This window comes from Gadus morhua, chromosome 21 (assembly GCF_902167405.1).
Source record: "Gadus morhua chromosome 21, gadMor3.0, whole genome shotgun sequence".
Lineage (NCBI taxonomy): Eukaryota > Metazoa > Chordata > Actinopteri > Gadiformes > Gadidae > Gadus > Gadus morhua.
The window spans coordinates 3,431,541-3,573,889 of NC_044068.1; the positions used below are offsets into that span (position 1 = coordinate 3,431,541).

At 43.5% G+C, this 142,349-nt stretch overlaps 12 protein-coding genes, 3 long non-coding RNA genes, 3 other non-coding genes and 2 pseudogenes across 22 annotated transcripts in view; 19 read left to right on the forward strand and 1 right to left on the reverse strand.

Moving 5' to 3' along the window:
- LOC115534411 (E3 ubiquitin-protein ligase TRIM39-like) overlaps positions 1–1,238 on the forward strand; it is a 1,835-nt gene extending 597 nt beyond the window's left edge. Inside the window, exon 2 of the mRNA XM_030345393.1 lies at positions 1–1,238. This exon is cut by the window's left edge and continues 398 nt beyond it. Within this exon, the coding sequence (XP_030201253.1) occupies positions 1–1,233 (1,233 nt within the window). The 3' untranslated portion in view covers positions 1,234–1,238.
- A 2,850-nt stretch (positions 1,239–4,088) lies between these two features.
- LOC115534409 (E3 ubiquitin-protein ligase TRIM39) lies at positions 4,089–7,236 on the forward strand. Its single transcript, XM_030345391.1, has 2 exons — positions 4,089–4,222; positions 4,308–7,236. Exon 2 carries the CDS (start codon positions 4,310–4,312, stop codon positions 5,936–5,938), a length of 1,629 nt encoding a protein of 542 aa, XP_030201251.1. The 5' UTR covers positions 4,089–4,222; positions 4,308–4,309; the 3' UTR covers positions 5,939–7,236.
- A 1,344-nt stretch (positions 7,237–8,580) lies between these two features.
- LOC115534930 (uncharacterized) lies at positions 8,581–8,757 on the forward strand (annotated as a pseudogene).
- A 6,647-nt stretch (positions 8,758–15,404) lies between these two features.
- LOC115534413 (uncharacterized) lies at positions 15,405–16,308 on the forward strand. 2 transcript variants are annotated; one of them, XR_003974317.1, is made up of 3 exons: positions 15,405–15,455; positions 15,586–15,673; positions 15,885–15,918. It is a non-coding gene; the product is annotated as an uncharacterized LOC115534413 (long non-coding RNA). The 2 variants fall into 2 exon arrangements; XR_003974318.1 differs by lacking the exon at positions 15,885–15,918 and adding an exon at positions 15,977–16,308 and having other exon boundaries at positions 15,424–15,455.
- Positions 16,309–19,094: 2,786 nt separating this feature from the next.
- On the forward strand, positions 19,095–27,678 carry LOC115534849 (uncharacterized). The gene is made up of 4 exons (XM_030346129.1): positions 19,095–19,253; positions 19,329–20,956; positions 22,062–22,211; positions 24,752–27,678. The coding sequence occupies exons 2-4, from the start codon at positions 19,331–19,333 to the stop codon at positions 26,378–26,380; spliced, it is 3,405 nt and encodes a 1,134-aa protein (XP_030201989.1). The 5' UTR covers positions 19,095–19,253; positions 19,329–19,330; the 3' UTR covers positions 26,381–27,678.
- A 1,344-nt stretch (positions 27,679–29,022) lies between these two features.
- LOC115534959 (U2 spliceosomal RNA) lies at positions 29,023–29,213 on the forward strand. The gene has a single exon (XR_003974415.1). It is a non-coding gene; the product is annotated as a U2 spliceosomal RNA (small nuclear RNA).
- Positions 29,214–39,495: 10,282 nt separating this feature from the next.
- On the forward strand, positions 39,496–40,898 carry LOC115534850 (E3 ubiquitin-protein ligase TRIM39 pseudogene; annotated as a pseudogene).
- A 4,952-nt stretch (positions 40,899–45,850) lies between these two features.
- On the forward strand, positions 45,851–49,058 carry LOC115534410 (E3 ubiquitin-protein ligase TRIM39-like). Its single transcript, XM_030345392.1, has 2 exons — positions 45,851–45,940; positions 46,026–49,058. Exon 2 carries the CDS (start codon positions 46,028–46,030, stop codon positions 47,654–47,656), a length of 1,629 nt encoding a protein of 542 aa, XP_030201252.1. The 5' UTR covers positions 45,851–45,940; positions 46,026–46,027; the 3' UTR covers positions 47,657–49,058.
- Positions 49,059–55,239: 6,181 nt separating this feature from the next.
- Positions 55,240–55,430, forward strand: LOC115534919 (U2 spliceosomal RNA). Its single transcript, XR_003974384.1, has one exon. It is a non-coding gene; the product is annotated as a U2 spliceosomal RNA (small nuclear RNA).
- Positions 55,431–64,899: 9,469 nt separating this feature from the next.
- Positions 64,900–67,112, forward strand: LOC115534476 (E3 ubiquitin-protein ligase TRIM39-like). The gene is made up of 2 exons (XM_030345478.1): positions 64,900–65,010; positions 65,096–67,112. Exon 2 carries the CDS (start codon positions 65,098–65,100, stop codon positions 66,724–66,726), a length of 1,629 nt encoding a protein of 542 aa, XP_030201338.1. The 5' UTR covers positions 64,900–65,010; positions 65,096–65,097; the 3' UTR covers positions 66,727–67,112.
- A 4,169-nt stretch (positions 67,113–71,281) lies between these two features.
- Positions 71,282–74,310, forward strand: LOC115534877 (E3 ubiquitin-protein ligase TRIM39-like). The gene has a single exon (XM_030346158.1). It carries the CDS (start codon positions 71,318–71,320, stop codon positions 72,998–73,000), a length of 1,683 nt encoding a protein of 560 aa, XP_030202018.1. The 5' UTR covers positions 71,282–71,317; the 3' UTR covers positions 73,001–74,310.
- A 2,705-nt stretch (positions 74,311–77,015) lies between these two features.
- On the forward strand, positions 77,016–79,834 carry LOC115534851 (E3 ubiquitin-protein ligase TRIM39-like). The gene is made up of 2 exons (XM_030346130.1): positions 77,016–77,020; positions 77,400–79,834. Exons 1-2 carry the CDS (start codon positions 77,016–77,018, stop codon positions 78,985–78,987), a joined length of 1,593 nt encoding a protein of 530 aa, XP_030201990.1. The 3' UTR covers positions 78,988–79,834.
- Positions 79,835–88,644: 8,810 nt separating this feature from the next.
- LOC115534852 (uncharacterized) lies at positions 88,645–97,732 on the forward strand. Its single transcript, XM_030346132.1, has 5 exons — positions 88,645–88,750; positions 88,836–90,460; positions 91,684–91,751; positions 94,775–94,920; positions 95,006–97,732. Exons 2-5 carry the CDS (start codon positions 88,838–88,840, stop codon positions 96,634–96,636), a joined length of 3,468 nt encoding a protein of 1,155 aa, XP_030201992.1. The 5' UTR covers positions 88,645–88,750; positions 88,836–88,837; the 3' UTR covers positions 96,637–97,732.
- An 8,630-nt stretch (positions 97,733–106,362) lies between these two features.
- On the reverse strand, positions 106,363–111,738 carry LOC115534907 (uncharacterized). 2 transcript variants are annotated; one of them, XR_003974381.1, is made up of 4 exons: positions 111,649–111,738; positions 109,901–109,968; positions 109,220–109,273; positions 106,363–106,426 (listed from the first exon to the last, which is right to left on the reverse strand). It is a non-coding gene; the product is annotated as an uncharacterized LOC115534907 (long non-coding RNA). The 2 variants fall into 2 exon arrangements; XR_003974380.1 differs by lacking the exon at positions 111,649–111,738 and having other exon boundaries at positions 109,901–110,003.
- Positions 111,739–112,590: 852 nt separating this feature from the next.
- Positions 112,591–114,761, forward strand: LOC115534906 (zinc finger protein RFP-like; the record flags this gene model as incomplete). The annotated part of the gene is made up of 1 exon (XM_030346194.1): positions 112,591–114,761. A coding segment is annotated over one exon (1,350 nt), but the record flags the coding sequence as incomplete, so codon positions are not given.
- A 1,745-nt stretch (positions 114,762–116,506) lies between these two features.
- Positions 116,507–119,761, forward strand: LOC115534718 (E3 ubiquitin-protein ligase TRIM39-like). The gene is made up of 2 exons (XM_030345894.1): positions 116,507–116,633; positions 116,719–119,761. Exon 2 carries the CDS (start codon positions 116,721–116,723, stop codon positions 118,344–118,346), a length of 1,626 nt encoding a protein of 541 aa, XP_030201754.1. The 5' UTR covers positions 116,507–116,633; positions 116,719–116,720; the 3' UTR covers positions 118,347–119,761.
- Positions 119,762–121,078: 1,317 nt separating this feature from the next.
- LOC115534920 (U2 spliceosomal RNA) lies at positions 121,079–121,269 on the forward strand. Its single transcript, XR_003974385.1, has one exon. It is a non-coding gene; the product is annotated as a U2 spliceosomal RNA (small nuclear RNA).
- A 5,632-nt stretch (positions 121,270–126,901) lies between these two features.
- On the forward strand, positions 126,902–127,672 carry LOC115534733 (uncharacterized). 3 transcript variants are annotated; one of them, XR_003974369.1, is made up of 3 exons: positions 126,902–127,083; positions 127,233–127,486; positions 127,561–127,672. It is a non-coding gene; the product is annotated as an uncharacterized LOC115534733 (long non-coding RNA). The 3 variants fall into 3 exon arrangements; XR_003974368.1 differs by having other exon boundaries at positions 126,924–127,083; positions 127,209–127,486; XR_003974370.1 differs by having other exon boundaries at positions 126,924–127,083; positions 127,212–127,486.
- Positions 127,673–132,665: 4,993 nt separating this feature from the next.
- On the forward strand, positions 132,666–135,560 carry LOC115534623 (E3 ubiquitin-protein ligase TRIM39-like). Its single transcript, XM_030345730.1, has 2 exons — positions 132,666–132,824; positions 132,900–135,560. Exon 2 carries the CDS (start codon positions 132,902–132,904, stop codon positions 134,525–134,527), a length of 1,626 nt encoding a protein of 541 aa, XP_030201590.1. The 5' UTR covers positions 132,666–132,824; positions 132,900–132,901; the 3' UTR covers positions 134,528–135,560.
- A 1,472-nt stretch (positions 135,561–137,032) lies between these two features.
- Positions 137,033–139,053, forward strand: LOC115534622 (E3 ubiquitin-protein ligase TRIM39-like). Its single transcript, XM_030345728.1, has 2 exons — positions 137,033–137,143; positions 137,229–139,053. Exon 2 carries the CDS (start codon positions 137,231–137,233, stop codon positions 138,857–138,859), a length of 1,629 nt encoding a protein of 542 aa, XP_030201588.1. The 5' UTR covers positions 137,033–137,143; positions 137,229–137,230; the 3' UTR covers positions 138,860–139,053.
- The last annotated feature ends 3,296 nt before the right edge of the window (positions 139,054–142,349 follow it).

The following is a 142,349-nucleotide window of genomic DNA, read 5'->3' on the forward strand; positions in this document are numbered from 1 at the left end:
AAACATCGGCTGGTCGAGCCTATGGACCGTCTGGAAGACAGGATGTGTAAGAAACACGACCGACTTCTGGAGCTCTTCTGCCAGACTGAAGAGGTGTGTGTGTGTCTGTTGTGCACAGAGACAGACCACAAGTCCCATCCTGTTGTACCTCTGAAGGAGGAATATGAAGTGAAGACGGCCCAACTGGGGAAGATAGAGGCTGACGTTCCACAGATGATCCAGGAGAGGAAACAAAAGATTAAGGAGATCAAAGACAGAGTAGAACTGAGTAACAAAGTTGCAGACAGAGAGATAGCCATTGGTAGGCAGGTCTTCACTGCTCTGATAGGCTGTGTTGAAAAGTGCCGGGATGAATTCAACCAAACGGTTCAAGAGGAACTGAAATCCACAGAGAAACAAGCTGAAGACCTCATCAAAGAGCTGGAGCAGGAAATAGAAGATCTGACCAATAGATGCTTGGAGGTGAAGCAGCTCTCACACACTAAAGACCACCTCCACTTCCTCCAGACCTTCAGATCCCTGAAGGATCCTCCACCCACCAGGGACTGGACCACGGTGGAGGTCCGTCCTCCGTCATACGTAGGGACCTTGAGGAGATCCCTGGATCAGCTGGAGGAGACACTGAACATGGATATGAAGAAGCTGAGTGATGATGCTGTACTGAAGAGGGTCCAGCAGTATGAAGTAGATGTGACTCTGGATCCTGATACAGCTCATCCCAAGCTCATCCTGTCTGAGGAAGGGAAACAAGTACATTGTGGAGGCGTAGCGAAGGTACTCCCAGACAACCCTAAGAGATTTACAAAGTCTACATTGGTTCTCACAAGGCAGAGCTTCTCCTCAGGGAGATTTTACTTTGAGGTACAGGTTAAAGACAAGACTGCATGGTGGTTAGGAGTGGTCAGAGAGTCCATCGACAGAAAAGGTGAGACCACATGGACCCCTGAGACGGGTTACTGGACTCTTTTCTACTACAAGGATAGCTTTGTATTTATAGATAACCCTCCTCTCTGTCTCCCTCTGAGAGCTGGGCTCCAGAAGGTGGGGGTGTTTGTTGATTATGATGAGGGTGTGGTCTCCTTCTTTGATGTGGAAGCCAGGGTTCATATCTACTCTGCTACTGGCTGCACCTTCAGTGAGCCTCTCTATCCATTCCTCTACCCAGGTCCCCGTTGTTATGAAGGTAACAACTCTGCCCCCCTGATCATCTCACCTGTCAATCAAACAGACTAGGACCTTTGTTTGATAATAAAACAAAGAAACAACCAAAACAACTAATGTTGTTTGCTGAATTAGAATCTCTACTATGTGAGATCTGAGAGAACTGCTTTAATGTCGTACTGCTGACATTTCCTTCTACATTATCTTTTTAAGTGATCTTTTCACTGGAATAGGTATATCCAGTCCAACAGTGTTTTGTAGAAATACTTTCTCTCAGTGGGAGACAAAAAATAAATTAGTTTGTTGACAAAATCCATATTTTGATCATTTTGAGATTGCTAAGATGTTTAAAATCACTGCAAATTTGTAAACTTCTTTCATTTTTTAACCAGTAATTGACTTAATCTCCACCATACAACAACCCCTCATACATTACACACTTAAACAAAGCTCACGGTGGCTACATGTAAAGATTCTCCCAATGTGTGTGAGTACCGTGACTTTGTCTTGTCAGCTCTCCTCTCCTCTCCATCCTCTTCTCTCTCCTCTCTCTCCTCTTTCTTCTCCTCCTCTCTCTTCTCTCTCTTCTCTCTTCTCCTCCTCCTCTCTCTTACCTCTGCTCTAGTCTGTAACTCAGATTGTGTTCATTATTGTCGTACATTACATTACTTATGGTCTAAATAAGTCTCCAAGTGTGTCGTTAGTCGCCTTTCAGAAATAAAGGCACTCATAGGATCAAAGATACGTGCACAACTGTTAACGATCTGTAATGTTTGGTACTATTCTTTAGTCATTCTGTTCATGATGTACTTGTAAGTGACTGTTTTTCAGTTATATTTGTTGTTAAAGCATAATGGTAATAAACAACTCAGTCCAACCCACTGAATGTTGTGGTGTGTTCAGCCGGTGATTCATTCTGTTCCTTCAGTCTCAATCCTCCAAGCTGAGCAGATGTTCCTCCAGAGCTCTCTGTTGGTTCTCCTAGCAGCACACCTGGAAGGTCCTTCAGCCCCCTGGGTCCCAGCAGGTCTCTATGGGGTCCTGCCCCCTGACGTGGGCCCAGTCTTCAGTCCCTCCCTCCGCCTCTTCCTCACCTCACTGGTGGCGTGGTGGACCAGCTCAGACCTCTGGAGACATTGCCTCCCCACACGTCAACAAAAACTGAATATTTAGAATTATGATTAATAAAGTACGTATATGATCGAATGGTTACGCTGATGACAGCTCATGGAACATATATATAGTTTGAAGTGTGTGTGTGTGTGTGTGTGTGTGTGTGTGTGTGTGTGTGTGTGTGTGTGTGTGTGTGTGTGTGTGTGTGTGTGTGTGTGTGTGGCTGTGTGTGTAGTGGTGAGGGTGTTCAACTCCAGGCTGAAAGGTACTGTGTTTGATCCCCAATGTCTACAGCCTATCCTCTATTATCCGATAGAGCAAGATGCCCCCTGACCCTTCCTGATCCATTACCACATATCCTTAAACACTGTCTAACCCCTCCCTGATCCATTACCACATATATATCCTTAAACATTGTCTAACCCCTCCCTGATCCATTACCATATATATCCTTAAACATTGTCTAACCCCTCCCTGATCCATTACCACATATATCCTTAAACACTGTCTAACCCCTCCCTGATCCATTACCACATATATCCTTAAACACTGTCTAACCCCTCCCTGATCCATTACCACATATATCCTTAAACACTGTCTAACCCCTCCCTGCTCCTTGTAATTTGGATACAAATGTCCAACACAGGGAGGGTGTTTACTCATGAGGGCGGGCAGTCGGTCTACAGCCGCAACAAATCATAAAAAAAAGCCACATTTAAAACTCTTGAAAATCCTCAGAGGGACAACAGGGACATGTGGAAGCAGAATAAGGCGGAATTTGAATTTGTGATTATTTGTCTCTTCATATTATGACTTCATTGTCATTAATATCATGCATTTTGATTTACTCAGGACTTCAATATAATTAATGAAGAGGTACTGTCGTGTTTCAAACACTATAGAGTTCTTAACTGTTTAAGAAGATAACTGGAAGCGCACACGGCAGACTTATGACACAATGTCGTATACTTTATTATAATCGAGGTAACAACGAGCCATGCAACGAGCGCGCTGCGATCCAGGCCGAGCACCAAGGGCTCCCCCTGGTGGCCATTCTGCCTAATATACTTCTACAAACAACCAATAGAAGCCGCAAACTGGTAAAAACTACTGGTTAACATTCTGTGTTGGGAACAGCACAGGAATATTTGTATCAGAGGGGGAGGGGGGTTATTTCATCAATGAATTTGTGAATAAAGTTCTCCACTTGCAGAGCGCGAAAGAACTTGTCCCCACGTGTCGCTGCTCCTCGCAATCCCCACAATACTGTTATAAACAATGCAGTATATCAACATATGAATTGTGAATTTTCTAGGTAAACCTCTTTTTAATTCAGCCGAATTAACTTTCGCATGGAGGCAACAAAACAAGTGCTTGTTGTCTCTGACTAAAGGTGAACTCGTCGGTCTGGTTCGTCTGCCCTACCCCGGGTCACATGACTCGGCGGTTAATAGCGCAACCATAATAGCACATGTTATCTGAGCGGGCACACATTGAGAGGGTTGTTTTACAAAGACTGGTGAAAATATCAGCCACAGTTTAATTCAAGTCGAATATAATTGTATAGCCTAGTTCTTAATCACAGTTAGGCACAAATCACAAAGAAATAATCAACATTTCTTGTTTTCCCGGGCTCTCTGTTTCGGTTGAACATATTTTAATGCTGCAAAGAAGAGAACACACAGCGAATACGAGGTAGCCTAGACAGTTCATGAATGTGCCCACGTTCAGGTTGAGACGTAAGGGAACTGTGTCGGTGGGGGCGGGGCCAGGGGTTAGGGGAGGAGCCAGGGGGTAGGGGCGGAGAGGAGAGGATGTCTTGTTCACGAAACGAAACTAAACATTCATAGAAACCAAAGCAAACCGACGTGGAAGCAGCACCCTCTTTCAGGAGAAAAATAAAACGCATTTTGGAACAAATTGTCTGACAGACAGAAAACACAACAAGGTGAGTAAAGCAGCACAAGATATGGAATTGATGGAATTAGAAATATAAAACTGCTCAATACATAAACCTTATCGTCTGTGTCTAGGAATGGCCTCTGCTAACACTTCCTGGTCTGAGGAGGACTTTTCATGTTCCATCTGTCTGGACGTGTTCAGCAGCCCGGTTACCACACCATGTGGACATAACTTCTGCAGAACCTGTGTTACAAAGTTCTGGGATGAACAAGTCAAGTACAAATGTCCTGTTTGCAACAAGATTTTCGACACAAAACCTGATCCACAGGTCAATACCCTCTTATCAGAGCTGGCTGCTCAGTTTAGAACAACCGTACGAGTTAAAGAGCAGCCTTGTGTTGAACCAGCAGAAGTTCCCTGTGACTTCTGTACTGGGACCCAGCAGAAGGCTGTGAAGTCCTGCCTAGAGTGTCTTATCTCTTACTGCCAAACCCACCTGGAGCCTCATCAGAGAGTAGCAGTCCTGAAGAAACATCGGCTGGTCGAGCCTATGGACCGTCTGGAAGACAGGATGTGTAAGAAACACAACCGACTTCTGGAGCTCTTCTGCCAGACTGAAGAGGTGTGTGTGTGTCAGTTCTGCACAGAGACAGACCACAAATTCCATCCTGTTGTACCTCTGAAGGAGGAATATGAAGTGAAGACGGCCCAGCTGGGGAAGATAGAGGCTGAAGTTCCAAAGATGATCCAGGAGAAAAAACAAAAGATTAAGGAGATCAAAGACACAGTAGATCTGAGCAACAAAGATGCAGACAGAGAGATAGCCGATGGTGGGCAGGTCTTCACTGCTCTGATTGGCTGTGTTGAAAAGTGCCGGGATGAATTCAACCAAAAGGTTCAAGAGAAACTGAAATCCACAGTGAAACAAGCTGAAGACCTCATCAAAGAGCTCGAACAGGAAATAGAAGATCTGACCAATAGATGCTCAGAGGTGAAGCAGCTCTCACACACTGAAGACCACCTCCACTTCCTCCAGACCTTCAGATCCCTGAAGGATCCTCCACCCACCAGGGACTGGACCACGGTGGAGGTCCGTCCTCCGTCACACGTAGGGACCTTGAGGAGATCCCTGGATCAGCTGGAGGAGACACTGAACATGGAGATGAAGAAGCTGTGTGATGATGCTGAACTGAAGAGGGTCCAGCAGTATGAAGTAGATGTGACTCTGGATCCTGATACAGCTGCTCCCTGGCTCATCCTGTCTGCGGATGGGAAACAAGTACATGATGGAGGTGTGGGGAAGGTACTCCCAGACAACCCTAAGAGATTTACACAGTCTATAATTGTTCTCACGATGCAGAGCTTCTCCTCAGGGAGATTTTACTTTGAGGTCCAGGTTAAAGACAAGACTTATTGGTTGTTAGGAGTGGTCAGAGAGTCCATCGACAGAAAAAGAGGGACCACGTGTACCCCTGAGACGGGTTACTGGACTCTTCTCTACTACAAGGATGGGTTGGTATTTAATGATAACCCTTCTGTCTTTCTCCCTCTGAGAGCTGGGCTCCAGAAGGTGGGGGTGTTTGTTGATTATGATGAGGGTGTGGTCTCCTTCTATGATGTGGAAGCCAGGGTTCATATCTACTCTGCTACTGGCTGCACCTTCAGTGAGCCTCTCTATCCAATCCTCAACCCAGGTCCCCGTGATTATAAAGGTAACAACTCTGCCCCCCTGATCATCTCACCTGTCAATCAAACAGACTAGGACCTTTGTTTAATAATAAAACAAAGAAACAACCAAAACAACTAATGTTGTTTACTGAATTAGAATCTCTACTATGGGAGGTCTGAGAGAACTGCTTTAATGTCGTACTGCTGACATTTAACGAGGAGATGTTCTTTAAGAACATGATCACAGTTGTTGAATTCAACCCATTATGAATGGTTAAATTACACATTATATTTTGTCTGTTTTGTTTCCAGATCTTTTTACACATTTAATGCTATAAAGTTGTTAAAAGTTGCAGTTATATAGAACATAAGAGGACTAACATGTTAAGAGGACTAATTTGTACAAAATAATAGTTAATCGTTTTTTAACATTGCCATCCGTTTTAATTTCTGAATAGTGAATGACAAAAAAACACAATGTCCTTACACGTGTATTGAATTTTTTTTAAATCTGTAGGCCTACCTGCGTTATCTAAAATCGATATATTCCAGTCTAATAGTGTCCAGTAGAATCACTGTCTCAGGGTAATACAAAAAATAAATGTGTTTGTTGCCTCAAACCTTTATTTTGATCATTTCGAGATTGATGGAACGTTTTATTTCAGTAAAGAATTTTAAAAGTTGGTAGTTGATGAACCAGTAAAACTGAAATCTCCACCATACAACCCATCATGTATTAAACACTTAAAGAAGGTCACAGTGACTACATGTAAAGATTCTCCCCATGTGTGTGAGTACCGTGACTTTGTCTTGTCACCTCTCCTCTCCTTTCTTCTCGTCTCCATCCTCTCCTCTCTTCTTCCTCTCTCTTCTTTATTCATCTTCATTAAGTGTGTTCACATGTCAAAAGTCACCCCATTTAGATGAATCTAGAATAGATGTTGGACAACTGAACTCCCACTGGGTGAGTTCGGCTGTAGTGAATCACTATGGTGACGGTGACGCTCCCGCTCGTGCGGAGTCCTCCTCCCATAACCACGCCCACTGACTGCCTGGACGACGCGATGAGAGGGAGAACCCCGACGCTGTTGGCACGAGAGCCGTGGACCTCGATACCTATGAGCAGCTAGCAGCGTGGGAATGAACAATCCCAGCCATCACACGTTTGATTATGTGTGTCAACTTCTCCCTGATGGTCTGAATAAGTCGCAAAGTGTGTCGTTAGTCGCCTTTTAAATAAAGTCGCAAAGAGAGTCAATGATACGTGAACAACTGTTAATGATCTGTAATGTTTGATAGGCCTACTATTATTTTAGTCATTCTGTTTATTGTGCACTTGTACTTTTATTCGTTGTTAAAGCATAATACTAATAAACAACTCAGTCGAACCAACTGAATGTTCTCGTGTATCCTTTAGTACTTGCTGTCTTCAGAGCTTGGTCAAAATAGTGTTGCTGTGAATATGTGAATGGCATCTTCACTATGTTAAACCATATTTTAAAAGATGCACATGTTCCTGTCTGCCTGTTAGCCCTGTAATAGTCTACAGCTGTGGCTCGTAGGTTAATTGAGCCACACCCATTCTGGTGCTCCTTAAGAGGGCCAGAGTTCTACACGGGAGGGACGCTTGAGTTGTGCAAGTGACTCGACTGTTGTGGTATTGTTTGTTTTAAGTAAGAATATGTTTTTCACCAACAACATTGTGCATGAAGTTGATTGAAATTGATACCGGTGAGACACGTTATCGAAAGAAGATGTGAGTAAATTAATTTCTATGCTTTATTTAGACAATATCATATTGAAGCTCATGTAAATACCTTATTGGACTACATATTTGTAGTGCTAACACCAGTCCTCAATAGCTTCTTCTCCACGGAGTGGTGAACAGGTTTATCTGGGTTAATCTGTCGTCGTGGTTTTACCACTCCGCCCGCCATTAACAATGTAATCTGAACTTTTATCTGTATGGAGATTCTTTCATGAACCACATCCAGAGTGCAACCCGGTTTACCTTGTCTCTGAATAAACCACGTTTTGATCCGTTAACACTCCGATTCATGACCTACCCCGAAACAACGATACCATCAAAATTATGTTTCAACAGTGTAGAACCTTATTGATTTCAGATGTTTGTGTTCAGTTCATGCATTTTATTTGCTATTGGTTGATTGTTTCCATGGTTGAGGAAATCTGGAATTGAAACATGGCACACGGCATGCTCTGAATTTAGCCTTGGTTCTTTGATGCGCTAATAGTAAATAAACTGCTTAGTGAAGTTCTGCCGACCTATTAGTGACCACTAGAGAGCGATAGAGTGGCGGTTTCCTCACATTTTTAGTGATCTAGCAATGATGCAAAGAAAGAGTTAATTTCTCATGTATCTAACTTTTACCAAACTAACACCATGTATGATGGCATCAAATCATGGTGATCGTGTTCATTGGGGATTCACTGTATTATACATAATAGTTCACAATAAACGCGTTTGGCTTCCTCACAGACTGATTGGCTTAGAGCTGCTGACGTCATCAGTGCCGTTCATGCATTGCCTTGAATCACGGACCCTTATACTCGTTAATTTTTGCGTTGAACGTAGTTTGATAACACGCTATATGTTGTTGACATATAGTGGTACTTCTGTAGGCTTCTTATATTTAAAGGAAGTTTTCCCCGTAAAACCGCTGATGAGAGAGATATTTCTGGGAATCGCTACTGTAGGTCGAACGTATTGTAGGTATCGCTTCTCGGCCTTTTGGCTAAGATCAAGTGTAGTATCTGTTCTTATCAGTTTAATATCTGATACGTCCCCTACCCGGGGACCATATATTAAATTGATTTTTGGAACTGGGAGATGGAAAAGGGGTCCACGCATCGACCTGGTATTGCAGTACCTCCAGGAACGGTGCACCCCCTCTCACTGTTACTATGAATGAGTGCATTTCAGAGCTCACACCAAGCCGGCAACACGACTGTAGTGCTCGTTTAAATATTTCAGTTTCTTAGCAAGTTTTTGTTTTGGTTTAGACTTTGATGTCGTCTTTTTAATTGAAACTGCTTAAACGTTGTCGAAAAAGGTTACGAGGGGATATTGGTGACCTTGGGTGTCTTGAAAGGCACCTCTAAATTAAATGTATTATTTAATTTATTTGATTTTATGCCGTATTTAGACCATATGATGTTCAAGCTAACATAACATCAGTGCGTCATTCGACCACAGATTTGTTGCGCTAATACCAGTCCGGAACCACTTCTATATGAATCAATTCCACAATGTAACACACACACACACACACACACACACACACACACACACACACACACACACACACACACACACACACACACACACACACACACACACACACACACACACACACGTACGTTAATTTGAATGAAGACTTTCTTCATTCTGAAGTATGAATCTAAATCAGTCAAATCAGACTCCTCCCTTTAAAAGGAGGGATGTCATTAAAGATCAAACACGGAGCTGAAATAGACTCTTAATGTTACCAAGGCGACCAGAGGGCGCCGAACCTGTGTTGAGTTTAACTTATTAGCTCACCTGCTGCATCTCGCGCGCCGAGTGGTTCTTTAATTGGTAAATTGGTTGCATCTGGTGCGTTTCACTTAAGAGAGAACCGGGCAGTACGTTGGAGTCCTCCACTGTTTGGCCGTGTAGCGTCTCCCAAACGCGGTATGTTGTTGTGTTCCCAGAAACCAGAACGTGTGTGTAGTGTTCTGTTGAGCTCTGTTGTGACGTATTTGTCATTTCTTCCTGTTTCACAGGTTAAAGACTTTTTGAAGTAAAGAGGAGCATCTCATCTGGACCTGATGTGAGTAGAAATGTGAAGCAAAGCACAGCTGCGTTGACTTGTATGTTGAATATAAACACTGACAATGAGTGAAGGAAATCTGGGATTCTGGTGGTTAAACTCATTTGAAATTTATATAATGATTCTACCTGAAACTAACATTTTAGAGACTATACATTCAAACTTGTCAAAGTAAAAAGTAAATCACTCTTGACTAAGTCAAATAATTAGCTATTTATATTAAAAAGCTGGATTAGTTAATTATCTTAAACATTATTTAAAAGTTGGATGATTCCAAAAGCCCTGAATTTGTATTGTCATTCATTTATCTGATTTAATGGAGATGGTAGATGTTGAACTGTGAGACAGTTCCAAATTTGGGGACAATAATGAGTAAACTGTTCATTCCTTGAAAGGTCTATCATGGATATTTTACTGCAGTTCTGTGAGTATCCCAACTTCACCATGAAGATGAACTGCGAACTGTAAGTCAATAGTTTCTCGTTACTCTTGGGCACATTGCTGTATTTTGGCTTCCTGGTGAGTTAACCCGTTAGCTGAAGGTTGATCTGAGTAGTAAGGATGTTTTATTGGTTCATGGGTTACTTAGGTGTTTGGTTTAGGTTGGTTTTAATGATTTGTTAAAATGGTTACAGGCTGCAAGTTATTGTTGTAAGCTGGAGTAATGGGTTGGCTTCTGATGTCTTCAGTCTTCTTTCCAGCTACTCTCCTGAGCTCTGCATCTTCTGCACATGAGTGTTTCTTTACTGATGAGGGTGTGGTCTGAGTGAGCAGAGGTACATACTGGGATACTGAGCTGTCTGAAGTCTTCAGGTCTGTAGATACGCCCCCTCAGGGGAAACTGAGTGTTTGAGAAACCGTCACAACGTCGGTTACATGGACTAGAATGTTCTTTAAGATGGAGACGGGGATTCAGAAGGAGAAACACCAGGGGGAGATGAGGGGGCTCCTCATCTCAACGATTATAACACAACTTCAGTCTGACACAGAGAACCATGGAACACATTCAACAGTCCCCTCCAGGCATCGTGTCTCCTCAGGAACAGTTTCACTTCCAAGAAGATCTTATTTGGGGCCATTCCAAAGATGGATCCTGCTCCTCAAGAGCCACCCCCCTCCACTGGGTGGTCTTCTGAACAGATGACCTCCTGCCTGTCCTCAGGCTGACTAAAGCTGCACCGTTCTGCATCTGTGAAGGCCCCTCATTCAGGAAACCACTGGACTACAAACACATGACTTCAGAGACGTTGAATCAACCTTGGACACATTTTGGAGACGCCAAGCATGATCCATCACCAATGTGGGACGCCACTGAAGAATTGGTTGTACATAATTTATGTCTCTGGAGACAATGATTGTTCTGTTCTGGGTGTCCTGGCAGGAGTGCCGGGGTTGGATGATGGAATGTTATTTGGCAGGAGGTTTTTACCCTGCATGAGTGTTGGGCCTTTAATGGCTCAGTGGTGTGTGGGTTTGACATGAGATGGATGACTTTTTAGCATCGCTAGGGTTCTATGTGTGTCCCCCCCCCCCCCTAACTCACACCTTGCAGGGGGTTCTACGTGTGTTTGGTTCCATCTGGCAGGGGGTTCTACATGTGTTTGGTTCTATCTGGCAGGGGGTTCTACTTGTGTTTGGTTCCATCTGTGAGGGGGTTGTATATCTCTTGTATTTCCACAACGAGACGGTGGGTGTTATCTGAGCCATGGTTGAGAAGGAATTGGGGGAAAGGAAATTTGGCTTTGACTCGCTGAAGTACACGAACTGCGACATGCCGCCGGTTGCCGCGAGGCACCATCGCCCGGCAGCGGGCAGCCGGCAGCAGGCAGCGAGCGGTTCTACGTGCGTGTCCTGGGTTCTACATGCGTGTGTCCTGCTTGCTTTGACAGTGATAATGTTCATACGGGTTTCTGTGTGGTTGGCTTGGGGTATTGGAAAGGTCAACTAAATCATACCTGATGGACGGACACATGTTTACCTGAGGCCTCCAGTAGACATGAAGAGCCCTGAGCGACGCTCCGGAGCGAGATCCAACACACTGGGAAGGAAGGAGAGTATCCAACTCAAGTGTAAAAGGATGCAAGCGGCGTGTTCAGATCATGTACTTCAAACTAGGACTACACCAATCAGGATCAATGGAGGATGGACACCTAAAGGCATTCCAAAAGGAGAGTCTGAAGTTGGAAAGGGACGTCAATGGATATTCAAGATGACCTTCAGACCTGTAGTGAGGCGGGTCTTCCTACCTGGCTGGATTGATGGAGAGCCCTGTGGATCTTGTCTTGCGCTCGGTTGCATGTCTTCTCGGGCTGAACTGTATTTGTTTCGTACAGGACTAGCTGAACGATTGGTTCCCTTAAATCAGAACGAATCTGGGAACTCCAACTAGTGCGCTCTTCAAGCTGCTCTTCAGCTGAGGAGGTAAGGGAACCTTCACTGGGGCTTGAAGGTATATAGAGAACGTTTTCAAAGTGTTACATGGTACTCTGATGAAGACTGTTGTTGTGTTCCACTGGCTGAGGGGAAGAACCCTCACATCTTCCTCTTGGCCTTTCTCCTCTGAGAATCCTGGCGCCATCTTGAAGGATATTCCAGCTCATGTAACTGATGTCACGACAGATTCTCAAACACTTGGTTTCTCCTGAGGGGGCGCGTCTATAGAACTGAAGACTTCAGACGGCACTGTATCCCAGCATGCATCTCTGCTCACTCAGACCACACCCTCATAAGTAGGATGCAACACTCTTTCGATTGAGATGTAGAGTTTTATAAGTAATGAGGGAGTAGACAAAGGTGATTAGAACACCATGTCAAGTCTAACTCTTTAAACCATGAAGATGGTTGGATAGTTCAGGAATTGGGCTTCAATTTATTATGGGCAGTCCTTTCACTCAGATGCCCACTTCTCACTGGAGCTGTACATGTGTTGGCTGGCTGGCATGATTTGCTGTTGGTGATGAGGCAGTCAGGGTGAAGTTGCAGGGTTATGGTCAGCTCTCTGTGAGCTCAACGTTTAGATTTGCTCTGTATGGCTTGTACCATGAATAATCTAGATAATTGTTCTGTTTATTGTAAAATGTAGACACGTTTTGTCGAAAACGTAGACAGTTTTGTATTGGATAATTCCATTGTTTTTAGGCAAGGATTTGAGGTTTAAATTCGTAGACGTGCATGGTAGTTCGGTTCTTCGTACGGTTTCGAGTGGCATAACTTGTACACACTGGGTGCATAATAATGTAAAGGTACACTGAATAGTAGTTATGACCAACAGCATCAAACGGATCGCATCAAGGTAAGTCTGTTGGCTGTGTTTTAATGAAGACCATCGCTGGACTTCAGGATCTTCCTCCGTTCAGCTCAAGGTGAGGCGCTGGTTCTGTTTTTTTCTTTGGTCGGTTCCGGCTGGAATGTTCGGATTCCAGTCGGACGGTTTGTGCTTCCCACCGTGGAAGGTTCTGAGTGCGGTCACTTGATTTAGTCTCAATGGTTAGCATAGAACGTTGTAGTCTGGACAACCATAAGAACCCTACGGGCAGTTAGTTGGATGCGAGTCCCCTGAGGGAATCTGGCGGAACGTTCTGGTTTGTGTTTGCGTAACGTGGAGCCGTTGCCAACGGAAACTATTTTCATTGGGAATTGTTGCCCCTTATCTTCAACATCTTAAGTTTGTTATTAAATAAATACTGACACGTACATCTTACAATATGTTGATAATTTCCGATGGTTGCGCCGTACTTTTAACCGCCTTGACGGGACTCTCGCTGCGTACAAAAGAGCGTTCTACTTGCGGGCCCATTTCTGACCATCAGTGAAGGTTGAAGATCATTTCAAGGAAGACAATTTGGCATTTCTTCAAGGGAACCCAGCACCTGAATATGGCTGAGTATATTTGATTTCATATCGATATTGCTTAGTGTTCTTTGGTACTTCAGCTTATGTACGTTCTAAATATCGGGTGGCATTAATTGCCACAGAAGTTAAACCCTACCAAATGGAATGACGTTAAACAACGACTTTGGTGCTGAGTTACCAACTGGATAATATCAAAGCTAAAATAATGGCCGTCTTTCCCACATGTTACAGCAGAAGAAACTCTAGAACTGTACAAGGTTAAAAAGGTAACATGTAGTTTGTCCCAAGGTGTCTGCCTCCTCACCCAGAGCAAGACCTCCACCTCCTGACCCAGAGCCAGACCTCCACCTCCTCACCCAGAGCCAGACCTCCTCACCCAGAGCCAGACCTCCACCTCCTCACCCAGAGCCAGACCTCCACCTCCTCACCCAGAGCCAGACCTCCACCTCCTCAACCAGAGCCAGACCTCCACCTCCTGTCAGAAGTCCTCCAGAACAGGTCAGTGCTCCGGTGTGCGAGTAGTCTTCTCAGCTCAGTTTCAATGCATGGGCTGAACCACTTCTTTAAACTTGTGGACTGCTCTGTCTTCATTCTCAATACGGGATGCTCATGTCTGGTCTCCAGTCTTTTCTAGCCATGTTATACAATAATAGTTAAATAATTGTGTAATTCAGTTTCTGATGAGTCAAATTAAGTTTATTGTTGGTTAAATGCTAATATAAACCTGCTGCTGTAGCTGAAAGGCGAGGCTGAGGGGCTGGGGACCGGATGCTTGTGGTGCTAGGATGGACCGGAGACTGAGGCTGGTTACAAACTGTGTTTGTAACCAGACCAGGAATCCATGGCTGAAGGAGCTGATGGAGGAGCCGTGCTGAAGGCCCTGCCTGGTGGAGGAGCTGATGGAGGCCCTGCCTGGTGGAGGAGCTGATGGAGGCCCTGCCTGGGGAGGAGCTGATGGAGGCCCTGCCTGGGGGAGGAGCTGATGGAGGCCCTGCCTGGGGGAGGAGCTGATGGAGGCCCTGCCTGGGGGAGGAGCTGATGGAGGCCCTGCCTGGGGGAGGAGCTGGTGGAGGCCCTGCCTGGGGGAGGAGCTGGTGGAAGCCCTGCTGGGGGAGGAGCTGATGGAGGCCCTGCCTGGGGGAGGAGCTGATGGAGGCCCTGCCTGGGGGAGGAGCTGATGGAGGCCCTGCCTGGGGGAGGAGCTGATGGAGGCCCTGCCTGGGGGAGGAGCTGATGGAGGCCCTGCCTGGTGGAGGAGCTGATGGAGGCCCTGCCTGGTGGAGGAGCTGGTGGAGGCCCTGCCTGGTGGAGGATGTCTGTCGTGGGGTAGATGGAGCCTGACTCGGAAGTGATCATCACACTCACTGCCACTTCTCGTAGAATACTGCTACCACAAACTACCGGCGTTTGGTGTATTAACAGACTACTACATCTGTTTTACCACATGTTGAAGCAAGACTTCCACTGTTTGTTCCAGACCAGGACTCTGTCTGAGCAGAGCTGATGGTGGAGCTGAGACGCTGGAGGACGACTAGGAATCAACCAACAAGGATTCCTCGTAAGTTTATATTTACTTAACATGGTTGACTCGAAGGACAAAATACGGTTGTCAAAATGCGGTTACTTTGACATGCGTTAACAAACAACCGCTGTGTTTTCTTACTAGAACGTGGTTCTGGAGCGGAGGCGAGCTGGCAGGGGAGCCGTGAATCTGGAGGATGACCATCACTCTACCAACAAGGATTGTAAGTTTGCATTAACCTAACAAAGTGGAAATAAAGGGCTTGAAAATAAGACAAACTACATGTTTGGTACCAGGCGTTGGGGCCAGACTTGCGCTGTTTGTTCCAGACCAGGCCTCTGAGGAGAGCTGATGGAGGAGCCAAGACTCTGGAGGACGACATCACTCTACCAACTAGGATCCTCGTAAGTTTGCATAAAGTAAACGGAGTGGACTTGTTGTAACGAGGATTAGTTTGTCCAGTACAAGTTAAGGCAAACTACTGTGGTTGGTTACCAGACATACTACAGCTGCTACTTTGTTACTTGTATCCAGACCAGGAATCTGGAGGACTGACTGAGAAGCTGTACATCTGCAAGGCAAATCCTGAGGACAACCAGGACTCTACCATCAAGGATTCCTCGTAAGTTTGCATTATCTGGACATAGTGGACTGGGTTGGGGGTTCAACTCTCAGACCAATGGTGCTGGGTTCAAGTCCTCAGAATACAGTTATGCGTCCTTGAGCAAGGCGCCCTAAAGACTGCCTGCTCCTTAATGACGTCTCTTTGGTTCAGATAATGTTGCATCTTTTGAATATTGAACCTAATCCATTTCCTTGTTCTGTCCGGGCAGACACACCTAAGCTGAACCTCACCTGATCCTGTTTGGTCGGGGGCAGACACACCTGAGCTGAACCCCACCTGATCCTGTTTGGTCGGGGGCAGACACACCTGAGCTGAACCCCACCTGATCCTGTTTGGTCGGGGGCAGACACACCTGAGCTGAACCCCACCTGATCCTGACACCCTGCTGTTCCAGTCTCCTCAGTTCATCTGAGCCTCGTCCTCCAGAAGACCTGCTGAGCTCAGCGGTCTGAGGCTGATGGATCAATGACCTCCAGTGGGAGTGATCTTCTTGACCCCACATGTACCCGTGTGCTTCCACACGCCTTTCCCTCACGTCTGTCATTAACCTCCCTACTTTCCTACTCACTACTCCTTCCCCTTCTTCTTCCTTCTCCGTGGTTCAAACCTTTACTCTGAAGGAGTGTCTTCTTGAACCTTTACACTGAAGGAGCGTCTTCCTGCCCTCGGAGGGTACAGCGTTAGGGTTGAGAGTCAGGGTTTAGAGTCAGGGACAGAGCTGGTCAGGGAGGACTCGTTTTAAACAAACCTCTTCACTTGTTTTCTGAATAGCGACTTTTTGTAATGTTTCATTTGGGAAAATGTTTTCTTATGATTTCCTTTAGAAAAACATGTATAAAACTTCTGTGAAGTGTCTATGTTTATATATTAAAATCCTACATTGATTTCTGCATGTTTGGTGCGGTTCATTTAATTGTCATTTAACTTGGTTGATGTCAAGCTAAACTCCTGCAATACATTGAATTTACATGATGAATGTTATTCAGCATTGTTCACATAATCCATTTTGTAAAAATATAAAACATCGAATGTACATACTGCCATAGGCGTCGATTACGGGGGGGGGACGTGTCCCCCCCACTATTTGTAATACGAATTTTGTCCCCACCACTTTTAAAAATGTGCAAACCAATTGCGACTGAAAAAATCCCCACATACTCAACCGAAATCGTCAAGTCTAAAATCATGCAATAGGCGCGCATGAAGACATAATTTATTAGATAGGCCTACCTAATAAACCGTTGGAACACACAAGACCGGAACCCATAGCAACGCCGGTAAACAAACCCCGACTCCCGAGAAGCCCAATCCCTATAGGCCGATCCATACCTCCGGATACGGACAGTTTCGTCCGGTCCCGGAGGTATGGATTGGCCTTAATAAGGCCAATCCATACCTCCGGGACCGGACGAAACTGTCCGTATCCGGAGGTATGGATCGGCCTAAAGAGCTCCCCGCGGTACGGCCATCCGGAGGCGCACAGAGCTTTTGGCCCTGATATTATGTATACAATTATAATATATATATACGTATATAAAGCTCAGAGTCGCAAACGGCAACAATCACTTTCTCCTCCGTGCTGCAGTTCACCCCGGACTGCACTGCACTGAGTTTGACGGTTGAACGCTGATTGGCTGTTACGTTACACATGTCACTCAGTGGCCACGCTGTTGAACGCTGATTGCCTGTCATCACGCGTAATTCGTGTCAAAGTTGAAATATTTCAACTCGAGCGAATTTGTCGCGCCACAAATCCTCGTGAACGCACTCGCCTGTGCACGGCGAAAGTGTGGCGCGACAAGTCAAAAAAAATTGCCCGATACGCGTCTGTGTTCACTTTGTATGGGATCTTGTCGCCCCGTTGCGTTTGGTGTGAACGCACTAGAGAAGTTTCAAGACAGACAGCCAAAATTGACATTTTTATTCAGAAAATAGCCGGTCCTTTTGCTTCCTATAAAAAGCATGTTTGTGACACTGGATAACGATATGGATACATCATCTAGCCTGCCTGTGGAGGGCCACATAAGGTATGAAATTGGTTTACGTAAACTTTGCTGCTGGTTCTGTTTGCTCGTGATGACCTGGCCAAAGGTTACCCACGGTCCTAAGCGATTGTGATCTGATTCTGGTTGGTGCTCCAGTTAGTATGCATTGTATATATAGATTGCAGCTAGTACCAGCTACACACGGTGCGATTGCTAGGCCAATGTGGTTATAGTTGTTTTGTCTTGTCTGATTGAGATATGTGACGACTTGGAGCCTGGTAGGCCTATCCTGACATAAATATGTTCTCGCATGACCTGTGTGATTATCCTAAACTGTAGGGGATTTTATTTGCGGGCAATTTGCTTATGATGTAACAATTGGTCCTTCGCAAGTGTTTACTGGTGGTCAGGATTGGGCAGGTTGCAATTCTCCTCTGGGCGCTTGTTTTTTTCTTATTTTTTTAAAGCAGCATAACATATGCTACCAGCAGCCCTTGCTCGTCTTCAAAAGGCTGATGCTCAGTACCTCGTTTCATTTCGTACCCCCTTTACAGTCTGGCATTGTTTGTCTGGTAAACTTTGTTGATGTCAAGATAAGTGTTAAATTGTCAACACTGTTCGTTGTCCTGTGTGTATTAGTATAACACATCCCGAGCCAATACCCTGGTGTTTCCAACGCCGTTTTGCAAAACAAGCCAAAACACAAACTGTGGTTTTCAACTTTTATTGTTCGAATAGGATTTTTAACACCTGACAATACACTGTAGAGCATAATGTAATGCAGCGTTGAATGGATGAAAAGCTTACATAAGGGTACCCAGCACTTTTCAAACCACACTCAAGCTTATGGTTATTGTCCCCACCACTTCTAAAAACAAACTGACGCCCTTGCCCGCAATACCGTTATAAACAATGCAGTCTATCAAAATATAAATTGTGAATTTTCTAGGTAAACCTATTTTTAATTCAGCCGAATTAACTTTCGCATGGAGGCAACAAAACAAGCGCTTGTTGTCTCAGACTGAAGGTGAACTCGTCGGTTCGTCTGCCCTACCCCGAGTCACATGACTCGGCGGTTTTATGAGGTTAAAGTCTGTGAGACAAGCCTTTTTTAACTGCTAGTGTTAACTCAAAGTTAAATATCAACCATAATAGCACATGTTATCTGGGCACACATTGCTCTTAATCACAGAATGCACAAATCACCACGAAATAATGAACATTTCTTGCTTTCCCGCGGGGCTCACTGTTTCCTGTCTCTTAAAGGTTGAACATATTTTAATGCTGCAAGGAAGAGAACACACAGCGAATATGAGGCAGCCTAGACAGTTCATGAATGTGCCCATTTCAGGTTGAAACGTCAGGGAACTGCGTGTCTGTGGGGGCGGAGCCAGGTGTTAGGGGAGGAGCCAGGTGTTAACGGCGGTGCCAAATGTAAGGGGAGGAGAGGAGAGAATGTCTTGCTCACGAAACAAAACTTAACATTCATAGAAACCAAAACCAACCGACGTGGAAGCAGTATTTGACTCTTTCAGGAGTCAAATAAAACGCAGTTTGGAACAAATTGTCTGACAGACAGAAAACATAACAAGGTGAGTAAAGCAGCACAAGATATGGAATTAGCAATATAAATTTCTCAACACATAAACCTTATCGTCTGTGTCTAGGAATGGCCTCTGCTAACACTTCCTGGTCTGAGGAGGACTTTTCATGTTCCATCTGTCTGGATGTGTTCAGCAGCCCGGTTACCACACCATGTGGACACAACTTCTGCAGAACCTGTATTACAAAGTTCTGGGATGAACAAGTCAAGTACAAATGTCCTGTTTGCAACCAGATTTTCGACACAAAACCTGATCCACGGGTCAATACCCTCTTATCAGAGCTGGCTGCTCAGTTTAGAACAACCGTACGAGTTAAAGAGCAGCCTTGTGTTGAACCAGCAGAAGTTCCCTGTGACTTCTGTACTGGGACCCAGCAGAAGGCTGTGAAGTCCTGCCTAGTGTGTTTCACCTCTTACTGCCAAACCCACCTGGAGCCACATCAGAGAGTCGCAGTCCTGAAGAAACATCGGCTGGTCGAGCCTATGGACCGTCTGGAAGACAGGATGTGTAAGAAACACGACCGACTTCTGGAGCTCTTCTGCCCGACTGAAGAGGTGTGTGTGTGTCTGTTGTGCACAGTGACGGACCACAAGTCCCATCCTGTTGTACCTCTGAAGGAGGAATATGAAGTGAAGACGGCCCAGCTGGGGAAGATAGAGGCTGTTGTTCCGCAGATGATCCAGGAGAGGAAACAAAAGATTAAGGAGATCAAAGGCAAAGTAGAACTGAGCAACAAAGTTGCAGACAGAGAGATAGCCATTGGTGGGCAGGTCTTCACTGCTCTGATAGGCTGTGTTGAAAAGTTCCGCGATGAATTCAACCAAACGGTTCAAGAGGAACTGAAATCCACAGTGAAACAAGCTGAAGACCTCATCAAAGAGCTGGAGCAGGAAATAGAAGATCTGACCAATAGATGCTCAGAGGTGAAGCAGCTCTCACACACTAAAGACCACCTCCACTTCCTCCTGGCCTTCAGATCCCTGAAGAATCCTCCACCCACCAGGGCCTGGACCACGTTGGAGGTCCGTCCTCCGTCATACGTAGGGACCTTGAGGAGATCCCTGGATCAGCTGGAGGAGACACTGAACATGGAGATGAAGAAGCTGCGTGATGATGCTGTACTGAAGAGGGTCCAGCAGTATGAAGTAGATGTGACTCTGGATCCTGATACAGCTGCTTCCAGTCTCATCCTGTCTGAGGATGGGAAACAAGTACATTGTGGTGGTGTAGCGAAGAGACTCCCAGACAACCCTAAGAGATTTACAAAATTTTTGTTTGTTCTCACGAGGCAGAGCTTCTCCTCAGGGAGATTTTACTTTGAGGTCCAGGTTAAAGACAAGACTGAATGGTTGTTAGGAGTAGTCAGAGAGTCCATCGACAGAAAAGGTGGGAGCATGTGGACCCCTGAGGTGGGTTACTGGACTCTGCTCTACTACAAGGATGGGTTGGTATTTAGTGATAACCCTCCTCTCCGTCTCCCTCTGAGAGCTGAGCTCCAGAAGGTGGGGGTGTTTGTTGATTATGATGAGGGTGTGGTCTCCTTCTATGATGTGGAAGTCAGGGTTCATATCTACTCTGCTACTGGCTGCACCTTCAGTGAGCCTCTCTATCCACTCCTCTGCCCAGGTCCCCGTGATTATGGAGGTAACAACTCTGCCCCCCTGATCATCTCACCTGTCAATCAAACAGACTAGGACAGACTAGACCTTTGTTTGATAATAAAACAAAGAAACAACCAAAACAACTAATGTTGTTTACTGAATTAGAATCTCTACTATGTGAGATCTGAGAGAACTGCTTTAATGTCGTACTGCTGATATTTAACGAGGAGATGTTCTTTACGAATATAAACTCAATTGTTTAAGCAACTCATTATAAATGCTTCGATTACCATATATCTTATTCATGTTTCCTCCTGATTTTTTATACGTTTAATGCAATTAGATAGTTACAGTCGCAGTCATGTAGAATATTTTGACATGACTCATTTGTATCATAATGATCCTATAACCCCTTACTTAAAATGTCTATTTGTTTAACTTCAGAACACTTTTCTGATTTATTTTATTAAAAAGAAAAGGGAAAAAATTGTAATGTGTAGGTCTACATTATCTTTTTAATTGATCATTTCACTGGAATAGGTACCATCCAGTCCAACAGTGTTTTGTAGAAATACTTTCTCAGTGGGAGACAAAAAATAAATTAGTTTGTTGACAACATTTATATTTTAATAATTTTGAGGTTGCTGGAATGTTTAAAATCACTGCAAATTTGTAAACTTCTTTAATTTTTTAACCAGTAATTGACTTAATCTCCACCATACAACAACCCTTCATACATTACACACTTAAACAAAGCTCACAATGGCTACATGTAAAGATTCTCACAATGTGTGCGAGTACTGTGACTTGGTCTTGTCAGCTCTCCTCTCCTCTCCATCCTCTCCTCTCTCTTCTCTCTCCTCTCTCTTCTCCTCCTCTCTCTCTTCTCCTCATCCTCTCTCTTATCTCTGCTCTAGTCTGTAGCTCAGATTGTGTTCATTATTGTCGTACATTACATTACTTATGGTCTAAATAAGTCTTCAAGTGTGTCGTTAGTCGCCTTTCAGAAATAAAGGCACTCATAGGATCAAAGATACGTGCACAACTGTTAACGATCTGTAATATTTGGTACTATTCTTTAGTCATTCTGTTTATGATGTACTTGTAAGTGACTGTTTTTCAGTTATATTTGTTGTTAAAGCATAATGGTAATAAACAACTCAGTCCAACCCACTGAATGTTGTGGTGTGTTCAGCCGGTGATTCATTCTGTTCCTTCAGTCTCAATCCTCCAAGCTGAGCAGATGTTCCTCCAGAGCTCTCTGTTGGTTCTCCTAGCAGCACACCTGGAAGGTCCTCCAGCCCCCTGGGTCCCAGCAGGTCTCTATGGGGTCCTGCCCCCTGACGTGGGCCCAGTCTTCAGTCCCTCCCTCCGCCTCTTCCTCACCTCACTGGTGGCGTGGTGGACCAGCTCAGACCTCTGGAGATATTGCCTCCCCACACGTCAACAAAAACTGAATATTTAGAATTATGATTAATAAACGACATATATGATCGAATGGTTACGCTGATGACAGCTCATGGACAAAATATATAGTTTGAAGTGAGGTGTGTGTGTGTGTGTGTGTGTGTGTGTGTGTGTGTGTGTGTGTGTGTGTGTGTGTGTGTGTGTGTGTGTGTGTGTGTGGTGAGAGAGTTCAACTCCCAGATGAAAGGTACTGTGTTTGATCCCCAATGTCTGCAGCCTACCCTGTATTATCCGATAGAGCAAGATGCCCCCTAACCCCTCCCTGATCCATTAACACATATATCCTTAAACACTGTCTAACCCCTCCCTGATCCATTACCACATACATCCTTAAACACTGTCTAACCCCTCCCTGATCCATTAACACATATATCCTTAAACACTGTCTAACCCCTCCCTGATCCATTACCACATATATCCTTAAACACTGTCTAACCCCTCCCTGATCCATTACCACATATATCCTTAAACACTGTCTAACCCCTCCCTGATCCACTACCACATATATCCTTAAACACTGTCTAACCCCTCCCTGATCCATTACCACATATATCCTTAAACACTGTCCAACCCCTCCCTGATCCATTACCACATATATCCTTAAACACTGTCTAACCCCTCCCTGATCCATTACCACATATATCCTTAAACACTGTCTAACCCCTCCCTGATTCATTACCACATATATCCTTAAACACTGTCCAACCCCTCCCTGATCCATTACCACATATATCCTTAAACACTGTCTAACCCCTTCCTGATCCATTACCACATATATCCTTAAACACTGTCTAACCCCTCCCTGATCCATTACCACATATATCCTTAAACACTGTCTAACCCCTCCCTGATCCATTACCACTACCACATATATCCTTAAACACTGTCTAACCCCTCCCTGATCCATTACCACATATATCCTTAAACACTGTCTAACCCCTCCCTGCTCCTTGTAACTTGGATACAAATGTCCAACACAGGGAGGGTGTTTACTCATGAGGGCGGGCGGTCGGTCTACAGACCCAACAAATCCTAAAAAAAATGCCACATTTAAAACTCTTGAAAATCATCAGAGGGACACCTGGGACATGTGGAAGCAGAATAAGACGGAATTTGAATTTGTATTTATTTGTCTCTTCATATTATGACTTCATTATCATTAATAACATGCATTTCGATTCCTCAATACAGTAACTCAGGACTTCAATATAACTAATGAAGAGGTACTGTCGTGTTTCAAACACTATTTAGTTCTAAACTGTTTAAGCAGATAACCGGAAGCGCACACGGCAGATTTATGACTCAGTGTCGTATACTTTATTATAATCCAGATAACAACCAGCGCGTAGCGATCCAGGCCGAGCACCAACAATGGGTCCCCCTGGTGGCCATTCTGCCTAATATAGCCTACTTCTACAAACCACCGATAGAAGCCCTCCGCCTAATAGGCCTACACCAATCACATTGTGAACCTGCTAACTGGTAAAAACTACTGGTTAACATTCTGTATTGGGAACAGCACAAGAATATTTGTATCAGAAGGGGCGGGGGGTTATTTCATCAATGAATTTGTGAATAAAGTTCTCCACTTGCAGAGCGCGATAGAACCCGTCCCCGCGTGTCGCTGCTCCTTGCGATCCCCACCATACAGTTATAAACAATACAGTCTATCAACTTATGAATTGTGAATTTTCAAGGTTAACCTCTTTTTAATTCAGCCGAATTTACATTCGCATGGAGGCACCAAAACAAGTGTTTGTTGTCTCTGACTGAAGGTGAACTCGTCGGTCTGGTTCGTCTGCCCTACCCCAGGTCACATTAGGCTACTCGGCGGTTAATAGCACAACCAAAATAGCCCATGTTATCTGGGCACACATTGAGAGGGTTGTTTTACAAAGACTGGTGAAAATATCAGCCACAGTCTAATTCAAGTCGAATATAATTGTATAGCCTAGTTCTTAATCACAGTTAGGCACAAATCACAAAGAAATAATCAAAATTTCTTGTTTTCCCGGGCTCTCTGTTTCGGTTGAACATATTTTAATGCTGCAAAGAAGAGAACACACAGCGAATACGAGGTAGCCTAGACAGTTCATGAATGTGCCCACGTTCAGGTTGAGACGTCAGGGAACTGTGTCGGTGGGGGCGGGGCCAGGGGTTAGGGGAGGATCCAGGGGGTAGGGGCGGAGACGAGAGGATGTCTTGTTCACGAAACGAAACTAAACATTCATAGAAACCAAAGCAAACCGACGTGGAAGCAGCACCCTCTTTCAGGAGAAAAATAAAACGCATTTTGGAACAAATTGTCTGACAGACAGAAAACACAACAAGGTGAGTAAAGCAGCACAAGATAAGGAATTGATGGAATTAGAAATATCAAATTGCTCAATACATAAACCTTATCGTCTGTGTCTAGGTATGGCCTCTGCTAACACTTCCTGGTCTGAGGAGGACTTTTCATGTTCCATCTGTCTGGATGTGTTCAGCAGCCCGGTTACCACACCATGTGGACACAACTTCTGCAGAACTTGTATTACAAAGTTCTGGGATGAACAAGTCAAGTACAAATGCCCTGTTTGCAACAAGATTTTCGACACAAAACCTGATCCACAGGTCAACACCCTCTTATCAGAGCTGGCTGCTCAGTTTAGAACAACCGTACGAGTTAAAGAGCAGCCTTGTGTTGAACCAGCAGAAGTTCCCTGTGACGTCTGTACTGGGACCCAGCAAAAGGCTGTGAAGTCCTGCCTAGAGTGTTTTATGTCTTTCTGCCAAACCCACCTGGAGCCACATCAGAGAGTCGCAGTCCTGAAGGGACATCGGCTGGTCGAGCCTATGGACCGTCTGGAAGACAGGATGTGTAAGAAACACAACCGACTTCTGGAGCTCTTCTGCCAGACTGAAGAGGTGTGTGTGTGTCAGTTTTGCACAGAGTCAGACCACAAGTCCCATCCTGTTGTACCTCTAAAGGAGGAATATGAAGTGAAGACGGCCCAGCTGGGGAAGATAGAGGCTGAAGTTCCGCAGATGATCCAGGAGAGGAAACAAAAGATTAATGAGATCAAAGACAGAGTAGAACTGAGCAACAAAGTTGCAGACAGAGAGATAGCCATTGGTGGGCAGGTCTTCACTGCTCTGATAGGCTGTGTTGAAAAGTGCCGGGATGAATTTAACCAAACGGTTCAAGAGAAACTGAAATCCACAGAGAAACAAGCTGAAGACCTCATCAAAGAGCTGGAGCAGGAAATAGAAGATCTGACCAATAGATGCTCAGAGGTGAAGCAGCTCTCACACACTAAAGACCACCTCCACTTCCTCCAGACCTTCAGATCCCTGAAGGATCCTCCACCCACCAGGGACTGGACCACGGTGGAGGTCCGTCCTCCGTCATACGTAGGGACCTTGAGGAGATCCCTGGATCAGCTGGAGGAGACACTGAACATGGAGATGAAGAAGCTGTTTGATGATGCTGAACTGAAGAGGGTCCAGAAGTATGAAGTAGATGTGACTCTGGATCCTGATACAGCTCATCCCCATCTCATCCTGTCTGAGGATGGGAAACAAGTACATGATGGAGTTGTGGAGAAGGTACTCCCAGACAACCCTAAGAGATTTACACAGTATATGTTTGTTCTCACGAGGCAGAGCTTCTCCTCAGGGAGATTTTACTTTGAGGTACAGGTTAAAGACAAGACTTGTTGGTGGTTAGGAGTGGTCAGAGAGTCCATCAACAGAAAAAGAGGGACCACGTGGACCCCTGAGACGGGTTACTGGACTCTTCACTACAACAAGGATGGGTTTGTATTTATAGGTAGCCCTCCTCTCCGTCTCCCTCTGAGAGCTGAGCTCCAGAAGGTGGGGGTGTTTGTTGATTATGATGAGGGTGTGGTCTCCTTCTATGATGTGGAAGCCAGGGTTCATATCTACTCTGTTACTGGCTGCACCTTCAGTGAGCCTCTCTATCCACTCCTCTGCCCATATAACCGTGGTTATGAAGGTAGCAACTCTGCCCCCCTGATCATCTCACCTGTCAATCAAACAGACTAGGACCTTTGTTTGATAATAAAACAAAGAAACAACCAAAACAACTAATGTTGATTACTGAATTAGAATCTCTACTATGGGAGGTCTGAGAGAACTGCTTTAATGTCGTACTGCTGACATTTAACGAGGAGATGTTCTTTAAGAACATGATCACAGTTGTTGAATTCAACCCATTATGAATGGTTGAATTACACATTATATTTTGTCTGTTTTGTTTCCAGATCTTTTTACACATTTAATGCTATAAAGTTGTTAAAAGTTGCAGTTATATAGAACATAAGAGGACTAACATGTTAAGAGGACTAATTTGTACAAAATAATAGTTAATCGTTTTTTAACATTGCCATCCGTTTTAATTTCTGAATAGTGAATGACAAAAGAACACAATGTCCTTACACGTGTATTGAATTTTTTTTAAATCTGTAGGCCTACCTGCGTTATCTAAAATCGATATATTCCAGTCTAATAGTGTCCAGTAGAATCACTGTCTCAGGGTAATACAAAAAATAAATGTGTTTGTTGCCTCAAACCTTTATTTTGATCATTTCGAGATTGATGGAACGTTTTATTTCAGTAAAGAATTTTAAAAGTTGGTAGTTGATGAACCAGTAAAACTGAAATCTCCACCATACAACCCTTCATGTATTAAACACTTAAAGAAGGTCACAGTGACTACATGTAAAGATTCTCCCCATGTGTGTGAGTACCGTGACTTTGTCTTGTCACCTCTCCTCTCCTTTCTTCTCGTCTCCATCCTCTCCTCTCTTCTTCCTCTCTCTTCTTTATTCATCTTCATTAAGTGTGTTCACATGTCAAAAGTCACCCCATTTAGATGAATCTAGAATAGATGTTGGACAACTGAACTCCCACTGGGTGAGTTCGGCTGTAGTGAATCACTATGGTGACGGTGACGCTCCCGCTCGTGCGGAGTCCTCCTCCCATAACCACGCCCACTGACTGCCTGGACGACGCGATGAGAGGGAGAACCCCGACGCTGTTGGCACGAGAGCCGTGGACCTCGATACCTATGAGCAGCCAGCAGCGTGGGAATGAACAATCCCAGCCATCACACGTTTGATTATGTGTGTCAACTTCTCCCTGATGGTCTGAATAAGTCGCAAAGTGTGTCGTTAGTCGCCTTTTAAATAAAGTCGCAAAGAGAGTCAATGATACGTGAACAACTGTTAATGATCTGTAATGTTTGATAGGCCTACTATTATTTTAGTCATTCTGTTTATTGTGCACTTGTACTTTTATTCGTTGTTAAAGCATAATACTAATAAACAACTCAGTCGAACCAACTGAATGTTCTCGTGTATCCTTTAGTACTTGCTGTCTTCAGAGCTTGGTCAAAATAGTGTTGCTGTGAATATGTGAATGGCATCTTCACTATGTTAAACCATATTTTAAAAGATGCACATGTTCCTGTCTGCCTGTTAGCCCTGTAATAGTCTACAGCTGTGGCTCGTAGGTTAATTGAGCCACACCCATTCTGGTGCTCCTTAAGAGGGCCAGAGTTCTACACGGGAGGGACGCTTGAGTTGTGCAAGTGACTCGACTGTTGTGGTATTGTTTGTTTTAAGTAAGAATATGTTTTTCACCAACAACATTGTGCATGAAGTTGATTGAAATTGATACCGGTGAGACACGTTATCGAAAGAAGATGTGAGTAAATTAATTTCTATGCTTTATTTAGACAATATCATATTGAAGCTCATGTAAATACCTTATTGGACTACATATTTGTAGTGCTAACACCAGTCCTCAATAGCTTCTTCTCCACGGAGTGGTGAACAGGTTTATCTGGGTTAATCTGTCGTCGTGGTTTTACCACTCCGCCCGCCATTACCAATGTAATCTGAACTTTTATCTGTATGGAGATTCTTTCATGAACCACATCCAGAGTGCAACCCGGTTTACCTTGTCTCTGAATAAACCACGTTTTGATCCGTTAACACTCCGATTCATGACCTACCCCGAAACAACGATACCATCAAAATTATGTTTCAACAGTGTAGAACCTTATTGATTTCAGATGTTTGTGTTCAGTTCATGCATTTTATTTGCTATTGGTTGATTGTTTCCATGGTTGAGGAAATCTGGAATTGAAACATGGCACACGGCATGCTCTGAATTTAGCCTTGGTTCTTTGATGCGCTAATAGTAAATAAACTGCTTAGTGAAGTTCTGCCGACCTATTAGTGACCACTAGAGAGCGATAGAGTGGCGGTTTCCTCACATTTTTAGTGATCTAGCAATGATGCAAAGAAAGAGTTAATTTCTCATGTATCTAACTTTTACCAAACTAACACCATGTATGATGGCATCAAATCATGGTGATCGTGTTCATTGGGGATTCACTGTATTATACATAATAGTTCACAATAAACGCGTTTGGCTTCCTCACAGACTGATTGGCTTAGAGCTGCTGACGTCATCAGTGCCGTTCATGCATTGCCTTGAATCACGGACCCTTATACTCGTTAATTATTGCGTTGAACGTAGTTTGATAACACGCTATATGTTGTTGACATATAGTGGTACTTCTGTAGGCTTCTTATATTTAAAGGAAGTTTTCCCCGTAAAACCGCTGATGAGAGAGATATTTCTGGGAATCGGTACTGTAGGTCGAACTTATTGTAGGTATCGCTTCTCGGCCTTTTGGCTAAGATCAAGTGTAGTATCTGTTCTTATCAGTTTAATATCTGATACGTCCCCTACCCGGGGACCATATATTAAATTGATTTTTGGAACTGGGAGATGGAAAAGGGGCTTGCTCCGTCCACTCCACGCATCGACCTGGTATTGCAGTACCTCCAGGAACGGTGCACCCCCTCTCACTGTTACTATGAATGAGTGCATTTCAGAGCTCACACCAAGCCGTCAACACGACTGTAGTGCTCGTTTAAATATTTCAGTTTCTTAGCAAATTTTTGTTTTGGTTTAGACTTTGATGTCGTCTTTTTAATTGAAACTGCTTAAACGTTGTCGAAAAAGGTTACGAGGGGATATTGGTGACCTTGGGTGTCTTGAAAGGCACCTCTAAATTAAATGTATTATTATTTAATTTATTTGATTTTATGCCGTATTTAGACCATATGATGTTCAAGCTAACATAACATCAGTGCGTCATTCGACCACAGATTTGTTGCGCTAATACCAGTCCGGAACCAGTTCTAGATGAATCAATTCCACAATGTAACACACACACACACACACACACACACACACACACACACACACACACACACACACACACACACACACACACACACACACACACACAGGTTAATTTGAATGACTTTCTTCATTCTGAAGTATGAATCTAAATCAGTCAAATCAGACTCCTCCCTTTAAAAGGAGGGATGTCATTAAAGATCAAACACGGAGCTGAAATAGACCCTTAATGTTACCAAGGCGACCAGAGGGCGCCGAACCTGTGTTGAGTTTAATTTATTAGCTCACCTGCTGCATCTCGCGCGCCGAGTGGTTCTTTAATTGGTAAATTGGTTGCATCTGGTGCGTTTCACTTAAGAGAGAACCGGGCAGTACGTTGGAGTCCTCCACTGTTTGGCCGTGTAGCGTCTCCCAAACGCGGTACGTTGTTGTGTTCCCAGAAACCAGAACGTGTGTGTAGTGTTCTGTTGAGCTCTGTTGTGACGTATTTGTCATTTCTTCCTGTTTCACAGGTTAAAGACTTTTTGAAGTAAAGAGGAGCATCTCATCTGGACCTGATGTGAGTAGAAATGTGAAGCAAAGCACAGCTGCGTTGACTTGTATGTTGAATATAAACACTGACAATGAGTGAAGGAAATCTGGGATTCTGGTGGTTAAACTCATTTGAAATTTATATAATGATTCTACCTGAAACTAACATTTTAGAGACTATACATTCAAACTTGTCAAAGGAAAAAGTAAATCACTCTTGACTAAGTCAAATAATTAGCTATTTATATTAAAAAGCTGGATTAGTTAAAGGTTGTATAGGTGATTTGCTTTTTTGGCCATTTTTGCAAAATTACTTGAAATCCTTATCATAACCCGCTTACAGCCACTGAGTTAGAAGTACTGACATGAAAATTAAACAAGTCAATCATCTGTGGAACGGGCAGGGCTCGAAAAACTCCAGCCAATCATTTCCATTGCCACCGAGTTGCATTGGACAGTAAGTACGTCAATCAAACGGTCGTACTGCACTCCCCCTCCCCCGCGCCCCGCGCGCGACCCCTTCGTGCAGTACTCGTGACCCAGAGCTCGTGACCCAGAGCAAGCTCCTGTTTGTTGTTATCCTGCGGTAGCTACTGGAACTAGTTAATCCACATTTGGACCTAGCAGTAGAAGACAATTTCCATGGCAGACAAGACGCCACCATCCCCACCACCACCACCACCACCAGCAAAGAGAAGGAAAACTCTTTTTCAGAGAGTAATTGATAATAAAAACGCTGAAAGAGAAAAACTGAAATCAAGAATAATCCTAGGCGCTGCTTTCGAACGTTGGCGGCAACTGAAGGACGAGAAGGGTCTAAAAACCGATGCTTGTGTGGCGGTTGACCTAGTTTCAAAGTTTATACCGTTTATACTCGGTAATACCGGTGTGGAGACGAGTGTATTACTCGGTGTGAAAATGTCCACACCGCGGCAACCCTAGTGAAAACCAGGACTTCCAATACAATTATATGAAACAAACATACATTTTCTAAAAATAGTAATGATTTATGTGACCGTTTAATGTTTATAACATCTGGTCCAACCATTGCAGCGAGAACGTATTCTCAGCAGGGGGTGCTGGGAAAAAAAACAACTCTGCACTAGACTCGCAACTCGTTACATTGATAAAAAAAGATGTATAGCAGCGCAGCTCAATTACACCAGTGCATGCGCGGACAGTTGAAAATCGATCGTTCACATCCAGCTGCTCACAGAACAAGTTTAGCGCACCACCGCTACCCTCACACTTTTTCATATAACCTTTTTTCAGCACTAGGTCATATGAGCATTAAATAAATGCTGCGTCTCAAAATGCCTTGGACAGCAGCGAGGATGACTCGCTTTGCCACGGGCCGAAACAGTTCGGAGCGACCACAGCCAGAGCGAACACAGCGGGGCAGAGGAGTGTCAGGAATAGTCTTTGGTGTACACATCAGTACGGCCTATTTGCACTACTGTTTAGTGGCAATGCAGTGTTTTATTCGATGCCTTTTTATTTTCGTATATTATTTCAATGAATACAATTTATTTATTCATAAAAAACGGATCTGGTCTTCAAATCTTTTTTCCAAATATAGGTCGTCTTACAATGGGGTTTGTGTTTATATTCGGACCAATACGGTACAGCGGGCGCTCACATGACGTTAAGCATTTCCTGGTGCATAATGTGACGCTTCAGAACCTAAAATCCCGTTTCTCCCCGTTGACACGACAACACATAACCGGCGTTTTCAGAAATCTCCACTTTGGCCGGAGTGTTTAGAAATGATAGTTTTCTGTGATAAGACAGGGCCTCGGACAGGGGGTGTTGCAGCACCCCCAGCACTCCTACTTCCCGCGGTACTGGGTGCAACTTACAGCTGAATGTAGTGCCATGTTGTTAAACGAAAACCTACGCTAGCCTGGCTCGCTCTCGCGCATCTCTGTTCGCGCTCGTGCATGATTGCGCGTCCAGGTACTTGGAATGGGTGGAGTCAGAGTCAGCGTTGAAGGAGAGGGGGTAGGACCATTTGAGTTGTGTATTTTCAAAATCTGCTGGCGTTTCCCAAATCACCTACCCAACCTTTAATTATCTTAAACATTATTTAAAAGTTGGATGATTCCAAAAGCCCTGAATTTGTATTGTCATTCATTTATCTGATTTAATGGAGATGGTAGATGTTGAACTGTGAGACAGTTCCAAATTTGGGGACAATAATGAGTAAACTGTTCATTCCTTGAAAGGTCTATCATGGATATTTTACTGCAGTTCTGTGAGTATCCCAACTTCACCATGAAGATGAACTGCGAACTGTAAGTCAATAGTTTCTCATTACTCTTGGGCACATTGCTGTATTTTGGCTTCCTGGTGAGTTAACCCGTTAGCTGAAGGTTGATCTGAGTAGTAAGGATGTTTTATTGGTTCATGGGTTACTTAGGTGTTTGGTTTATGTTGGTTTTAATGGTTTTTTAAAACGTTTACAGGTTCTAAGTTATTGTTGTAAGCTGGAGTAATGGGTTGGGTTCTGATGTCTTCAGTCTTCTTTCCAGCTACTCTCCTGAGCTCTGCATCATCTTCACATGAGTGTTTCTTTACTGATGAGGGTGTGGTCTGAGTGAGCAGAGGTACATACTGGGATACAGAGCTGTCTGAAGTCTACAGGTCTGTAGACACGCCCCCTCTGGGGAAACTGAGTGTTTGAGAAACCGCCATGACGTCGGTTACATGGACTAGAATGTTCTTCAAGATGGAGACAGGGATTCAGAAGGAGAAACACCAGGGGGAGATGAGGGGGCTCCTCATCTCAACGACTAAAACACAACTTCAGTCTGACACCGAGAACCATGGAACACATTCAACAGTCCCCTCCAGGCATCTTGACTCCTCAGGAACAGATTGATTTCCAAGAAGGTCTTATTTGGGGGCCATTCCAAGATGGATCCTGCTCCTCAAGAGCCCCCCCCCTCCACTGGGTGGTCTTCTGAACAGATGACCTCCTTCCTATCCTCAGGCTGACTAAAGCTGCACCGTTTGCATCTGTGAAGGCCCCTCATTCAGGAAACCACTGGACTACAAACACATGACTTCAGAGATGTTGAATCAACCTGGAACACAATTTGGAGACGCCAAGCATGATCCATCACCAATGTGGGACGCCACTGAAGAATGTTTTACATAATTTATGTCTCTGGAGACAATGATGGTTCTGTTCTGTGTGTCCTGGCAGGAGTGCCGGGGTTGGATGATGGAATGTTATTTGGCAGGAGGTTTTTACCCTCCATGAGTGTTGGGCCTTTTATGGCTCAGTGGTGTGTGGGTTTGACATGAGATGGATGACTTTTTAGCATCGCTAGGGTTCTATGTGTGTGTCCCCCCCCCTAACTCACACCTTGCAGGGGGTTCTACGTGTGTTTGGTTCTTTCTGGCATGGGGTTCTACTTGTGTTTGATTCTATCTGGCATGGGGTTCTACTTGTGTTTGGTTCTATCTGGCATGGGGTTCTACTTGTGTTTGGTTCTATCTGGCAGGGGGTTCTACTTGTGTTTGGTTCCATCTGTGAGGGGGTTGTATATCTCTTGTATTACCACAACGAGACGGTGGGGGTTATCTGAGCCATGGTTGAGAAGGAATTGGGGGATAGGAAATTTGGCTTTGACTCGCTGAAGTACATGAACTGCGACATGCCGCCGGTTGCCGCGAGGCACCATCGCCCTGCAGCGGTCAGCCGGCAGCGAGCGGTTTTACGTGCGTGTCCTGGGTGCTACGTGTGTGTGTGTCCTGCTTGCTTTGACAGTGATAATGTTCATACGGGGGTCTGTGTGGTTGGCTTGGGGTATTGGAAAGGTCAACTAAATCATACCTGATGGACGGCCATATGTTTACCTGAGGCCTCCAGTAGCCATGAGGAGCCCGGAGCGACACTCCGAGCGATATCCAACGCACTGGGCAGGAAGGAGAGTGTCCAAATCAAGTGTCAAAGGATGCAAGCGGCGTGTTCAGATCAGCGACTTCAAACTAGGAATACACCAATCAGGATCAATGGAGGATGGACACCAAAAGGAGAGTCTGACGTTGGAAAGGGACCTCAATGGATTTTCAAGATGACCTTCAGACCTGTAGTGAGGCGGTTCTTCCTACCTGGCTGGTTTGATGGAGTGCCCTGTGGATCTTGTCTTGCTCTCAGTTGCACGTCTTCTCAGGCTGAACCGTATTTGTTTCGTACAGGACTAGCTGAACGATTGGTTCCCTTAAATCAGAACCAATCTGGGAACCCCAACTAGTGCGCTCTCAAGCTGCTCTTCAGCTGAGGAGGTAAGGGAACCTTCACTGGGGCTTGAAGGTATATAGAGAACGTTTTCAAAGTGTTACATGGTACTCTGATGAAGACTGTTGTGTTCCACTGGCTGAGGGGAAGAACCCTCACATCTTCCTCTTGGCCTTTCTCCTCTGAGAATCCTGGCGCCATCTTGAAGGATATTCCAGCTCATGTAACTGATGTCACGACAGATTCTCAAACACTTGGTTTCTCCTGAGGGGGCGTGTCTATAGAACTGAAGACTTCAGACGGCACTGTATCCCAGCATGAATCTCTGCTCACTCAGCCCACACCCTCATAAGTAGGATGCAACACTCTTTCGATTGAGATGTAGAGTTGTATAAGTAATGAGGGAGTAGACAAAGGTGATTAGAACACCATGTCAAGTCTAACTCTTTAAACCATGAAGATGGTTGGATAGTTCAGGAATTGGGCTTCATTTTATTATGGGCAGTCCTTTCACTCAGATGCCCACTTCTCACTGGAGCTGTACATGTGAGGCAGTCAGGGTGAAGTTGCAGGGTTATGGTCAGCTCTCTGTGAGCTCAACGTTTAGATTTGCTCTGTATGGCTTGTACCATGAATAATCTAGATAATTGTTCTGTTTATTGTAAAATGTAGACACGTTTTGTAGAAAAATGTAGAAAACGTAGACAGTTTTGTATTGGATAATTCCATTGTTTTTAGGCAAGGATTTGAGGTTTAAATTCGTAGACGTGCATGGTAGTTTGGTTCTTCGTACGGTTTTGAGTGGCATAACTTGTACACACTGGGGGCATAATAATGTATAGGTACACTGAATAGTAGTTATGACCAAAAGCATCAAACGGATGGCATCAAGGTAAGTCTGTTGGCTGTGTTTTAGTGAAGACCATCGCTGGACTTCAGGATCTTCCTCCGTTCAGCTCAAGGTGAGGCGCTGGTTCTGTTTTTTTCTTTGGTCGGTTCCGGCTGGAATGTTCGGATTCCAGTCGGACGGTTTGTGCTTCCCGCCGTGGAAGGTTCTGAGTGTGGTCAGTTGATTTAGTCTCAATGGTTAGCATAGAACGTTGTAGTCTTGACAACCCTAAGAACCCACCCGGTAGTTAGTTGGATGCGAGTCCCCTGAGGGAATCTGGCGGAACTTTCTGGTTTGTGTTTGCGTAACATAGAGCCGTTGCCAACGGAAACTATTTTCGGTTTCCATTGGGAATTGTTCCCCCTCATCTTAAACAACTTAAGTTTGATATTAAATACATACTGACACGTACATCTTACAATATGTTGATAATATCCGATGGTTGCGCTGTACTTTTAACCACGTTGACGGGACTCTCGCTGCGTACAGAAGAGCGTTCTACTTGCGGGCCCATTTCTGACCGTCAGTGAAGGCTGAAAATCATTTCAAGGTGGAAGACAATTTGGCATTTCTTCAAGGGAACCCAGCACCTGAATATGGCTGAGTATATTTGATTTCATATCGATAATGCTTAGGGTTCTTTGGTACTTCAGCTTTTGTACGTTCTAAATATCTGGTGGCATTAATTGCCACAGAAGTTAAACCCTACCAAATGGAATGACGCTAAACAACGACTTTGGTGCTGAGTTACCAACTGGATAATATCAAAGCTAAAATAATGCCGTCTTTCCTACATGTTACAGTAGAAGAAACTTGAGAACTGAACAAGGTTAAAAAGGTAACGTGTAGTTTGTCCCAAGGTGTCTGCCTCCTCACCCAGAGCCAGACCTCCACCTCCTCACCCAGAGCCAGACCTCCACCTCCTCACCCAGAGCCAGACCTCCACCTCCTCCACCAGAGCCAGACCTCCACCTCCTGTCAGAAGTCCTCCAGAACTGGTCAGTGCTCTGTGTGAGTAGTCTTCTCGGCTTGGTTTCAATGCATGGGCTGAAACACTTCTTTAAACGTGTGGACTGCTCTGTCTTCATTCTCAATACGGGATGCTCATGTCTTTTCTAGCCTTGAGTTATACAATAATAGTTTAATTGTGTAACTCGGTTTCGGATGAGTCAAATAAGTTATTGTTGGGCAAATGCTAATATAATCCTGCTGCTGTAGCTGAAAGGCGAGGCGGAGAGGCTGGTAACCGGAGGCTTGTGGTGCCAGGATGGACCGGAGACTGAGGCTGGAGACCAGGGGCCTGCAGCACCGGACAAGGGGGGACCGTCACCAAGCTCATCTGAAACACTAAAGTCCTCTGTAGTTTAGGTCTGGTTTTGATCCTCTTATGACTTTAAATCTGTGCCAATCTGTAATTTGAGTTAATTCACATGGGGGAGTTATATGAGCCATTATTCTTACTAGTGCTGCTACGACCATAGTGGATTAATTGCTGAACGTCTCGATCTGTAGACGTTGTCTAATTCAAGTGTTTAAATATGTTTAAATTCGTCTTCCATTTTACAAGTGAACCTCAGATGCAGGAGGTGGGGTGTGTTGCGTCCCCAGGTGATTTACTGCTGAGACCAACTGTGTTTGTAACCAGACCAGGAATCCATGGCTGAAGGAGCTGATGGAGGAGCCGTGCTGAAGGCCCTGCCTGGGGGAGGAGCTGATGGAGACCCTGCCTGGGGGAGGAGCTGATGGAGGCCCTGCCTGCTGGAGGAGCTGATGGAGGCCCTGCCTGGTGAAGGAGCTGATGGAGGCCCTGCCTGCTGGAGGAGCTGCTGGAGGAGCCGTGCTGAAGGCCCTGCCTGGTGGAGGAGCTGATGGAGGCCCTGCCTGGTGGAGGAGCTGATGGAGGCCCTTCCTGATGGAGGCCCTGCCTGGTGGAGGAGCTGACGGAGGCCCTGCCTGGTGAAGGGGCTGATGGAGGAGGAGCTGGTGGAGACCCTGCCTGGTAGAGACCCTGCCTGGTAGAGGATGTCTGTCGTGAGGTAGATGGAGCCTGACTCAAGTGATCATCACACTCACTGCCACTTCTCGTAGAAATCTGCTACCACAAACTACCGGAGTTTGGTATATTAACGGACAACTACATCTGCTTTACCACATGTTGAAGCAGGACTTTCGCTGTTTGTTCCAGACCAGGACTCGTCCGAGGAGAGTTGATGGTTGAGCTGAGACGCTGGAGGACGACTAGGAATCGACCAACAAGGATTCCTCATAAGTTTGCATTTACTTAAAATTGTTGACTTAAAGGGCAAAATACAGCGGTTACTTTGACATGCGTTAACAAACTACCGCTGTGTTTTCTTACTAGAACGTGTTTCTGGAGCGGAGGCGAGCTGGCAGGGGAGCCGTGAATCTGGAGGATGACCATCACTCTACCAACATGGATTGTAAGTTTGCATTAACCTAACAAAGTGGATATAAAGGGCTTAAAAATAAGACAAACTACTTGTTTGTTACCAGACGTTGGGGCCAGACTTGTGCTGTTTGTTCCTGACCAGGCCTCTGAGGAGAGCTGATGGAGGAGCCAAGACTCTGGAGGACGACATCACTCTACCAACAAGGATCCGTAAGTTTGCATAAAGTAAACGGAGTGGACTTGTGGTAACCAGGATTAGTTTGTCCAGTACAAGTTAAGGCATACTACTGTGGTTGGTTACCAGACAAAATACAGCTGCTACTTTGTTACTTGTAACCAGACCAGGAATCTGGAGGACTGACGGAGAAGCTGTACATCTGGAAGGCAAATCCTGAGGACAACCAGGACTCTACCATCAAGGATTCCTCGTAAGTTTGCATTATCTGGACATAGTGGACCGTGTCGGGAGTTCAACTCTCAGACCAATGGTGCCGGGTTCAAGTCCTCTGAATACAGTGATGCGTCCTTGAGAAAGGAGCCCTAAAGCCTGCCTGCTCCTTAATGACGGCTCTTTGGTTCAGATAATGTTGCATCTTTTGAATGTTGAACCTAATCCATGTCCTTGTTTGGTCCGGGCAGACACACCTGAGCTGAACCCCACCTGATCCTGTTTGGTCGGGGGCAGACACACCTGAGCTGAACCTCCCCTGATCCTGTTTGGTCGGGGGCAGACACACCTGAGCTGAACCCCACCTGATCCTGTTTGGTCGGGGGCAGACACACCTGAGCTGAACCCCACCTGATCCTGTTTGGTCGGGGGCAGACACACCTGAGCTGAACCCCACCTGATCCTGTTTGGTCGGGGGCAGACACACCTGAGCTGAACCCCACCTGATCCTGACACCCTGCTGGTCCCGTCTCCTCAGTTCTTCTGAGCCTCGTCCTCCAGAAGACCTGCTGAGCTCAGCGGTCTGAGGCTGATGGATCAATGACCTCCAGTGGGAGTGATCTTCTTGACCCCACATGTACCCGTGTGCTTCCGCACGCCTTTCCCTCACTACTTCCTTAACCTCACTACTTCCCTAACCTCACTACTTCCCTATCCTTCCTCTTCTTCTTCCTTCTCCGTGGTTCGAACCTGTGTCTTCCTGCCCTCAGAGGGTTCAGCGTTAGGGTTGAGAGTCAGGGTTTAGAGTCAGGGACAGAGCTGGTCAGGGAGGACTGGTTTTAAACAAACCTCTTCACTTGCTTTCTGAATAGCGACATTTTGAAATGTTTCATTTGGGAAAATGTTTTCCTCTGCATTCCTTTAGAAAAACATGTGTTGAACTTCTGTCAAGTGTTTTTGTGTATATTAAAATCCTACATTGATTGTTTGGTGCTTTTCATTTAATTGTCCATAAACTTGGTTAATGTCAAGCTAAACTCCTGCAATACATTGAATTTACATGATGAATGTTATTCAGCATTGTTCACATAATCCATTTTGTAAAAATATAAAACATCCAATGTACATACTGCCCTCTCAGTCCAGGTCTAACATCAATGTACTATTATGGAAGCATACATGTCGCAAAATTCAAATGGCAATGCAATTTGCAATTCAATAAGTCATTACATTATGCAATTGAATAATTGAATTTGTAAATATGTTATTCAAAGTGTATTTTAAAATGCAAAGTGACAGTGTAATCAATAAAATTAAGTTGTAACCATAAAAATATAACATTTTGTCAATTTTTCTGAGTTCCTTGATTCAAATTGTAAAGCTATAGGGTCCCTGTGATTGCAATGCTCTTCGCCACGCTCCGTGTGTTGCGAAATTCAAATTACATTTCAATCCGCAAAACGTTTTGCAAAATATTATGCAAAACACTCTGGCACTTTATTTCCTAGTGTGTTTTATTAATGGCCCTTTATTTGATGATGCTGTACTGAAGAGGGTCCAGCAGTATGAAGTAGATGTGACTCTGGATCCTGATACAGCTCATCCCAAGCTCATCCTGTCTGAGGATGGGAAACAAGTACATTGTGGAGGCGTAGCGAAGGTACTCCCAGACAACCCTAAGAGATTTACAAAGTATACATTGGTTCTCACGAGGCAGAGCTTCTCCTCAGGGAGATTTTACTTTGAGGTACAGGTTAAAGACAAGACTGCATGGTGGTTAGGAGTGGTCAGAGAGTCCATCGACAGAAAATGTGAGACCACATGGACCCCTGAGACGGGTTACTGGACTCTTTTCTACTACAAGGATAGCTTTGTATTTATAGATAACCCTCCTCTCTGTCTCCCTCTGAGAGCTGAGCTCCAGAAGGTGGGGGTGTTTGTTGATTATGATGAGGGTCTGGTCTCCTTCTATGATGTGGAAGCCAGGGATCATATCTACTCTGCTACTGGCTGCACCTTCAGTGAGCCTCTCTATCCATTCCTCTACCCAGCTCCCCGTGATTATAGAGGTAACAACTCTGCCCCCCTGATCATCTCACCTGTCAATCAAACAGACTAGGACCTTTGTTTGATAATAAAACAAAGAAACAACCAAAACAACTAATGTTGTTTACTGAATTAGAATCTCTACTATGTGAGGTCTGAGAGAACTGCTTTAATGTCGTACTGCTGACATTTAACGAGGCGATGTTCTTTAAGAACATAATCGCAGTTGTTGAATCAACTCATTATACATGGTTCGATAACAATATATCTTATTCATGTTTCCTCCTGTTTTTTTATACGTTTAATGCAATTACATAGTTACAGTCGCAGTCATGTAGAATATTTTGACTTGATTAATTTGTATAATAATGATCCTATAACCCCTTACTTAAAATGTCTATTTGTTTAACTTCAGAACACTTTTCTGATTTATTTTATTAAAATGGAAAGGCAAAAAAATGTAATGTGTGGGCCTACATTATCTTTTTAATTGATCTTTTCACTGGAATAGGTACAATCCAGTCCAACAGTGTTGTGTAGAAATACTTTCTCAGTGGGAGACAAAAAATAAATTAGTTTGTTGACAAAATCTACATTTTGATCATTTTGAGATTGCTGGAATGTTTAAAATCACTGCATTTTTTTAAACTTCTTACATTTTTTAACCAGTAATTGACTTAATCTCCACCATACAACAACCCTTCATGTGGTACACACTTAAACAAAGCTCACAGTGGCTACATGTAAAGATTCTCCCAATGTGTGTGAGTACCGTGACTTGGTCTTGTCAGCTCTCCCCTCCTCTCCATCCTCTTCTCTCTCCATCCTCTTCTATCTCCTCTTTCTTCTCTCTCCTCTCTCCTCTTCTCTCTCTTCTCCTCCTCCTCTCTCTTATCTCTGCTCTAGTCTGTAGCTCAGATTGTGTTCATTATTGTCGTACATTACATTACTTATGGTCTAAATAAGTCTCCAAGTGTGTCGTTAGCAGCCTTTCAGAAATAAAGGCACTCATAGGATCAAAGATACGTGCACAACTGTTAAGGATCTGTAATATTTGGTACTATTCTTCAGTCATTCTGTTCATGATGTACTTGTAAGTGACTATTTTTCAGTTACATTTGTTGTTAAAGCATAAAGGTAATAAACAACTCAGTCCAACCCACTGAATGTTGTCGTGTGTTCAGCCGGTGATTCATTCTGTTCCTTCAGCCTCAATCCTCCAAGCTGAGCAGATGTTTCTCCAGAGCTCTCTGTTGGTTATCCTAGCAGCACACCTGGAAGGTCCTCCAGCCCCCTGGGTCCCAGCAGGTCTCTATGGGGTCCTGCCCCCTGACGTGGGCCCAGTCTTCAGTCCCTCCCTCCGCCTCTTCCTCACCTCACTGGTGGCGTGGTGGACCAGCTCAGACCTCTGGAGACATTGCCTCCCCACACGTCAACAAAAACGGAATATTTTGAATTATGATTAATAAGCTACGTATATGATCGAATGGTTACGCTGATGACAGCTCATGGAACATATATATAGTTTGAAGTGAGGTGTGTGTGTGTGTGTGTGTGTGTGTGTGTGTGTGTGTGTGTGTGTGTGTGTGTGTGTGTGTGTGTGTGTGTGGTGAGAGAGTTCAACTCCCAGTTGAAAGGCACTGTGTTTGATCCCCAATGTCTGCAGCCTGTATTATCCGATAGAGCAAGATGCCCCCTAACCCTTCCTGATCCATTACCACATATATCCTTAACCACTGTCTAACCCCTCCCTGATCCATTACCACATATATCCTTAAACACTGTCTAACCCCTCCCTGATCCATTACCACATATATACTTAAACACTGTCTAACCCCTCCCTGTTCCATTACCACATATATCCTTAAACACTGTCTAACCCCTCCCTGATCCATTACCACATATATCCTTAAACACTGTCTAACCCCTCCCTGCTCCATTACCACATATATCCTTAAACACTGTCTAACCCCTCCCTGATCCTTGTAATTTGGATACAAATGTCCAACACAGGGAGGGTGTTTACTCATGAGGGCGGCCGGTCGGTCTTCAGCCGCAACAAATCATAAAAAAATGCCACATTTAAAACCCTCGAAATTAATCAGAGGGACACCTGTTGAAGCAGAATAAGGCTGAATTTGAATTTGTATTTATTTGTCTCTTCATATTATGACTTCATTATCATTAATATCATGCATTTCGATTCCTCCACAGTTACTCAGGACTTCAATATAACTAATGAAGAGGTACTGTCGTGTTTCAAACACTATTTAGTTCTAAACTGTTTAAGCAGAAAACTGGGGGCGCACACGGCAGACTTATGACTCAATGTCGTATCCTTTATTATAATCCAGATAACAACCAGCGCGTAGCGACCCAGGCCGAGCACCAAGGACTCCCCCTGGTGGCCATTCTGCATAATATACTTCTACAAACCACCGATAGAAGCCCTCCACCTAATACACACCGATCACATTGAACCTGCTAACTGGTAAAAACTACTGGTTAACATTCTGTGTTGGGAACAGCATAGGAATAATTGTATCAGAGGGGGGGGGGGGGGGGGGGGGTTATTTCATCAATGAATTTGTGAATAAAGTTCTCCACTTGCAGAGAGCGAAAGAACTTGTCCCCGCGTGTCAATGCTCCTCGCGATCCCCAGAATACTGTTATAAACAATACAGTCTATCAACTTATGAATTGTGTATTTTCAAGGTAAACCTTTTTTAAATTCAGCCGAATTAACTTTCGCAACAAAACAAGTGCTTGTTGTCTCTGACAGAAGGTGAACTCGTCTGTCTGGTTCGTCTGCCCCAGAGCTATAGAGAGAGAGAGTTGCGACACGCTATGATCTCGCCGACAGGGTGGTCACGTGGTTCATGTAAGCCTCAATAGTTCCAAACACGCCGAGCTTTCAATGTTATTCTATGGGACGACAGCAGAGATTTCAATATTAAATGGTAAATATGAATGAAAAAATCACATGCAAGTATTTGTCTGACTGTTATTGCATTATTGCATATTTGTAAATGTCAGTTTTACATTTAGAGCGGTAGGGGGGCAACTGAAAGCTATTTATAAGTACTATTACTTAGATACGTTTTTAAGTTTTGGAGGGAAAGCTTCACGTTCGTGTTAGCATACTGGCCTAACCTTAACTTGTACCTTACATCTGTGTTGAAATCAAAGTATTCAAGATGTTCTACCATGATCATTTAAAGATATAAGCCACACAAAGTATCAAATATATTAAAGAATAACAACTCATTACGCTTGGATGAATGAAATTGTATTTTTTTTTATTAAACAATTAGTGTGACAAGAACAAGTGATTGCGATTGTGTGAACAGATTTAACAATGGACACAGCAGGGAACACTATATACTTAGGGCAAACCATTAACATATAACGTTGCAAATATACTATACTTTATGCCATTACAATACTTAGAATAGCCCTAGGAAATTCAAAATGGGTTTAGGAGGGAGGATCCTCGTTTGGTCATGAACTCTGACCTCTAACCTATTCTCAAAAGTCAGGGCATAAGTGGTTGAGGAACAGTTGTTACCCGCTCTGTGATCTTCAATGGTGTCATGGTTCATTGGTTACAACTAACATTTTATAGATCAATGGTCATACCATGGTTGGCTGTGCAGCATTTGGATGCTCCAATCGGTCCGAGAAGGGTTATTACGGCTTCCCCAAGGACCAAGAGCGCAGGGAGAAATGGATGGCAATGGTCAGCCGTCAAAACGTATTGACAGTCAGCAACAGTCAAAAACGATGTAACGTAATGTTCAGATCACTTGCTAGCATTTCAAAGGGCATAATAATTCTAAGTGTAGAGAATTATGACTTTCCAATGATATTTGAAGTGCAATGGAAACTGATATTAAAGCCTACCTACAGGTACACTTTGGAAATGACCAATTCAAAGCCACAAAAGTAGATAGGATGTTGAAGTTGAGGCCCAACAGTTTTCATCCATCGCCCTAAACCGAAGAGGAGGAAACCCCCTTCTGTGAGGGTGCCTCCGGAACCAAGTGCAACGGACCACACATATTGCGCCAAATTAAACTTCGGTATGATCCATGCAGCTAACAATATTCCCCATTTCATGTAATTCAAGGATAGTCTACACTCCTAATGAGATTACATAATTCATATTTGTACATTCAGTTTAAAAAACAACCAGAAGGCAGGGATTCTCTGAGGATTTGCACACAATGTAGATAATCGACACATTTTATTTTCTACCCAATTAACAATTGCCGGTAGATCCATTTATAAATTGTATTGGTTTCTGATTGTGGCAGATGATTTAATTCACATTACAGAAATGTTTTGCTTTAATTCATTTTCTTACATTGGAGATGACAGTAGTTGCAAATGCAAAGGCAAAATACATATAACAGCAACATTACCTTGTAATTGTTACAGAGATTGAGGGAGAAATTTAGGTGGATTTCAAGAGCGTTGAAAAGGACATCACAGGACACAGAGAGAGCAATCAAGAGGCCACATTGCCAGGTGATTCAGGGGCAGGTGATCCAGTGGCAGGTGATCCAGTGGCGGGTGATCCAGGGATTTGTGTGCCGAGGGCCAGTCAGTCAGGGGTCAACAGTGAAGGAATAGCTTTTGCCAGGGCCAGCTGCTCCAGGGACCAGACTGCCAGGGACTGATGGGGCGACTGTGGAGGACCTAATAAGGCAACTAGAAAAGGAAAAATTAATGAGAAGGAGAGCAGAGAGGGCTATTGCAAAACAAAAAAGAATCAATTTGGCACTAAGAAAGAGAATCAATTTGGCACTAAGAAAGAGAAACAATTCTGTCAACAAGAAGTTAAAACGAAAAAGCCATACAGGTTAAATTCACCGCCCATCATAATCAGCATTGTTGAATCGGCGGCATCTGTAGGGCTTCATGTGCTGAACATCACCCTTTCCAGGATATAATTAAACAAACACTGTTATTTCTACTAGCTATCGCATCATAAAACCCGTCCTTAAATCCACCTAAATTATCCTAGTAATCCAACATAAATAACTAACTAAATAAAAGTTAGATTCACTAGTACTGAACTTTGTAATTGTTGGTGTAGATACCATCACATGGTGCAGTCGAGCTAACAAACTAGCAGGCAATCGGTCGTCTACCAAGATAAAAATATATATAATTACGCTGTGCATATACAAATAAATATCAATATATGCATCATAAAGGTCCTGATACAATATAGACAGTTGACAAATCAAAAGAGGTAGCTATTTAATCAATTTACCCCTGGAGATACCTTCACAGATGGTGAAGTTGAGCTAACAAACTAGCAAGCAATCGGTCGTCTACCAAGATGAATATATATATAATTACGCTGTGCATTTACAAATAAAGATCAGTATATGCATCATAAAGGGCCTCTGATACAATATAGACAGTTGACAATTCAAAAGAGGTAGCTATTTAATCAATTTACCTCAGAAGTTACTCAGCGGCCAGCAATGGAAATGAACGGTCTCCGACGCCGTAAAATGGTTGTTTGGAACTATTCGAGGCTCCATACCCCGGAAGTAGGTGCTACAACGGAGTCCAATGGAACTCTCTCTCTCTATAGCTCTGAGGTAGCCTAGACAGTTTATGAATGTGCCCACGTTCAGGTTCTGTGTCCGTGGGGGCGGAGCCAGGGGTTAGGGGAGGAGCCAGGTGTTAGGGGAGGAAGCAGAGGTTAGGGGCGGAGAGGAGAGGATGTCTTGTTCACGAAACGAAACTTATCATTCATAGAAACCAAAGCAAACCGACGTGGAAGCAGTTCCCTCTTTCAGGAGAAAAATAAAACGCATTTTGGAACAAATTGTCTGACGGACAGAAAACACAACAGGGTGAGTAAAGCAGCACAAGATAAGGAATTGATGGAATTAGAAATATAAAACTGCTCAATACATAAACCTTATCGTCTGTGTCTAGGAATGGCCTCTGCTAACACTTTCTGGTCTGAGGAGGACTTTTCATGTTCCATCTGTCTGGATGTGTTCAGCAGCCCGGTTACCACACCATGTGGACACAACTTCTGCAGAACCTGTATTACAAAGTTCTGGGATGAACAAGTCAAGTACAAATGTCCTGTTTGCAACAAGATTTTCGACACAAAACCTGACCCACAGGTCAATACCCTCTTATCACAGCTGGCTGCTCAGTTTAGAACAACCGTACGAGTTAAAGAGCAGCCTTGTGTTGAACCAGCAGAAGTTCCCTGTGACTTCTGTACTGGGACACAGCAGAAGGCTGTGAAGTCCTGCCTAGAGTGTTTTATGTCTTTCTGCCAAACCCACCTGGAGCCACATCAGAGAGTAGCAGTCCTGAAGAAACATCGGCTGGTTGAGCCTATGGACCGTCTGGAAGACAGGATGTGTAAGAAACACGACCGACTTCTGGAGCTCTTCTGCCAGACTGAACAGGTGTGTGTGTGTCAGTTCTGCACAGAGTCAGACCACAAGTCCCATCCTGTTGTACCTCTGAAGGAGGAATATGAAGTGAAGACGGCCCAGCTGGGGAAGATAGAGGCTGAAGTTCCGCAGATGATCCAGGAGAGAAAAGAAAAGATTAAGGAGATAAAAGGCAAAGTAGAAATTAGCAACAAAGATGCAGACAGAGAGATAGCCATTGGTGGGCAGGTCTTCACTGCTCTGATAGGCTGTGTTGAAAAGTGCCGCGATGAATTCAACCAAACGGTTCAAGAGGAACTGAAATCCACAGCGAAACAAGCTGAAGACCTCATCAAAGAGCTGGAGCAGGAAATAGAAGATCTGACCAATAGATGCTCAAAGGTGAAGCAGCTCTCACACACTAAAGACCACCTCCACTTCCTCCAGACCTTCAGATCCCTGAAGGATCCTCCACCCACCAGGGACTGGACCACGGTGGAGGTCCGTCCTCCGTCATACGTAGGGACCTTGAGGAGATCCCTGGATCAGCTGGAGGAGACACTGAACATGGATATGAAGAAGCTGAGTGATGATGCTGTACTGAAGAGGGTCCAGCAGTATGAAGTAGATGTGACTCTGGATCCTGATACAGCTGCTTCCAGTCTCATCCTGTCTGAGGATGGGAAACAAGTACATTGTGGAGGTGTGGGGAAGGTACTCCCAGACAACCCTAAGAGATTTACAAAGTATACATTGGTTCTCACGAGGCAGAGCTTCACCTCAGGGAGATTTTACTTTGAGGTACAGGTTAAAGACAAGACTGCATGGTGGTTAGGAGTGCTCAGAGAGTCCATCGATAGAAAAGTTGTGACCACGTGGACCCCTGAGACGGGTTACTGGATTCTTCAATACACCAAGGATGGGTTGGTATTTATAGATAACCCTTCTGCCCGTCTCCCTCTGAGAGCTGGGCTCCAGAAGGTGGGGGTGTTTGTTGATTATGATGAGGGTGTGGTCTCCTTCTATGATGTAGAAGCCAGGGTTCATATCTACTCTGCTACTGGCTGCACATTCAGTGAGCCTCTCTATCCATTCCTCTGCCCATTTCCCCGTGATTATGGAGGTAACAACTCTGCCCCCCTGATCATCTCACCTGTCAATCAAACAGACTAGGACCTTTGTTTGATAATAAAACAAAGAAACAACCAAAACAACTAATGTTGTTTACTGAATTAGAATCTCTACTATGTGAGGTCTGAGAGAACTGCTTTAATGTCGTACTGCTGACATTTAACGAGGAGATGTTCTTTAAGAACATAATCACAGTTGTTGAATTCAACCCATTATAAATGGTTAGATTACAATATATCTTATTCATGAGATTTTTTTGCGTTTAATGCTATACATTAAACCTACAAAACCTACAATATCTTTTTAATTGATCTTGGGGCCCCAGGCCAGCTCGGGGTCCCCTCGAGGGGGATCCCGATAACAGTGTCATTGCACTTTACTGCATTGACTATCAAAGGGGCGCTCACACAGTTTGTCGATGCATTTTATTCATAACCAGTCGTTGTCTTGGGGCCCCAGGCCAGCTCGGGGCCCCAAGCAACTGCTTGGTTTGCTTGCCTTCTCGCGACGGGCCTGGTTGTCTCTGACTGAAGGTGAACTCGTCGGTATGGTTCATCTGCCCTAATCTATCCCCAGTTGTTGAACATAGCCCATTTTAAATGCTTAGATTCCAATCTATCTCATTCATGTTTTCTCGAGATTTTTTTACACGTTTAATGCTATAACATAGTAAACAGTTGCATTCATGTAGAATATTTTTTGATGTTTCATTTGTATAATAATGATGACCCAATAACCTTTTCTTAAAATCTTCATTGGTTTTACTTCTGAACACTTTTCTAATTTCTTTTATTTAAAACAAAAGACGAAAAATGAAGAGAGTTTAGAGTTTCGTAGAAATATTTCCTCATTGGGATTCAAAAAATATATTTTTTTTCAAATCCCTTATTTTGATCATTTTGAGATTGACGGAATGTTTAAAATCACTGAAAATTTGTAAAAGTATTTTATTTTTTGACCAGTAATTGACCAAATCTCTACCATGAAACAACTCTTCATGTATTACACACTTAAACAAAGATCACAGTGGCTACATGTAAAGATTCTCACAATGTGTGTGAGTACCGTGACTTTGTCTTGTCAGCTCTCCTCTCCTCTCCAACCTCTTCTCCCTCCTTTCTTCTCCTCCTCTTTCTTCTCCTCCTCTCCCTTCTCCTCCTCCTCTCTCTTATCTCTGCTCTAGTCTGTAGCTCAGATTGTGTTCATTATTGTCGTACATTACATTACTTATGGTCTAAATAAGTCTCCAAGTGTGTCGTTAGTCGCCTTACAGAAATAAAGGCACTCATAGGATCAAAGATACGTGCACAACTGTTAACGATCTGTAATATTTTGTACTATTCTTTAGTCATTCTGTTTATGATGTACTTGTAAGTGACTTTTTTTCAGTTATATTTGTTGTTAAAGCATAATGGTAATAAACAACTCAGTCCAACCCACTGAATGTTGTGGTGTGTTCAGCCGGTGATTCATTCTGTTCCTTCAGTCTCAATCCTCCAAGCTGAGCAGATGTTTCTCCAGAGCTCTCTGTTGGTTATCCTAGCAGCACACCTGGAAGGTCCTTCAGCCCCCTGGGTCCCAGCAGGTCTCTATGGGGTCCTGCCCCCTGACGTGGGCCCAGTCTTCAGTCCCTCCCTCCGCCTCTTCCTCATCTCACTGGTGGCGTGGTGGGCCAGCTCAGACCTCTGGAGACATTGCCTCCCCACACGTCAACAAAAACGGAATATTTAGAATTATGATTAATAAAGTAAGTATATGATCGAATGGTTACGCTGATGACAGCTCATGGAACATATATATAGTTTGAAGTGTGTGTGTGTGTGTGTGTGTGTGTGTGTGTGTGTGTGTGTGTGTGTGTGTGTGTGTGTGTGTGTGTGTGTGTGTGTGTGTGTGTGTGTGTGTGTGTGTGTGCGGTGAGAGAGGGTATGACCCCAAGTTGAAACTAAGGTACTGTCGTGGAAATATCAATCATAACTATAAATATACAATCACATACAAATTATATTAACCTTGTTTATATAATTATTACATTAGAAGGAACTGTATACATTCTCCCTGTAACTTAAAACAAATCCCTTCCTCTCTTAACTGAGAGAGGTTAAGTTAATTCGTATTCAAGTTCCCACTGGAGCCAGTAAGTCTGGTTCTGTGACGAGGCCAATCGACTGACTTCTTTGTTGTGTAAACTATTTACAGCCATGTCTTACAAACATGCAGACATGTCCAATATCCACCCATTGTATTACAGATTGACTTGGCCTTAGGTCACTCCCACTCTCTACCCACAATGAAAACGTTCCCTATAAGACTCTTGTAACCCTATTGTTTCATCGAATGTGTTCTTGGTAAGCTTTGCAGCCAGGACTTCCCCATGATCATGCCTTAAGATTAAATCAAATATTTCGCTGTCCGACGTGTCCGTGAGAGAACTTTCTCTTCATCAGGTACTGCATTTGATCCCCAATGTCTGCAGCCTGTATTATCCGATAGAGCAAGATGCCCCCTAACCCCTCCTGATCCATTAGACGTATGACTCAATGTCGTATACTTTATTATAATCCAGGTAACAACCAGCGCGTAGCGATCCAGGCCGAGCACCAAGGGCTCCCCCTGGTGGCCATTCTGCCTAATATACTTCTACAAACCACACTGTAAAACCTAACAGTACATCTTGCTAAAAGAACTAAGTAGACGTAACTTAAATCTCAAAAATCGTTGGGGTTACTCATTCACCTGAATGAACAGAACTTAAGAATCAATAATTGATGTAATAACTCTTCTGTTTTGAGTGCTGCTCAAATATGGAACATTTTAAGTCCAACTTATTTATTCCAGTGTGTTCCATTGACCTATTTAACTTAAGTGTAGCTATATCATTTTCATTAGACTATATAAGCTACACTTTGTGTAATTAGTTTTTATTGCTATCTCTATTATTTATAATCATTTCTGATGATTATGCAATGCCCAATTAAAACAAATAATTACTGTGACATCATTTCAATGATCACAGTGTAAAGATTTAGAGTTAATCACAGAATATTGGCATAAATAAATAAGCTTATGACACACATTTTCGTTCAACTTTTTTTGATTGTGTCTCAAACAGCTTGTGTGTCTTTTAACAGGCGCTAGCTCTTTATATTTGGGAAACCCATTTATCAAAAACGGCTGAATCCGAATACTCATACTTGGCTATAGTATCCATTTTGCAGTACGCCAAAAAATATAGCGCGTCGGAATGCTCAGTACGCATTGTGTAGTACGGAAGACGTTTCCGAATGCGTGCTACCGCCAAAGTAAACCACGGAGTTCACTACGCTATCCCACAATGCAGCCGGAGTCTGGTAACGAACGAAGAAGAGATGGCTGACCCGACACCAACAGAAAGACGTCGTAGAAAGCGGCTCAAATCAATGTTGCAGGCATTGAGAAATGAGCTGGAGTAAATTATCAAGATCTTTATTGTTCCTGATAAGTAGTTCTTAAAAATTCAAAAAATCACAACCTTTCGGTCAAGGTTCAGAGGGACTGAAGCTTTGTGATTTTTTTTCTAATTAGTGATACTTAGCAAGTGTGCAGGAAGTTTTATTGTCTGCTCGAGTCCCGCTGGCTGTAGGCCTACTGTTGTTGAGCCGTGTTTACATGTTTCGATGGACGGGACGGCCTTGAGTAGCCTATAAAGCTGTTTTGTCTAACATTCTTCCTTTCAAGGGACTATGTGTTTAGTTTAGTGTGTTTCTTGTGTTATATTGCCATAAAGAGATGGCATGTTTAAAAATAATAATAATTAGTAAAGCTGTTTAAATTACTACTTGAAATGACCATGGAAATGTTATGAATGTTCAGCATTCAGCTTAATAAATAATGTGGCGACTCCTACCCCCGGGGAGTCTGGGTATTCATAATGTTTGGGGAAAAGGGGTTTTATTGTCTTTGTATAACTTGTTGTGTTATTAGGTTAAGTGGGGTTAACGGGTTTGGGTTCTTCATTGTTTGTGTGCTAATTGTGATGTGTAGTGTGATCGGGACCATTAGTGAGAGTGTTGTGTGTGTTGGTCAGTAGTGCCGTGTTTTCTGTTGTGTGTTTGTGTTTGAATTTAGGCAGCTCTCGTGGTCGTGCGGTGCACTAAGGCACGAGAGTTGCGCCGCCATTTAAAAGTGGGTTCCCGTCTCGTCCTTCCCGCGCTGCTCACCACAGTAATTTGAGTTGGATCAGAGATTGGTGAATCCATTGTGTTCATTCAACTTGATTGGCTTAAGGCAATCGGTTTCCTCAAATGAATTGAGTAGACAAAATGTAATTTTAAGTTGTCACAACTAGAATGTAATAAGTTAATTCAGTTGGAAGACAAAGTTGATTATACTTAAGTAAAAATACTTAGCAATACAAGAGGCATTTCAGTTAGTAATACTTAATTCACATACATTTAATGAACACATGTTATATACGTAATGCTAACTCATAATACACATGTCACAATAACTCTAGATATAACAGTTATCTTTACTTACATACAATTATTGCTGGTACTTAATTTATTTGAGTTAGTAAACTTAAATAGTTCAAGGCAATCGGTTTCCTCAAATAGTTTAAGTTGAACTAACTTGTCAGGTTTTACAGTGCACCGATAGAAGCCCTCCACCTAATGCACACCAATCACATTGTGAACCTGCAAACTGGTAAAAACTACTGGTTAACATTCTGTGTTGGGAACAGCACAGGAATATTTGCATCATAGGGGGCGGGGGGTTATTTCATCAATGAATTTGTGAATAAAGTTCTCTACTTGCAGAGCGCGAGAGAACCCGTCCCCACGTTTTGCTGCTCCTCGCATTCCCCAAAATACTGTTATAAACAATACAGTCTATCAACATATGACTTGTGCATTTTCTAGGTACAATTCTTTTTAATTCATCCGAATTAACTGCCGCATGGAAGCAAAAAAACAAGTGCTTGTAACTTGTCTCTGACTGAAGTTGAACTCGCAGGTCTGGTTCGTCTGTCCTACCCCGGGTCACATGACTCGGCGGTTAATAGCGCAACAATAATAGCACATGTTATCTGGGCACACATTGAGAGGGTTGTTTTTATAAAGAATGTGGTGAAAATATCAGCCACAGTTTAATTCAAGTCGAATATAATAAGTTCTTAATCACAGTTAGGCACAAATCCTTACGAAATAATCAACATTTCTTGTTTTCCCGGGCTCTCTGTTTCCTGTGTTTTAATGGTTGAACATATTTTAATGCTGCAAAGAAGAGAACACACAGCGAATATGAGGTAGCCTAGACAGTTCATGAATGTGCCCACGTTCAGGTTGAGAGGACTAATTTGTACGAAATAATAATTGTCGTTTTTTAACATCGCTATCTGCTTTAACTTCTGAATTGTGATTGACAAAAAAACACAATGTCCTTACACGTTCATTTAATTTTTTTTAATGTGTAGGCCTACCTACGTTATCTTAAATAGATACATTCCAGTTTAATAGTGTCCAGTAGAATCACTGTCTCAGGGTATTAGAAAAAATGAATGTGTTTGTTGCCTCAAACCTTTATTTTGATAATTTCGAGATTGATGGAACGTTTTATATCAGTAAAGAATTGTAAAAGTTGGTAGTTGATGAACCAGTAAAACTTAATCTCCACCATACAACCCTTCATGTATTACACACTTCAAGAAGGTCACAGTGACTACATGTAAAGATTCTCCCCATGTGTGTGAGTACCGTGACTTTGTCTTGTCTGCTCTCCTCTGGATTGTGTTCATTATTGTTGTTCATTACGCATTAAGTGTGTTCACATGTCAAAAGTCACCCCATTTAGATGAATCTAAATAGATGTTGTACAACTGAACTCCACCTGGGTGAGTTCGGCTGTAGTGAATCACTATGGTGACGGTGACGCTCCCGCTCGTGCGGAGTCCTCCTCCCATAACCACGCCCACCGACTGCCTGGACGACGCGAGGAGAGGGAGAGAGACCCCGAAGCTGTTGGCACGAGAGCCGTGGACCTCGATACCTCTGAGCAGCCAGCAGCATGGGAATGAACAACCCCAGCCATCACACGTTTGAATACGTGTGTCAACTTCTCCCTGATGGTCTGAATAAGTCGCAAAGTGTGTCGTTAGTCGCCTTTTAAATAAAGTCGCAAAGAGAGTCAATGATGCGTGAACAACGGTTAATGATCTGTAATGTTTGATACTATTATTTTAGTCATTCTGTTTATTGTGCACTTGTACTTTTATTCGTTGTTAAAGCATAATAGCCTACTAATAAAAAACTCAGTCGAACCAACTGAATGTTCTCGTGTATCCTTTAGTATACTTGCTGTCTTCAGACTAGCTTGGTCAAAATAGTGTTGCTGTGAAGATGTGAATGGCATCTTCACTATGTTAAACCATATTTTAAAAGATGCACATGTTCCTGTCTGCCTGTTAGCCCTGTAATAGTCTACAGCTGTGGCTCATAGGTTAATTGAGCCGCACCCATTCTGGTGCTCCTTAGGGGGCCAGAGTTCGACGCCTGAAGTGACTCGACTGTTAGGGTATTGTTTGTTTTAAGTAAGAATATGTTTTTCACCAACAACATTGTGCATGAAGTTGATTTAAATTGATACCGGTGAGACACGTTATCGAAAGAAGATGTGAGAAAATTAATTTCTATGCTTTATTTAGACTATATGATATTCAAGCTCATGTAAATACCTTATTGGACTACATATTTGTAGTGCTAACACCAGTCCTCAATAGCTTCTTCTCCACGGAGTGGGGAACAGGTTTATCTGGGTTAATCTGTCGTCGTGGTTTTACCACTCCGCCCATTACCAATGTAATCTGAATTTTTATCTGTATGGAGATTCTTTTATGAACCACATCCAGAGTGCAACCCGGTTTACCTGGTCTCTGAATAAACCACGTTTTGATCCGTTAACACTCCGATTCACGAACTACCCCGAAACAACGTTGGTCAAAATTATGTTTCAACAGTGTAGAACCTTATTGATTTCAGATGTTTGTGTTCAGTTCAGGCATTTTATTTGCTATTGGTTGATTGTTTGCATGGTTGAGGAAATCTGGAATTAAAACATAGCACACGGCATACCCTGAATTTAGCCTTGGTTCTTTGATGCGCAAATTGTAAAGAAACTACATGGTGAAGTTGCGCCGACCTATTAGTGACCACTAGAGAGCGGTAGAGTGGCGGTTTCCTCACATTTTTAGTGATCTAGTAATGATGCAAAGAAAGAGTTAATTTCTCATGTATCTAACTTTTACCAAACTAACACCATGTATGATGGCATCAAATCATAGTGATCGTGCTCAGTGGGGATTCTATGTATTATGCATAATAGTTCACAATAAACGCGTTTGGCTTCCTCAGACATACTGATTGGCTTAGAGCTGCTGACGTCATCAGTGCCGTTCATGCATTGCCTTGAATCACGGACCCTTATACTCGTTATTTTTTGCGTTGAACGTAGTTTGATAACACTCTATATGTTGTTGACGCATAGTGGTACTTCTGTAGGCTTCTTGTATTTGAAGGAAGTTTTCCTCGTAAAACCGCTGATGAGAGTGACATTTCTGAGAATCCGTGCTCTAGGTCGAACAATTTGTAGGTATCGCTTCTCGGCCTTTTGGCTAAGATCAAGTGTAGTATCTGTTCTTATCAGTTTAATATCTGATACGTCCCCTACCCGGGGACCATATATTAAATTGATTTTTGGAACTGGGAGATGGAAAAGGGGCTTGCTCCGTCCACTCCACGCATCGACCTGGTATTGCAGTACCTCCAGGAACGGTGCACCCCCTCTCACTGTTAATATGAATGAGTGCTTTTCGGAGCTCACACCAAGCCGTAAACACGATTGTAGTGCTTGTTTAATTATTCATCGTTTCTGACCAAGTTATTGCTTTTGTTTAGACTTTGATGTCTTTTTAATTGAAACTGATTAAACTTTGTCGAAAAAGGTTGCGAGGGGATATCATTTATTTGATCTTATGCCGTATTTAGACCATATGATGTTCAAGCTAACATTACATCAGTGCGTCATTCGACCACAAATTTGTAGCGCTAAAACCAGTCTGGAACCGCTTCTAGATGAATCAATTCCACAATGTAACACACACACACACACACACACGCACGCACGCACGCACACACACACACACACACACACACACACACACACACACACACACACACACACACACACACACACACACACACACACACACACACACACACACACACACACACACAGGTTAATTTGAATGAAGACTTTCTTCATTCTGAAGTATGAATCTAAATCAGTCAAATCAGACTCATCCCTTTTAAAATGAGGGATGTCATTAAAGATCAAACGCAGAGCTGAAATAGACTCTTACTGTTACCAAGGCGACCAGAGGGCGCCGAACCTGTGTTGAGTTTAACTTATTAGCTCACCTGCTGCAGCTCGCGCGCCGAGTGGTTCTTCAATTGGTAAATTGGTTGCATCTGCTGCGTTTCACTTAAGAGGGAACCGAACCGGGCAGTACGTTGGAGTCCTCCACTGGTTGGCCGTGTAGCGTCTCCCAAACGCGGTATGTTGTTGTGTTCCCAGAAACCAGAACGTGTGTGTAGTGTTCTGTTGAGACGTATTTGTCATTTCTTCCTGTTTCACAGGTTAAAGACTTTTTGAAGTAAAGAGGAGCATCTCATCTGGACCTGATGTGAGTAGAAATGTGAAGCAAAGCACAGCTGCGTTGACTTGTATGTTGAATATAAACATTGACAATGAGTGAAGGAAATCAGGGATTCTGGTGGTTAAACTCATTAGAAATTTAAATAATGATTCTTCTACCTGAAACATTTTAGAGACAATACATTTAAACTTGTCAAAGTAAAAAGTAAATCACTCTTGACTAATGTCAGTCAAATAATTAGCTACTTATATTAAAAAGCTGGATTAGTTAATTATCTTAAACATTGTTTAAAAGTTGGATGATTCCTAAAGCCCTGAATTTGTATTGTCATTCATTCATCTGATTTAATGGAGATGGTAGATGTTGAACTGTGTTCGAAATTTGGGGACAATAATGAGTAAACTGTTCATTCCTTGAAAGGTCTATTATGGATATTTACTGCAGTTCTATGAGTATCCCAACTTCACCATGAAGATGAACTGCGAACTGTAAGTCAATAGTTTCTCATTACTCTTGGGCACATTGCTGTATTTTGGCTTCCTGGTGAGTTAACCCGTTAGCTGAAGGTTGATCTGAGTAGTAAGGATGTTTTATTGGTTCATGGGTTACTTAGGTGTTTGGTTTAGGTTGGTTTTAATGATTTGTTAAAATGATTACAGGCTCCAAGTTATTGTTGTAAGCTGGAGTAATGGGTTGGCTTCTGATGTCTTCAGTCTTCTTTCCAGCTACTCTCCTGAGCTCTGCATCTTCTTCACATGAGTGTTTCTTTACTGATGAGGGTGTGGTCTGAGTGAGCAGAGGTACACACTGGGATACAGAGCTGTCTGAAGTCTGTAGATACGCCCACTCTGGGGAAACTGAGTGTTTGAGAAACTGTCATGGCGTCTGTTACATGGACTAGAATGTTCTTTAAGATGGAGACGGGGATTCAGAAGGAGGAACACCAGGGGGAGATGAGGGGGGCTCCTCATCTCAACGATTATAACACAACTTCAGTCTGACACAGAGAACCATGGAACACATTCAACAGTCCCCTCCAGGCATCGTGACTCCTCAGGAACAGTTTAATTTCCAAGAAGGTCCTATTTGGTCCTATTAAGAGCCACCCCCCTCCACTGGGTGGTCTTCTGAACAGATGACCTCCTTCCTGTCCTCAGGCTGACTAAAGCTGCACCGTTTGCATCTGTGAAGGCCCCTAATTCTGGAAACCACTGGACTACAAACACATGACTTCAGAGACGTTGAATCAACCTGGGACACATTTTGGAGACGCCATGCATGATCCATCACCAATGTGGGACGCCACTGAAGAATGGTGCACATAATTTATGTCTCTGGAGACAATGATTGTTCTGTTCTGGGTGTCCTGGCAGGAGTACCGGGGTTGGATGATGGAATGTTATTTGGCAGGAGGTTTTTACCCTGCATGAGTGTTGGGCCTTTTATGGCTCAGTGGTGTGTGTGGGTTTGACATGAGATGGATGATTTTTTTTTTTAGCATCGCTAGGGTTCCATGTGTGTCCCCCCCCCCAAAATCACACCTGGCAGGGGGTTCTACGTGTATTTGGTTCCATCTGGCAGGGGGTTCTATGTGTATTTGGTTCCATCTGGTAGGGGGTTCTACGTGTGTTTGGTTCCATCTGGCAGGGGTTCTACGTGTGTTTGGTTCCATCTGGCAGGGGGTTCTACGTGTGTTTGGTTCTATCTGGCAGGGGTTCTACGTGTGTTTGGTTCCGTCTGGCAGGGGGTTCGACGTGTGTGTGTCCTGGGTTCTACTCGTGTGTGTCCTGCTTGCTTTGACAGTGATAATGTTCATACGGGGGTCTGTGTGGTTGGCTTGGGGTATTGGAAAGGTCAACTAAATCATACCTGATGGACGGCCACATGTTTACGTGAGGCCTCCAGTAGACATGAAGAGCCCGGAGCAACACTCCGAGCGATATCCATCACACTGGGAAGGAAGGAGAGGGTCCAAATCAAGTGTCAAAGGATGCAAGCGGCGTGTTCAGATCGGTTACTTCAAACTAGGACTACACCAATGAGGATCAATGGAGGATGGACACCTAAAGGATCAATGGAGGATGGACACCTAAAGGCATTCCACAAGGAGAGTCTGACGTTGGAAAGGGACCTCAATGGATTTTCAAGATGACCTTCAGACCTGTAGTGAGGCGGCTCTTCCTACCTGGCTGGATTGATGGAGAGCCCTGTGGAGCTTGTCTTGCTCTCAGTTGCACGTCTTCTCAGGCTGAACAGTATTTGTTTCATACAGGACTGGCTGAACGATTGGTTCCCTTAAATCAGAACCAATCTGGGAACTCCAACTAGTGCGCTCTTCAAACTGAAGTTGTGGTCTTCAGTTGAGGAGGTAAGGAAACCTTCACTGGGGCTTCAAGGTGTAAAGTGGAGAATGTTTCAAAGTGTTCCATTGTACTCTGATGACGACTGTTGTTGTGTTCCACTGGCTGAGGGGAAGAACCCTCACATCTTCCTCTTGGCCTTTCTCCTCTGAGAATCCTGGCTCCATCTTGAAGGATAGTCCAGCTCATGTAACTGATGTCACGACAGATTCTCAAACACTTGGTTTCTCCTGAGGTGCGTGTCTATAGAACTGAAGACTTCAGGCGGCAATGTATCCCAGCATGCATCTCTGCTCACTCAGACCACACCCGCATAAGTAGGATGCCACACTCTAGCGTTGGTGATGTAGAGTTTTATAAGTAACGAGGGAGCAGACAAAGGTGATCAGAACACCACTACCACTGTTTTGTATTGAATGATTCCATTGTTTTTAGGCAACAATTTGAGGTTTAAAGTAATTGTGGGACGTACATGGTAGTTCGGTTCTTCGTTCGGTTTTGAGTGGTATAACTTGTACACACTGGGTGCATAATAATGTAAAGGTACACTGAATAGTAGTTATGACCAACAGCATCAAACGGATGGCATCAAGGTAAGTCTGTTGGCTGTGTTTTAATGAAGACCATCGCTGGACTTCAGGATCTTCCTCCGTTCAGCTCAAGGTGAGGCGCTGGTTATGTTTTTTCTTTGGTTGGTTCCGGCTGGAATGTTCGGATTCCAGTCGGACGGTTTGTGCTTCCCGCCGTGGAAGGTTCTGAGTGCGGTCACTTGATTTAGTCTCAATGGTTAGCATAGAACGTTGTAGTCTTGACAACCATAAGAACCCACCCGGCAGTTAGTTGGACGCGAGTCCCCTGAGGGAATCTGGCGGAACGTTCTGGTTTGTGTTTGCGTAACATAGAGCCGTTGCCAACGGAAACTATTTTCGGTTTCCATTGGGAATTGTTCCCCCTCATCTTAAACAACTTGAGTTTGATATTGAATACATACTGACACGTACATCTTACAATATGTTGATAATATCCGATGGTTGCGCTGTACTTTTAACCGCGTTGACGGGACACTCGCTGCGTACAAAAGAGCGTTCTACTTGCGGGCCCATTTCTGACCGTCAGTGAAGGCTGAACATCATTTCAAGGTGGAAGACAATTTGGCATTTCTTCAAGGGAACCCAGCACCTGAATATGGCTGAGTATATTTGATTTCATATCGATAATGCTTAGGGTTCTTTGGTACTTCAGCTTTTGTACGTTCTAAATATCTGGTGGCATTAATTGCCACAGAAGTTAAACCCTACCAAATGGAATGACGCTAAACAACGACTTTGGTGCTGAGTTACCAACTGGATAATATCAAAGCTAAAATAATGCCGTCTTTCCTACATGTTACAGTAGAAGAAACTTGAGAACTGAACAAGGTTAAAAAGGTAACGTGTAGTTTGTCCCAAGGTGTCTGCCTCCTCACCCAGAGCCAGACCTCCACCTCCTCACCCAGAGCCAGACCTCCACCTCCTCACCCAGAGCCAGACCTCCACCTCCTCACCCAGAGCCAGACCTCCACCTCTTCCACCAGAGCCAGACCTCCACCTCCTGTCAGAAGTCCTCCAGAACTGGTCAGTGCTCTGTGTGAGTAGAGTCTTCTCGGCTTGGTTTCAATGCATGGGCTGAAACACTTCTTTAAACGTGTGGACTGCTCTGTCTTCATTCTCAATACGGGATGCTCATGTCTTTTCTAGCCTTGAGTTATACAATAATAGTTAAATTAATTGTGTAACTCGGTTTCGGATGAGTCAAATAAGTTATTGTTGGGCAAATGCTAATATAATCCTGCTGCTGTAGCTGAAAGGCGAGGCGGAGAGGCTGGTAACCGGAGGCTTGTGGTGCCAGGATGGACCGGAGACTGAGGCTGGAGACCAGGGGCCTGCAGCACAGGACCAGGGGGTAACCGTCACCAAGCTCATCTGAAACACTAAAGTCCTCTGTAGTTTAGGTCTGGTTTTGATCCTCTTATGACTTTAAATCTGTGCCAATCTGTAATTTGAGTTAATTCACATGGGGGAGTTATATGAGCCATTATTCTTACTAGTGCTGCTACGACCGTAGTGGATTAATTGCTGAACGTCTCGATCTGTAGACGTTGTCTAATTCAAGTGTTTAAATATGTTTAAATTCGTCTTCCATTTTACAAGTGAACCTCAGATGCAGGAGGTGGGGTGTGTTGCGTCCCCAGGTGATTTACTGCTGAGACCAACTGTGTTTGTAACCAGACCAGGAATCCATGGCTGAAGGAGCTGATGGAGGAGCCGTGCTGAAGGCCCTGCCTGGTGGAGGAGCTGATGGAGACCCTGCCTGGGGGAGGAGCTGATGGAGGCCCTGCCTGCTGGAGGAGCTGATGGAGGCCCTGCCTGGTGAAGGAGCTGATGGAGGCCCTGCCTGCTGGAGGAGCCGTGCTGAAGGCCCTGCCTGGTGGAGGAGCTGATGGAGGCCCTGCCTGGTGGAGGAGCTGATGGAGGCCCTTCCTGATGGAGGCCCTGCCTGGTGGAGGAGCTGATGGAGGCCCTGCCTGGTGAAGGGGCTGATGGAGGAGGAGCTGGTGGAGGTCCTGCCTGGTGGAGACCCTGCCTGGTAGAGGATGTCTGTCGTGAGGTAGATGGAGCCTGACTCAAGTGATCATCACACTCACTGCCGCTTCTCGTAGAAAACTGCTACCACAAACTACCGGAGTTTGGTATATTAACAGACAACTACATCTGCTTTACCACATGTTGAAGCAGGACTTTCGCTGTTTGTTCCAGACCAGGACTCGTCCGAGGAGAGTTGATGGTTGAGCTGAGACGCTGGAGGACGACTAGGAATCGACCAACAAGGATTCCTCATAAGTTTGCATTTACTTAAAATTGTTGACTTAAAGGGCAAAATACAGCGGTTACTTTGACATGCGTTAACAAACTACCGCTGTGTTTTCTTACTAGAACGTGTTTCTGGAGCGGAGGCGAGCTGGCAGGGGAGCCGTGAATCTGGAGGATGACCATCACTCTACCAACATGGATTGTAAGTTTGCATTAACCTAACAAAGTGGATATAAAGGGCTTAAAAATAAGACAAACTACTTGTTTGTTATCAGACGTTGGGGCCAGACTTGTGCTGTTTGTTCCTGACCAGGCCTCTGAGGAGAGCTGATGGAGGAGCCAAGACTCTGGAGGACGACATCACTCTACCAACAAGGATCCGTAAGTTTGCATAAAGTAAACGGAGTGGACTTGTGGTAACGAGGATTAGTTTGTCCAGTACAAGTTAAGGCATACTACTGTGGTTGGTTACCAGACAAAATACAGCTGCTACTTTGTTAATTGTAACCAGACCATGAATCTGGAGGACTGACGGAGAAGCTGTACATCTGGAAGGCAAATCCTGAGGACAACCAGGACTCTACCATCAAGGATTCCTCGTAAGTTTGCATTATCTGGACATAGTGTACCGTGTCGGGAGTTCAACTCTCAGACCAATGGTGCCGGGTTCAAGTCCTCTGAATACAGTGATGCGTCCTTGAGCAAGGAGCCCTTAAGCCTGCCTGCTCCTTAATGACGGCTCTTTGGTTCAGATAATGTTGCATCTTTTAAATATTGAACCTAATCCATGTCCTTGTTTGGTCCGGGCAGACACCCCTGAGCTGAACCCCACCTGATCCTGTTTGGTCGGGGGCAGACACACCTGAGCTGAACCCCACCTGATCCTGTTTGGTCGGGGGCAGACACACCTGAGCTGAACCCCACCTGATCCTGACAGCCTGCTGGTCCCGTCTCCTCAGTTCATCTGAGCCTCGTCCTCCAGAAGACCTGCTGAGCTCAGCGGTCTGAGGCTGATGGATCAATGACCTCCAGTGGGAGTGATCTTCTTGACCCCACATGTACCCGTGTGCTTCCACACGCCTTTCCCTCACGTCCGTCACTAACCACACTATTGCCCTAACCTCACTACTTCCCTAACCTCCCTACTTTCCTTCTCACTACTCCTTCCCCTTCTTCTTCCTTCTCCGTGGTTCGAACCTTTACTCTGAAGAAGTGTCTTCTTGAACCTTTACACGGAAGGAGCGTCTTCCTGCCCTCAGAGGGTTCAGCGTTAGGGTTGAGAGTCAGGGTTTAGAGTCAGGGACAGAGCTGGTCAGGGAGGACTGGTTTTACACAAACCTCTTCACTTGCTTTCTGAATGGTGACATTTTGAAATGTTTCATTTGGGAAAATGTTTTCCTCTGCTTTCCTTTAGAAAAACATGTATAAAACTTCTGTCAAGTGTTTTTGTTTATATATTAAAATCCTACATTGACTTCTGCATGTTTGGTGCGGTTCATTTAATTGTCATTTAACTGGGTTAATGTCAAGCTAAACTCCTGCAATACATTGAATTTACATGATGAATGTTATTCAGCATTGTTCACATAATCCATTTTGTAAAAATATAAAACATCGAATGTACATACTGCCATAGGCGTCGATTACGGGGGGGGAAATGTCCCCCCCACTATTTGAAATACGAATTTTGTCCCCACCACTTTTAAAAATGTGCAAACCAATTGCGACTGAAAAAATCCCCACATACTCAACCGAAATCGTCAAGTCTAAAATCATGCGATAGGCGCGCTCGAAGACATCATTTATTAGATAGGCCTACCTAATAGGCCTACCTAATAAACCGTTGGAACACACAAGACCGGAACCCATAGCAACGCCGGTAAACAAACCCCGACTCCCGAGAAGCCCAATCCCTATGAGCTCCCCGCGCTACGGCAATCCAGAGGCGCACAGAGCTTTTGGCCGTGATATTATATATACAATTATATTATATATATATATAGAGCTCAGAGTCGCAAACGGCAACAATCACTTTCTCCTCCCTGCTGCAGTTCACCCCGGACTGCACTGCACCGAGTTTGACGGTTGAACGCTGATTGGCTGTTACGTTACACATGTCACTCAGTGGCCACGCTGTTGAACGCTGATTGGCTGTCATCATGCGAAATTAGTGTCTGATTGAGATATGTGACGACTTGGAGCCTGGTAGGCCTATCCTGACATAAATATGTTCTCGCATAACCTGTGTGATTATCCTAAACTGTGGGGGATTTTATTTGCGGGCAATTTGCTTATGATGTAACGATTGGTCCTTCACAAGTGTTTACTGTTGGTCAGGATTGGGCAGATGCAATTCTCCTCTGGGCGCTTGTTTTTTTCTTCTTTTTTTAATGCAGCATCACATATGCTACCAGCAGCCCTTGCTCGTCTGCAAAAGGCTGATGTTCAGTACCTCGTTTCATTTCGTACCCCCTTTACAGTCTGGCATTGTTTGTCTGGTAAACTTTGTTGATGTCAAGATAAGTGTTAAATTGCCAACACTGTTCGTTGTCCTGTGTGTATTAGTATTACATATCCCGAGCCAATACCCTGGTGTTTCCAACGCCGTTTTGCAAAACAAGCCAAAACACAAACTGTGGTTTTCAACTTTTATTGTTCGAATAGGATTTTCAACACCTGACAATACACTGTAGAGCGTAATGTAATGCAGCGTTGAATGGATGAATAGCTTACATAAGGGTACCCAGCACTTTTCAGACCACACTCAAGCTTATGGTTATTGTCCCCACCACTTCTAAAAACAAACTGACGCCCTTGCCCGCAATACCTTTATAAATAATACAGTCTATCAACATATGAATTGTGAATTTTCTAGGTAAACCTATTTTTAATTCAGCCGAATTAACTTTCGCATACAGGCAACAAAACAAGCGCTTGTTGTCTCTGACTGAAGGTGAACTCGTCGGTTCGTCTGCCCTACCCCGAGTCACATGACTCTGCGGTTTTATGAGGTTAAAGTCTGTGAGACAAGCCTTTTTTAACTGCCAGTGTTAACTCAAAGTTTAATAACCATAATAGCACATGTTATCTGGGCACACATTGCTCTTAATCACAGAATGCACAAATTACATTTCTTTCTTTCCCGCGGGGCTCACGGTTTCCTGTCTCTTAAAGGTTGAACATATTTTAATGCTGCAAGGAAGAGAACACACAGCGAATATGAGGTAGCCTAGACAGTTCATGAATGTGCCCACGTTCAGGTTGAAACGTCAGGGAACTGTGTGTCCGTGGGGGTGGAGCCAGGTGTTAGGGGAGGAGCCAGGTGTTAGGGGCGGAGCCAAATGTAAGGGGAGGAGAGAAGAGAATGTCTTGCTCACGAAACAAAACTTAACATTCATAGAAACCAAAAGCAACCGACGTGGAAGCAGTTCTCTCTTACAGGAGTAAAATAAAACGCAGTTTGGAACAAATTGTCTGACAGACAGAAAACACAACAAGGTGAGTAAAGCAGCACAAGATATGGAATTGATGGAATTAGAAATATAAAGTTGCTCAATACATAAACCTTATCGTCTGTGTCTAGGAATGGCCTCTGCTAACACTTCCTGGTCTGAGGAGGACTTTTCATGTTCCATCTGTCTGGATGTGTTCAGCAGTCCAGTTACCACACCGTGTGGACACAACTTCTGCAGAACATGTGTTACAAAGTTCTGGGATGTACAAGACAAGTACAAATGTCCTGTTTGCAACAAGATTTTCGACGCAAAACCTGATCCACAGGTCAATACCCTCTTATCCGAGCTGGCTGCTCAGTTTAGAACAACCGTACGAGTTAAAGAGCAGCCTTGTGTTGAACCAGCAGAAGTTCCCTGTGACGTCTGTACTGGGACCCAGCAGAAGGCCGTGAAGTCCTGCCTAGAGTGTCTTATCTCTTACTGCCAAACCCACCTGGAGCCACATCAGAGAGTAGCAGTCCTGAAGAAACATCGGCTGGTCGAGCCTATGGACCGTCTGGAAGACAGGATGTGTAAGAAACACGACCGACTTCTGGAGCTCTTCTGCCAGACTGAAGAGGTGTGTGTGTGTCTGTTGTGCACAGTGACGGACCACAAGTCCCATCCTGTTGTACCTCTGAAGGAGGAATATGAAGTGAAGACGGCCCAGCTGGGGAAGATAGAGGCTGAAGTTCCGCAGATGATCCAGGAGAGGAGACAAAAGATTAAGGAGATCAAAGGCAAAGTAGAACTGAGCAACAAAGTTGCAGACAGAGAGATAGCCATTGGTGGGCAGGTCTTCACTGCTCTGATAGGCTGTGTTGAAAAGTGCCGCGATGAATTCAACCAAACGGTTCAAGAGGAACTGAAATACACAGTGAAACAAGCTGAAGACCTCATCAAAGAGCTGGAGCAGGAAATAGAAGATCTGACCAATAGATGCTCAGAGGTGAAGCAGCTCTCACACACTAAAGACCACCTCCACTTCCTCCAGGCCTTCAGATCCCTGAAGGATCCTCCACCCACCAGGGCCTGGACCACGGTGGAGGTCCGTCCTCCGTCATACGTAGGGACCTTGAGGAGGTCACTTGAACAGCTGGAGGAGACACTGATCATGGAGATGAATAAGCTGTTTGATGATGCTGAACTGAAGAGGGTCCAGCAGTATGAAGTAGATGTGACTCTGGATCCTGATACAGCTTTCCCCACTCTCATCCTGTCTGAGGATGGGAAACAAGTACATTGTGGAGGTGTGAGGAAGGTACTCCCAGACAACCCTAAGAGATTTACAAAGCTTATATTTGTTCTCACGAGGCAGAGCTTTTCCTCTGGGAGATTTTACTTTGAGGTCCAGGTTAAAGACAAGACTACATGGTGGTTAGGAGTGGCCAGAGAGTCCATCGACAGAAAAGGTTGGAGCACGAGGACACCTGTGACGGGTTACTGGACTCTTTACTACAACAAGGATGGGTTAGTATTCATAGATAACCCTCCTATCCGTCTCCCTCTGAGAGCTGAGCTCCAGAAGGTGGGGGTGTTTGTTGATTATGATGAGGGTGTGATCTCCTTCTATGATGTGGAAGCCAGGGTTCATATCTACTCTGCTACTGGCTGCACCTTCAGTGAGCCTCTCTATCCATTCCTCTACCCAGGTTCCCGTGAATATAAAGGTAACAACTCTGCCCCCCTGATCATCTCACCTGTCAATCAAACAGACTAGGACATTTGTTTGATAATAAAACAAAGAAACAACCAAAACAACTAATGTTGTTTACTGAATTAGAATCTCTACTATGTGAGATCTGAGAGAACTGCTTTAATGTCGTACTGCTGATATTTAACGAGGAGATGTCCTTTAAGAATATAATCACAGTTGTTGAATCAACTCATTATAAATGGTTAGATTACAATATATCTCATTCATGTTTTCTCCTGATTTTTTATACGTTTAATGCTATGACATAGTTACAGTTGCAATAATGTAGAATATTTTTTGATTATTCATTTGTATAATAATGACCTCATAACCCCTTACTTAAAATGTCTATTTGTTTATCTTCTGAACACTTGATTTATTTTATTAAAAAGAAAAGGCAAAAAATGTAATGTGTGGGTCTACATTATCATTTCAATTGATCATTTCACTGGAATAGGTACAATCTAGTCCAATAGTTTTTTGTAGAAATAATTTCTCATTGCGATACAAATATTAAATTAGTTTGTTGACGATATCCTTATTTTGATCAATTTGAGATTGATGGAATGTTTAAAATCACTGAAAATTTTTAAACGTCCTTCATTTTTTAACCAGTAATTGACTTAATCTCCACCATACAACCCTTCATGTGTTACACACTTAAACAAAGTTCACAGAGGCTACATATAAAGATTCTCCAAATGTGTGTGAGTACCGTGACTTTGTCTTGTCAGTTCTCCTCTCCTCTCCATCCTCTTCTCTCTCCTTCCTCTTCTCTCTCCATCCTCTTCTCTCTCCTCCTCTCTTCTCCTCCTCTCCTCTCTCTTCTCCTCCTCTCTCTCTCCTCCTCTCTCTTCTCTTCCTCCTCTCTCTTATCTCTGCTCTAGTCTGTAACTCAGATTGTGTTTATTATTGTCGTACATTACATTACTTATGGTCTAAATAAGTCTCCAAGTGTGTCTTTAGTCGCCTTTTAGAAATAAAGGCGCTCATAGGATCAAGGTACGTGCACAACTGTTAAGGATCTGTAATATTTGGTACTATTCTTTAGTCATTCTGTCTATGATGTACTTGTAAGTGACTATTTTTCAGTTATACTTGTTGTTAAAGAATAATGGTAATAAACAACTCAGTCTAACCCACTGAATGTTGTCGTGTGTTCAGCCGGTGATTCATTCTGTTCCTTCAGTCTCAATCCTCCAAGCTGAGCAGATGTTCCTCCAGAGCTCTCTGTTGGTTATCCTAGCAGCACACCTGGAAGGTCCTTCAGCCCCCTGGATCCCAGCAGGTCTCTATGGGGTCCTGCCCCCTGACGTGGGCCCAGTCTTCAGTCCCTCCCTCCGCCTCTTCCTCACCTCACTGGTGGCGTGGAGGACCAGCTCAGACCTCTGGAGACATTGCCTCCCCACACCGGCCACACGTCAACAAAAACAGAATATTTTGAATTATGATTAATAAACTACGTATATGATCGAATGGTTACGCTGATGTCAGCTCATGGAACAAATATATATAGTTTGAAGTGTGTGTGTGTGTGTGTGTGTGTGTGTGTGTGTGTGTGTGTGTGTGTGTGTGTGTGTGTGTGTGTGTGTGTGTGTGTGGCTGTGTGTGTGTGTGGCTGTGTGTGTAGTGGTGAGAGAGTTCAACTCCCTGTCTAAAGGTACTGTGTTTGATCCCCAATGTCTGCAGTCTGTATTATCCGATAGAGCAAGATGCCCCCTAACCCTCCCTGATCCATTACCACATATATCCTTAAACACTGTCTAACCCCTCCCTGATCCATTACCACATATATCCTTAAACACTGTCTAACCCCTCCCTGATCCATTACCACATATATCCTTAAACACTGTCTAACCCCTCCCTGATCCATTACCACATATATCCTTAAACACTGTCTAACCCCTCCCTGATCCATTACCACATATATCCTTAAACACTGTCTAACCCCTCCCTGATCCATTACCACATATATCCTTAAACACTGTCTAACCCCTCCCTGATCCATTACCACATATATCCTTAAACACTGTCTAACCCCTCCCTGATCCATTACCACATATATCCTTAAACACTGTCTAACCCCTCCCTGCTCCTTGTAATTTGGATACAAATGTCCAACACAGGGAGGGTGTTTACTCATGATGGCGGGCGGTCGGTCTACAGACGCAACAAATCATAAAAAAATGCCATATTTAAAACCCTTGAAAATCATCAGAGGGACACCTGGGACATGTGGAAGCAGAATAAGACGGAATTTGAATTTGTATTTATTTGTCTCTTCATATTATGACTTCATTATCATTAAAGGGGTAGTTCGGAATTTTGGACATAGGGCCTGATTCCGAAGTGTGCATTGGTATTCTATATCACTGGAGACAGTTTTCAACACATTTCATTCAGTCCTTCTAGTAGCAGAGTTCGCTCGTGCTAGGCTAGCGCAAGTCAACGGGCAATGCTAGCCTGCTATTAAAAACAGTCTTACCCACTCCACAGTACACCCGAGGTAAATCAATTATAACGCCAGACTATAGATTTAAATGTCTGTGTTGATTGAATAATGTAAGAAATAAAACTAACCTTGCATCGCATGAATCATCGAGGGACTACTTTCTCAGCAGAAGCGGAATTCTACTATGCGCTGGTTAGGTTTGTAACCGAATCACGACAGAAGAACGTAAACAGAAGCGTGGGACAGAAGCGCAATTGAACGACTAGGCAACATGATGGTTCAGTGTGCTTTTAGAAATTGTAGAAATAAACGGTACAGATGGGCACCACAAAGTTTCCACCAATTTCCAGTGCGAGATCCAGAAAGGACTCAACTGTGGCTTGTTGCTGCTGGCTTTGACATCAAAACACCGGCTCGTACATGTACGGTTCGTTGGATACAACAAATTCCTCATAATCGTCTTCAAAAGCAGATGCATCGCTAACTCCTCCAAACGTGGCCATATCTTGTTAATTGAATACGCTTATAGAATTCCTTCGTTCACTGTACTCTGCGTTTGTAGCAATGACAGCGGCAGGTAACCTAGATATCAGTCCACCGCTGCCGTAGCCTACGTACAGGAATATAAACACTGCTGCTGAGACCCCGCAATTCCCTCAAAATGCAATGCAATGCAAGGTTGGTTTTATTTCTAACATTATTCTATAAACAGACATTTAGATTTATAGTCTGTCGTTATAATTGATTTACCTCGGGTGTACTGTGGAGTTGGTAAGACTGTTTTTAATAGCAGGCTAGCATTGCCCGTTGACTTGCGCTAGCCTAGCACGAGCGAACTCTGCAACTAGAAGGACTGAATGAAATGTGTTGAAAACTGTCTCCAGTGATATAGAATACCAATGCTCACTTCGGAATCAGGCCCTATGTCCAAAATTCCGAACTACCCCTTTAATATCATGCATTTCGATTTCTCCATACAGTTACTCAGGACTTCAATATAACTAATGAAGAGGTACTGTCGTGTTTCAAACACTATTTAGTTCTAAACTGTTGAAGCAGATAACTGGAAGCGCACACGGCAGATTTATGACTCAATGTCGTATATTTTATTATAATCCAGGTGGCAACCAGCGCGTACCGACCCAGGCCGAGCACCAAGGGCTCCCCCTGGTGGCCATTCTGCATAATATATTTCTACAAACCACCGATAGAAGCCCTCCACCCTAATACACACCAATCACATGGTCAACCTGCAAACTGGTAAAAACTACTGGTTAACATTCTGTGTTGGGAACAGGGCAGGAATATTTGTATCAGAGGGGGCGGGGGGTTATTTCATCAATGAATTTGTGAATAAAGTTCTCCACTTGCAGAGCGCGAAATAACCCGTCCCCATGTGTCACTGCTCCTCGCAATCCCCACAATTCTGTTATAAACAATACAGTCTATCAACATATGAATTGTGAATTTTCTAGGTAAACCTCTTTTTAATTCAGCCGAATTAACTTTCGCATGGAGGCAAGTCAGGCAACAACAAGCGCTTGTTGTCTCTGACTTTAGGTGAACTCGTCGGTCTGGTTCGTCTGCCCTACCCCGAGTCACATGAGTCTGCGTTCAATAGCACAACCATAATAGCACATGTTATCTGGGCGCACCTATTGAGAGGGTTGTTTTATAAAGACTGGGGTGAAAATATCAGCCACAGTTTAATTCAAGTCGAATATAATAAGTTCTTAATCACTGTTAGGCACAAATCACTAAGAAATAATCAACATTTCTTGTTTTCCCGGGCTCTCTGTTTCCTGTCTTTTAATGGTTGAACATATTTTAATGCTGCAAATAAGAGAACACACAGCGAATATGAGGTAGCCTAGACAGTTCATGAATGTGCCCACTGCCCACGTTCAGGTTCAGACGTCAGGGAACCGTGTCCGTGGGGGCGGAGCCAGTGGTTAGGGGAGGAGCCAGGTATTAGGGGCGGAGCCAAATGTAGGGGGAGGGGAGGAGAGGATGTCTTCGGGAAACGAAACTTAACATTCATAGAAACCAAAACCAACCGAAGTGGAAGCAGTTCTCTCTTGCAGGAGAAAAATAAAACGCATTTTGGAACAAATTGTCAGAAACCACAACAAGGTGAGTAAAGCAGCACAAGATAAGGAATTGATGGAATTAGAAATATATAACTGCTCAATACATAAACCTTATCGTCTGTGTCTAGGAATGGCCTCTGCTAACACTTCCTGGTCTGAGGAGGACTTTTCATGTTCCATCTGTCTGGATGTGTTCAGCAGCCCGGTTACCACACCATGCGGACACAACTTCTGCAGAACCTGTATTACAAAGTTCTGGGATGAACAAGTCACGTACAAATGTCCTGTTTGCAACAAGATTTTCGACACAAAACCTGATCCACAGGTCAATAGACTCTTATCGCAGCTGGCTGCTCAGTTTAGAACAACCGTACGAGTTAAAGAGCAGCCTTGTGTTGAACCAGCAGAAGTTCCCTGTGACGTCTGTACTGGGACCCAGCAGAAGGCTGTGAAGTCCTGCCTAGTGTGTCTTATGTCTTTCTGCCAAACCCACCTGGAGCCACATCAGAGAGTCGCAGTCCTGAAGGGACATCGGCTGGTCGAGCCTATGGACCGTCTGGAAGACAGGATGTGTAAGAAACACAACCGACTTCTGGAGCTCTTCTGCCAGACTGAACAGGTGTGTGTGTGTCAGTTCTGCACAGAGATAGACCACAAGTCCCATCTTGTTGTTCCTCTGAAGGAGGAATATGAAGTGAAGACGGCCCAGCTGGGGAAGATAGAGGCCGAAGTTCCGCAGATGATCCAGGAGAGGAAACAAAAGATTAAGGAGGTCAAAGACAGAGTAGAACTGAGCAACAAAGTTGCAGACAGAGAGATAGCCATTGGTGGGCAGGTCTTCACTGCTCTGATAGGCTGTGTTGAAAAGTGCCGCGATGAATTCAACCAGACGGTTCAAGAGGAACTGAAATCCACAGAGAAACAAGCTGAAGACCTCATCAAAGAGCTGGAGCAGGAAATAGAAGATCTGACCAATAGATGCTCAGAGGTGAAGCAGCTCTCACACACTAAAGACCACCTCCACTTCCTCCAGGCCTTCAGATCCCTGAAGGATCCTCCACCCACCAGGGACTGGACCACGGTGGAGGTCCGTCCTCCGTCATACGTAGGGACCTTGAGGAGATCCCTGGATCAGCTGGAGGAGACACTGAACATGGAGATGAAGAAGCTGAGTGATGCTGAACTGAAGAGGGTCCAGCAGTATGAAGTAGATGTGACTCTGGATCCTGATACAGCTGCTTCCAATCTCATCCTGTCTGAGGATGGGAAACAAGTACATGATGGAGATGTGAAGAAGGTACTCCCAGACAACCCTAAGAGATTTACAAAGTATATATATGTTCTCACGAGGCAGAGCTTATCCTCAGGGAGATCTTACTTTGAGGTCCAGGTTAAAGACAAGACTTATTGGTGGTTAGGAGTGGTCAGAGAGTCCATCGACAGAAAAGGTTGGACCACGTGGAGCCCTGAGACGGGTTACTGGACTCTTTTCTACAACAAGGGTGTTTTTTTATTTACTGATAACCCTGATGTCCGTCTCCCTCTGAGAGCTGAGCTCCAGAAGGTGGGGGTGTTTGTTGATTATGATGGGGGTGTGGTCTCCTTCTATGATGTGGAAGCCAGGGTTCATATCTACTCTGCTACTGGCTGCACCTTCAGTGAGCCTCTCTATCCAGTCCTCGGCCCAGGTTCCCGTGATTATAAAGGTAACAACTCTGCCCACCTGATCATCTCACCTGTCAATCAAACAGACTAGGACCTTTGTTTGATAATAAAACAAAGAAACAACCAAAACAACTAATGTTGTTTACTGAATTAGAATCTCTACTCTGTGAGATCTGAGAGAACTGCTTTAATGTCGTACTGCTGACATTTAACGAGGAGATGTTCTTTAAGAACATGATCGCAGTTGTTGAATTCAACCCATTATAAATGGTTAGATTACAATATATCTTATTCATGTTTCCTCAAGTTTTTTTTTACGTTTAATGCTACATTAAACCTACAATACCTACAATATCTTTTTAATTGATCTTGGGGCCCCAGGCCAGCTCGGGGTCCCCTCGAGGGGGATCCCCATAACAGTGTCATTGCACTTTACTGCATTGACTATCAAAGGGGCGCTCACACAGTTTGTCGTTGCATTTTATTCATAACCAGTCGTTGTCTTGGGGCCCCAGGCCAGCTCGGGGCCCCAAGCGGTTTGCTTGCCTTCTCGCGACGGGCCTGGTTGTCTCTGACTGAAGGTGAACTCCTCGGTCTGGTTCATCTGCCCTAATCTATCCCCAGTTGTTGAACATAGCCCATTTTAAATGCTTAAATTCCAATATATCTCATTCATGTTTTCTCAAGATTTTTTTATACGTTTAATGCTATAACATAGTAAACAGTTGCATTCATGTAGAATATTTTTAGATGTTTCATTTTTATAATAATGACCCAATAACCTTTTTCTAAACATCTCTATTGTATTATATCTACATTCCAGTCCAATAGAGTTGTGTAGAAATACTTCCTCAGTGGGATTCAAAAAATAAATTAGTTTAAATCCCTTATTTTGATCATTTTGAGATTGATGGAATGTTTAAAATCACTGAAAGTTTGTAAAAGTATTTTATTTTTTGACCAGTAATTGACCAAATCTCTACCATGAAACATCTCTTCATGTGTTACACACTTAAACAAAGCTCACAGTGGCTACATGTAAAGACTCTCCCAATGTGTGTGAGTACCGTGACTTTGTCTTGTCAGCTGTCCTCTCCTCTCCAACCTCTTCTCCCTCCTTTCTTCTCCTCCTCCTCTCTCTTATCTCTGCTCTCTTCTGTAACTCGGATTGTGTTCATTATTGTCGTACATTACATTACTTTTGGTCTATGCAAGTCTCCAAGTGTGTCGTTAGTCGCCTTTCAGAAATAAAGGCACTCATAGGATCAAAGATACGTGCACAACTGTTAAGGATCTGTAATATTTGGTACTATTCCTTTAGTCATTCTGTTTATGATGTACTTGTAAGTTATTTTTCAGTTATATTTGTTGTTAAAGCAATAAACAACTCAGTCCAACCCACTGAATGTTGTCGTGTGTTCAGCCGGTGATTCATTCTGTTCCTTCAGTCTCAATCCTCCAAGCTGAGCAGATGTTCCTCCAGAGCTCTCTGTTGGTTATCCTAGCAGCACACCTGGAAGGTCCTTCAGCCCCCTGGGTCCCAGCAGGTCTCTATGGGGTCCTGCCCCCTGACGTGGGCCCAGTCTTCAGTCCCTCCCGCCGCCTCTTCCTTACCTCACTGGTGGCGTGGTGGACCAGCTCAGACCTCTGGAGACATTGCCTCCCCACATGTCAACAACTATGGTACATTTGTTATTATGGTTAATTAAGTACCGATATAATTGAATGGTTATGCAGATAACAGCTTGTGTAAAATATCTATAGTTTGAAATGAGAGTAGGGAGCGTGTGTGTGTGTGTGTGTGTGTGTGTGTGTGTGTGTGCGTGTGTCCGTTAAACACTGTCTAACCCCTCCCTGATCCATTACCACATATATCCTTAAACACTGCAAACCCCTCCCTGATCCATTACCACATATATCCTTAAACACTGTCTAACCCCTCCCTGATCCATTACCACATATATCCTTAAACACTGTCTAACCCCACCCTGTTCCATTGCCACATATATCCTTAAACACTGTCTAACCCCTACGTGTTCCATTACCACATATATCCTTAAACACTGTCTAACCCCTCCCTGATCCATTACCACATATATCCTTAAACACTGTCTAACCCCTCCCTGATCCATTGCCACATATATCCTTAAACACTGTCTAACCCCTCCCTGATCCATTGCCACATATATCCTTAAAAACTGTCTAACCCCTCCCTGATCCATTACCACATATATCCTTAAACACTGTCTAACCCCTCCCTGATCCATTACCACATATATCCTTAAACACTGTCTAACCCCTCCCTGCTCCTTGTAATTTGGATACAAATGTCCAATACAGGGATGTTGTTTACTCATGAGGGCGGGCGGTCGGTCTACAGACGCAACAAATCATAAAAAAATGCCACATTTAAAACTCTCGAGAATCATCAGAGGGACACCTGGGACATGTGGAAGCAGAATAAGGCGGAATTTGAATTTGTATTTATTTGTCTCTTCATATTATGACTTCATTATCATTAATATCATGCATTTCGATTTCTCCATACAGTAACTCAGGACTTCAATATAACTAATGAAAAGGTACTGTCGTGTTTCAAACACTATTTAGTTCTAAACTGTTTAAGCAGATAACTGGAAGCGCACACGACAGATTTATGACTCAATGTCGTATACTTTATTATAATCCAGGTAACAACCAGCGCGTAGCGACCCAGGCCGAGCACCAAGGGGTCCCCCTGGTGGCCATTCTGCATAATATACTTCTACAAACCACCGATAGAAGCCTTCCACCTAATACACCAATCACATTGTGAACCTGCTAACTGGTAAAAACTACTGGTTAACATTCTGTGTTGGGAACAGCACAGCAATATTTGTATCAGAGGGGGGGGGGGGGGGGGGGGGGGGGGGGTTATTTCATCAATGAATTTGTGAATAAAGTTCTCCACTTGCAGAGCGCGAAAGAACCCGACCCCACGTTTCGCTGATCCTCGCAATCCCAACACTACTGTTATAAACAATACAGTCTATCAACTTATGAATTGTGAATTTTGTAGGTAAACCTCTTTTTAATTCAGCCGAATTAACTTTCGCATGGAGGCAACAAAACAAGTGCTTGTTGTCTCTGACTGAAGGTGAACTCGTCGGTCTGGTTCATCTGCCCTACCCCGGGTCACATGACTCGGCGGTTAATAGCACAACCATAATAGCACATGTTATCTGGGCACACATTGAGAGGGTTGTTTTATAAAGACTGTGGTGAAAATATCCAAGTGCCCCTGACTGCAGCCCGCAGATCGAGGAGGAGCTAAATGTGGGCGGGTCTAAACGTTTAAGCCAGCCCACATTTGGATGGGCTGGCTTAATACGAGAACGTATTTCCGGCTGAGTCCATGATACTGCGCGCTTTTCTGCCTAGAGGTAAGTTGCCGCTCTCTGTTGGTGTACATTGCTTGCTATGGGCCAGAAAAATACCTTGATACTTGCCTTTGTCAAACATTTATGCAAGCTTTATTTTTTTCGTCTTTACAGATCAAAATGTCTTGCCTGGGGTGAAAATAAAAATCAATGATGCAAAGTCTTCTGTCTTTGGTTTATTTGACTTAGCTAATATTGAGTGTACGAAATAATATGTGTCTATACTAAAAAAGACATTTGAAATGACGAGTTAAAAGTAGGAATCTAAGTCTATCAAATGCATGAACCTTTTTCCATATTACCGGTAAGTCATTGTGCTGTGCTGTGCTGTATTGATGTTTGAGAATGTGCTGCCGGATCTCCGCCACCAGATGGCGCCCGAGAGGGTAAAACCATGATACCGAGTCCATGATGCTGCGCGGAATTTTCCTTAAATGTGGGCGGGCTTAAACGTTTAAGCCCGCCCACATTTAGCTCCTCCTCGATCTGCGAGCTTCAGTCAGGGGTTACTCAAAATATCAGCCACAGTTTAACTAAAGTCAAATGTAATTGTATACTTCTTAATCACGGTTAGGCACAAATCACTTAGAAATAATCAACATTTCTTGTTTTCCCGGGCTCTTTGTTTCCTGTGTTTTAATGGTTGAACATATTATAATGCTGCAAAGAAGAGAACACACAGCGAATATGAGGTAGCATAGACAGTTCATGAATGTGCCCACGTTCAGGTTGAGAAGTCCGGGAACTGCGTCCATGGGGGCGGAGCCAGGGGTTAGGGGCGGAGCCAGGGTTAAGGGAAGGAGAGGAGAGGATGTCTTGTTCGGGAAACGAAACTTAACATTCATAGAAACCAAAAGCAACCGACGTGGAAGCAGTTCTCTCTTTCAGGAGAAAAGTAAAACGCATTTTTGGAACAAATTGTCAGACAGACAGGAAACACAACACGGTGAGTAAAGCAGCACAAGATAAGGAATTGCTGGAATTAGAAATATAAAACTGCTCAATACATAAACCTTATCGTCTATGTCTAGGAATGGCCTCTGCTAACACTTCCTGGTCTGAGCAGGACTTTTCATGTTCCATCTGTCTGGATGTGTTCAGCAGCCCGGTTACCACACCGTGTGGACACAACTTCTGCAGAACCTGTATTACAAAGTTCTGGGATGAACAAGTCAAGTACAAATGTCCTGTTTGCAACCAGATTTTCGACACAAAACCTGATCCACGGGTCAATACCCTCTTATCACAGCTGGCTGCTCAGTTTGGGACAACCGTACGAGTTAAAGAGCAGCCTTGTGTTGAACCAGCAGAAGTTCCCTGTGACTTCTGTACTGGGACCCAGCAGAAGGCTGTGAAGTCCTGCCTAGAGTGTTTTATGTCTTTCTGCCAAACCCACCTGGAGCCACATCAGAGAGTCGCAGTCCTGAAGGGACATCGGCTGGTCGAGCCTATGGACCGTCTGGAAGACAGGATGTGTAAGAAACACAACCGACTTCTGGAGCTCTTCTGCCCGACTGAACAGGTGTGTGTGTGTCAGTTCTGCACAGAGATAGACCACAAGTCCCATCCTGTTGTTCCTCTGAAGGAGGAATATGAAGTGAAGACGGCCCAGCTGGGGAAGATAGAGGCTGAAGTTCCACAGATGATCCAGGAGAGAAAAGAAAAGATTAAGGAGATCAAAGACAGAGTAGAACTGAGCAACAAAGATGCAGACAGAGAGATAGCCATTGGTGGGCAGGTCTTCACTGCTCTGATAGGCTGTGTTGAAAAGTGCCGGGATGAATTCAACCAAACGGTTCAAGAGGAACTGAAATCCACAGAGAAACAAGCTGAAGACCTCATCAAAGAGCTGGAGCAGGAAATAGAAGATCTGACCAATAGATGCTCAGAGGTGAAGCAGCTCTCACACACTAAAGACCACCTCCACTTCCTCCAGACCTTCAGATCCCTGAAGGATCCTCCACCCACCAGGGACTGGACCACGGTGGAGGTCCGTCCTCCGTCATACGTAGGGACCTTGAGGAGATCCCTGGATCAGCTGGAGGAGACACTGAACATGGATATGAAGAAGCTGAGTGATGATGCTGTACTGAAGAGGGTCCAGCAGTATGAAGTAGATGTGACTCTGGATCCTGATACAGCTCATCCCGAGCTCATCCTGTCTGAAGATGGGAAACAAGTACATGATGGAGGTGTGAGGAAGGTACTCCCAGAAAACCCTAAGAGATTTACAAGGTATACATTTGTTCTCACGAGGCAGAGCTTCTCCTCAGGGAGATTTTACTTTGAGGTCCAGGTTAAAGACAAGACTTATTGGTGGTTAGGAGTGGTCAGAGAGTCCATCAACAGAAAAGGTGGGAGAGACACCCCTGAGACGGGTTACTGGACTCTTCACTGCTACAAGGATGAGTTGGTATTCATAGATAACCCTGTTGTCCGTCTCCCTCTGAGAGCTGAGCTCCAGAAGGTGGGGGTGTTTGTTGATTATGATGAGGGTGTGGTCTCCTTCTATGATGTGGAAGCCAGGGTTCATCTCTACTCTGCTACTGGCTGCACCTTCAGTGAGCCTCTCTATCCATTCCTCTTCCCAGGTCCCCGTGTTTATGAAGGTAACAACTCTGCCCCCCTGATCATCTCACCTGTCAATCAAACAGACTAGGACCTTTGTTTGATAATAAAACAACGAAACAACCAAAACAACTAATGTTGTTTACTGAATTAGAATCTCTACTCTGTGAGATCTGAGAGAACTGCTTTAATGTCGTACTGCTGACATTTAACGAGGAGATGTTCTTTAAGAACATGATCGCAGTTGTTGAATTCAACCCATTATAAATGGTTAGATTACAATATATCTTATTCATGTTTCCTCAAGTTTTTTTTTACGTTTAATGCTACATTAAACCTACAATACCTACAATATCTTTTTAATTGATCTTGGGGTCCCAGGCCAGCTCGGGGTCCCCTCGAGGGGGATCCCCATAACAGTGTCATTGCACTTTACTGCATTGACTATCAAAGGGGCGCTCACACAGTTTGTCGTTGCATTTTATTCATAACCAGTCGTTGTCTTGGGGCCCCAGGCCAGCTCGGGGCCCCAAGCGGTTTGCTTGCCTTCTCGCGACGGGCCTGGTTGTCTCTGACTGAAGGTGAACTCCTCGGTCTGGTTCATCTGCCCTAATCTATCCCCAGTTTTTGAACATAGCCCATTTTAAATGCTTAGATTCCAATATATATCATTCATGTTTTCTCAAGATTTTTTGACACGTTTAATGCTATAACATAGTAAACAGTTGCATTCATGGAGAATATTTTTTGATGTTTCATTTGTATAATAATGACCCAATAACCTTTTCTTAAAATCTTCATTGGTTTTACTTCTGAACCCTTTTCTCATTTCTTTTATTTAAAACAAAAGACGAAAAATGGAATGTGTGGGTCTACAATATCATTTGAATTGATCATTTCAGATACATTCCAGTCCAATAGAGTTGTGTAGAAATACTTCCTCAGTGGGATTCAAAAAATAAATTAGTTTAAATCCCTTATTTTGATCAATTTGAGAGTGACGGAATGTTTAAAATCACTGAAAATTTGTAAAAGTATTTTATTTTTTGACCAGTAATTGACCAAATCTCCACCATGAAACAACTCCTCATGTATTACACACTTAAACAAAGCTCACAGTGGCTACATGTAAAGATTCTCCCAATGTGTGTGAGTACCGTGACTTTGTCTTGTCAGCTGTCCTCTCCTCTCCAACCTCTTCTCCCTCCTTTCTTCTCCTCCTCTCTCTCTTCTCCTCTTCTCTCCCTTCTCCTCCTCCTCTCTCTCTCCTCCTCCTTTCTCTCTCTCTCTCTTCTCCTCCTCTCTCTTCTCCTCTTCTCTCCCTTCTCCTCCTCCTCTCTCTCTCCTCCTCCTTTCTCTCTCTCTCTTCTCTCTCCTCTCTCTTCTCCTCCTCCTCTCTCTTATCTCTGCTCTCTTCTGTAACTCGGATTGTGTTCATTATTGTCGTACATTACATTACTTTTGGTCTATACAAGTCTCCAAGTGTGTCGTTAGTCGCCTTTCAGAAATAAAGGCGCTCATAGGATCAAAGATACGTGCACAACTGTTAACGATCTGTAATATTTGGCACTATTCCTTTAGTCGTTCTGTTCATGATGTACTTGTAAGTTATTTTTCAGTTATATTTGTTGTTAAAGCATAATGGTAATAAACAACTCAGTCCAACCCACTGAATGTTGTGGTGTGTTCAGCCGGTGATTCATTCTGTTCCTTCAGTCTCAATCCTCCAAGCTGAGCAGATGTTCCTCCAGAGCTCTCTGTTGGTTCTCCTAGCAGCACACCTGGAAGGTCCTCCAGCCCCCTGGGTCCCAGCAGGTCTCTATGGGGTCCTGCCCCCTGACGTGGGCCCAGTCTTCAGTCCCTCCCTCCGCCTCTTCCTCACCTCACTGGTGGCGTGGTGGACCAGCTCAGACCTCTGGAGACATTGCCTCCCCACACGTCAACAAAAACAGAATATTTAGAATTATGATTAATAAACTACGTATATGATCGAATGGTTACGCTGATATCAGCTCATGGAACATATATATAGTTTGAAGTGTGTGTGTGTGTGTGTGTGTGGGTGGGTGGGTGGGTGGGTGGGTGGGTGGGTGTGTGTGGTGAGAGAGGGTATGACTCCAAGTTGAAACTAAGGTACTGTCGTGGAAATATCAATCATAACTATAAATATACAATCATATACAAATTATATTAACCTTGTTTATATAATTATTACATTAGAAGGAACTGTATACATTCTCCCTGTAACTTAAAACAAATCCCTTCCTCTCTTAACTGAGAGAGGTTAATTCGTATTCAAGTTCCCACTGGAGCCAGTGAGTCTGGTTCTGTGACGAGGCCAATCGACTGACTTCTTTGTTGTGTAAACTATTTACAGCCATGTCTTACAAACATGCAGACATGCCCAATATCCACCCATTGTATTACAGATTGACTTGGCCTTAGGTCACTCCCACTCTCTACCCACAATGAAAACGTTCCCTATGAGACTCTTGTAACCCTATTGTTTCATCGAATGTGTTCGTGGTAAGCTTTGCAGCCAGGACTTCCCCATGATCATGCCTTAAGATTAAATCAAATATTTCGCTGTCCGACGTGTCCGTGAGAGAACTTTCTCTTAATCAGGTACTGTATTTGATCCCCAATGTCTGCAGCCTGTATTATCCGATAGAGCAAGATGCCCCCTAACCCCTCCTGATCCATTAGACGTATGACTCAATGTCGTACACTTTATTATAATCCAGGTAACAACCAGCGCGTAGCGATCCAGGCCGAGCACCAAGGGCTCCCCCTGGTGGCCATTCTGCCTAATATACTTCTACAAACCACCGGTAGAAGCCCTCCACCTAATGCACACCAATCACATTGTGAACCTGCAAACTGGTAAAAACTACTGGTTAACATTCTGTGTTGGGAACAGCACAGGAATATTTGCATCATAGGGGGCGGGGGGTTATTTCATCAATGAATTTGTGAATAAAGTTCTCTACTTGCAGAGCGCGAGAGAACCCGTCCCCACGTTTTGCTGCTCCTCGCATTCCCCAGAATACTGTTATAAACAATACAGTCTATCAACATATGAATTGTGCATTTTCTAGGTAAAATTATTTTTAATTCATCCGAATTAACTGCCGCATGGAAGCAAAAAAACAAGTGCTTGTAACATGTGTCTGACTGAAGGTGAACTCGCAGGTCTGGTTCGTTTGTCCTACCCCGGGTCACATGACTCGGCGGTTAATAGCGCAACAATAATAGCACATGTTATCTGGGCACACATTGAGAGGGTTGTTTTTATAAAGAATGTGGTGAAAATATCAGCCACAGTTTAATTCAAGTCGAATATAATAAGTTCTTAATCACAGTTAGACACAAATCACTACGAAATAATCAACATTTCTTGTTTTCCCGGGCTCTCTGTTTCCTGTGTTTTAATGGTTGAACATATTTTAATGCTGCAAAGAAGAGAACACACAGCGAATATGAGGTAGCCTAGACAGTTCATGAATGTGCCCACGTTCATGTTGAGACGTCAGGGAACTGTGTCCGTGGGGGCGGAGCCAGGGGTTAGGGGAGGAGCCATATATTAGGGGCGGAGCCAAATGTAAGGGGAGGAGAGGAGAGGATTTCATGTTCGGGAAACGAAACTTGACAAACCAAAACAAACCGACGTGGAAGCAGTTCTCTCTTTCAGGAGAAAAATAAAAGGCATTTTTGGAACAAATTGTCTGACAGACAGAAAACGCAACAAGGTGAGTGAAGCAGCACAAGATAAGGAATTGATGGAAACAGAAATATAAAATTGCTCAATACATAAACCTTATCGTCTGTGTCTAGGAATGGCCTCTGCTAACACTTCATGGTCTGAGGAGGACTTTTCATGTTCCATCTGTCTGGATTTGTTCAGCTTATTCAACATGGTTACCACACCATGTGGACAAAACTTCTGCAGAACCTGTTTTACAAAGTTCTGGGATGAACAAGTCAAGTACAAATGTCCTGTTTGCAACAAGAAGCTGCGTGATGATGCTGTACTACTGAAGAGGGTCCAGCAGTATGAAGTAGATGTGACTCTGGATCCTGATACAGCTCATCCCAAGCTCATCCTGTCTGAGGATGGGAAACAAGTAACAGGTTAGATCTTTTTGTATATTTTGTAAGTTGATTTTGTGAGGGATTTAATGCATTCATTTCTTGTCCAAAGATATGCAAAGAAAATGTTTGATAAGACAAAGCGAAGTTCCTTGGCAGAATGACTAATAAAAAGAATTCTCAAAACAAAAGTATTTTCTTCAAGTATAATTATTTACAATTTCAAACACAAATTATATATATATACTTATTTCTCCACCTGCTATTGATCCCTCAGTCTCAGCTCCATGCTCTGTGTTCTTAGAGATGTTTGAGCCTGTAACCTTGTCCTTTGTGGAGGAGATTGTTGGCCACCTGAAGCCCTCAGGTTCTCCAGCAGATATTGTTCCTCCTCGACTTTTTAAGGAGATTTTTCCAACTATTGGACCTTCTTTTACTGCTGTCATTAACAGTAGCCTATCATCGGGAGTCGTGCCGGCTCAATTTAAACATGCTGTTGTGCAACCCTTGTTGAAAAAACCTGGACTTGATCCTACTGCTTTGTCTAATTTCAGACCTATCTCCAAACTGTCTTTTCTGTCAAAAGTCCTGGAAAAGATTGTTCACTGTCAACTCATGGACTTTATAAATGGACAGAACATTATAGAGATTTTCCAATCTGGTTTTAAAACATTACACAGCACCGAATCAGCGCTGCTTAGAGTTTTTAATGATATATTTTTAGCTACTGACTCTGGCCATAGTGTTGTCCTTGTGCTCCTAGATTTGACTGCAGCCTTCGACACAGTAGACCATGACATCCTCATTGCTCGTCTGGAGCAGTGGGTGGGTGTCAGAGGCACAGCACTAAAATGGTTCAGGTCTTATTTAACCCAGCGGTCTTTCTGTGTTAGCCTTGCTGAGCATGTGTCCTCCGCTGTCCCGCTATTACATGGGGTTCCGCAGGGTTCGGTGCTTGGCCCCCTTTTATTTTCCCTTTATTTACTCCCACTTGGCTCAATTCTTAGGAAGCATGGTATTTCTTTTCATTGCTATGCTGATGACAGCCAGATTTATATTCCTCTTAAAAAGGCAGAAGCATACAGTATTAAGCCTTTGTTAGACTGCCTGCAAGACATTAAAGCTTGGATGTCCCTAAACTTTTTAAATTTTAATGAAAAAAAGACAGAGGTTATGGTTTTCAGTGGCTCTGGTGTGTCCCCCCTGGTTGACCTAGGCTACCTGGAACAGTTCCGTAGGCCAATCTTAAATAACCTGGGGGTTAAGGTGGACACTGACCTCAAATTTGACACCCAGGTAAAAGCTGTGGTGAAGTCCAGCTTCTTCCAGCTAAGGCAGCTGGCAAAAATTAAACCAATGCTTCAGAGACAGCATCTTGAAACAGTAATCCATGCGTTTGTGACCACCCGGCTGGACTACTGTAATGCACTTTACATGGGGATTAGTGAGGCCTCCATTGCCCGCCTCCAATTAGTTCAAAATGCCGCAGCTCGTCTCTTGACTAACACTAGAAAGTACGACCACATCACACCTATTCTGGCTTCATTGCACTGGCTACCTGTACGTTTTAGGATTCATTTTAAAATACTTTTATTTGCGTTTAAAGCCTTAAATGGCCTTGCCCCACCATACCTCTCCGAGCTGCTAAAACCCTACACTCCTAGCCGTTCTCTTAGGTCAGCTGACCAGCTGTTTTTGGCCACACCCCGTACCAGGCTAAAACGCAGAGGAGAACGTGCCTTTGCGGTAGCAGCCCCAAAATTGTGGAACACTTTGCCACTCCATATTAGAGAAGCTACATCCCTGTGTCTCTTTAAAACCTTGGTAAAAACGCACCTTTTTTATTTGGCCTTTGGACACTAGATGGCGTGTTGATGTGATGTAGAAGTGTTGGGTGGGTCATGTGTTTTACTTATTTTATACTTATTTTATCTCTTTTTCTGTGTGCAGCACTTTGGAAACCTATGTGTTTGTTTAAACTGTGCTATATAAATAAAGTGGATTGGATTGGATTGAAGTACATGATGGAGGTGTGGGGAAGGAACTCCCAGACAACCCTAAGAGATTTACAAAGTCTTTGTTTGTTCTCACGAGGCAGAGCTTCTCCTCAGGGAGATTTTACTTTGAGGTACAGGTTAAAGACAAGACTACATGGTGGTTAGGAGTGGTCAGAGAGTCCATCGACAGAAAAGGTTGGACCATGTGGACCCCTGAGACGGGTTACTGGACTCTTTACTACAACAGGGATAGGTTTGTATTTAATGATAACCCTGATGTCCGTCTCCCTCTGAGAGCTGAGCTCCAGAAGGTGGGGGTGTTTGTTGATTATGATGAGGGTGTGGTCTCCTTCTATGATGTGGAAGGCAGGGTTCATATCTACTCTGCTACTGGCTGCACCTTCAGTGAGCCTCTCTATCCATTCCTCTACCCAGGTCCCCGTGATTATAAAGGTAACAACTCTGCCCCCCTGATCATCTCACCTGTCAATCAAACAGACTAGGACCTTTGTTTGATAATAAAACAAAGAAACAACCAAAACAACTAATGTTGTTTACTGAATTAGAATCTCTACTATGTGAGGTCTGAGAGAACTGCTTTATTGTCGTACTGCTGACATTTAACGAGGATAAGTTCTTTAAGAATCTATCCCCAGTTGTTGAATATAACCCATTATAAATGCTTAAATTCCAATATATCTCATTCATGTTTTCTCAAGATTTTTTTATACGTTTAATGCTATAACATAGTAAACAGTTGCATTCATGTAGAATATATTTCGATGTTTCATTTTTATAATAATGACCCAATAACCTTTTTCTAAACATCTCTTTTGGTTTAACTTCCGAACCCTTTTCTCATTTATTTTATTTAAAAAAAAAGACGAAAAATGTAATGTGTGGGTCTACAATATCCTTTGAATTGATCATTTCAGATACATTCCAGTCGAATAGAGTTGTGTAGAAATACTTCCTCAGTGGGATTCAAAAAATAAATTGGTTTAAATCCCTTATTTTGATCATTTTGAGATTGATGGAATGTATAAAATCACTGAAAGTTTGTAAAAGTATTTCATTTTTTGACCAGTAATTGACCAAATCTCTACCATGAAACAACTCTCCATGTGTTACTCACCTAAACAAAGCTCACTGTGGCTACATGTAAAGATTCTCCCAATGTGTGTGAGTACCGTGACTTTGTCTTGTCAGCTCTCCTCTCCTCTCCATCCTCTTCTCTCTCCTTCCTCTTCTCTCTCCATCCTCTTCTCTCTCCATCCTCTCCTCTCCATCCTCTTCTCTCTCCTTCCTCTTCTCTCTCCATCCTCTTCTCTCTCCTCCTCCTCTCTCTCTTCTCTCTCCTCTCTCTTCTCCTCCTCCTCTCTCTTATCTCTGCTCTGGTCTGTAGCTCAGATTGTGTTCATTATTGTCGTACATTACATTACTTATGGTCTAAATAAGTCTCCAAGTGTGTCGTTAGTCGCCTTTCAGAAATAAAGGCACTCATAGGATCACAGATACGTGCACAACTGTTAAGGATCTGTAATATTTGGTACTATTCTTTGGTCATTCTGTTTATGATGTACTTGTAAGTGACTATTGTTCAGTTATATTTGTTGTTAAAGCATAATGGTAATAAACAACTCAGTCCAACCCACTGAATGTTGTCGTGTGTTCAGCCGGTGATTCATTCTGTTCCTTCAGTCTCAATCCTCCAAGCTGAGCAGATGTTCCTCCAGAGCTCTGTTGGTTATCCTAGCAGCACACCTGGAAGGTCCTTCAGCCCCCTGGGTCCCAGCAGGTCTCTATGGGGTCCTGCCCCCTGACGTGGGCCCAGTCTTCAGTCCCTCCCTCCGCCTCTTCCTCACCTCACTGGTGGCGTGGTGGACCAGCTCAGACCTCTGGAGACATTGCCTCCCCACACGTCAACAAAAACTGAATATTTAGAATTATGATTAATAAAGTACGTACATGATCGAATGGTTACGCTGATGACAGCTCATGGAAGATATATATAGTTTGAAGTGGTGTGTGTGTGTGTGTGTGTGTGTGTGTGTGTGTGTGTGTGTGTGTGTGTGTGTGTGTGTGTGTGTGTGTGTGTGTGTGTGGAGAGTTCAACTCCCAGCTGAAAGGTACTGTGTTTGATCCCCAATGTCTGCAGCCTATCCTGTATTATCTGATAGAGCAAGATGCCCACTAACCCTCCCTGATCCATTACCACATATATCCTTAAACACTGTCTAACCCCTCCCTGATCCATTACCACATATATCCTTAAACACTGTCTAACCCCTCCCTGATCCATTACCACATATATCCTTAAACACTGTCTAACCCCTCCCTGATCAATTACCACATATATATCCTTAAACACTGTCTAACCCCTCCCTGCTCCTTGTAATTTGGATGCAGATGTCCAACACAGGGAGGGTGTTTACTCATGGGGGCGGGCGGGCGGTCTACAGCTGCAACAAATCATAAAGAAATGCCATATTTAAAACTCTCGAAAATAGTCAGAGAGACACCTGGGGACATGTTGAAGCAGAATCATGTAGAATTTGAATTTGTATTTATTTGTCTCTTCATATAATGACTTCATTATCATTAATAACATGCATTTCGATTTCTCAATACAGTAACTCAGGACTTCAACATAACTAATGAAGAGGTACTGTCGTGTTTCAAACACTATTTAGTTCTAAACTGTTTAAGCAGATAACTGGAAGCGCACACGGCAGACTAGCCTCAATGTCGTATCCTTTATTATAATCCAGATAACAACCAGCCCGTAGCGACCCAGGCCGAGCACCAAGGGCTCCCCCTGGTGGCCATTCTGCATAATATACTTCTACAAACCACCGATAGAAGCCCTCCACCTAATACACACCAATCACATTGTGAACCTGCGAACTGGAAAAAACTACTGGTTAACATTCTATGTTGAGAACAGCACAGGAATATTTGTATCAGAGGGGGCAGGGGGTTATTTCATCAATGAATTTGTGAATTCAAGTTCTCCACTTGCAGAGCCGCCAAAGAACCCGTCCCCGCGTGTCGCTGCTCCTCGCAATCCCCAATACTGCTATAAACAATACAGTCTATAAATTTATGAATTGTGAATTTTCTATGTAAACCTCTTTTTAATTCAGCAGAATTAACTTTCGCATGGAGGCAACAAAACAAGTGTTTGTTGTCTCTGACTGAAGGTGAACTCGTCGGTCTGGTTCGTCTGCCCTACCCCGGGTCACATGACTCGGCGGTTAATAGCACAACCATAAAAGCACATGTTATCTGGGCGCACCTATTGAGAGAGGGGTGTTTTATAAAGAATGTGGGGAAAATATCAGCCACAGTTCAATTCAAGTCGAATATAATAAGTTCTTAATCACAGTTAGGCACAAATCACTAAGAAATAATCAACATTTCTTGTTTTCCCAGGCTCTTTGTTTCCTGTCTTTTAATGGTTGAACATATTATAATGCTGCAAAGAAGAGTACACACAGCGAATATGAGGTAGCCTAGACAGTTTATGAATGTGCCCACGTTCAGGTTCTGTGTCCGTGGGGGCGGAGCCAGGGGTTAGGGGAGGAGCCAGGTGTTAGGGGAGGAAGCAGAGGTTAGGGGCGGAGAGGAGAGCATGTCTTGTTCACGAAACGAAACTTAACATTCATAGAAACCAAAGCAAACCGACGTGGAAGCAGTTCCCTCTTTCAGGAGAAAAATAAAACGCATTTTGGAACAAATTGTCTGACGGACAGAAAACACAACAGGGTGAGTAAAGCAGCACAAGATAAGGAATTGATGGAATTAGAAATATAAAACTGCTCAATACATAAACCTTATCGTCTGTGTCTAGGAATGGCCTCTGCTATCACTTCCTGTTCTGAGGAGGACTTTTCATGTTCCATCTGTCTGGATGTGTTCAGCAGCCCGGTTACCACACCATGTGGACACAACTTCTGCAGAACCTGTATTACAAAGTTCTGGGATGAACAAGTCAAGTACAAATGTCCTGTTTGCAACAAGATTTTCGACACAAAACCTGACCCACAGGTCAATACCCTCTTATCACAGCTGGCTGCTCAGTTTAGAACAACCGTACGAGTTAAAGAGCAGCCTTGTGTTGAACCAGCAGAAGTTCCCTGTGACTTCTGTACTGGGACCCAACAGAAGGCTGTGAAGTCCTGCCTAGAGTGTTTTATGTCTTACTGCCAAACCCACCTGGAGCCACATCAGAGAGTCACTCGCCTGCAGAAACATCGGCTGGTCGAGCCTATGGACCGTCTGGAAGACAGGATGTGTAAGAAACACGACCGACTTCTGGAGCTCTTCTGCCAGACTGAACAAGTGTGTGTGTGTCAGTTCTGCACAGAGTCAGACCACAAGTCCCATCCTGTTGTACCTCTGAAGGAGGAATATGAAGTGAAGACGGCCCAGCTGGGGAAGATAGAGGCTGACGTTCCGCAGATGATCCAGGAGAGAAAAGAAAAGATTAAGGAGATAAAAGGCAAAGTAGAACTGAGCAACAAAGTTGCAGACAGAGAGATAGCCATTGGTGGGCAGGTCTTCACTGCTCTGATAGGCTGTGTTGAAAAGTGCCGCGATGAATTCAACCAAACGGTTCAAGAGAAACTGAAATCCACAGAGAAACAAGCTGAAGACCACATCAAAGAGCTGGAGCAGGAAATAGAAGATCTGACCAATAGATGCTCAGAGGTGAAGCAGCTCTCACACACTGAAGACCACCTCCACTTCCTCCAGACCTTCAGATCCCTGAAGGATCCTCCACCCACCAGGGACTGGACCACGGTGGAGGTCCGTCCTCCGTCATACGTAGGGACCTTGAGGAGATCCCTGGATCAGCTGGAGGAGACACTGAACATGGAGATGAAGAAGCTGAGTGATGATGCTGAACTGAAGAGGGTCCAGCAGTATGAAGTAGATGTGACTCTGGATCCTGATACAGCTCATCCCTCGCTCATCCTGTCTGAGGATGGGAAACAAGTACATTGTGGAGGCGTAGCGAAGGTACTCCCAGTCAACCCTAAGAGATGTACAGGGTATACATGTGTTCTCACGAGGCAGAGCTTCTCCTCAGGGAGATTTTACTTTGAGGCACAGGTTAAAGACAAGACTGCATGGTGGTTAGGAGTGGCCAGAGAGTCCATCGACAGAAAAGGTGGGAGCACGTGGACCCCTGAGACGGGTTACTGGTTTCTTCAATACACAAAGGATAGGTTTGTATTTAGAGATAACCCTGATGTCCGTCTCCCCCTGAGAGCTGAGCTCCAGAAGGTGGGGGTGTTTGTTGATTATGATGAGGGTGTGGTCTCCTTCTATGATGTGGAAGCCAGGGTTCATCTCTACTCTGCTACTGGCTGCACCTTCAGTGAGCCTCTCTATCCACTCCTCTACCCAGGTCCCCGTGATTATAGAGGTAACAACTCTGCCCCCCTGATCATCTCACCTGTCAATCAAACAGACTAGGACCTTTGTTTGATAATAAAACAAAGAAACAACCAAAACAACTAATGTTGTTTACTGAATTAGAATCTCTACTCTGTGAGATCTGAGAGAACTGCTTTAATGTCGTACTGCTGATATTTAAGGAGGAGATGTTCTTTAAGAACATAATCACAGTTGTTGAATCAACTCATTATAAATGGTTAGATTACAATATATCTTATTCATGTTTCCTCCTGATTTTTTATACGTTTAATGCAATTACATAGTTACAGTCGAAGTCATGTAGAATATTTTGACATGATTCATTTGTATAATAATGATCCTATAACCCCTTACCTAAAATGTATATTTGTTTAACTTCAGAACACTTTTCTGATTTATTTTATTCAAAAGAAAAGGCAAAGAAATGTAATGTGTGGGCCTACATTATCTTTTTAATTGATCTTTTCACTGGAATAGGTACAATCCAGTCCAACAGTGTTTTGTGGAAATACTTTCTCAGTGGGAGACAAAAAATAAATTAGTTTGTTGACAAAATCCATATTTTGATCATTTTGATATTGCTGGAATGTTTAAAATCACTGCAAATTTGTAAACTTCTTTCATTTTTTATCCAGTAATTGATTTAATCTCCACCATACAACAACCCATCATATATAACACACTTAAACAAAGGTGACAGTGGCTACATGTAAAGATTCTCCCAATGTGTGTGAGTACCGTGACTTTGTCTTGTCAGCTCTCCTCTCCTCTCCATCCTCTTCTCTCTCCATCCTCTTCTCCTCCTCTCTCTTCTCTCTCCTCTCTCTTCTCCTCCTCTCTCTCTTCTCCTCCTCTTCTCTCTCTTCTCCTCCTCCTCTCTCTTATCTCTGCTCTAGTCTGTAGCTCAGATTGTGTTTATTATTGTCGTACATTACATTACTTATGGTCTAAATAAGTCTCCAAGTGTGTCGTTAGTCGCCTTTCAGAAATAAAGGCACTCATAGGATCAAAGATACGTACACAACTGTTAAGGATCTGTAATATTTGGTACTATTCTTTGGTCATTCTGTTTATGATGTACTTGTAAGTGACTATTGTTCAGTTATATTTGTTGTTAAAGCATAATGGTAATAAACAACTCAGTCCAACCCACTGAATGTTGTGGTGTGTTCAGCCGGTGATTCATTCTGTTCCTTCAGTCTCAATCCTCCAAGCTGAGCAGATGTTTCTCCAGAGCTCTCTGTTGGTTCTCCTAGCAGCACACCTGGAAGGTCCTTCAGCCCCCTGGATCCCAGCAGGTCTCTATGGGGTCCTGCCCCCTGACGTGGGCCCAGTCTTCAGTCCCTCCCTCCGCCTCTTCCTCACCTCACTGGTGGCGTGGTGGACCAGCTCAGACCTCTGGAGACATTGCCTCCCCACACGTCAACAACTATGGTACTTTTGTTATCATGGTTAATTAAGTACCGATATAATTTAATCGTTATGCTGATAACATCTTGTGTAAAATATATATAGTTTGAAATGAGAGTAGGGAGCGTGTGTGTGTGTGTGTGTGTGTGTGTGTGTGTGTGTGTGTGTGTGTGTGTGTGGTGTGTGTGTGTGTGTGTGTGTGTGTGTGTGGTGTGTGTGTGTGTGTGTGTGTGTGTGTGTGTGTGTGTGCAGGGCCGACGGACTGCGGGGTAAAGTGAGGCAGTCGTGGGGGGGCCCAAGGCAGAGGGGGGGCCCATGGCAAAAAAATAAATAAATAATAATAATTCGAATCATACACCAGCCCATAGTGTTAGGAGTCGCACACGGCCTCGTCTCCCCCCGTCAACAATTGTTCTCTACCCCCCCCCCCCCCTCCCCGTCAACAATTGTTCTCTACCCCCCCCGTCAACAATTGCTCTCTACCCCCCCCCCCCCCCCCCCGTCAACAATTCAGCGCAGGGGGCTGGTAGGGGGAATTCGGGGGGGGGGGGGGGCATCAGTACCTCTTGTATAGGGGCCCAGGATTTGGTGCAACGGCCCTGTGTGTGTGTAGTGGTGAGAGAGTTCAACTCCCAGCTGAAAGGTACCGGGTTTGATCCCTAATGTCTTCAGCCATCCTGTATTGTCCTTAAACACTGTCTAACCCCTCCCTGATCCATTACCACATATATCCTTAAACACTGTCTAACCCTCCCTGATCCATTACCACATATATCCTTAAACACTGTCTAACCCCTCCCTGATCCATTACCACATATATCCTTAAACACTGTCTAACCCTCCCTGATCCATTACCACATATATCCTTAAACACTGTCTAACCCCTCCCTGATCCATTACCACATATATCCTTAAACACTGTCTAACCCTCCCTGATCCATTACCACATATATCCTTAAACACCGTCTAACCCCTGCCTGCTCCTTGTAATTTGGATACAAATGTCCAACACAGGGAGGGTGTTTACTCATGAGGGCGGGCGGTCGGTCTACAGACGCAACAAATCATAAAAAATATCCACATTTAAAACTCTTGAAAATCATCAGAGGGACACCTGGGACATGTTGAAGCAGAATAAGATGGAATTTGAATTTGTATTTATTTGTCTCTTCATATTATGAATTCATTATCATTAATATCATGCATTTCGATTTCTCCATAGAGTAACTCAGGACTTCAATATAACTAATGAAGAGGTACTGTCGTGTTCCATTTAGTTCTAAACTGTTTAAGCAGATAACTGGAAGCGCACACGGCAGACTTATGACTCAATGTCGTATACTTTATTATAATCCAGATAACAACCAGCGCGTACCGATCAAGGCCGAGCACCAAGGGGTCCCCCTGGTGGCCATTCTGCATAATATACTTCTACAAACCACCGATAGAAGCCTTCCACCTAATACACCAATCACATTGTGAACCTGCTAACTGGTAAAAACTACTGGTTAACATTCTGTGTTGGGAACAGCACAGCAATATTTGTATCAGAGGGGGGGGGGGGGGGGGGGGGGGGGGGGTTATTTCATCAATGAATTTGTGAATAAAGTTCTCCACTTGCAGAGCGCGAAAGAACCCGACCCCACGTTTCGCTGATCCTCGCAATCCCAACACTACTGTTATAAACAATACAGTCTATCAACTTATGAATTGTGAATTTTGTAGGTAAACCTCTTTTTAATTCAGTCGAATTAACTTTCGCATGGAGGCAACAAAACAAGTGCTTGTTGTCTCTGACTGAAGGTGAACTCGTCGGTCTGGTTCATCTGCCCTACCCCGGGTCACATGACTCGGCGGTTAATAGCACAACCATAATAGCACATGTTATCTGGGCACACATTGAGAGGGTTGTTTTATAAAGACTGTGGTGAAAATATCCAAGTGCCCCTGACTGCAGCCCGCAGATCGAGGAGGAGCTAAATGTGGGCGGGTCTAAACGTTTAAGCCAGCCCACATTTAAGGAAAATTCCGCGCAGCATCATGGACTCAGACGGAAATACGTTCTCCCGCTTTCTGCAGAAAGCGGGAGAACGTATTTCCGGCTGAGTCCATGATACTGCGCGCTTTTCTGCCTAGAGGTAAGTTGCCGCTCTCTGTTGGTGTACATTGCTTGCTATGGGCCAGAAAAATACCTTGATACTTGCCTTTGTCAAACATTTATGCAAGCTTTATTTTTTTCGTCTTTACAGATCAAAATGTCTTGCCTGGGGTGAAAATAAAAATCAATGATGCAAAGTCTTCTGTCTTTGGTTTATTTGACTTAGCCAATATTGAGTGTACGAAATAATATGTGTCTATACTAAAAAAGACATTTGAAATGACGAGTTAAAAGTAGGAATGTCTAAGTCTATCAAATGCATGAACCTTTTTCCATATTACCGGTAAGTCATTGTGCTGTGCTGTGCTGTATTGATGTTTGAGAATGTGCTGCCGGATCTCCGCCACCAGATGGCGCCCGAGAGGGTAAAACCATGATACCGAGTCCATGATGCTGCGCGGAATTTTCCTTAAATGTGGGCGGGCTTAAACGTTTAAGCCCGCCCACATTTAGCTCCTCCTCGATCTGCGAGCTGCAGTCAGGGGTTACTCAAAATATCAGCCACAGTTTAACTAAAGTCAAATGTAATTGTATACTTCTTAATCACGGTTAGGCACAAATCACTTAGAAATAATCAACATTTCTTGTTTTCCCGGGCTCTTTGTTTCCTGTGTTTTAATGGTTGAACATATTATAATGCTGCAAAGAAGAGAACACACAGCGAATATGAGGTAGCATAGACAGTTCATGAATGTGCCCACGTTCAGGTTGAGAAGTCCGGGAACTGCGTCCATGGGGGCGGAGCCAGGGGTTAGGGGCGGAGCCAGGGTTAAGGGAAGGAGAGGAGAGGATGTCTTGTTCGGGAAACGAAACTTAACATTCATAGAAACCAAAAGCAACCGACGTGGAAGCAGTTCTCTCTTTCAGGAGAAAAGTAAAACGCATTTTTGGAACAAATTGTCAGACAGACAGGAAACACAACACGGTGAGTAAAGCAGCACAAGATAAGGAATTGCTGGAATTAGAAATATAAAACTGCTCAATACATAAACCTTATCGTCTATGTCTAGGAATGGCCTCTGCTAACACTTCCTGGTCTGAGGAGGACTTTTCATGTTCCATCTGTCTGGATGTGTTCAGCAGCCCGGTTACCACACCGTGTGGACACAACTTCTGCAGAACCTGTATTACAAAGTTCTGGGATGAACAAGTCAAGTACAAATGTCCTGTTTGCAACCAGATTTTCGACACAAAACCTGATCCACGGGTCAATACCCTCTTATCACAGCTGGCTGCTCAGTTTGGGACAACCGTACGAGTTAAAGAGCAGCCTTGTGTTGAACCAGCAGAAGTTCCCTGTGACTTCTGTACTGGGACCCAGCAGAAGGCTGTGAAGTCCTGCCTAGAGTGTTTTATGTCTTTCTGCCAAACCCACCTGGAGCCACATCAGAGAGTCGCAGTCCTGAAGGGACATCGGCTGGTCGAGCCTATGGACCGTCTGGAAGACAGGATGTGTAAGAAACACAACCGACTTCTGGAGCTCTTCTGCCCGACTGAACAGGTGTGTGTGTGTCAGTTCTGCACAGAGATAGACCACAAGTCCCATCCTGTTGTTCCTCTGAAGGAGGAATATGAAGTGAAGACGGCCCAGATGGGGAAGATAGAGGCTGAAGTTCCACAGATGATCCAGGAGAGAAAAGAAAAGATTAAGGAGATCAAAGACAGAGTAGAACTGAGCAACAAAGATGCAGACAGAGAGATAGCCATTGGTGGGCAGGTCTTCACTGCTCTGATAGGCTGTGTTGAAAAGTGCCGGGATGAATTCAACCAAACGGTTCAAGAGGAACTGAAATCCACAGAGAAACAAGCTGAAGACCTCATCAAAGAGCTGGAGCAGGAAATAGAAGATCTGACCAATAGATGCTCAGAGGTGAAGCAGCTCTCACACACTAAAGACCACCTCCACTTCCTCCAGACCTTCAGATCCCTGAAGGATCCTCCACCCACCAGGGACTGGACCACGGTGGAGGTCCGTCCTCCGTCATACGTAGGGACCTTGAGGAGATCCCTGGATCAGCTGGAGGAGACACTGAACATGGAGATGAAGAAGCTGTGTGATGATGCTGAACTGAAGAGGGTCCAGCAGTATGAAGAAGATGTGACTCTGGATCCTGATACAGCTGCTTCCAATCTCATCCTGTCTGAGGATGGGAAACAAGTACATCATGGATGTGTGGGGAAGGTACTCCCAGACAACCCTAAGAGATTTACAAAGTATATATTTGTTCTTACGAGGCAGAGCTTCTCCTCGGGGAGATTTTACTTTGAGGTGCAGGTTAAAGACAAGACTGTATGGTGGTTAGGAGTGGTCAGAGAGTCCATCTACAGAAAAGGTAAGACCACGTGGACCCCTGAGACTGGTTACTGGACTCTTCACTACTACAAGGATGGGTTGGTATTTAGAGATAACCCTGATGTCCGTCTCCCTCTGAGAGCTGAGCTCCAGAAGGTGGGGGTGTTTGTTGATTATGAGGAGGGTGTGGTCTCCTTCTATGATGTGGAAGCCAGGGTTCATATCTACTCTGCTACTGGCTGCACCTTCAGTGAGCCTCTCTATCCAATCCTCAGCCCAGGTCCCCATGATTATAAAGGTAACAACTCTGCCCCCCTGATCATCTCACCTGTCAATCAAAAAGACTAGGACCTTTGTTTGATAATAAAACAAAGAAACAACCAAAACAACTAATGTTGTTTACTGAATTAGAATCTCTACTATGTGAGGTCTGAGAGAACTGCTTTAATGTCGTACTGCTGACATTTAACAAGGAGATATTCTTTAAGAATATAATCACAGTTGTTGCATTAACTCATTATAAATGGTTAGATTACAATCTATCTCATTCATGTTTTCTCCTGATTTTTTTATACGTTTAATGCTATAACATAGTTACAGTTGCAATCATGTAGAATATTTTTAGATGATTCATTTGTATAATAATGACCTCATAACCCCTTACTTAAAATGTCTATTGGTCTATCTTCTGAACACTTGATTTATTTTATTAAAAAGAAAAGGCAAAAAATGTAATGTGTGGGTCTACATTATCATTTCACTGGAATAGGTACAATCTAGTCCAACAGTGTTTTGTAGAAATAATTTCTCAGTGCGATACAAATATTAAATTAGTTTGTTGACAATATCCTTATTTTGTTCAATTTGAGATTGATGGAATGTTTAAAATCATTGAAAAAAATGTAAACGTCTTTCATTTTTTAATCAGTAATTGACTTAATCTCTACCATACAACAACCCTTCATATATTACACCCTTAAACAAAGCTCACAGTGGTAGCATGTAAAGATTCTCCCAATGTGTGTGAGTACCGTGACTTTGTCTTGTCGGCTCTCCTCTCCTCTCTTCTCTCTCCTCTCTCTTCTCCTCCTCTTCTCTCTCCATCCTCTTCTCTCTTCTCTCTCTTCTCCTCCTCTCCTCTCTCTCCTCTCTCTCTTCTCCTCCTCCTCTCTCTTATCTCTGCTCTCTTCTGTAACTCAGATTGTGTTCATTATTGTCGTACATTACATTACTTATGGTCTAAATAAGTCTCCAAGTGTGTCGTTAGTCGCCTTTCAGAAATAAAGGCACTCATAGGATCAAAGATACGTGCACAACTGTTAAGGATCTGTAATATTTGGTACTATTCTTTAGTCATTCTGTCTATGATGTACTTGTAAGTGACTATTTTTCAGTTATATTTGTTGTTAAAGCATAATGGTAATAAACAACTCTGTCCAACCCACTGAATGTTGTGGTGTGTTCAGCCGGTGATTCATTCTGTTCCTTCAGTCTCAATCCTTCAAGCTGAGCAGATGTTTCTCCAGAGCTCTCTGTTGGTTATCCTAGCAGCACACCTGGAAGGTCCTTCAACCCTAACCCTAACCCTAACCTCTCCTGTTGGGCCCTGTAGCGTGGACACCGCGATTCCACTCTCTGGCTCCGAGGTTCCACGGCTGTCAGCCCCTCGGCCCCTTTTCCTTCCGACCACATTAATAGTCGGAGACTCCCTTATAAGGAACGCATGCTTTTTCAACGCTGCAACTCACTCGTTCCCCGGAGCCACGGTCCCTGTCATCATCAGCAAACTTCCGGGGCTTCTGCGCTCGCTTCCGCCCTCAATTAGACGTGTGAATATCCATGTCGGAACATACGACACTGCTCGTGAGCAGTCTGAGCTCATCAAAAAAGATTTTTACAACCTCTTTCATTTTTTAAGTTCATGTGACAAGAGTGTCTACTTTTCTGGTCCCATCCCCTCTCTGGGCCGTGGAGTGGGGCGTTTTAGCAGATTTCTCAGCCTCCACACCTGGCTCCAGTCCACCTGCACAGCTCTAAAATTTGGTTTTATTAATAATTCCGATCTGTTTTGGGACCGTTCACATTTATTCAGGCCAGACGGTATTCACCCTAACTGGTGGGGTAACAAAATGCTAACGGCTAACCTACAGCACACTGTTCAATCAACCTCACATGCATGACTGTTTATCCCCTTCTCCCCGAAACATCCGCCCACTCAGATCACTGTTACCCCCGTCAGTTCCCCCTGCCAGTCACATCTGTCGCTGACACTCGCACCGGAAAGCCTCCCTATACAATGGGACAGCCACCATGCTATTGCATCAAACATACCGGTCATCATAAACACCAAATGGCATGGTAAAATGCATGGCTATAAACCCGAAACTCGTCCTAGAAGGTTGAAAACTATCCATGTTCTTCCTACAAATATATCTCCCCCAGTTTTACCTTAATACCCCACAGATGAAACTGGCCCTTCTAAATGTCAGATCACTAAATAACAAAACCTTTCTGGTCAACGAGCTGATTAAAGAAAACAACTTAGATTGTATCTGTCTAACAGAAACTTGGCTAAACGATGACACGGCAACAGCAACTTTGATTGAAGCATGTCCGCTGATTGCAGCTTCCACCAAGTTTCTAGGAAATCAAAAAGAGGTGGAGGAGTTGCAGCTATTTTCTCATCTAAACTGTTGTTCAAAATCACTGAGCTAGGTGAATTTACATCAATTGAATATCTTGCTATAGAGCTCAAAACTGAATCAGTATTGTTTGTTATTATATATCGGCCACCCAAGCACTCACCAATATTCATACAAGAATTCTCTGAACTATTATCACTACGTGTCACAAGATATGACAAAATAGTCCTGAATGGAGACCTTAATATCCACGTTAATAAAAAAGCAGACCAAAGAACTATTGAGCTTTTAAATCTCCTCACCAGTTTCGATCTAACTCAGCACATAACGGATCCAACACACCAGCACGGAAACACACTAGATCTACTAATAACTGGATTAAACATCAATAATATTTCAATAACTGATCTACCGCTCTCCGACCATCATTGTATACTTTTTGATGTGGAAATCATCTTACCAAAAACCACAAAAGAATTCTTAGTCCATAAAAGACATCTAGACGATGAAGCTACGGAGAGATTTTCTGAGCAGATTGCTCTATATGAGCCAACTAATCATGACTGCTCTCTAAATGAAATGGTAGAGAACCTAAATGAAGCATTATCATCTGTGTTAGACGCTGTAGCCCCACTTAAAAGTAAAAATAAGTTTACAAGTAGGACCTCCCCATGGCTAAGAAATAAAAATGTTAGTGAAATAAAAAGAAAATGTCGCGTAGCAGAGAGAAAATGGAGAAAAACAAAGACCACTATCCACCACGGTATCTTCAAAGATGCACTAACTACCTATAACAAAACCATCCGTCTAGCAAGGAAAGGTTATTTTTCCCACATTATTACAGAAAATGCCGGAAATTCCAGAGTTCTGTTCTCCACCATTGACCGGCTACTAAACACTGTCCCTGCCCCCCCACTATCCTCAGCAGCTAAATGTGAAGAGTTTGCTCAGTTCTTCAAGAACAAAATAACGTCGATCAGATCTAGTATCACTACTACTGGAGGTGAAATTGACATCCGATCTTGCAACTTAAACATGAGCAGTTTTACATGTATCACACTAAGTGAACTCTCCAAAATCATCATTGAATGTAAATCTACAACCTCAGATATTGATCCTATTCCCACTGCATTCTTTAAGCGAGTGTTTGATAATGTCTCAGGTCCGGTCCTTGACATCATAAACACATCCCTGAGAACTGGCGTTTTCCCAGATGCCTTCAAAACAGCTGTTGTAAAGCCCCTATTAAAGAAACCCAAATTGGATACCAGTACACTAGCAAACTATAGACCGATATCAAATCTTCCCTTTATTAGTAAAGTCCTTGAAAAGATAGTATTAGTCCAAATAAATTCCTTTCTGGAACAAAATAACATATTGGAAGGCTTTCAGTCAGGTTTCAGAAAATATCACAGTACTGAAACCGCTCTCACCAAAATAATTAGCGACCTCAGACAAAACTCTGATGCAAATAAAGTTTCTATCCTTATCCTATTAGATCTTAGTGCAGCATTTGATACCATTGATCACGACATCCTAATCAATAGACTTGAAAATCTTATTGGGTTCTCTGACTGTGTATTGAACTGGATCAAAACATATATTAGTGGAAGGAAGTTTTGCGTTAGTCTAGGAGACCATAAGTCAGAGAAACATGAAAGCTGCTACGGGGTTGCACAAGGGAGCTGTTTAGGTCCATTACTCTTTTCTCTTTATATGTTACCACTCAGTGACATCATCAGAGAATACAGTATAGATTTTCATAGCTACGCGGATGACACCCAACTGTATATTTCCGCTGAACCTAATGATGCGAAGGCCATAAACTCCATTACCAACTGTTTATTGGCAATAAACAAATGGATGAACAATAACTTTCTAAAACTAAATGAGGACAAAACTGAAGTCCTACTTATCGGCCCCAAATTAAAAAGAGAGATGCTAATCAAGAATCTAGGAGGTTTAACCCGGTGGATTAAACCTGAGGTGATAAATCTCGGTGTCATCCTGGACTCAGATTTGAATTTCAACTCCCACATTAACAAAGTGACCAAAACAGCTTTCTTTCACCTCAGGAACATAGCAAAGGTACGACCATTCATAAACCAAAATGATGCCGAGAAGCTTATACATGCTTTCATATCGAGCCGGCTAGATTACTGTAATTCACTTTTCGCTGGTCTTCCCAAGAAAACAACTGAAAGACTCCAGCTCATTCAAAACTCTGCAGCTAGACTATTAACCAAAACTAAAAGGAGAGAACACATTAGTCCTGTCCTAGCTACTTTACACTGGCTTCCTGTTACCCTTAGAATTGACTTTAAGGTCCTCCTCCTCACATACAAAGCTCTAAATGGACAAGGCCCTAGCTACATTGCTAACTCTCTTACTAACTACACACCAGCTAGAACACTGCGATCATCAGATACAGGTCTGTTACAGGTCACCAGAAGCAGTCATAAGAAGATTGGTGACGCAGCCTTTGTCAACTACGCCCCAAAATTGTGGAACACATTACCCATTAATATTAGGGAAGCAAACACGCTAGACACCTTTAAAAAGCAGCTTAAAACCTTTCTTTTTACCAAAGCATTTTATTAATTTTATCTGGCACTATTTATTTCTCTGTAACTTGCACTATTTTTACTATTTCTCTTTTAACCTGTTTTAAGGGTTTTATATTTATTTTATCATGATTTTAGTAAGCCTATCAGAACACCAGGTTCTGATACGATGTTGGTCATCTTGTATTTGTCTTTTGCTCCATGTATTGCTCCTGCTGCTTGCTTTTATTGATTTTATGTAAAGCACTTTGAATTGTAAATCTTGTACGAAATGTGCTATATAAATAAAGTCTTACTTACTTACTTACTTACTTACTTCAGCCCCCTGGGTCCCAGCAGGTCTCTATGGGGTCCTGCCCCCTGACGTGGGCCCAGTCTTCAGTCCCTCCCGCCGCCTCTTCCTCACCTCACTGGTGGCGTGGTGGACCAGCTCAGACCTCTGGAGACATTGCCTCCCCACACGTCAACAACTATGGTACTTTTGTTATCATGGTTAATTAAGTACCGATATAATTGAATCGTTATGCTGAAAACATCTTGTGTAAAATATCTATAGTTTGAAATGAGAGTAGGGAGCGTGTGTGTGTGTGTGTGTGTGTGTGTGTGTGTGTGTGGGTGTGGGTGTGTGTGTGTGCAGGGCCGACGGACTGCGGGGGAAAGTGAGGCAGTCTTTGGGGGGCCCAAGGCAGAGGGGGGGCCCATGGCAAAAAAATAAATAAATAATAATAATAATAATTCGAATCATACACCAGCCCATAGTGTTAGGAGTCGCACACGGCCTTGTCTCCCCACGTCAACAATTGTTCTCTACCCCCCCCCCCCCCTCCCCGTCAACAATTGTTCTCTACCCCCCCGTCAACAATTGTTCTCTACCCCCCCCCCCCCCCCGTCAACAATTCAGCGCAGGGGGCTGGAAGGGGGAATTCGGGGGGGGGGGGGGGGCCATCAGTACCTCTTGTATAGGGGCCCAGGATTTGGTGCAACGGCCCTGTGTGTGTGTAGTGGTGAGAGAGTTCAACTCCCAGCTGAAAGGTACCGGGTTTGATCCCTAATGTCTTCAGCCATCCTGTATTATCCTTAAACACTGTCTAACCCCTCCATGATCCATTACCACATATATCCTTAAACACTGTCTAACCCCTCCCTGATCCATTACCACATGTATCCTCAAACACTGTCTAACCCCTCCCTGATCCATTACCACATATATCCTTAAACACTGTCTAACCCCTCCCTGATCCATTACCACATATATCCTTAAACACTGTCTAACCCCTCCCTGATCCATTATATATCCTTAAACACTGTCTAACCCCTCCCTGATCCATTACCACATATATCCTTAAACACTGTCTAACCCCTCCCTGATCCATTACCACATATATCCTTAAACACTGTCTAACCCCTCCCTGCTCCTTGTAACTTGGATACAAATGTCCAACACAGGGAGGGTGTTTACTCATGAGGGCGGGCGGTCGGTCTACAGACGCAACAAATCATAAAAAATATCCACATTTAAAACTCTTGAAAATCATCAGAGGGACACCTGGGACATTTGGAAGCAGAATAAGACGGAATTTGAATTTGTATTTATTTGTCTCTTCATATTATGAATTCATTATCATTAATATCATGCATTTCGATTTCTCCATAGAGTAACTCAGGACTTCAATATAACTAATGAAGAGGTACTGTCGTGTTCCATTTAGTTCTAAACTGTTTAAGCAGACAACTGGAAGCGCACACGGCAGACTTATGACTCAATGTCGTATACTATACTATTATAATCCAGATAACAACCAGCGCGTACCGATCAAGGCCGAGCACCAAGGGGTCCCCCTGGTGGCCATTCTGCATAATATACTTTTACAAACCACCGATAGAAGCCCTCCACAATACACACCAATCACATTGTGAACCTGCAAACTGGTAAAAACTTCTGGTTAACATTCTGTGTTGGGAACAGCACAGCAATATTTGTATCATCAATGAAATTGATGAAATCAAATTCATTGATTTCATCAATGAATTTGTGAATAAAGTTCTCCACTTGCAGAGCGCGAAAGAACCCGACCCCACGTTTCGCTGCTCCTCGCAATCCCAACACTACTGTTATAAACAATACAGTCTATCAATTTATGGATTGTGAATTTTTTAGGTAAACCTCTTTTTAATTCAGCCGAATTAACTTTCGCATGGAGGCAAAAAAACAAGTGCTGGTTGTTTCTGACTGAAGGTGAACTCGTCGGTCTGGTTCATCTTCCCTACCCCGAGTCACATGACTCGGCGGTTAATAGCACAACCATAATAGCACATGTTATCTGGGCACACATTGAGAGGGTTGTTTTATGAAGACTGTGGTGAAAATATCAGCCACAGTTTAACTAAAGTAAAATGTAATTGTATAGCTCTTAATCACGGTTAGGCACAAATCACTTAGAAATAATCAACATTTCTTGTTTTCCCGGGCTCTTTGTTTCCTGTGTTTAAATGGTTGAACATATTTTAATGCTGCAAAGAAGAGAACACACAGCGAATATGAGGTAGCATAGACAGTTCGTCGTGGATGTGCCCACGTTCAGTTTGAGAAGTCAGGGAACTGCGTCCGTGGGGGCAGGGCCAGGGGTTAGGGGAGGAGCCAAATGTAAGGGGAGGAGAGGATGTCTTGTTCGGGAAACGAAACTTTAAATCCATAAAAACCAAAACCAACCGACGTGGCGGCAGTTCTCTCTTTCAAGAGAAAAACAAAACGCATTTTGGAACAAATTGTCTGACAGACAGAAAACACAACAAGGTGAGTAAAGCAGCACAAGATAAGGAATTGATGGAATAAGAAATATAAAACTGCTCAATACATAAACCTTATCGTCTGTGTCTAGGAATGGCCTCTGCTAACACTTCCTGGTCTGAGGAGGACTTTTCATGTTCCATCTGTCTGGATGTGTTCAGCAGCCCAGTTACCACACCATGTGGACACAACTTCTGCAGAACCTGTATTACAAAGTTCTGGGATGAACAAGTCAAGTACAAATGTCCTGTTTGCCACCTAAATTCCACGTAAACAAATCATGTTATGTCAGCGAATCTTAATCATGTTATTTGAACACATTGTACATGTGTAGGTTGAACATAATGTTAATATTTTCATTCAACTAATTTGCATCTTGTTGAATTTATTTGTTTGTACTTCATTGAACCAACATGATTTTATCATGTCACCTAAACAAATCATGTTATGTCAGCGAACCTTAATCATGTTATTTGAACATAATTTTAATATTTAAATTAAACTAATTTGCAGGTTTTTTTTATCAAATAAATTTAAATGTATTATATTATTGGTCAAACAACTTAGTCCAACATAATTTCACCTTGTTGTAGTAATTCATGCGGGGTTTGTCAGTTTAACTAATGTTGATCTTGCAAGTGTTTCTTTCATTCCTAGTACAAGAATGTATTGTATACGAACAAATGTGCATAATAGATAGCATACAAATTCAAATTTTACAATTTTATTCAACATTTGGTCTGAAAAACCGATGTAATGCAGGTGCACACACACACATACAGACTCGTATTGTTTTTACCCAAATGCATGTACACGCAGGTACACACACGCAGGTACGCAGACGCAGGCACGCAGACGCACACAAAAAAAAACGCAGGTACACACACGCAGCTACGCACACGCAGGTACGCACAAGCACGCAGGCACAAAAAAAACCGCAGGTACACACACGCAGGTACACACACGCAGGTACGCGCACGCAGACGCAGGCACGCATACGCAGGCATGCAGACGCACACACAAAAAAAACCGCAGGTACACACACGCAGGTACGCACACGCAGGTACGCACACGCAGGCACGCACGCAGACGCATGCACGCATACGCAGGCACGCACACGCAGGTACGCACACGCAGGCACGCACACGCAGGTACGCACACGCACGCAGGCACAGGCACGCAGACGCACAAACAAAAAAAACCGCAGGTACACACACGCAGGTACGCACACGCAGGCATGCACACACGCAGGCGCAGGCACGCAGACGCACACACAAAAAAAAACGCAGGTACACGCACGCAGGTACACACACGCAGGTACGCACACGCAGGCACGCACGCAGACGCAGGCACGCATACGCAGGCACGCACACGCAGGCACGCAGACGCACACACAAAAAAAAACACAGGTACACACGCGCAGGTACGCACACGCAGGTACGCACACGCAGGCACGCACACACACGCAGATGCAGGCACGCATACGCAGGCACGCATACGCAGGCACACAGACGCACACAAAAAAAACCCGCAGGTACGCACACACACGCAGGCACGCAGACGCACACACAAAAAAGAATATTTGTACGGTATCACCATAGATTTTTTTACCCAAATGCATTTACACGCAGATATACACGGGCAGGTACACACGCAGGTACACACGCAGGTACGCACACACACGCAGGCAGGCACGCAGACACGCACACACACACACACCATCATCAAAAAAAGATTCTCTGCTCAACAAACATGCAAGACCCTCTGAACTAGTTTTAAACTTATAAAAATAAAAATAAATCTCCACAGACTGTCCATCTGGAGGGAATTCACTCCATCAGCTTATTTTTTAGGAACTGTGCCTTTGAGGACAGCCTCTGCCCATCCAGATTGAGAAGAATTTTCTGTACCACTTCGAATGTACACTTGAGGTCTGCTGGGTAGGTTAAGTTAAGGCAGTAAATCAGTCCAAATAAAAGCACGAAGGCCATCCCGATGTTGCCAAGATCGCTGATCACCTCCTCTCTCTCGATGAGGACGCCAACGTCCTCTAGTTCGTCTCCAGGCTCCGCGCCTTGCCTTTTCATTGCATAGACTCCCAGCACAGTTTGTGCCTTGCAGGCGCTGACCTCGGTGTCTGTGTTCTGTGGGATATAATATGTACATCGTTTACATCGAAGAAATGTATTGATTTTGACTTCACCTTGAAGATAACAGTCTATGATGAGAACATGATTGGGTTGATTGTGGGTGTGAATACTTACAAACATTACTCCCATTATCCGTGCAAGTTAGTGTGTCTCTTCAGAGAAACCAGACGCAGGCATCCCACTGAATAGGCAGCTAACGGGTAGTCATCGAGTAGTTCCCCATGCTCAATCAGAGCCACCTCTCTCACATGTGACGTGTCCAATTCAAAAGCTTGAAAATGCTCTCTATACCAACTAGAGAACTTTTTTACAATAAAATATATCTTGCCTTGCAAAATACAAATCTGCAGAATTTCAGCTAACTCGGGCAGACCAAATAATTGCCTATGGACAAGAATCATTCCTTTGTTGTAATTCATTCCATTGTATGAAGCAAAGTTTGTAATGTGGACATCAGTCTCATCTGGTAATCTTTGCTTAATAGCAGCTGCAATGTCACCTTGCAAAACATCCACGGGTACTGATGAGACACTTGTTACCGACAAAGGTGTCCTATGGTGAAGACAGTGCAAGTCAGAGGCAATTGCAAGCTGATGTTTTCTTGCAAGAGTGAGAGATATGTTTTTGAAACAGTTGGTATGGCGAGCAATCTGTTTGAAGACACTATGTTTTGCCTCAAATCTCATAGTCCATGCATGGACAAGAGGGCCAAATTGGTGAATCAGAGCAGGATAGTGCTCCAAAAAATGATGTTTAGGGAGAAGACGGTTGTTGGGAAAAAGGTCTTGGTATCTCAGGCGATGTTCAATGTTCAATTTTGAACTCGAGGTAAGCTATTAACTCATCAGAGTGGACAGGGGCTACAACAAGCTCCACTATGTCCTTTAGATCCAAAACAACATGCCATACAGGTTCATCCTCCGGAACAAGTGGACCAATGATCAGAGGCAACAATCGAAGCAGAGCCCAATTCTCGTGTGCATTTCCACCAATGCTTTTTTTTACAGAGAAAGTCTGTGGTATTGCAGCAGGACGATTTGTTTTATCTGCCCATTTATATTCAAAAGTTTTGATCAAATTGTTAAGTTTTTCTAAAGTGAAATACTTTTTTGAAATCAAAAGAAACAATGAGCTAGCTCTACAGGTATAATGCCCTCAAAAAGATCATGGGCAAGATCTGGAGGATAACCTGCAGTAAGATGAAAATGTGATAGAGCCTTGCTCAGAACACATTCACGTTTAACACCACAGTATGCACTTGCCTTTTCCAATGCACACTTTAAGTGTGCATCATGAAGTTCCAGCGTTCTGCGCTCAAAACGACCAGCTGTCAACGACTGAATTTCTGTTTTCTTAGCTGTACAGAATCTACAGATGTATTCACCAGAGAAACTTTCTACAAAACCTGTCAGGCCATGGGCACCTAGGTTATCAGCTATTACGCAACTCACAGTGCCTTTGATACACTTATTCAATTGACTGATGAACAAACCATGCTCCTCCAGAATTACCAGATCTTTCAAAAGTGGATCCAACACTTCTTTGAAACCGAATTTCCTCAAATCGTCACTTTTACAAAGAACAGCTAAATAAATTGATGAGAGAGCAGAATGAGAGCCAGGCGGCAAATTGTCCAAAACCCAATACACCCCACAAAGCTTGTGCTTTTTGCGAGAGGTCCCAAGAGGATTACAAACCTCAAATTCGTCGATGTAAAGTTTTATGGAAATTCTCAACTCATCAACAGCTAGAAAGCTATTTGTTTTGTCATTTTCACCATCTCGAAAAGACCTGTAAACTCGTTGATCACCATGCAAAGCTTCTCTATTTATTTGAGCTGTGTGTTCTTCAATCACTTTATCCAGTATTTTATTGTGACTCAGTACTTCCTGCAATAACTGTAATAATGGGACATATTGAAATGACCTCCTTTGTTCCACAGATAAAATATACTCGGTCGCTTCAACAACTCTAAAATGAACCTTGTAATATTTTTTTCTTTTATAGGATGTGGCAAGAGGGCCAGACCTTTCAAAACTTTTAGAGACAGGGTTAGAGACGCATACAGAATTAGCAAGTTCTTCGACAACTGCTGGACCAATATTGAGGTTATGGCTCTTGAAGATTTCTGTAATTGTATGCTTTGTGACAGGTACACTAGCTGAACTTAGAAAATGCAACTCTTCCAATAACTCATCCACACCTTTTGCAGGAATATGAAATATATGTTCTAATTTTAACAACATTGCTGCTATTTTCCGCTCAATAACTTCTGGCAGATTTTCCACAGCTCCAATTTCCTTTACTGTCACTGTCTCAGCCTCAACTTCATCAAATGACACATCAGCTGGATAGCCAGTCCCAACACCGTCAGAGGCAACCGGTCCTTCAACGGGGTTCACAAACTTAATCACACTGGTTTTAAAATCTTGCAGTGTGTGTGGATGATGCTTTCTCTTTTTGTGAGTGTTAAATGTACTATTAATATTGGTTTGGAAAGAGCATCCAAGAAATACACAACCAACCGTCTCACAACTTCGCAGATGTGTCCCAATGTGAACAAAGAAATCCCTCTCAGTAGAGAGGTCACCACGTCCGCATACCTCACATTTAAATGTTACTGAATTCAAAGCAGTCTGTGTAGGTTGGAATGAATGAGCTTTATAGACATGGGTTCGGAGTCCAGTCCACGTCCTGAATGTGCAAGGACAATTTACATATATGCATTGATATTGTTGGCCTCTCCCATAATGATGATGTAGTTTATAATGTTTCAGTAATTTGTACCTGCTAATCTCTCTGGTTACACAATGTCTGCACTGCCACATAGAGGTCAGGTCACTGTAACAAAAAAAATAAAAATAAAGATTAGCAAATAATTCATATACAACATGTCAAGGGAATGTGATCTTGATAAATAAATAAATAAATAAATAAGCAGGATATTTATTATGACGAAAAAGGACAGTACTTTGCATCCCCCCCACACATGCATGCCACACAACACGTTAATGGCGGAGTTTTATTGTTATTTTTTTTGCTAAATAAGTGAGACTCAATATTGTAATTTCAAGCATCATTAAAACATTTAAGATATGATCATAGACAACATGCAAACTACATTTCCTCACATGAAATAGCAAGCTACAGGTCAGCACTTTAACACATCTTCTGAGCGAAGAATCTAGGAATTTTGCAAGTGGACTTTTTATTTTAGCTTATATATTGATGCAGGTGATGAGTTTGTATTAACAGCACAATGTAGTATCAAATGTTGAACAGATAAAACTGAAGGAACTCTGTTAACAGCAAGGCCTTATAAAAAAATGTGAGCAAATACTCATAAGGCAACCTCAGGAATGAGTAAATTCAGTTTGCAAAAATTATTTAACAGTGATATCAGCTTAATGTTATGTTTATTTATGTTTGTACAAATGGATAAACAATTTGATACAAATATTAACTTACCATGTGAGGCTAAAGGTATCAGCAGACAAAAATCTGAGCAGGGGGACAGCTACTTTTCTGATGTATTTCTGGTGAAAAAAAAAGAAAGATGAACAGTTTTAAAATGTTATAAACACAAGCAATGTTTATATTGTGAAACGAATGGCGCGGTGATTCGTCTTCGTAATCAGACAATGTGGTTATATGCTACAGACCCTAGTATCGGACAAATTTCGAATTATAAATAATTATAACTGGTAAATGTTTTTTATTATTATTATTCACGTTATCCCCATATCATTTAGCTATTACTGTGTAGGGAAATAGATAAATACAATGCAATACAATACAAATACAATACAATAGCCCCATTGGTGATGAACTCTCTAACTTTAATATGCATAAAGACTGACGGTCCTCACTGTTCCTCACTGTCGAACCCGACAAGCATGATTGGCCGGCCCACGGGAGGCCGCGGCCCCTATGGCATCTGCCCGAATGCCAGACCGTTGCTGGCTCTAATATATATATATATTATCGCGCTGGAGGCAACGCAACTGAAGATGAGAGATGAGACGCGACTAAAATGTTGGTGGTGTGCTATTTGGACATTCAAAATGCATGATATTTTCCAATCATTACCCTCCCGTAAGGTTCTTATGCAACGGAAACATGAAACAATGTTCACTCCTCCAGTAAATAGGACGGACCTTAGCTACAGAGGCGGGCCGTCAGGGCCAGCAAAGCCTTCTCTGCTGGACTAGAACCTTTCAGAACAATACATTATTTTTATTAAATATATAATTGATACCTTTTAACACATATATATATATATATATATATATATATATATATTTTTTTTTTTTTTTTTTCATTCTATTTTAATAAGTTTGTTCACATAAGTCTAAATACGTATTTATTTATTTTTCCTTCAGTTGCGTTGCCTCCAGCACGATAATATATATATTAGAGCCAGCGACGGACTGGACGGTCTGGCATTCGGGCAGATGTCATAGGGGCCGCGGCCTCCCGTGGGCCGGCCAATCATGCTTGTCGGGTTCGCACGGCCGCTTCGTCGCAAAATAGATAGTATGAAAAAATATATATATATTAAAAGGTATCAATTATATGTCTAATAAAAATAATGTATTGTTCTGAAAGGTTCGAGTCCAGCAGAGAAGGCTTTGCTGGCCCTGACGGCCCGCCTCTGTAGCTAAGATCCGTCCCATAAGAACCTTACGGGAGGGTAATGATTGGAAAATATCATGCATTTTGAATGTCCATAGCACCACCAACATTTTAGTCGTGTCTCATCTCGTCAACGAAAACTAAACTTACATTTCGTCATAGTTTTTATTATCAAAGAACTTTTTTTTAGCTCGTCAACGTGTCATTAACACAACGAAATTAACACTGATGCACACGTGCACTAACACCATGGCTATGACCATGTGCTAGCACTCCCCCACTACCCATGCACACGTGTCTCTCGCATGAGTACTTACAAATCTGGTTGTATACACATACATTGCCATTTCTTTCAATACGAAGCACGAAAATCTACTTTGAGAATACTCGGGTGGTCCATGGATGTAAATTATAGAAACCTAGCAAGGCGGAGTTGAGCTACTTACCGCTAACTAGGAAACGAGTGACAGAGAAAACTTGAGAAATTTTCTCGGAAATGTATCATAAGGGCTAATAAGTACAATTTAACACTCACACGGTTAAATAATATACATTCGTGATTATAGATATGAATTACTTACCTCGTAAATTGAAGGATGCTATACGATAAATATGGAGCAAGTGCTAGTCGTCCGTAGGTATCAGTCCGTGTCATCCGGTCGGTCAAGGGCGGGAACGAGCATGAGCAATAGCTCACAGTACAACAGTCATTGGGTGTGTTCGAAACCGCGTACTTGCTTACTACTCCTACTAACTATGACGTCAAATTGAGTAAGCGAGAACTTAGTAAGCGAGTTTAGGTAAGCGAGTAGTATCCGAATGTCTTCTACTTCCGGAAAGATTTTGAGTAAGCATCGCTAGCTTACTAGACGTACTCAACCGCCCCAGAATGCACTGCGTCTATTCAAAAGAACAGTGGAAGCAATGGCGCTAAACGGGGAGCCGCAGCAGCAGTGCTTTTAATAATTGTTTAATAATTGTTTTAACATATCACCGCAAATCCTTAGGTTGAAGGTGTACTGTGACGTTAAATGTGACGTTTATATGTTTATTTATAATATTTATTAACGGCGCCCGGCCGGTAGGTTATTGACGCGTCATTTGATTCACGTCATCTGAGGTGGTTAAGTAAGGAAGGTCTTCTGAACGTCGATTACTCAAATGGATTACTCAATCATTATTTAAGGATTCGAGAAGTAAGCCAAATATTTAGTAGGTAGTAAGCAGTAAGCAAGTAGGCGGTTTCGAACACACCCATTGTCTTGATTAATCCACTTCACATTGGATTGATATATATGTTTCTAATTGATCTGCATTTTCTTAAAATCAGCTATTATGAACAAGAATGAATCATGTAATGACGAAAAACATGTTTCAATCATTTCATGTTAACATAATTCTAGCTTGCTAATCAAACACATGCCCTAGTTCATTTTTTTGAGTGTACCCTCTTATCAGAGCTGGCTGCTCAGTTTAGAACAACCGTACGAGTTAAAGAGCAGCCTTGTGTTGAACCAGCAGAAGTTCCCTGTGACGTCTGTACTGGGACCCAGCAGAAGGCTGTGAAGTCCTGCCTAGTGTGTTTTATGTCTTTCTGCCAAACCCACCTGGAGCCACATCAGAGAGTCGCAGTCCTGAAGAAACATCGGCTGGTCGAGCCTATGGACCGTCTGGAAGACAGGATGTGTAAGAAACACAACCGACTTCTGGAGCTCTTCTGCCAGACTGAAGAGGTGTGTGTGTGTCTGTTGTGCACAGAGACAGACCACAAGTCCCATCCTGTTGTACCTCTGAAGGAGGAATATGAAGTGAAGAAGGCCCAACTGGGGAAGATAGAGGCTGACGTTCCACAGATGATCCAGGAGAGGAAACAAAAGATTAAGGAGGTCAAAGACAGAGTAGAACTGAGTAACAAAGTTGCAGACAGAGAGATAGCCATTGGTAGGCAGGTCTTCACTGCTCTGATAGGCTGTGTTGAAAAGTGCCGGGATGAATTCAACCAAACGGTTGAAGAGGAACTGAAATCCACAGAGAAACAAGCTGAAGACCTCATCAAAGAGCTGGAGCAGGAAATAGAAGATCTGACCAATAGATGCTTGGAGGTGAAGCAGCTCTCACACACTAAAGACCACCTCCACTTCCTCCAGACCTTCAGATCCCTGAAGGATCCTCCACCCACCAGGGACTGGACCACGGTGGAGGTCCGTCCTCCGTCATACGTAGGGACCTTGAGGAGATCCCTGGATCAGCTGGAGGAGACACTGAACATGGAGATGAAGAAGCTGTTTGATGATGCTGTACTGAAGAGGGTCCAGCAGTATGAAGTAGATGTGACTCTGGATCCTGATACAGTTCATCCCAAGCTCATCCTGTCTGAGGAAGGGAAACAAGTACATTGTGGAGGCGTAGCAAAGGTACTCCCAGACAACCCTAAGAGATTTACAAAGTCTACATTGGTTCTCACAAGGCAGAGCTTCTCCTCAGGGAGATTTTACTTTGAGGTACAGGTTAAAGACAAGACTGCATGGTGGTTAGGATTGGTCAGAGAGTCCATCGACAGAAAAGGTGAGACCACATGGACCCCTGAGACGGGTTACTGGACTCTTTTCTACTACAAGGATAGCTTTGTATTTATAGATAACCCTCCTCTCTGTCTCCCTCTGAGAGCTGGGCTCCAGAAGGTGGGGGTGTTTGTTGATTATGATGAGGGTGTGGTCTCCTTCTATGATGTGGAAGCCAGGGTTCATATCTACTCTGCTACTGGCTGCACCTTCAGTGAGCCTCTCTATCCAATCCTCTACCCAGGTCCCCGTTGTTATGAAGGTAACAACTCTGCCCCCCTGATCATCTCACCTGTCAATCAAACAGACTAGGACCTTTGTTTGATAATAAAACAAAGAAACAACCAAAACAACTAATGTTGTTTGCTGAATTAGAATCTCTACTATGTGAGATCTGAGAGAACTGCTTTAATGTCGTACTGCTGACATTTCCTTCTACATTATCTTTTTAAGTGATCTTTTCACTGGAATCGGTACAATCCAGTCCAACAGTGTTTTGTAGAAATACTTTCTCTCAGTGGGAGACAAAAAATAAATTAGTTTGTTGACAAAATCCATATTTTGATCATTTTGAGATTGCTAGGATGTTTAAAATCACTGCAAATTTGTAAACTTCTTTCATTTTTTAACCAGTAATTGACTTAATCTCCACCATACAACAACCCCTCATACATTACACACTTAAACAAAGCTCACGGTGGCTACATGTAAAGATTCTCCCAATGTGTGTGAGTACCGTGACTTTGTCTTGTCAGCTCTCCTCTCCTCTCCATCCTCTTCTCTCTCCTCTCTCTCCTCTTTCTTCTCCTCCTCTCTCTTCTCCTCCTCTTCTCTCTCTTCTCTCTTCTCCTCCTCCTCTCTCTTACCTCTGCTCTAGTCTGTAACTCAGATTGTGTTCATTATTGTCGTACATTACATTACTTATGGTCTAAATAAGTCTCCAAGTGTGTCGTTAGTCGCCTTTCAGAAATAAAGGCACTCATAGGATCAAAGATACGTGCACAACTGTTAACGATCTGTAATGTTTGGTACTATTCTTTAGTCATTCTGTTTATGATGTACTTGTAAGTGACTATTGTTCAGTTATGTTTGTTGTTAAAGCATAATGGTAATAAACAACTCAGTCCAACCCACTGAATGTTGTGGTGTGTTCAGCCGGTGATTCATTCTGTTCCTTCAGTCTCAATCCTCCAAGCTGAGCAGATGTTCCTCCAGAGCTCTCTGTTGGTTCTCCTAGCAGCACACCTGGAAGGTCCTTCAGCCCCCTGGGTCCCAGCAGGTCTCTATGGGGTCCTGCCCCCTGACGTGGGCCCAGTCTTCAGTCCCTCCCTCCGCCTCTTCCTCACCTCACTGGTGGCGTGGTGGACCAGCTCAGACCTCTGGAGACATTGCCTCCCCACACGTCAACAACTATGGTACTTTTGTTATTATGGTTACTTTAGTACCGATATAATTGAATGGTTATTCTTATAACAGCTTGTGTAAAATATCTATAGTGTGTGTGTGTGTGTGTGTGTGTGTGTGTGTGTGTGTGTGTGTGTGTGTGTGTGTGTGTGTGGTGGTGAGAGAATTCAACTCCCAGCTGAAAGGTTCCGGGTTTGATCCCTAATGTCTTCAGCCATCCTGTATTATTAAACACTTTCTAACCCCTCCCTGCTCCTTGTAATTTGGATACAAATGTCCAACACAGGGAGGGTGTTTACTCATGAGGGCGGGCGGTCGGTCTTCAGCCGCAACAAATCATAAAAAAATGCCACATTTAAAACTCTTGAAAATCATCAGAGGGTCACCTTGGACATGTTGAAGCAGAATAAGGCGGAATTTGTATTTATTTGTCTCTTCATATTATGACTTCATTATCATTAATATCATGCATTTCGATTTCTCCATACAGTAACTCAGGACTTCAATATAACTAATGGGTACTGTCGTGTTTCAAACACTATTTAGTTCTAAACTGTTTATGCAGATAACTGGAAGCGCACACGGCAGACTTATGACTCAATGTCGTATACTTTATTATAATCCAGATAACAACCAGCGCGTAGCGACCCAGACCGAGCACCAAGGGGTCCCCCTGGTGACCATTCTGCATAATATACTTCTACAAACCACCGATAGAAGCCCTCCACCTAATACACACCAATCACATTGTGAACCTGCAAACTGGTAAAAACTACAGGTTAACATTCTGTGTTGGGAACAGAACAGGAATATTTTTATCAGAGGGGGCGGGGGGTTATTTCATCATTGAATTTGTGAATAAAGTTCTCCACTTGCAGAGAGCGAAAGAACTTGTCCCCACGTTTCGCTGCTTCTCGCGATCCCCACAATACTGTTATAATTAATACAGTCTATCAACTTATGAATTGTGAATTTTCTAGGTAAACCTCTTTTTAATTCAGCAGAATTAACTGCCTCATGGAGGCAACAAAAGAAGTGCTTGTTGTCTCTGACTGAAGGCGAACTCGTCGGTCTGGTTCGTCTGCCCCGAGTCACATGACTCCGCGGTTAATAGCACAACCATAATAGCAGATGAGAGTGTTGTTTTATAAAAAATGTGGTGAAAATAACAGCCACAGTTTAATTCAAGTCGAATATAATAAGTTCTTAATCACAGCACAAATCCCTAAGAAATAATCAACATTTCTTGTTTTCCCGGGCTCTCTGTTTCCTGTCTTTTAATGGTTGAAAATATTTTAATGCTGCAAATAAGAGAACACACAGCGAATATGAGGTAGCCTAGACAGTTCATGAATGTGCTTACTGCCCACGTTCAGGTTGAGACGTCAGGGAACCGTGTCCGTGGGGGCGGAGCCAGGGGTTAGGGGAGGAGCCAGGTATTAGGGGCGGAGCCAAATGTAAGGCGAGGGGAGGAGAGCATGTCTTCGGGAAACGAAACTTAACATTCATAGAAACCAAAACCAACCGACGTGGAAGCAGTTCTCTCTTGCAGGAGAAAAACAAAACGCATTTTGGAACAAATTGTCAGAAACCACAACAAGGTGAGTAAAGCAGCACAAGATAAGGAATTGATGGAATTAGAAATATAAAACTGCTCAATACATAAACCTTTTCATCTGTGTCTAGGAATGGCCTCTGCTAACACTTCCTGGTCTGAGGAGGACTTTTCATGTTCCATCTGTCTGGATGTGTTCAGCAGCCCAGTTACCACACCGTGTGGACACAACTTCTGCAGAACCTGTATTACAAAGTTCTGGGATGAACAAGTCAAGTACAAATGTCCTGTTTGCAACAAGATTTTCGACACAAAACCTGATCCACAGGTCAATACCCTCTTATCAGAGCTGGCTGCTCAGTTTAGGACAACCGTACGAGTTAAAGAGCAGCCTTGTGTTGAACCAGCAGAAGTTCCCTGTGACGTCTGTACTGGGACCCAGCAGAAGGCAGTGAAGTCCTGCCTAGTGTGTTTTATGTCTTTCTGCCAAACCCACCTGGAGCCACATCAGAGAGTCACAGTCCTGAAGGGACATCGGCTGGTCGAGCCTATGGACCGTCTGGAAGACAGGATGTGTAAGAAACACGACCGACTTCTGGAGCTCTTCTGCCCGACTGAACAGGTGTGTGTGTGTCAGTTCTGCACAGAGACAGACCACAAGTCCCATCCTGTTGTACCTCTGAAGGAGGAATATGAAGTGAAGACGGCCCAGCTGGGGAAGATAGAGGCTGAAGTTCCGCAGCTGATCCAGAAGAGGAAACAAAAGATTAAGGAGATCAAAGACAGAGTAGAACTGAGCAACAAAGTTGCAGACAGAGAGATAGTCATTGGTGGGCAGGTCTTCACTGCTCTGATAGGCTGCGTTGAAAAGTGCCGCGATGAATTCAACCAGACGGTTCAAGAGGAACTGAAATCCACAGAGAAACAAGCTGAAGACCTCATCAAAGAGCTGGAGCAGGAAATAGAAGATCTGACCAATAGATGCTCAGAGGTGAAGCAGCTCTCACACACTAAAGACCACCTCCACTTCCTCCAGACCTTCAGATCCCTGAAGGATCCTCCACCCACCAGGGACTGGACCACGGTGGAGGTCCATCCTCCGTCATACGTAGGGACCTGGAGGAGATCCCTGGATCAGCTGGAGGAGACACTGAACATGGAGATGAAGAAGCTGCATGATGATGCTGAACTGAAGAGGGTCCAGCAGTATGAAGTAGATGTGACTCTGGATCCTGATACAGCTCATCGCTGGCTCATCCTGTCTGAGGATGGGAAACAAGTACATGATGGAGGTGTGAGGAAGGTACTCCCAGACAACCCTAAGAGATTTACATATTTGTTTGTTCTCACGAGGCAGAGCTTCTCCTCAGGGAGATTTTACTTTGAGGTCCAGGTTAAAGACAAGACTTATTGGTGGTTAGGAGTGGCCAGAGAGTCCATCGACAGAAAAGGTGGGAGCACGTGGACCCCTGAGATGGGTTACTGGACTCTGCTCTACTACAAGGATGGGTTGGTATTTAGAGATAACCCTCATGTCCGTCTCCCTCTGAGAGCTGGGCTCCAGAAGGTGGGGGTGTTTGTTGATTATGATGAGGGTGTGGTCTCCTTCTATGATGTGGAAGCCAGGGTTCATATCTACTCTGCTACTGGCTGCACCTTCAGTGAGCCTCTCTATCCACTCCTCTGCCCATGTCCCCGTCATTATAGAGTTAACAACTCTGCCCCCCTGATCATCTCACCTGTCAATCAAACAGACTAGGACCTTTGTTTGATAATAAAACAAAGAAACAACCAAAACAACTAATGTTGTTTACTGAATTAGAATCTCTACTATGTGAGATCTGAGAGAACTGCTTTAATGTCGTAGCCTACTGCTGACATTTAACGAGGAGATGTTCTTTAAGAATATAATCACAGTTGTTGAATTCAACCCATTATGAATGGTTAAATTACGCATTATATTTTGTCTGTTTTGTTTCCAGCTCTTTTTACCCATTTAACGCTATAAAATTGTTAACAGTTGCAGTTATATAGAACATAAGAGGACTAACATGTTAAGAGGACTAATTTGTACAAAATAATGATTGTAGTTTTTTAACATTGCCATCTGTTTTTATTTCTGAATAGTGAATGACAAAAAAACACAATGTCCTTACACGTTCATTTAATTTTTTTAGGCCTACCTACTTTATCTAAAATAGATACATTCCAGTCTAATAGTGTCCCGTAGAATCAATGTCTCAGGGTAATACAAAATATTAATGTGTTTGTTGCCTAGAACACTCATTTTGATGATCTCGAGATTGATGGTATATCGGTAAAGAATTTTAAAAGTTGATAGTTGATGAACAAGTAAAACTTAATCACCACCATGCAACCCTTCATGTATTAAACACTCAGGTCTCAGTGACTACATGTAAAGGTTCCCCCCATGTGTGTGAGTACCGTGACTTTGTCTTGTCTCCTCTCCTCTCTTCTCTTCCTCCTCTCTCTTCTCCTCCTCTCTCTTACCTCTGCTCTCCTCTCTAGCTCATCTAGGATTTTGTTCATTATTGTCTTTCATTACGCATTAAGTGTGTTCACATGTCAAAAGTCACCCCATTAAGATGAATCCAGAATAGATGTTGTACAACTGAACTCCCACTGGGTGAGTTCGGCTGTAGTGAATCACTATGGTGACGGTGACGCTCCCGCTCGTGCGGAGTCCTCCTCCCCATAACCACGCCCACTGACTGCCAGGACGATGCGAGGAGAGGTAGAGAGACCCCGAAGCTGTTGGCACGAGAGCCTTGGACCGCGATGCCTAAGTAGCTTCGGAATGAATACCCCCATCAAGCGTTTGAATACGTGTGTGTCACGTTCTCCCTGATGGTCTGAATAAGTCGCAAGTGTGTCGTTAGTCGCCTTTTAAATAAATTCGCAAAGAGAGTCAATGATACGTGAACAACTGTTAATGATCTGTAATGTTTGATAGTTTGATACTATTATTATTAGTCATTCTGTTTATTGTGCACTTGTACTTTTATTTATTGTTAAAGCATAATGGTAATAAACAACTCAGTCGAACGAACTGATTGTTCTCGTGTGTTCAGCCGACTAACTATCCTTGTGCTCGTGTATTGATTATGTTTTAGGATTTGCATTCTAGCCTTTAATAAAGGCCTACCTGCTGTCTTCAGACTAGCTTGGTCAAAATAGTGTTGCTGTGAATATGTGAATGGCATCTTCACTATGTTAAACCATATTTTAAAAGATGCACATATTCCTGTGTGCCTGTTAGCCCTTTAATAGTCTACAGCTGTGGCTCGTAGGTTAATTGAGCCACACCCATTCTGGTGCTCCTTAAGAGGGCCAGAGTTCTAGACTGGAGGGACGCTTGAGTTGTGCAAGTGAATCGACTGTTGTGCTATTGGTTGTTTTAAGTAAGAATATGTTTTTCACCAACAACATTGTGCATCAAGTTGATTTAAATTGATACCGGTGAGACACGTTATCGAAAGAAGATGTGAGTAAATTAATTTCTATGCTTTATTCAGACAATATGACATTGAAGCTCATGTAAATACCTTATTGGACTACATATATAGTGCTAACTGCTAACACCAGTCCTCAATAGCTTCGGCTACACGGAGTGGTGAACAGGTTTAGCCTATCGGGGTTAATCTGTCGTCGTGGTTTTACCACTCCGCCCATTACCAATGTAATCTGAACATTAACTGTATGGAGATTCTTCATGAACCACATCCAGAGTGCAACCCGGTTTACCCTGTCTCTGAATAAACCACGTTTTGAACCGTTAACACTCCGATTCATGACCTATACCCCGAAACAACGATACCATCAAAATTATGTTTCAACAGTGTAGAACCTTATTGATTTCAGATGTTTGTGTTCAGTTCATGCATTTTATTTGCTATTGGGTGATTGTTTGCATGGTTGAGGAAATCTGGAATTCAAACATGGCACACGGCATACCCTGAATTTAGCATTGGTTCGTTGATGCGCTAATGGTAAATAAACTTCTTAGTGAAGCCCTGCCGAGCTATTAGGGACCACTAGAGAGCGGTAGAGTGGCGGTTTCCTCACATTTTTAGTGATCTAGCAATGATGCAAAGGAAGAGTTAATATCCCATGTATCTAACTTTTACTAAGCTACCACCATGTATGATGGCATCAAATCATAGTAATCGTGATCAGTGAGGATTCACTGTATACATAATAGTTCACAATAAACGCGTTTGGCTTCCTCAGACATACTGATTGGCTTAGAGCTGCTGACGTCATCAGTGCCGTTCATGCATTGCCTTGAATCACGGACCCTTATACTCGTTATTTTTTGCGTTGAACGTAGTTTGATAACACGCTATATGTTGTTGACGCATAGTGGTACTTCTGTTGGCTTCTTGTATTGAAAGGAAGTTTTCTCCGTAAAACCGCTAATGAGAGTGACATTTCTGGGAAAGTGTACTCTAGGTCGAGCAAAATGTGGGTATCGCTTCTCGGCCTTTTGGCTAAGATCAAGTGTAGTATCTGTTCTTATCAGTTTAATATCTGATACGTCCCCTACCCGGGGACCATATATTAAATTGATTTTTGGAACTGGGAGATGGAAAAGGGGCTTGCTCCGTCCACTCCACGCATCGACCTGGTATTGCAGTACCTCCAGGAACGGTGCACCCCCTCTCACTGTTAATATGAATGAGTGCATTTCGGAACTCGCGCCAAGCCGTCAACACGATTGTTAGGGCCCGTTTATTTATTTAATCGTTTCTGACTAACGAACTGTTGTGGTTTGGACAGTGTTGCCATATCTTTTTCATTGAAACTGGTTAAACGTTATCGAAAAAAGTTGCGAGGCGATATTTAATTGATTCTTTGCGTTATTTAGACCATATGATATTCAAGCTAACATAACATCAGTGCGTCATTCGACCACAGATTTGTAGCGCTTATACCAATCCGGAACCACTTCGAGATGAATCAATTCCACAATGCAAGAAGAACGAACGCACGCACGCGCGTTTGTGGTGAATTGAAGGAAGACTTTCTTCATTCTGAAGTATGACTCTAAATCAGACTCATCCCATTAAAATGAGGGAGGTCATTAAAAATCAAACACAGAGCTGAAATAGACTCTTACTGTTAAGGAGGCGACCAGAGGTCGCCGAACCTGCGTTGAGTTTTACTTACTAGCTCACCTGCCGCAGCTCGTGAGTGTTTTTCTTAATTGGAAAATTGGTTGCATCTGGTGCATTTCACTTGAGAGGGAACTGGACATTACGTTAGAGTTCTCCACTGATTGGCATTATAGTGTCTCCCAAACGCGGTATGTTGTTGTGTTCCCAGAACAAGAACGTGTGTGTAATGTTCTGTTGTGACGTATTTTTAATTTCTTCCTGTTTCACAGGTTAAAGACTTTTTGAAGTAAAGAGGAGCATCTCATCTGGACCTGATGTGAGTAGAAATGTATAGCAAAGCACAGCTCCGTTGACTTGTATGTTGAATATAAACACTGACAATGAGTGAAGGAAATCTGGGATTCTGGTGGTTAAACTCATTTGAAATTTAAATGATTCTAACATTTTAGAGACTATACATTCAAACTTGTCAAAGTAAAAAGTGAATCACTCTTGACCAATGACTAATTAGCTACTTATATTAAAAAGCTGGATTAGTTAATCATCTTAAACATTGTTTAAAAGTTGGATGATTCCTAAAGCCCTGAATTTGTATTGTCATTCATTCATCTGATTTAATGGAGATGGTAGATGTTGAACTGTGTTCGAAATTTGGGGACAATAATGAGTAAAATGTTCATTTCTTGAAAGGTCTATCATGGATATTTAACTGCAGTTCTGTGAGTATCCCAACATCACCATGAAGATGAACTGCGAACTGTAAGTCAATAGTTTCTAATTACTCTTGGGCACATTGCTGTATTTTGGCTTCCTGGTGAGTTAACCCGTTAGCTGAAGGTTGATCTGAGTAGTAAGGATGTTTTATTGGTTCATGGGTTACTTAGGTGTTTGGTTTAGGTTGGTTTTAATGATTTGTTAAAATGGTTACAGGCTCCAAGTTATTGTTGTAAGCGGAAGTAATGGGTTGGCTTCTGATGTCTTCAGTCTTCTTTCCAGCTACTCTCCTGAGCTCTGCATCATCTTCACATGAGTGTTTCTTTACTGATGAGGGTGTGGTCTGAGTGTGCAGAGGTACATACTGGGATACAGAGCTGTCTGAAGTCTACAGGTCTGCAGATACGCCCCCTCTGGGGAAACTGTGTTTGAGAAACCATCATGACGTCGGTTACATGGACTAGAATGTTCTTCAAGATGGAGACGGGGATTCAGAAGGAGAAACACCAGGGGGAGATGAGGGGGGCTCCTCATCTCAACGACTATAACACAACTTCAGTCTGACACAGAGAACCATGGAACACATTCAACAGTCCCCTCCAGGCATCGTGACTCCTCAGGAACAGTTTCATTTCCAAGAAGGTCTTATTTGGGGCCATTCCAAAGATGGATCCTGCTCCTCAAGAGCCACCCCCCTCCACTGGGTGGTCTTCTGAACAGATGACCTCCTTCCTATCCTCAGGCTGACTAAAGCTGCACCGTTTGCATCTGTGAAGGCCCCTCATTCAGGAAACCACTGGACTACAAACACATGACTTCAGAGACGTTGAATCAACCTTGGACACATTTTGGAGACGCAAAGCATGATCCATCACCAATGTGGGACGCCACTGAAGAATGTTTCACATAATTTATGTCTCTGGAGACAATGATTGTTCTGATCTGGGTGTCCTGTCAGGAGTACCGGGGTTGGATGATGGAATGTTATTTGGCAGGAGGTTTTTACCCTGCATGAGTGTTGGGCCTTTTATGGCTCAGTGGTGTGTGTGGGTTTGACATGAGATGGATGACTTTTTAGCATCGCTAGGGTTCTATGTGTGTGTCCCCCCCCTAACTCGCACCTTGCAGGGGGTTCTACGTGTGTTTGGTTCCATCTGGCAGGGGGTTCTACATGTGTTTGGTTCCATCTGGCAGGGGGTTCGACGTGTGTGTCCTGGGTCCTACGTGTGTGTGTCCTGCTTGCTTTGACAGTGATAATGTTCATACGGGGGTCTGTGTGGTTGGCTTGGGGTATTGGAAAGGTCAACTAAATCATACCTGATGGACGGCCACATGTTTACTTGAGGCCTCCAGTAGACATGAAGAGCAACACTCTGAGCGATATCCAACACACTGGGAAGGAAGGAAGGAAGGAGAGTGTCCAAATCAAGTGTCAAAGGATGCAAGCGGCGTGTTCAGATCAGCGACTTCAAACTAGGAACACACCAATCAGGATCAATGGAGGATGGACACCAAAAGGCATTCCAAAAGGAGAGTCTGACGTTGGAAAGGGACCTCAATGGATTTTCAAGATGACCTTCAGACCTGTAGTGAGGCGGTTCTTCCTACCTGGCTGGTTTGATGGAGTGCCCTGTGGATCTTGTCTTGCTCTCAGTTGCACGCCTTCTCAGGCTGAACCGTATTTGTTTCGTACAGGACTAGCTGAACGATTGGTTCCCTTAAATCAGAACCAATCTGGGAACCCCAACTAGTGCGCTCTTCAAGCTGCTCTTCAGCTGAGAAGGTAAGGGAACCTTCACTGGGGCTTGAGGGTATATAGAGAACGTTTTCAAAGTGTTACATGGTACTCTGAAGACTGTTGTTGTGTTCCAGTTGCTGAGGGGAAGAACCCTCACATCTTCCTCTTGGCCTTTCTCCTCTGAGAATCCTGGCGCCATCTTGAAGGATATTCCAGCTCATGTAACTGATGTCACGACAGATTCTCAAACACTTGGTTTCTCCTGAGGGGGCGTGTCTATAGAACTGAAGGCTTCAGACGGCACTGTATCCCAGCATGAATCTCTGCTCACTCAGACCACACCCTCATAAGTAGGATGCAACACTCTTTCGATTGAGATGTAGAGTTTTATAAGTAATGAGGGAGTAGACAAAGGTGATTAGAACACCATGTCAAGTCTAACTCTTTAAACCATGAAGATGGTTGGATAGTTCAGGAATTGGGCTTCATTTTATTATGGGCAGTCCTTTCACTCAGATGCCCACTTCTCACTGGAGCTGTACATGTGAGGCAGTCAGGGTGAAGTTGCAGGGTTATGGTCAGCTCTCTGTGAGCTCAACGTTTAGATTTGCTCTGTATGGCTTGTACCATGAATAATCTAGATAATTGTTCTGTTTATTGCAAAATGTAGACACGTTTTGTAGAAAAATGTAGAAAACGTAGACAGTTTTGTATTGGATAATTCCATTGTTTTTAGGCAAGGATTTGAGGTTTAAATTCGTAGACGTGCATGGTAGTTCGGTTCTTCGTTCGTTTTGAGTGGCATAACTTGTACACACTGGGTGCATAATAATGTATAGGTACACTGAATAGTAGTTATGACCAACAGCATCAAACGGATGGCATCAAGGTAAGTCTGTTGGCTGTGTTTTAATGAAGACCATCGCTGGACTTCAGGATCTTCCTCCGTTCAGCTCAAGGTGAGGCGCTGGTTCTGTTTTTTTCTTTGGTCGGTTCCGGCTGGAATGTTCGGATTCCAGTCGGACGGTTTGTGCTTCCCGCCGTGGAAGGTTCTGAGTGTGGTCAGTTGATTTAGTCTCAATGGTTAGCATAGAACGTTGTAGTCTTGACAACCATAAGAACCCTACGGGCAGTTAGTTGGATGCGAGTCCCCTGAGGGAATCTGGCGGAACGTTCTGGTTTGTGTTTGCGTAACATAGAGCCGTTGCCAACGGAAACTATTTTCGGTGTCCATTGGGAATCGTTGCCCCTTATCTTCAACAACTTTTAAGTTTGATATTAAATACATACTGACACGTACATCTTACAATATGTTGATAATATCCGATGGTTGCGCCGTACTTTTAACCACGTTGACGGGACTCTCGCTGCGTACAGAAGAGCGTTCTACTTGCGGGCCCATTTCTGACCATCAGTGAAGGCTGAAAATAATTTCAAGGTGGAAGACAATTTGGCATTTCTTCAAGGGAACCCAGCACCTGAATATGGCTGAGTATATTTGATTTCATATCGATAATGCTGAGGGTTCTTTGGTACTTCAGCTTTTGTACGTTCTAAATATCTGGTGGCATTAATTGCCACAGAAGTTAAACCCTACCAAATGGAATGACGTTAAACAACGACTTTGGTGCTGAGTTACCAACTGGATAATATCAAAGCTAAAATAATGGCCGTCTTTCCCACATGTTACAGTAGAAGAAACTCGAACTGTACAAGGTTAAAAAGGTAACGTGTGGTTTGTCCCAAGGTGTCTGCCTCCTCACCCAGAGCCAGACCTCCACCTCCTCACCCAGAGCCAGACCTCCACCTCCTCACCCAGAGCCAGACCTCCACCTCCTCACCCAGAGCCAGACCTCCACCTCCTCAACCAGAGCCAGACCTCCACCTCCTGTCAGAAGTCCTCCAGAACAGGTCAGTGCTCTGTGTGAGTAGAGTCTTCTCGGCTTGGTTTCAATGCATGGGCTGAAACACTTCTTTAAACGTGTGGACTGCTCTGTCTTCATTCTCAATACGTGATGCTTATGTCTTTTCTAGCCTTGAGTTATACAATAATAGTTAAATTAATTGTGTAACTCGGTTTCGGAGTCAAATAAGTTATTGTTGGGCAAATGCTAATATAAACCTGCTGCTGTAGCTGAAAGGCGAGGCGGAGAGGCTGGTAACCGGAGGCTTGTGGTGCCAGGATGGACCGGAGACTGAGGCTGGAGACCAGGGGCCTGCAGCACCGGACCAGGGGATAACCGTCACCAAGCTCATCTGAAACACTAAAGTCCTCTGTAGTTTAGGTCTGGTTTTGATCCTCTTATGACTTTAAATCTCTGCCAATCTGTAATTTGAGTTAATTCACATGGGGGTTATATAGGAGTTATATGAGCCATTATTCTTACTAGTGCTGCTACGACCGTAGTGGATTAATTGCTGAACGTGTCGATCTGTAGTCGTTGTCTAATTCAAGTGTTTAAATAGGTTTAAATTCGTCTTCCATTTTACAAGTGAACCTCAGATGCAGGAGGTGGGGTGTGTTGCGTCCCCAGGTGATTTACTGCTGAGACCAACTGTGTTTGTAACCAGACCAGGAATCCATGGCTGAAGGAGCTGATGGAGGAGCCGTGCTGAAGGCCCTGCCTGGTGGAGGAGCTGATGGAGACCCTGCCTGGGGGAGGAGCTGATGGAGGCCCTGCCTGCTGGAGGAGCTGCTAGAGGAGCCGTGCTGAAGGCCCTGCCTGGTGGAGGAGCTGATGGAGGCCCTGCCTGGTGGAGGAGCTGATGGAGGCCCTTCCTGATGGAGGCCCTGCCTGGTGGAGGAGCTGATGGAGGTCCTGCCTGGTGAAGGGGCTGATGGAGGAGGAGCTGGTGGAGGTCCTGCCTGGTGGAGACCCTGCCTGGTAGAGGATGTCTGTCGTGAGGTAGATGGAGCCTGACTCAAGTGATCATCTCACTCACTGCCACTTCTCGTAGAAAACTGCTACCACAAACTACCGGAGTTTGGTATATTAACAGACAACTACATCTGCTTTACCACATGTTGAAGCAGGACTTTCGCTGTTTGTTCCAGACCAGGACTCGTCCGAGGAGAGTTGATGGTTGAGCTGAGACGCTGGAGGACGACTAGGAATCGACCAACAAGGATTCCTCATAAGTTTGCATTTACTTAACATTGTTGACTTAAAGGGCAAAATACAGCGGTTACTTTGAAATGCGTTAACAAACTACCGCTGTTTTCTTACTAGAACGTGTTTCTGGAGCGGAGGCGAGCTGACAGGGGAGCCGTGAATCTGGAGGATGACCATCACTCTACCAACAAGGATTGTAAGTTTTATATTAACCTAACAAAGTGGAAATAAAGGGCTTGAAAATAAGACAAACTACATGTTTGGTACCAGGCGTTGGGGCCAGACTTGCGCTGTTTGTTCGAGACCAGGACTCTGGCAGAGCAGAGCTGATGGAGGAGCCAAGACTCTGGAGGACGACATCACTCTACCAACTAGGATCCTCGTAAGTTTGCCTAAAATAAACAGAGGACTTGTTGTAACGCAGGATTAGTTTGTCCAGTACAAGTTAAGGCATACTACTGTGGTTGGTTACCAGACAAACTACAGCTGCTACTTTGTTACTTGTAACCAGACCAGGAATCTGGAGGACTGACGGAGAAGCTGTACATCTGGAAGGCAAATCCTGAGGACAACCAGGATTCTACCATCAAGGATTCCTCGTAAGTTTGTATTATCTGGACATAGTGGACTGGGTTGGGGGTTCAACTCTCAGACCAATGGTGCCGGGTTCAAGTCCTCTGAATACAGTGATGCGTCCTTGAGCAAGGAGCCCTAAAGCCTGCCTGCTCCTTAATGACGTCTCTTTGGTTCAGATAATGTTGCATCTTTTAAATATTGAACCTAATCCATGTCCTTGTTTGGTCCGGGCAGACACACCTGAGCTGAACCTCACCCGATCCTGTTTGGTCGGGGGCAGACACACCTGAGCTGAACCCCACCTGATCCTGACACCCTGCTGGTCCCGACTCCTCAGTTCATCTGAGCCTCGTCCTCCAGAAGACCTGCTGAGCTCAGCGGTCTGAGGCTGATGGATCAATGACCTCCAGTGGGAGTGATCTTCTTGACCCCACTTGTACCCGTGTGCTTCAACACGCCTTTCCCTCATGTCTGTCCCTAACCTCACTACTTCACTACTCTCTACTCCTTCCCCTTCTTCTTCCTTCTCCGTGGTTCAAACCTTTACTCAGAAGGAGTGTCTTCTTGAACCTTTACACTGAAGGAGCGTCTTCCGGCCCTCAGAGGGTTCAGCGTTAGGGTTGAGAGTCAGGGTTTAGAGTCAGGGACAGAGCTGGTCAGGGAGGACTCGTTTTAAACAAACCTCTTCACTTGCTTTCTGAATAGCGACATTTTGAGTTGTTTCATTTGGGAAAATGTTTTCCTCTGCTTTCCTTTAGAAAAACATGTGTAAAACTTCTGTCAAGTGTTTTTGTTTATGTATTAAAATCCTACATTGACTTCTGAATGTTTGGTGCGGTTCATTTAATTGTCATTTAACTTGGTTAATGTCAAGCTAAACTCCTGCAATACATTGAATTTACATGATGAATGTTATTCAGCATTGTTCACATAATCCATTTTGTAAAAATATAAAACATGAGTGTACATACTGCCATAGGCGTCGATTACGGGGGGGACGTAATCGACTATTTGAAATACGAATTTTGTCCCCACCACTTTCAAAAATGTGCAAACCAATTGCGATTGAAAAAAATCCCCACATACAATCGAAATTGTCTAAAATCATGCGATAGGCGCGCACAAAGACATCATTTATTAGATAGGCCTACCTAATAAACCGTTGGAACACACAAGACCGGAACCCATAGCAACGCCGGTAAACAAACCCCGACTCCCGAGAAGCCCAATCCCTATGAGCTCCCCGCGCTACGGCAATCCAGAGGCGCACAGAGCTTTTGGCCGTGATATTATATATACTATTATATATATATATACAGGTGCTGGTCAAATTATTAGAATATCATGAAAAAGTTGATTTATTTCAGTAATTATATTCAGAACGTGAAACTTACATATTATATCAATTCATTACACACAGAGTGATATATTTGAAATGTTTATTTCTTTTAATTTGGATGATTAGTACTGACAATTACTGAAAATCCCAAATTCAGTATCTCAGAAAATTAGAATATTAGTTACGACTAGTACAAAAAATGATTTTTTAGAAATGTGGGCCAACTGAAAAGTATGAACATGGAAAGTTTCAGCATGTATGGCAATCAATACTTAGTTGCAGCTCCTTTTGCCTGAATTGCTGCAGCAATACGGCGTGGCATGGAGTCGACCAGTCTGTTGCACTCCTCAGGTGTTATGAGAGCCCAGGTTGCTTTAATAGTGGCCTTCAGCTCTTCAGCATTGTTGGGTCTGGCATCTCGCATCTTCCGCTTCACAATACCCCATAGGTTTTCTATGGGGTTAAGGTCAGGTGAGTTTGCAGGCCAATCAAGAAGAGGGATACCATGGTCCTTAAACCAGGTACTGGTAGATTTGGCACTGTGTGCAGGTGCCAAGTCATGTTGGAAAATGAAATCGTCACCTCCATAAAGTTGGTCCGCGGCAGGCAGCATAAAGTGTTCTAAAACTTCCTGGTAGACTGCTGCATTGACCCTGGACCTCAGGAAACACAGTGGACCAACAGCAGCAGATGACATGGCACCCCAGACCATTACTGACTGTGGAAATTTTACACTGGACTTCAGGCAACGTGGATTCTGTGCCTCTCCTGTCTTCCTCAAGACTCTGGGACCTTGATTTCCAAAGGAGATACAAAATTTACTTTCATCTGAAAACATAACTTTGGACCACTCAGCAGCAGTCCAGTCCATTTTGTCTTGAGCCCAGGCGAGACGCTTTTGACGTTGTCTCTTATTCAAGAGTGGCTTTACACGAGGAATGCGACAGCTGAAGCCCATATCTTGCATACGTCGGTGTGTGGTGCTTCTTGAAGCACTGACTCCAGCTACAGTCCACTCTTTGTGGATCTCCCCCACATTTTTGAATCGGTTTTGTTTGACAATCCTCTCCAGGGCGCGTTTATCCCTCTTGCTTGTACACTCTTTTCTACCACATCTTTTTCTTCCCTTCGCCTCTCTATTAATGTGCTTGGACACAGAGCTCTGGGAACATCCAACCTCTTTGGCAATGACCTTTTGTGTCTTGCCCTCCTTCTTTAAAGTATCAATGGTCATCTTTTGGACAGTTGTCAAGTCAGCAGTCTTCCCCATGATTGTGTGTCATACAGAATCAAAACGAGAGACCATTTAAAGGCTTTTCCAGGTGTTTTGAGTTAGTTAGCTAATTAGAGTGTGGCACCAGGTGTCTTCAATATCTGACCTTTTCACCATATTCTAATTTTCTGAGATGTTGAATTTAGGGTTTTCATTGGTTGTCAGCTATAATCATCTTCTTTTTGGCAAAAAACACTTATAATGTATCAGTCTGTTTGGAATGAATGTATACATTCTACAGGTTTGACTTTCTAAATGGAATTAATGAAATAAATCAACTTTTTCATGATATTCTAATAATATGACCAGCACCTGTATATAGAGCTCCGAGTCGCAAACGGCAACAATCACTTTCTCCTCCATGCTGCAGTTCACCCCGGACTGCACTGCACTGAGTTTGACGGTTGAACGCTGATTGGCTGTTACGTTACACATGTCACTCAGTGGCCACGCTGTTGAACGCTGATTGGCTATCATCACGCGAAATTCGTGTCAAAGTTGAAATATTTCAACTCGAGCGAATTTGTCGCGCCACAAATCCCCGTGAACGCGCTCGCCTGTGCACGGCGAAAGTGTGGCGCGACAAATCAAAAAAATTCGCCCGATACGCGTCTATACGTTCACTTTGTATGGGATCTTGTCGCCCCGTTGCGTTTGATGTGAACGCACTGGAGAAGTTTCAAGACAGACAGCCAAAATTGACATTTTTATTCAGAAAATAGCCGGTCCTTTTGCTTCCTATAAAAAGCATGTTTATGACACTGGATAACGAAATGGATGCATCATCTAGCCTGCATGTGGAGGGCCACATAAGGTAAGAAATTGGTTTATGTAAACTCGTGATGACCTGGCCAAAGGTTACCCACGGTCCTAAGCGATTGTGATCTGATTCTGGTTGGTGCTCCAGCTAGTATGCATTGTATATATAGATTGCAGCTAGTAGCAGCTACACACGGTGCGATTGCTATGCCAATGTGGTTATAGTTGTTTTGTCTGGTCTGATTGAGATATGTGACGACTTGGAGCCTGGTAGGCCTATCCTGACATAAATATGTTCTCGCATAACCTGTGTGATTATCCTAAACTGTAGGGGATTTTATTTGCGGGCAATTTGCTTATGATGTTGTACCGATTGGTCCTTCGCAAGTGTTTACCGGTGGTCAGGATTTGGCAGATGCAATTCTCCTCTGGGCGCTTGCTTTTTTCTTATTTTTTTAATGCAGCATAACATATGCTACCAGCAGCCTTTGCTCGTCTTCAAAAGGCTGATGCTCAGTACCTCGTTTCATTTCGTACCCCCTTTACAGTCTGGCATTGTTTGTCTGGTAAACTTTGTTGATGTCAAGATAAGTGTTAAATTGCCAACACTGTTCGTTGTCCTGTGTGTATTAGTATAACACATCCCGAGCCAATACCCTGGTGTTTCCAACGCCGTTTTGCAAAACAAGCCAAAACACAAACTGTGGTTTTCAACTTTTATTGTTCGAATAGGATTTTCAACACCTGACAATACACTGTAGAGCATAATGTAATGCAGCGTTGAATGGATGAAAAGCTTACATAAGGGTACCCAGCACTTTTCAAACCACACTCAAGCTTATGGTTATTGTCCCCACCACTTCTAAAAACAAACTGACGCCCTTGCCCGCAATACCGTTATAAACAATACAGTCTATCAAAATATAAATTGTGAATTTTCTAGGTAAACCTATTTTTAATTCAGCCGAATTAACTTTCGCATGGAGGCAACAAAACAAGCGCTTGTTGTCTCAGACTGAAGGTGAACTCGTCGGTTCGTCTGCCCTACCCCGAGTCACATGACTCGGCGGTTTTATGAGGTTAAAGTCTGTGAGACAAGCCTTTTTTAACTGCCAGTGTTAACTCAAAGTTAAATATCAACCATAATAGCACATGTTATCTGGGCACACATTGCTCTTAATCACAGAATGCACAAATCACCACGAAATAATGAACATTTCTTGCTTTCCCGCGGAGCTCACTGTTTCCTGTCTCTTAAAGGTTGAACATATTTTAATGCTGCAAGGAAGAAAACACACAGCGAATATTAGGCAGCCTAGACAGTTCATGAATGTGCCCACGTTCAGGTTGAAACGTCAGGGAACTGCGTGTCTGTGGGGGCGGAGCCAGGTGTTAGGGGAGGAGCCAGGTGTTAAGGGCGGTGCCAAATGTAAGGGGAGGAGAGGAGAGAATGTCTTGCTCACGAAACAAAACTTAACATTCATAGAAACCAAAACCAACCGACGTGGAAGCAGTATTTGACTCTTTCAGGAGTCAAATAAAACGCAGTTTGGAACAAATTGTCTGACAGACAGAAAACATAACAAGGTGAGTAAAGCAGCACAAGATATGGAATTAGAAATATAAATTGCTCAACACATAAAACTTATCGTCTGTGTCTAGGAATGGCCTCTGCTAACACTTCCTGGTCTGAGGAGGACTTTTCATGTTCCATCTGTCTGGATGTGTTCAGCAGCCCAGTTACCACACCGTGTGGACACAACTTCTGCAGAACCTGTATTACAAAGTTCTGGGATGAACAAGTCAAGTACAAATGTCCTGTTTGCAACAAGATTTTCGACACAAAACCTGATCCACAGGTCAATACCCTCTTATCAGAGCTGGCTGTTCAGTTTAGAACAACCGTACGAGTAAAAGAGCAGCCTTGTTTTGAAACGGCAGAAGTTCCCTGTGACGTCTGTACTGGGACCCAGCAGAAGGCTGTGAAGTCCTGCCTAGTGTGTTTCACCTCTTACTGCCAAACCCACCTGGAGCCACATCAGAGAGTCACTCGCCTGCAGAAACATCGGCTGGTCGAGCCTATGGACCGTCTGGAAGACGGGATGTGTAAGAAACACGACCGACTTCTGGAGCTCTTCTGCCAGACTGAACAGGTGTGTGTGTGTCTGTTGTGCACAGAGACAGACCACAAGTCCCATCCTGTTGTACCTCTGAAGGAGGAATATGAAGTGAAGACGGCCCAGCTGGGGAAGGTAGAGGCTGAAGTTCCACAGATGATCCAGGAGAGGAAACAAAAGATTAAGGAGGTCAAAGACAGAGTAGAACTGAGCAACAAAGTTGCAGACAGAGAGATAGCCATTGGTGGGCAGGTCTTCACTGCTCTGATAGGCTGTGTTGAAAAGTGCCGGCATGAATTCAACCAAACGGTTCAAGAGGAACTGAAATCCACAGAGAAACAAGCTGAAGACCTCATCAAAGAGCTGGAGCAGGAAATAGAAGATCTGACCAATAGATGCTCAGAGGTGAAGCAGCTCTCACATACTAAAGACCACCTCCACTTCCTCCAGACCTTCAGATCCCTGAAGGATCCTCCACCCACCAGGGACTGGACCACGGTGGAGGTCCGTCCTCCGTCATACTTAGGGACCTTGAAGAGATCCCTGGATCAGCTGGAGGAGACACTGAACATGGAGATGAAGAAGCTGCATGATGCTGAACTGAAGAGGGTCCAGCAGTATGAAGTAGATGTGTCTCTGGATCCTGATACAGCTGCTCCTGGTCTCATCCTGTCTGAGGATGGGAAACAAGTACATGATGGAGGTGTGAGGAAGGTACTCCCAGACAACCCTAAGAGATTTACGCAGTCTATATTTGTTCTCACGAGGCAGAGCTTCTCCTCAGGGAGATTTTACTTTGAGGTCCAGGTTAAAGACAAGACTTATTGGTGGTTAGGAGTGGTCAGAGAGTCCATCGACAGAAGCGGTGCGACCACGAGGACCCCTGAGACGGGTTACTGGACTCTTCTCTACAACAAGGATGTATTGGTATTTAATGATAACCCTCCTGTCCGTCTCCCTCTGAGAGCTGAGCTCCAGAAGGTGGGGGTGTTTGTTGATTATGATGAGGGTGTGGTCTCCTTCTATGATGTGGAAGCCAGGGTTTATATCTACTCTGCTACTGGCTGCACCTTCAGTGAGCCTCTCTATCCATTCCTCTACCCAGGTCCCCGTGATTATGGAGGTAACAACTCTGCCCCCCTGATCATCTCACCTGTCAATCAAACAGACTAGGACCTTTGTTTGATAATAAACAAAGAAACAACCAAAACAACTAATGTCGTACTGCTGATATTTAACAAGGAGATGTTCTTTACGAATATAATCACAGTTGTTTAATCAACTCATTATAAATGCTTCGATTACCATCTATCTTATTCATGTTTCCTCCTGTTTTTCTATACGTTTAATGCAATTACATAGTTACAGTCGCAGTCATGTAGAATATTTTGACATGACTAATTTGTATAATAATGATCCTATAACCCCTTACTTAAAATGTCTATTTGTTTAACTTCAGAACACTTTTCTGATTTATTTTATTAAAAAGAAAAGGCAAACAAATGTAATGTGTAGGTCTACATTATCTTTTTGATTGATCATTTCACTGGAATAGGTACAATCCAGTCCCACAGTATTTTGCAGAAATACTTTCTCAGTGGGAGACAAAAAATAAATTAGTTTGTTGACAAAATCTACATTTTGATCATTTTGAGATTGCTAGAATGTTTAAAATCACTGCAAATTTGTAAACTTCTTTCATTTTTTATCCAGTAATTGATTTAATCTCCACCATACAACAACCCATCATATATAACACACCTAAACAAAGCTCACAGTGAATACATGTAAAGATTCTCCCAATGTGTGTGAGTACCGTGACTTTGACTTCTCAGCTCTCCTCTCCTCTCCATCCTCTTCTCTCTCCTCTCTCTTCTCCTCCTCTCTCTCTTCTCCTCCTCCTCTCTCTCTTCTCCTCCTCTCTCTCTTCTCATCCTCTCTCTTATCTCTGCTCTAGTCTGTAGCTCAGATTGTGTTCATTATTGTCGTACATTACATTACTTATGGTCTAAATAAGTCTCCAAGTGTGTCGTTAGTCGCCTTTCAGAAATAAAGGCACTCATAGGATCAAAGATACGTGCACAACTGTTAAGGATCTGTAATATTTGGTACTATTCTTTAGTCATTCTGTTCATGATGTACTTGTAAGTGACTATTATTCAGTTATATTTGTTGTTAAAGCATAATGGTAATAAACAACTCAGTCCAACCCACTGAATGTTGTGGTGTGTTCAGCCGGTGATTCATTCTGTTCCTTCAGCCTCAATCCTCCAAGCTGAGCAGATGTTCCTCCAGAGCTCTCTGTTGGTTCTCCTAGCAGCACACCTGGAAGGTCCTTCAGCCCCCTGGGTCCCAGCAGGTCTCTATGGGGTCCTGCCCCCTGACGTGGGCCCAGTCTTCAGTCCCTCCCTCCGCCTCTTCCTCACCTCACTGGTGGCGTGGTGGACCAGCTCAGACCTCTGGAGACATTGCCTCCCCACACGTCAACAAAAACGGAATATTTAGAATTATGATTAATAAAGTAAGTATATGATCGAATGGTTACGCTGATGACAGCTCATGGAACATATATATAGTTTGAAGTGTGTGTGTGTGTGTGTGTGTGTGTGTGTGTGTGTGTGTGTGTGTGTGTGTGTGTGTGTGTGTGTGTGTGTGTGTGTGTGTGTGTGTGTGTGTGTGAGCGGCTGTGTGTGTGTGTGTGTGTGTGTGTAGTGGTGAGGGTGTTCAACTCCCTGTTGAAAGGTACTGTGTTTGATCCCCAATGTCTGCAGCCTGTATTATCCGATAGAGCAAGATGCCCCCTAACTCTCCCTGATCCATTACCACATATATCCTTAAACACTGTCTAACCCCTCCCTGCTCCTTTACCACATATATCCTTAAACACTGTCTAACCCCTCCCTGATCCATTACCACATATATCCTTAAACACTGTCTAACCCCTCCCTGTTCCATTACCACATATATCCTTAAACACTGTCTAACCCCTCCCTGATCCATTACCACATATATCCTTAAACACTGTCTAACCCAAGTTTTTTTTACGAGGGCAGGCGGTCGGTCTTCCCAACGTGTCGCTGCTCCCCGCGATCCCCTCCATACTGTAATAAACAATACAGTCTATCAACTTATGAATTGTGTACTTTCAAGGTAAACTTTTTAATTCAGCCGAATTAACTTTCGCATGGAGGCAACAAAACAAGTGCTTGTTGTCTGACTGAAGGTGAACTCGTCGGTCTGGTTCGTCTGCACTACCCTGAGTCACATGACTCGGGGGTTAATAGCACAACCATAATAGCACATGTTATCTGGGCAGTGGGCACACATTGAGAGGGTTGTTTTATAAAGAATGGTGAAAATATCAGCCACAGTCAAAATCAAGTCAAATGTAATTGCATAGCTCTTGATCACAGTTTGGCACAAATCACTACGAAATAGTCAACCTTTCTAGTTTTCCCAGGATATTTCCTGTCTTTTAAAGGTTGAACATATTTTAATGCTGCAAAGAAGAGAACACACAGCGTATGTGAGTTAGCCTAGACAGTTCATGATGATTAGGCCCACATTCAGGTTGAGACGTCAGAAACCGTGTGTCCGTGGGGGCGGAGCCAGGGATTAGGGGCGGAGCCAAGTGTAAGGGGAGGAGTGGAGAGGATGTCTTGTTCAGGTAACGAAACTTAACATTCATAGCAACCAAAGCCAACAGACGTGAAAGAAGTTCTCTCTTTCAGGAGGAAAATAAAACGCATTTTGGAACAAATTGTCTGACAGGCGGAGAAACACAACAAGGTGAGTAAAGCAGCACAAGATAAGGAATAGATGGAATTAGAAATATAAAATTGCTTGATACATAAACCTTATCGTCTGTGTCTAGGGATGGCCTCTGCTAACACTTCCTGGTCTGAGGAGGACTTTTCATGTTCCATCTGTCTGGATGTGTTCAGCAGCCCGGTTACCACACCATGTGGACACAACTTCTGCAGAACCTGTATTACAAAGTTCTGGGATGAACAAGTCAAGTACAAATGCCCTGTTTGCAACAAGATTTTTGACACAAAACCTGATCCACCGGTCAATACCCTCTTATCACAGCTGGCTGCTCAGTTTAGAACAACCGTACGAGTTAAAGAGCAGCCTTGTGTTGAACCAGCAGAAGTTCCCTGTGACGTCTGTACTGGGACCAAGCAGAAGGCCGTGAAGTCCTGCCTAGAGTGCTTTATGTCTTTCTGCCAAACCCACCTGGAGCCACATCAGAGAGTCACAGTCCTGAAGGGACATCGGCTGGTCGAGCCTATGGACCGTCTGGAAGACAGGATGTGTAAGAAACACAACCAACTTCTGGAGCTCTTCTGCCAGACTGAACAGGTGTGTGTGTGTCTGTTGTGCACAGTGACAGACCACAAGTCCCATCCTGTTGTACCTCTGAAGGAGGAATATGAAGTGAAGACGGCCCAGCTGGGGAAGATAGAGGCTGAAGTTCCGCAGATGATCCAGGAGAGGAAACAAAAGATTAAGGAGATCAAAGACAGAGTAGAACTGAGCAACAAAGATGCAGACGGAGAGATAGCCATTGGTGGGCAGGTCTTCACTGCTCTGATAGGCTGCGTTGAAAAGTGCCGCGATGAATTCAACCAAACGGTTCAAGAGAAACTGAAATCCACAGAGAAACAAGCTGAAGACCTCATCAAAGAGCTGGAGCAGGAAATAGAAGATCTGACCAATAGATGCTCAGAGTTGAAGCAGCTCTCACACACTAAAGACCACCTCCACTTCCTCCAGACCTTCAGATCCCTGAAGGACCCTCCACCCACCAGGGACTGGACCACGGTGGAGGTCCGTCCTCCGTCATACGTAGTGACCTTGAGGAGATCCCTTGATCAGCTGAAGAAGACACTGAACATGGAGATGAAGAAGCTGCGTGATGATGCTGAACTGAAGAGGGTCCAGCCGTATGAAGTTGATGTGACTCTGGATCCTGATACAGCTAATGGCTGGCTCATCCTGTCTGAGGATGGAAAACGAGTACATGAAGGACGTGTGAAGAAAGTACTCCCAGACAACCCTAAGAGATTTACAAATTATAGATGTGTTCTCACGAGGCAGAGCTTCTCCTCAGGGAGATTTTACTTTGAGGTACAGGTTAAAGACAAGACTTCATGGTGGTTAGGAGTGGTCAGAGAGTCCATCGACAGAAAAGGTATGACCCGGTGGACCCCTGAGACGGGTTACTGGACTCTTCACTACTACAAGGATGTGTTGGTATTTAGAGGTAAGCCTTCTGTCCGTCTCCCTCTGAGAGCTGATCTCCAGAAGGTGGGGGTGTTTGTTGATTATGATGAGGGTCTGGTCTCCTTCTATGATGTAGAAGCCAGGGTTCATATCTACTCTGCTACTGGCTGCACCTTCAGTGAGCCTCTCTATCCAATCCTCTACCCAGGCCGCCATGATTATGGAGGTAACAACTCTGCCCCCCTGATCATCTCACCTGTCAATCAAACAGACTAGGACCTTTGTTTGATAATAAAACAAAGAAACAACCAAAACAACTAATGTTGTTTACTGAATTAGAATCTCTACTATGTGAGGTCTGAGAGAACTGCTTTAATGTCGTACTGCTGACATTTAACGAGGAGATGTTCTTTAAGAACATGATCACAGTTGTTGAATTCAACCCATTATGAATGGTTAAATTACACATTATATTTTTGTTTCCAGATCTTTTTACACATTTAATGCTATAAAGTTGTTAACAGTTGCAGTTATATAGAACATAAGAGGACTAACATGTTAAGAGGACTAATCTGTACAAAATAATAATTGTAGTTTTTTAGCATTGCTATCCGTTTTAATTTCTGAATAGTGAATGACAAAAAAACACAATGTCCTTACACGTTCATTAATTTTTTAATGTGTAGGCCTACCTATGTTATCTAAAATAGATACTTTCCAGTCTAATAGTGTTCAGTAGAATCACTGTTCAGTAGAAAAAATAAATGTGTTTGTTGACTAGAACCTTCATTTTGATAATTTCGAGATTGGTTGAACGTTTTATATCAAGAATTGTAAAAGTTGGTAGTTGATGAACCAGTAAAACGTAATCTCCGCCATACAACCCTTCATGGATTACACACTTAAAGAAGGTCACAGTGACTACATGTAAAGATTCTTCCCATGTGTGTGAGTACCGTGACTTTGTCTTGTCTGCTCTCCTCTCTTCTCTTCTCGTCTCCATCCTCACCTCTCCTCTCTTCTCTTCCTCCTCTCTCTTCTCCCCCTCCTCTCTTATCTTTGCTCTCCTCTCTAGCTCATCTAGGATTGTGTTCATTATTGTCGTACAATACGCATTAAGTGTGTTCACAGGTCAAAAGTCACCCAATTTAGATGAATCTAAAATAGATGTTGTACAACTGAACTCCCACTGGGTGAGTTCGGCTGTAGTGAATCACTATGGTGACGGTGACGCTCCCGCTCGTGCGGAGTCCTCCTCCCCATAACCACGCCCACTGACTGCCTGGACGATGCGAGGAGCGGGAGAGAGACCCCGAAGCTGTTGGCACGAGAGCCGTGGACCTCGATACCTATGAGCGGCCAGCAGCATTGGAATGAACAACCCCAGCCATCACACGTTTGATTATGTGTGTCAACTTCTCCCTGATGGTCTGAATAAGTCGCAAAGTGTGTCGTTAGCCCCCTTTTAAATAAAGTCGCAAAGAGAGTCAATGATACGTGAACAACTGTTAATGATCTGTAATGTTTGATACTATTATTTTATTCATTCCGTTTATAGTGCACTTGTACTTTTATTCGTTATTAAAGCATAATACTAATAAACAACTCAGTCGAACCAAAATAATGTTCTCGTGTATTCAGCCGACTAACTATCCTGCATTCTAGCCTTTAGTACTTGCTGTCCTCAGACTAGCTTGGTAAAATAGTGTTGCTGTGAATATGTGAATGGCATCTTCACTGTGTTAAACCATATTTTAATAGATGCACATTTTCCTGTCTGGCTGTTAGCCCTGTAATAGTCTACAGCTTTGGCTCATAGGTTAATTGAGCCACACACATTCTGGTGCTCCTTAAGAGGGCCAGAGTTCTTGACTGGAGGGAGGCTTGAGTTGTGCAAGTGAATCGACTGTTGTGCTATTGTTTGTTTTAAGTAAGAATATGTTTTTCACCAACAACATTGTGCATCAAGTTTATTTAAATTGATACCGGTGAGACACGTTATCGAAAGATGTGAGTAAATTAATTTCTATGCTTTATTTAGACAATATGATATTCAAGCTCATGTAAATACCTTATACTAGGACCTTTGTTTGATAATAAAACAAAGAAACATCCAAAACAACTAATGTTGTTTACTGAATTAGAATCTCTACTATGTGAGGTCTGAGAGAACTGCTTTAATGTCGTACTGCTGACATTTAAAGAGGAGATGTTCTTTGAGAACATAATCACAGTTGTTGAATCAACTCATTATAAATGGTTAGATTACAATATATCTTATCCATTTTTTCTCCTGAGTTTTTATGCGTTTAATGCTATAACATAGTTACTGTTGCAGTCATGTAGAATATTTTTAGATGATTCATTTGTATAATAATGACCTCATAACCCCTTTCTTAAAATGTCTATTGGTTTATCTTCTGAACACTTGATTTATTTTATTAAAAAGAAAAGGCAAAAAATGTAATGTGTGGGTCGACATTATCATTTCAATTGATCATTTCACTGGAATAGGTACATTCCAGTCCAATAGTGTTTTGTATAAATAATTTCTCAGTGCGATACAAATATTAAATTAAGTTTGTTGACAATATCCTTATTTTGATCAATTTGAGATTGATGGAATGTTTAAAATCATTTAAATAAATTTAAACATCTTCATTTTTTAACCAGTAATTGACTTAATCTCCACCATGCAACAACCCTTTATGTGTTACACACTTAAACAAAGCTCACAGTGGCAGCATGTAAAGATTCTCCCAATGTGTGTGAGTACCGTGACTTTGTCTTGTCAGCTCTCCTCTCCTCTCCATCCTCTTCTCTCTCCATCCTCTTCTCTCTCCATCCTCTTCTCTCTCTTCTCCTCCTCCTCTCTCTCTTCTCATTCTCTCTCTTATCTCTGCTCTAGTCTGTAACTCAGATTGTCTTTATTATTGTCGTACATTACATTACTTATGGTCTAAATAAGTCTCCCAGTGTGTCGTTAGTCGCCTTTCAGAAATAAAGGCACTCATAGGATCAAAGATACGTGCACAACTGTTAACGATCTGTAATATTTGGTACTATTCTTTAGTCATTCTGTCTATGCTGTACTTGTAAGTGATTATTTTTCAGTTATACTTGTTGTTAAAGCATAATGGTAATAAACAACTCAGTCTAACCCACTGAATGTTGTGGTGTGTTCAGCCGGTGATTCATTCTGTTGCTTCAGTCTCAATCCTCCAAGCTGAGCAGATGTTCCTCCAGAGCTCTCTGTTGGTTCTCCTAGCAGCACACCTGGAAGGTCCTCCAGCCCCCTGGGTCCCAGCAGGTCTCTATGGGGTCCTGCCCCCTGACGTGGGCCCAGTCTTCAGTCCCTCCCTCCGCCTCTTCCTCACCTCACTGGTGGCGTGGTGGACCAGCTCAGACCTCTGGAGACATTGCCTCCCCACAAGTCAACAAAAACGGAATATTTAGAATTATGATTAATAAGGTACGTATATGATCGAATGGTTACGCTGATGACAGCTCATGGAACATATATATAGTTTGAAGTGAGGTGTGTGTGTGTGTGTGTGTGTGTGTGTGTGTGTGTGTGTGTGTGTGTGTGTGTGTGTGTGTGTGTGTGTGTGTGTGTGTGTGTGTGTGTGTGTGGTGAGAGGGTTCAACTCCCAGTTGAAAGGTATTGTGTTTGATCCCCAATGTCTGCAGCCTGTATTATCCGATAGAGCAAGATGCCCCCTAACCCTTCCTGATCCATTACCACATATATCCTTAAACACTGTCT

Coding starts and splice junctions, on each gene's coding strand:
- LOC115534877 (XM_030346158.1), top strand. CDS start 71,318: ATGGAATTAGAAATATATAACTGCTCAATACATAAACCTTATCGTCTG.
- LOC115534622 (XM_030345728.1), top strand. CDS start 137,231: ATGGCCTCTGCTAACACTTCCTGGTCTGAGGAGGACTTTTCATGTTCC.
- LOC115534852 (XM_030346132.1), top strand. CDS start 88,838: ATGGCCTCTGCTATCACTTCCTGTTCTGAGGAGGACTTTTCATGTTCC. Junction 91,752..94,774: donor ATGGGGTCCTGCCCCCTGAC/GTGGGCCCAGTC, acceptor GGTTAAGGGAAG/GAGAGGAGAGGATGTCTTGT. Junction 94,921..95,005: donor CAGACAGGAAACACAACACG/GTGAGTAAAGCA, acceptor GTCTATGTCTAG/GAATGGCCTCTGCTAACACT.
- LOC115534718 (XM_030345894.1), top strand. CDS start 116,721: ATGGCCTCTGCTAACACTTCCTGGTCTGAGGAGGACTTTTCATGTTCC.
- LOC115534623 (XM_030345730.1), top strand. CDS start 132,902: ATGGCCTCTGCTAACACTTCCTGGTCTGAGGAGGACTTTTCATGTTCC.
- LOC115534410 (XM_030345392.1), top strand. CDS start 46,028: ATGGCCTCTGCTAACACTTTCTGGTCTGAGGAGGACTTTTCATGTTCC.
- LOC115534409 (XM_030345391.1), top strand. CDS start 4,310: ATGGCCTCTGCTAACACTTCCTGGTCTGAGGAGGACTTTTCATGTTCC.
- LOC115534476 (XM_030345478.1), top strand. CDS start 65,098: ATGGCCTCTGCTAACACTTCCTGGTCTGAGGAGGACTTTTCATGTTCC.
- LOC115534849 (XM_030346129.1), top strand. CDS start 19,331: ATGGCCTCTGCTAACACTTCCTGGTCTGAGGAGGACTTTTCATGTTCC. Junction 20,957..22,061: donor CACCTGTCAATCAAACAGAC/TAGGACAGACTA, acceptor TGGTGTGTTCAG/CCGGTGATTCATTCTGTTCC. Junction 22,212..24,751: donor ATGGGGTCCTGCCCCCTGAC/GTGGGCCCAGTC, acceptor CTGTGTCTAGGT/ATGGCCTCTGCTAACACTTC.